The sequence below is a fragment of the Schistocerca gregaria genome, chromosome X (genome assembly GCF_023897955.1).
Source record: "Schistocerca gregaria isolate iqSchGreg1 chromosome X, iqSchGreg1.2, whole genome shotgun sequence".
NCBI lineage: Eukaryota > Metazoa > Arthropoda > Insecta > Orthoptera > Acrididae > Schistocerca > Schistocerca gregaria.
In genome coordinates this window covers 691,419,336-691,563,514 of record NC_064931.1, presented here as the reverse complement: position 1 = coordinate 691,563,514, position 144,179 = coordinate 691,419,336, and the positions used below count along the sequence as shown (strand labels likewise).

The 144,179-nt window shown below is 39.2% G+C and overlaps 1 protein-coding gene across 2 annotated transcripts; it reads right to left on the bottom strand.

Moving 5' to 3' along the window:
- Positions 1-33,035: 33,035 nt before the first annotated feature.
- LOC126297813 (disks large-associated protein 2-like) lies at positions 33,036-135,039 on the bottom strand. Of its 2 annotated transcripts, XM_049989039.1 has the most exons (8): positions 134,871-135,039; positions 106,142-106,231; positions 104,428-104,627; positions 83,277-83,564; positions 82,398-82,676; positions 75,601-75,780; positions 44,138-44,275; positions 33,036-43,425 (listed from the first exon to the last, which is right to left on the bottom strand). In XM_049989039.1, the coding sequence occupies exons 2-8, from the start codon at positions 106,197-106,199 to the stop codon at positions 43,195-43,197; spliced, it is 1,374 nt and encodes a 457-aa protein (XP_049844996.1). In that variant the 5' UTR covers positions 106,200-106,231; positions 134,871-135,039; the 3' UTR covers positions 33,036-43,194. The 2 variants fall into 2 exon arrangements, with proteins under 2 accessions (XP_049844996.1, XP_049844997.1); XM_049989040.1 differs by lacking the exon at positions 106,142-106,231 and having other exon boundaries at positions 134,871-135,029.
- Positions 135,040-144,179: the final 9,140 nt, after the last annotated feature.

Sequence of the window (144,179 nt, the reverse complement as noted above, 5' to 3'; positions counted from 1 at the left end):
ACTTCTGAGGTCACTCACAGAACACAGCAGCTGGTATCGCACCTGGTAGTATAACGGAAACTCGGCAACAACGCAGAATATGTTTGGCACTCTGTGACCGACGAGTTACTTCCTTGCTGGCACAGAACTATCCTACTAAATTCACTGTATATTATCGTGTCATTTCAATTTAATAATGTGAGGATTTTCTCTTGATATGTGATATAAGGATATCAGTTAATGCTTTTGAGTCCACGAAAGTCATTTCACAGGGGAAAATACAATTTCTCTCGTCTCTTATGTTGCGTTATGTTGCGATTTAATCTGTCGTAGCGTCTATTTGGCCAATAAGTAAGCCGACATGTTCCGTACCCCTTCGTTAGCTCTGAGGTAATGTGCCAGCCTATGGGCTACAGGCCGCTTTCGTTCGCCTTCCGATGCTCGCTGAAAGCCAGGTTTTTAATTCTTTTGTAACGCAGCTACAGGCAGGCAGATAGAAACTCAATAAGGGACTCGTAGGACAACGCTCGAGTAAAATTCGTCTTACTACTTTCAGTACCCCATAGGGTCAGAGCGAAAACCTTATGGTACTTCAAAATTCATAATGCCACTTTTGTTTTCTTCCGACACATTTTTCGTTGTTGTGAATACATAATTTTATCTATGAACTGCCACACTTTCATAATGCTTGAGTATGATACAGGAAATGATGTAAATACAGACCTTCTCGAAGTCAGAAGTCGGTAATATCCAACTAATTTGTGTTAAAATAGGCACAATCGTCTTACAAACACTTCATGCTTTATTAAGATAGACTGTCATCGTAATGTTTCTATAGTGTGTTGAATTTACTTTTTATTAGTACAGTGAATATTTTAATTGTATTTTCCATTAGTTTATTGAATACAATAGTAAACATCAGAAAGAAATAAACCAGCAACAGTATATTCTTTCACAATATCTAAAACAATCTGACAATGCTAAAGTAGTTTACAAATTCTACGCCTCTAGAAACCTACTGGTTCTAACGATGTCATTAAACCAGTGTAGTTTCAAGAGCATTTTCGTCTAGAAATGAATTGCCTTGGCGGTTGATCGATCAGCAGCGGGAAAGGCAAAATTTTACGAGTATGCGATCCGAAGAACAAATACCTGAGAGATGACTTCCCTATCAATCTCCTGGATAGTTTTATTTCTCACATTAACAGAGTGTGTTATCATGCAGTAGCACACGTGATGTAGTTTTGTCGGTCGATTTTCTTACGCTGCGACCGACAGATGTCTCAATTGTTGGCAACAAATTGCAACTGTGATGAACGTAACCTTGGGGAAGAAATTGTAGTACAAAACACACTTTTGGAGCTATCAGATGGAAAATATTATGTTTACACTACTCTTTGCTCAAGTTTAGGTCTTTTGGTAGGACTCAGCCTTTCATTTCTTCTTGGGAAATTAACGGTAAAGGCATCATAACTCGTCACCAACAACAGCATTGCATAGGAATGCTCAATGAGCGACCTGATGACATGCAAGCTAACTGCAACTATAGTCACTTTGTTGATTTTTGTTGTTTAGAATTAGAGCTTGCAGTACTTCTGAACCAGACTTCTGAACCTTGCCTGTTTAATGCAAATGTCGCACGATACTTAAATGGTAATCCATCACTAATATCAGTAGTCGAGACTTCCTTAATGTGGAAAATCATTCATGCCAGAACGACCTTTGTTAAAACAAGAACATCTTTTCATGGCGTATTTTTCCCAAAAGTACTCGCGCTGCACATAGATCAAATCTTTCGAGCTGCCTCCTCTACATTTGCCCCTCTATTATACCAAAAGTAAGTATTGTGCTGCCGATGTTTCACCCTTCTTCACTCAAGGCCCACTTTTACAACGCTTAACCGTATTTCATGATTTAACAATGTTTAACTGCAAGATGATAACTAGAACTTCAAATTCGAAAATGACAGTTGGTGTATACACTGACAGCGTCGCGCCGTGTTCACCTGGACGGCGCCCGATTTCAGGCGGGGTTGGCGTCTGGCCGGTGGCCGGTAGTCGCTGCAGCGCGAGGAAACGCTCGAGCATAAGCTGTTCTGATCGTGACGCAGCCACCAGTTGTTCTGCGGAATTGTTTCTGGAAGTATTCCTTATTACTGGTGGGTAGAATGTGAAGCGAATTATGTTAGTCCGCAGCTCGTGGTCGTGCGATAGCGTTCTCGCTTCCCGCGCCCGGGTTCCCGGGTTCGATTCCCGGCGGGGTCAGGAACTTTCTCTGCCTCGTGATAACTGGCTGTTGTGTGATGACCTTAGGTTAGTTAGGTTTAAGTAGTTCTAAGTTCTAGGGGACTGATGACCATAGATGTTAAGTCCCATAGAGCCCAGAGCCATTTTGAATTATGTTAGATGTTCATTCGGACTCGTAACTTTAGACGAGGGCCGAAATATGGTAAAAAAAAAACTCTCTGATGCTAACCCGCAACTATACGTTTAGAATGCAAGGCGACTGCCACTAGACCACGGGCTCACACAGAACGATAACATCGCAGAAGTAGTTGACACTTCCTCATTTTACAGTGTTGCCAGATTGTGCAGATTTCTGGACTTAGCGTTGTCAGGGGCGGTCAGTTTTATTGGCCACCTTAAGTGAACGACTCGGACTTAGTCTCTGTGGCCTCCGGCCGGCGGTCAGTTTTTATGTCTAAGACTGTACGTGAATGAACCTCAAGTAGAGGTGGTAAATGGTGAGTATCTCCTCAATCAGCATCACGAGGCCGAGTGCATCCAGAAAAATGGCAACAGCGCATGGCAGGTGGTAAAGGGAAGGACTCCAGTTGGAGAGAAGGGATCGCACGTGAACCGCAATCGTGAGCCCTAACCTGGGCCGCCGATGCGGGAGATGACCTGCTGCGGGAGGGAAAAGGAGGTAGTAATTTAGATGCTCAGGAGAACTACGAATGTGTGGAACATAACTGGCAAGCTGTTGCGCACATTGGATCCGCAATGGAGGGACTCCGGCCTCCACCAGGACACTGGTCACCGGACTCATTCTAAAAGCTCCCATCGCTAGGCGAAAGCCACAGTGGTGCACTGGGTCGAGTAAACGCAACGCTGAGGGCGCCGTCGAACCGTAAACCAGACTCCCATAGTCAAGGCGGGATTTAACAACGGCTCTGTAGAGCTGCAGCAGCGTAGAGCGATCTGCATCTCAGTTGGTGTTGCTCAGGCAGCGGAGAGCATTGAAGTGCTGCCAGCACTCCTGCATAAGCTGACGAAGGTGACGTAGCCAAGTCAAGCAGTCGTCGAAAACCAGTCCTGAGAATCGATACGTCTCCACTACAGTGAGTGGATCGTCATTAAGAGAAAGTTCAGGTTCCAGATGAAAGGTACGACACCGACAGAAGTGCATGACACACGACTTCATTGCTGAAAACTGGAAGCCGTGGGCTAGAGCCCATGACTGTGCCTTATGAATGGCTCCCTGTAGGCGCCGCTCAGAATCTCCAGTACTGGAGGAGCAATACGATATGCAGAAGTCATCCACACACAAAGAAGTTGAGATCGACGGCCCTACAGCTGCTGCTAGACCGCTAATAGCCACTAAAAATAGAGATAAACTCCATACAGAGCCCTGCAGAATGCCATTCTTCTGAATATGGGGGAACTATGGGAGGCACCAGCTTGGATATGGATAGTAGGGAGCGACAGGAAATTTTGGATAAAAATCTGGATCGTATAATGTGGCAACGATATGATGTCGCCAGGTCGTATCATACGCTTTTTGTAAATCAAAAAACACGGCAACCAGGCGTTGGGGTCTGGAATAGTCTGTTCGGATGGCAGACTCGAGGGACACATGATTATCAGTGGTAGAGCGACCCTGGCGGAAGCCGCCCTGAATGGAGCCAGTAGGCCACGTGACTCCACGACCCAACCCAACCGTCGACACACCATACATTTCAGTAGCTTACAGATAACGTTGGTGAGGGTGATGAGCCGATATCAACATCAAGCGGATTTTTACAAGGTTTTAGCACTCGAATGATGGTGCTCTCCCCCCATTGAGATGGAAATACGCCATCGCACCAGATCTGGTGTAAAATGACGAAGAGATATCGCTTGTATTCAGATGAGAAATGTTTAATCATCCGACTGTGGATCCTATCCGGCCCAGGGGCTGTGGCAGGGTAATGTGCAAGGGCGCTGACGAGCTGCCACTCTGTAAATGGGGCGTCATAGGGTTCAATGTAGCGTGTAGTGAACTAGAGTACTTTCCTTTCCATCTGACATTTCATTGAAATGAAGGTGCAAAGGGCTGAACGCAGGGGGGGGGGGGGGGGGTGTAGTTCTCCGATGCAGAGGCTCGAGCATAGCGCTCAGCAAAGTGCTTGACAATCACGTTTGCGTCGGTAGAGAGCACGCCATTGATGTTAACGCCAGGGACACCTGTTGGGCTCTGGTACCCAAAAAGACGTCTCACTTTCGTCCAGACTTCGGAATGCGACATATGGCACCCAGTGGTCGACACGTACCGCCCCCAACATTCCTGTTTCCGTCGTTTTATAAGCTGGGAAACGTGGACACGGAGTCGCTTAAATGTTATTACATGCTGTAGGGAAGGGTGCCGCTTATGTCGCTGTAGAGCTCGCCGACGCTTTTTAATTGCCTCAGCGATCATCAAGGGACTGTCTTCCACTGGAGGCAGCCTAGAGAACGAGGGATGGCGTTCTCCGCCGCATAAATTATCGTTGTAGTGACCTGTGGAGTCCAGTGCCGAAAAACGGTTGTTGGTGCACAACGGGAGCATGGACGCTGACCGGGCTAAGGTATCACGTGCCGACATCATCGAAGTGGATCTTCGACATGGCAAAGGAGAAGATCGTTTGCCTTTGGTGAACTTCTTCGAGGCTTTCGGTTAGATGAAGACTCGGGTGTTGTTTGGCTGGAGGGATGGAGGAAGTCTCAACGAGAGTACTCCTTCTGTCCTTTCCGGCCTACTGGTTGTGTAACTGGTGGTGTCGCCCCTTGAAGCGAGAGTTTGACGGCTTGTTGCACAGCTGGACGGGGGGATGGCGGTGCTACCTTGACACTGGGCGATTTCACAACCTCAGAGCCGAATTGGAGGTCGCACATCTGTGTGGTCATGTCCTTCATGGAGCAGGGGGTAACAAGAACAGAATTATAGGTACCAGACGGGAGAACGCAGGGTTTGCGACTTGCCAGTAACTTGTGAGGGACTGGATAAGGCATCTTTTCCCTTACCCAGATCCCTTGAACAGCCCTCTCATCAAGATACTCTGGACGCACCCGAGAGGAGGCAGCATGGCCATCATTGCAGTTGATCAGTTGATACAGCGGGGAGAAGGAGTTGGACAAATGCCCTCGTGTGCATCCTTACCACAGGTGACACATTTGGCTGGCTGTCGACAAGATGTTCTAGTGTGGTTGAAATGATGACACTGGTAGCAGCACATCGGGTTCGAAATGTATGGCCGGACGGAAATAATTTCATATCCTGCTTTGAGCTTTGACGAAGCACCACTCCGTCAAAGGTGAGAAAGAGAGTGCTGATGGGCACTAAGGAATAATCTACCTTTTTCATTACACAATGGACTACAATGACACCCTGGTCAGAGGTAAGATCGTATTTTGGCCTCGGTTAGACTGTCGAACTGCCTGGTGTAAATTACACCATGGGACGAATTCAAAGTTCCATGGGGCTAGAAATGAACAGGGTAACCGCGGAGAAGTGAGGTAGCAAGCAGTTGTGCTTCAGAATCGGAATTGGTCTCCAAATGCAAAGTACCATTTCATAAAAGAGGGCAGGATTTCACATGCCCAACAGTTGAATAATATTCCCAGTGAGGAAAAGTAAGGAGCTTCCTTGCACCTCATTCCAGGAAAATATGGCGTCATCCTGTTGTAGTTCTTGCATGGGATTTGCCTTGTACAGAAATCCTTTATGAATCGCTGGTAGTATTAGTACATTCTGAGAAAACTTTCCACATCACAAACGTACCAAGGAGTTTGAAAATCCATGATTGCTCTTATTTGCTTTGTACTGAGGTGGATTGCATTGCCGCTCAGTAGGTGCCACAAGGTTTATTTTTCTTGGGTGAAAAATAGGATTTTGCATTCAGGCAGAGACCTACAGTGTGAACACACGTAAACACAGCTGTCAGGTAGCTTCAGTATTCTTTAAATGTCTTCAAAAAAGTACCCTGTCATCCAGATAGCAAATCGTCCACTTAATATTTTGAAGTAGACTGTCCATCAAGTGTTCCAATGTGGATGGAGCATTACACTCCAAATGGCATAAGTTTAAACCCATAGAGGCCATCAGGAGTTATGATGGCTGTCTTTTCCTGGTCAGCATCATCAACCTCACCTCAATTTGCCACAAGCCTGTCTGCATATTCACTGTTCAGAAATACTTTGCTCCTTTCAAGCAGTCTAGGATGTCATCTGTGCATGGCAATGGACAGACACCTTTCTTCATGATTTTGTTCAAAAAACGGTTCAAATGGCTCTGAGCACTATGTGACTTAAGTTCTGAGGTCATCAGTCCCCTAGAACTTGGAACTACTTAAACCTAACTAACCTAAGGACATCACACACATCCATGCCTAAGGCAGAATTCGAACCTGCGACCATAGCTGTCGCGCGGTTCCTGGCTGCAGCGCCTAGAACCTCTCGGCCACTCTGGCCGGCCATGATTTTGTTCTTCCTTGGTAGTAAACACAGAAACATTATGTGATGCCCTTCTTCACAAGGACCACAGAAGAGGACCGACTGCCTAAGGGTTCAGTGTCATCATCTTACAGCACCTCCTACACTTCATCCTAGATTATCCATTGTTCAGCCAGTAACACTTCATAAGAGTACTGGCTAGTTGTAGTTTCACCACAGACTGCATGATCTGCCTTTTCTCCATTTTGGATTTGAAAGTAGCAAAAAACTGATGCAGAATGGCTATCACTAGCCAGAGTTTCTCTGTCAGACCAAACATTATTGAGAGATCAACAGTATTTTCTTCACCCACATTGTCTGCAGTGCTAGAGGAGCACCTACTCTTAACCAATGACACTAATCTGCCTTTCCTGAAACGGTACTGCTGCCCCTAGTCACACTTGTTTACGGACGAGTTGTGGCTGCTAATCACAGTTAGTGACCTAAAGTTGTTCTTGATCACATACAATGCTTATGATCATCACTATTATGTAAAAAGCTGACTCTTGTATACAACAAGGGTATAAGAAGAGACCTGCAAAACTACAGACTGATATCCTTAGCATCGGTTTGCTCCAGAATCCTTGAATATACTCTCAGTTTGAATATAATAAATTTTCTTGAGACCAAGAAGTTGATGGCCATGAATCAGCATGGTTTTAGACAGCATTGCTCACGCGAAACTCAGTTTGTCATTTTCTCACTGTGAACTATCGATGAAGGGCAACAGACAGATTCTGTATTACTAGACTTTCAGAAGTCTAGTGACACGGTGTCCCATTAGAGGATATTAATCAAGGTACAAGCAAATGGAATAGGTTTATAGATATATGAGTGGCTTGAAGACTCCGTAAGTTATAGAACCCAGTATGTTGTCCTGGACAGCGAGTGTTCCTTAGAGACAAGGGTCTCATCAGGAGCGCCCCAGGTAAGTGTGATATGACCACTGTTGTTCTCTATATTAATAAATGATTTGGCAGACAGGATGAGCAGCAATTTGTGGTTGTTTGCTAATGATGCTGTGGTGTACAGTGAGGTGTTGAAGTTGAGGGGTGTGATGAATGGCAGTTAGATCTAAATGTAATGTTTGGATACTGCATTGGTTGTGACCTCCTTTAAACAGCCACAGCATTTAAGTATCTGGGCATGTTGTTGTTGTGGTCTTCAGTCCTGAGACTGGTTTGATGCAGCTCTCCATGCTACTCTGTCCTGTTCAAGCTTCTCCATCTCCCAGTACCTACTGCAACCTACATCCTTCTGAATCTGCTTAGTGTATTCATCTCTTGGTCTCCCTCTACGATTTTTACCCTCCACACTGCCCTCCAATACTAAATTGGTGATCCCTTGATGCCTCAGAACATGTCCTACCAACCGATCCCTTCTTCTGGTCAAGTTGTGCCACAAACTTCTCTTCTCCCCAATCCTATTCAATATCTCCTCATTAGTTATGTGATCTACCCATTTAATCTTCAGCACTCTTCTGTAGCACCACATTTCGAAAGCTTCCATTCTCTTCTTGTCCACACTAGTTATCGTCCATGTTTCACTTCCATACATGGCTACACTCTATACAAATACTTTCAGAAATGACTTCCTGATACTTAAATCTATACTCGATGTTAACAAATTTCTCTTCTTCAGAAACGCTTTCCTTGCCATTGCCAGTCTACATTTTATATCCTCTCTACTTCGACCATAGTCAGTTACTTTGCTTCCAAAATAGCAAAAGTCCTTTACTACTTTAAGTGTCTCATTTCCTAATCTAATTCCTTCAGCATCACCTGACTTAATTCGACTACATTCCATTATCCTCGTTGTGCTTTTGTTGATGTTCACTTTATATCCTCCTTTCAAGACACTATCCATTCCGTTCAACTGCTCTTCCAAGTCCTTTGCTGTCTCTGACAGAATTACGATGTCATCAGCGAACCTCAAAGTTTTTCTTTCTTCTCCATGGATTTTAATACCTACTCCGAATTTTTCTTTAGTTTCCTTTACTGCTTGCTCAATATACAGATTGAATAACATCGGGGAGAGACTACAACCCTGTCTCACTCCCTTCCCAACCACTGCTTTCCTCTCATGTCCCTCGACTCTTATAACTGCCATCTGGTTTCTGTACAAATTGTAAATAGCCTTTCGCTCCCTGTATTTTACCCCTGCCACCTTCAGAATTTGAAAGAGAGTATTCCAGTCAACATTGTCAAAAGCTTTCTCTAAGTCTACAACTGCTAGAAACGTAGGTTTGCCCTTCCTTAATCTAGCTTCTAAGATAAGTCGTAGGGTCAGTATTGCCTCACGTGTTCCAACATTTCTACGGAATCCAAACTGATCTTCCCCGAGGTCGGATTCTACTAGTTTTTCCATTCGTCTGTAAAGAATTCGCGTTAGTATTTTGCAGCTTTGACTTATTAAACTGATAGTTCGGTAATTTTCACATCTGTCAACAACTGCTTTCTTTGGGATTGGAATTATTATATTCTTTTTGAAGTCTGAGGGTATTTCGCCTGTCTCATACATCTTGCTCACCAGATGGTAGAGTTTTGTCAGGACTGGCTATCCCAAGGCCGTCAGTAGTTCCAATGGAATGTTGTCTACTCCGGGGGCCTTGTTTCGACTCAAGTCTTTCAGTGCTCTGTCAAACTCTTCATTCAGTATCGTATCTCCCCTTTCATCTTCATCTGCATCCTCTTCTATTTCCATAATATTGTCCTCAAGTACATCGCCCTTGTATAGACCCTCTATATACTCCTTCCACCTTTCTGCTTTCCCTTCTTTGCTTAGAACTGGGTTTCCATCTGAGCTCTTGATGTTCATACAAGTGGTTCTCTTATCTCCAAAGGTATCTTTAATTTTCTTGTAGGCAGTATCTATCTTACCCCTAGTGAGATAAGCCTCAACATCCTTACATTTGTCCTCTAGCCATCCCTGCTTAGCCATTTTGCACTTCCTGTCGATCTCATTTTTGAGACGTCTGTATTCCTTTTAACCTGCTTCATTTACTGCATTTTTATATTTTCTCCTTTCATCAATTAAATTCAATATTTCTTCTGTTACCCAAGGATTTCTACTAGCCCTTGTCTTTTTACCTACTTGATCCTCTGCTGCCTTCACTACTTCATCCCTCAAAGCTACCCATTCTTCTTATACTGTATTTCTTTCCCCCATTCCTGTCAATTGCTCCCTTATGCTCCCCCTGAAACTCTGTACAACCTCTGGTTCTTTTAGTTTATCCAGGTCCCATCTCCTTAAATTTCCACCTTTTTGCAGTTTCTTCAGTTTTAATCTACAGTTCATAACCAATAGATTGTGGTCAGAGTCCACATCTGCCCCTGGAAATGTCTTACAATTTAAAACCTGGTTCCTAAATCTCTGTCTTAGCATTATATAATCTATCTGATACCTTTTAGTATCTCCAGGCTTCTTCCATGTATACAGCCTTCTTTTATGATTCTTGAAGCAAGTGTTAGCTATATCTGGGCATAATGTTGCAAAATGATATGGAATGGAATGAACATGTGAGAATTGTGATAGGGAAGGTGAGTGGTCAACTTCGTTTCATTTGGAGAATTTTGGGAATGTATGGTTCGTCTGCAAAGGAGACCACAAATAGGTAACTAGTGTGATCTACTCTTGAGTGCTGTTGAGAGTTTGAGATCCGTACCAGGTCAGATCAAAGGAAGACTTCGAAGCAATTCAGAAGTGGACTACTAGATTTGTTACCAGTAGTCTAAAACAACATGAAAGTGTTACAGAGATGTTTCAGGAACTCAAATGGGAATCTCTGGAGGGAAGGCGACATTCTTTTCTAGGCACATTATTGAGAAAATTTAGAGAACCGGCACTTGAAGCTAACTGCACAACGATTCTGCTGTCGCCAACATTATTGTGCGAAAGGACCAAAAAGATAAGATGCAAGAAATTAGGGCTCATACAGAGGCATATAAACAGTCGTTTTTCCCTCGTCTATTTACGAGTGGAACAGGAAGAAATGACTAGTGGTGATGCAGGGTGCCCTCTGCAAAGTGTCATATGTTGTCTCGCAAAGTATCTATGCCGATGTGGATTTTTTGTGAGCTTTACGACCTTTTTGCAATAATGAAAGCTTTGGAGCGTAAGTTAATATCTCGATTGTCAACTGGAACTGGTGTGCTGATTATGGCAGGATAACAATATCTTCAATAGCAAGCAATCTTTGTTGTGTGTGCAAGTTCAAACAGCTTTGTCAGTCTGGAATTCTGATCTCCCACAGTCTATGACTGCTTGTGATGCCTGCAAGAAGTCCCATCCGAGAATAACTTCATGTCTACATTCTTTTAAAATAACAAATTTTAATGGCTCTGGGGAAAACCATTCCTAAAATAAATGCAGGAGCGCCCATGCCGATCGGTAAGGGGGGGGGGGCATGGACGTGGTTCCCTCCTCCCCTTTGGCATAGTTCGTTGTACATGCGTCGGTTTGGGTCCTGGGTTCTTGTTTGGTGGCTGCAGCATAAATCCAGTTGGTCAAATCCATTCTTTGTGGTATTTCCGTTGTTTGTGGAGATTGACGATAAAGATTGAGACACCTCTTCTTTCACATTCCCTGTTACCTCCTGACATACATGGCTGCCACCTCTTGTGTATGCGGCCCGACAGTTCGGCTACCATACAGTGCTGTATCTCTTCCCTTACTATGCGACATATGAGTGTGGCGAGTTCACCCTGATTTCCTAGAACTGTCACAGGGTCTACATTTAGCAGTCAGTCCTACATCTTTCTTCTGTTCCATTTCCTCGATTCACTGGCACCATTTGATGAATACATCGGTTGTTGTGACATCCTTTACTAGGAGAGCTTGCTAATGTCTTCTGTGATTCCTTTCGTCAAATGTGAAATTCTGCCATCTTCCGCCATACTCAGATTCACAATGTTACACTGAGCAAGAACATTCTGTATGTATGAGCATCATGTTGCCATGACGTTGACCCCTGTTCTTTAATTGTCCTTCCACTGTGGTGGACTTGCTGTAGATTGTCACCAAATATTTTGTTCAGTTCGGCCTGGAATTTGTCCCAGCTATTATGCTTCTCTTCATTGTTCTCAGGCCATTGCTGGGCTGTACCAACCTAGTGAAAGTACACATTTGGATAAACATTGGGAAACATGCTGTGTATGGTGACTTGGTTGAATTCTTTCAGCTATTTTGTTGGGGCCTGATCAGTGTCTCTGGAAAACACTGATGGATGCCGACATACTGCTGTTTTGGAATAAATGTGTCTTCTGAATATATGGATCTTAGGAATGATGTACAGGTAGTATTCTCGTTCCTGTTCGCATAGGCAATTGCTTTTACATTGCCTAACTGGATCCGTTGTGATGCAGATGTTTTAAAGTACCCCGTGCCACCACAAAAACAATGTCATGCCAACACCACAATTAAGTTCACATCCAAAGGCAGGGTTATCAGTGAAGTACAATACTTACCACTGAAATCCCATATGCTACTGACTTCAATGTATGGCCAGAATATAACTGACTTCGTGGATGGAGAGTGCAGCTATTTACACAAACACAGAATATTCCATAATGCTGGTATTTATTCAAGCATTGAATATTGCAGAATGTACAAACATAAGATATTTCAAGACACTATCACAAATGATAAACACTAAATAACAATGGCTCGTGGTCCAGTTTGAACTGGCAATTTTTCAGCACGCTACCCAATGACGCAAACCACTATGCAAAACTGCAAGCACCAAAGCTCATGACAATATCTGTCTTCTTCAGTGACAATCTGGTAGATGAGTAGGAACAACAAACCCACAATGTTCAAAAACAGCATTAGCAGTCACGTCATTGAAATATCTAGGCATATAATTCTGCAAAGTGGTATGAAATGGAATGAGCGTGCAAGGATTGAAGTAGGGAAGGTAAATGGTCGACTTCAGTCAATTGGGAGAATTTTAGGAAAGTGCAAGAAGTTGCTGAAGCTTTATGGGCATCATCTGAACATGCATATCATGTTTTAACAATGGCACTAGATCTAAGTAAATTATCTGTTACAAGGGTGCCACGAGTCTTAACACTGTATCAAAATGCATCAGAATCGGAATGTGTGAGCAATGTTTGACCTCTTTCCAGTTTTGCACCAGTTTGTGACCACAGATGAAACATGCGTCCAATACTACACCACAGAGAGAAAACAGTCACAGAAATGGGAATGTGTTGATTCATCACCCCAGCAGGAAGCAAAGGCAGGAAAGTTGGCCAGAAAAGTTTTCTAGGATGAGGATGGGGTTCTGCTGATGAAGCATCTTCCCACTAGTCAAAAAAATTGCAAGACTATACTACATTAACCTCCTAGACCAACTACAGCAAAATATACGAAAAAATGGTTTCAATGGCTCTGAGCACTATGAGACTTAACTTCTGAGGTCATCAGTCCCTTAGAACTTAGAACTACTTAAACCTAACTAACCTAAGGATATCACACATATCCATGCCCGAGGCATGATTCGAGCCTGCGACCGTAGCGGTCGCCCGGTTCCAGACTGTAACGCCTAGAACCGCTCGGTCACCCCGGCCGGCGCAAAATATACGCACAAAAAAATACATGAACTAAAATACAAATTGTTGCCGCACTGCCTTATTCCCCTGATTTGGCTGCATCAGACTTCTCTCTTCCCCACGTCGAAATGTTCCTCGGTGGATAAAGACTCTTTTCAAACAAAGAACTGACAATTGAAGTTGATGGGTATTTTACAGGTCTCAACAAATATAATTTTCATGATGGGATCGATGCCTTGGAGCACTGATGCATTAGTGAACAAGGAGACTACATTGGAAAATAAAGTTTCACCGAGTTTGCATTCCATTATGAGAACTTTTCAAACTAACCTCGTAGTGGATTTGCATATTTGTTTCATATTGTAATTTCTCATTTATTTTTTATTTTAATTTGTTTTTCTTTCCTTTCATGGATATCAGAAACAAGGAACAAGCTACCCAGGGACAATATTTATGAACAAGTCCGCTACCTCCTCCCCACGCCATAGCATTTATACTTATACTGCAGTGATAAAGCTCATGGGATAGCGATATGCACATATATAGATGGTGGTAGTATCTCTCTCTCTCTCTCTCTCTCTCTCTCTCTCTCTCTCTCTCTCTCTCTCTCTCTCTTCTCAGATGATTATTGTGAAAAGGTTTCTGGAGCAATTATGGTTGCACGACGGAAATGAACAGACTCTGTATGAGGAATAGTAATTGGAGCTAGATGCATGGGACATTCCATTTCGAAAATTGTTTGGGAACTCAATATTCTGAGACTCACAGTGTCAAGAGCGTGCCAGAAATACCACATTTCAGGCATTACCTCTCACCACAGACAGCACAGTGACCAATTCCCTTCCCTTAATGACTGAGGGCAGTGGCATTAGCGTAGTAGTAGTAGTAGTAGTAGTAGTTTTATTCATCCGTAGATCTCTTTTTACAAGGATATAGGACATGTCAAAGTATTTACAAGCTTAGATCAATTTACAATAAGCTAATTCGTATACACATATATTTACAGACTTCTAGTTAGAGACAATCATTAGATTTTACTCCTGGTATACAATAATTTATTTACAAATAACTCATTAAATAATGTAATGCCACACTATTCACTCATATTTCACTATCAGTCACTGCACACACTATACACACATTGTTTCATAACACTTCACTCACTACATACACACACACACACACACACACACACACACACAGGTGATCCTTGGGCCATTTTCTGTACTGCAAGTTCCCATTTGCTATCCTGAAAAACTGAGTCAGCATCCCTTCATAATGAGTGAGATGTTGAGCTCAGAAAGAGGAAGAGGTGTTAGTATTGTGCTATGCATAGCTTGAGGGGAGAGTGTCTCTAGAAAGGAAAAAAGAAGAAAAATAATAAAGTGAAGGTGTTATGTGGAATATTGGATGTTTTATAATCATCATTATTATTATTATTTGTTTGTATAACATTTTTTTATCAAACCCCTACTCTGCTTTATCTAAGTAATCCTTCAATGTATAAAATGTATTGCATAACAGGTACTTTTTAGCTGCCTTCTTAAATAAGTGTATTTTTGAAATTTCTTTAATCTCTTTTGGTAATTTATTGTACAGTTTTATTCCTTGGTAGAAAATGCTGTTTTGAGTTTTATGTTTATTTTTTCTTGGTAAATGTAAGTTGAGTCTATCTCTTGTTGCATGGTCATGGACAGAGCTGTTTGTGCAGTAATTGCCAATGTTACTTTTGATGTGTACAACTGACTGGTAAATGTGTTCACATGGAGCAGTTAAAATTCCCAGTGTTTTGAACAGATCTTTACAATGAGCTCGACTACTATTTCTGGTTATTATTCTTATGGCTCTTTTCTGGAGTTTGAAAATTGTGTTCATATTTTGTGGATTTGTTCCCCAAAAAAGAATGCCATAGCTAAGAATTGAGTGTACATATGAATAATATGTAACTAAAAGACACTGCATGTTACACACAGATGATAGAATTCTAAGGGCATAACATGCTGATGACATTCTGTTTGCAAGTACCTTTGTGTGTTCGCACCACTTCAGCTGAGAGTCAATATTCATTCCTAGAAATTTTGCATTTGTTACACAGTCTATAGAGGTGCCATCTACATTTAATTTAACATTGTCATTTTTCCTCTTCAAACTGAAGTTCATGGCATGAGGGCAGTGGCATTAGCGTAGAATTGTCAGTGTTAACATACAAGCAAAACTGAGTGAAACACACACAGAAATCAATGTGGGACATACAACGAACGTATCAGTTAGGACTGTGTGGTGAAATCTGGAGTTAATGGGCTATGGCGTCAGATAACAAATGCAAGTGCCTTTTCTGACAGCACGATATTGCCTGCAGTGCCTCTGCCGGGCTCATGACCATGTTGGTTGGACCCTAGATGACTGGAAAACCAAGGCCCAGTCAAGTGACCCCCGATTTCACTCCTGGTAAGAGCTGATGGTATGGTTCGAGTGTGGCGCAGACCCCATGAAGCCATGTATCCAACTTGTAGAGAAGGCGCTGTGCAAGACGATGGTGGCTCCATAATGGTGAGGGCTGTGTTTACATGGAATTGCCTGGGTCTTCTCATCCAACTGAACAGATCATTGGCTGGAAATGGTCGTGCTCAGAGTCTTAGAGACCGTTTGCAGCCGTTCATGGAGTTCATATTCCCAGACTATATGATGGAATTTTTACAGATGACACTACACCGTATCACAGGGCCACAACTGTTCGTGATTGGTTTGAAGAAAATCCTGAACAATTAGCGCCAATTATTTGGCCACCCAGATCGTCTGTCATGAATCCCATTGAACATTTATGGGACATAACTGAGAAGTCAGTTCGTTTTCAATACCCTGCAGCAGCAGCACTTTCACAATTATGGACAGCTATAGTAGCAGTATGGCTCAGTATTTCTGTAGGGGACTTTGAATGACTTATTGAGTCCATGCCATGTCGAGTTGCCACACTGTACTGGGCACAAGGAGGTCCGACACTATATTAGGAAGCATCCCATGACTTATCACCTCAGTATAATGCAACTTGATCAGTTTATTGTTTTGAATTAGTGTTTATATTTTAATGTCCAAAATTCTGAGTGTGTCGGCTGCTGTCAATGAATGAACTGTCTTTAAAGAAATGAGCATGTAAAATCAGAATCTGTTGCAGAAAACTACTCTGATCCGACAGTGCGTAATCAGATTAATATAGTATAGTTAACAAATAGTATAGTCAACAAAAAGCAATTTATTAGTGTTTTGCTAAATTGCAGGAATCTCAATATCATACAGGGTGACAATTATTAAACTATATGAAAAGAAACATGAATTAGTAACAAACTACTGTGTGTACACACTTTATTCAGCATGTAAATGTCACTACAGATATTTGGATTTAGGTTATACATGTTCGATATGCCTGCCATCATTGGCAATGAAGTGGCACTGACGAATAGCAAAATTCTGCCATGACTCACTGAAGTGTCGAACATCGGTGCACTTGATGACCTCCTGAATGGCTGATTTCAGTTCAGCAATGGTTTTGGGGTCATTGCCGTGAACCTTGTCTTTAATATAGCCCCACAAAAAGGAGTCGCATGTGTTCAGATCTGGAGAATGTGGTGGCCAATTCAGACCTATGCCAGTGGCCCCTGGGTACACTAGAGACAGAATGCAGTCCCCGAAGTGCTCCTCACCATCAAACACTGTCCTGCTTCGATGAGGTCAAATTCTGTCTTAAATGAACTACATCTTCAGGGTGTATACGTGGACGAGGTGGAAAAAATCCCGGATTTCCTGGTTAAAAATACACTTTCTCCCGGATGAAAATACACATTTTCTGTGTTAAGTAACAGTATACTTTTCCTCGGAACTTCTCAATCCTTTAAATGGTTGTGGTTTTATACACCGGCGTAGAATTTCCTGGCACTTTGGAAAATGAAACGCAGAGAAAAAAGCACGTTTCGGAAAGGTGTCTGATGTGCAGCAAAATGAACAGCGGTGTAAGCCAGTCGTAGTTCATGTCAAGCGATCTCGCCAGCTCATGACAGCGGATATTCAGAGCATAGGGCACGTGATGTAGTTAGCCAACAGCAACGTCCCTGTTAAGCAGCGCGAACACACAAATAAAAAAGGCAATGGTTTAAATTAATATACATAGTGTTGCTACAAGAAAAGAAAACCTTTCACGTACAATATTGGTCTCTAAGATTAATAAGCTGCAGGAGAAGCTAAGCTTTCACACATAATGCTGATATTTTTTTGAACATTTTACACTTTAATATACATCACACAAATATGCCAGTACAATTTTTAACGATAGAAGTATCTGGCCTTCTGGGCTCGAAATTATTTTAAATGGTCATCCTCAAAGAGTTGATTTTTGAATGAGAGCCAAAGCTCTGCGGTTTAAGAAATTCATCGTACATTCGAGCACACAATTCATCTTGCGTAAAAAGAAATTTACTTTGAAAGTAACGCTTTTCAAACAACCATTCGGAATATTTTTCCGCGACCTGTTAGAAATAAGTTCGCTTCAGCAGTTTCCAGAGAGCGCTAGCTAACACGTGTCATCGCGTTTGCACAGCTACGATGACGCAGGAAGCCCGACGTTCGTACGTATAAAACATTAAAAGATCTTAGATTATGTCACAAAAGAAACATGACATTAGAGGATACTCCAAGAGCATGGGAGTTTTGTGAACCATACTAAAATGCATAATTCGGCTTAAAGTGCACATTCGTATATCCAGATTCGGATGTAAATTTTCTTGGAGTAACAGTACGGCATTACCTCATGTTTGGTTCTTTATTGTGGCATAATGCCATACGTGCTAGAAGATAAAAACGTGCACTTGAAATGCAGCGAACAGTTGAAACTAGCCAATAGTGTGGAATTAAACACGCTGAATCAGCAGAAAAGATTAATAAAAGTCAAATTTCTTTAGCAAGCCGACAAAAATAACTTCATTGTTCGGCAAGACGATTAATGCTTGACTGTCAGAAAGATGGAAATAAAATAAAATCTGAAACTAATAACATATTTTAGCCTTCCGTAATTATGCGAAGGTATTTTAATTCCCTTGATAGCTCCGGTCACAGGAATCAGTTTTGTTTTCATTTGACGTGAGAGCAATAAACGAAGAGGAAACAGCAAAATCATTTAACGTAAACACGGGTCATGTGGAAACTACCCACCTTCCAACAACTCAGACTGTTCAGTGCATCGGGTCCGGATCTACGATATTTCCAAACCGGGGCGATATTAGATAGTGGCACTCCACCTCCCTCGAGCGTTTGAGGTAGGACGCGAAAAATGTACAAAATCGACTTTTCAGAGATATCTTCATTTTGTAGTGCACATCTTTCTGAAGAGTCTGATACATAAAACATATATGTTCGAGGGAACGTAGGCCTAAGACATGTTATTTGGTCGTAAGTGTGCCGAAGTGCAGTGCCACGCCAGTTCACACAGCATTCTTCCATCGCACGTCTCTGTATTTCGGTCTGTGGAATTCAGCCGGCCAGAGTGGCCGAGCGGTTCTTGGCGCTACAGTCTGGAACCGCGCAACCACTACGATCGCAGATTCGAATCTTACCTCGGGCATGGATGTGTGTGATGTCCTTAGGTTAGTTAGGTTTAAGTAGTTCTAAGTTCTAGGGGACTGATGACCTCAGAAGTTAAGTCCCATAGTGCTCAGAGCCATTAGAAGCATTTGTGGAATTCAAACGTGTAATATTTTGTAATGGGTGCCATCAAACTATATTCAAGTCAGAGGAAATTAACCCTAGGACTCACTCTGGGGTCATAGGTGACCCCAATCATCTTTACTATGGATACAATAATATTTCTATTTCTTGCAAAAATCCAGAATTTTATGACTTTTTCCACACAGTATTGTAGTTCTCTCACAAAAATTTTAGAGCGCTTAACGCAACATTTAAATCAATAATTAACAAAAACTACTGTTGGGGTAAATTATGAGCCCAGATAGATTATATGTAACATTCATAGAATGTATAGATTATCAACTATCAATCTCTTTCTTAGGTATTTTGAGTTGGTAACACTGAATTCAGGTGTTATTCAGGTGTTACTTAGAACTAACCTCAAACTGGAAGTTCGTTTGTACGTTTGTTGTTGCAGTGTAATTTCAGCATGGATGGAATACGTTTTGCTCCTGGCTATAGTGTAGAACAAGCTATGGAAGTCTTATTTCGTAGCAGTAGTGACTCAGAAGGTAGTGACGCCGAAGATGATGGAACAGAGACACAGGTAGACCAAAGTGATTAAATTTGTTTACATGAATTAGAAGAAAATGATATTCTTGCTGAAAATGATGACAGTGGAGAAGATGAAAGTGCAGTACTGGTAAGTAGGGGTAGGGATAATGAATGGAGTACAAAAGAACCATCAATTCGTAGATTTCCAATCCGCAACATACAACGATTTTCAGCAGGTATTCCTAGTACAGTTAGTGTTAGCTCAGCTGTTGACTGTTTCAGGCAGTTGATTACTAATGAATTGCTGGATATAATAGTTCAGTTCACAAATCAACGAGGAAATGAATTGAAAGTGTCTGGAAAATAAGTTGACTGGCGTGATACAGACAGATGCGATCTTCTTTTATTTTTTGGCTTGCTGATTATGTATGGCGTACAAAAGAGCTGGGGGAAACCTATTGACGAATTTTGGGACTCTGCATATGGCACTCCTCTATTCCGTGCTACTATGTCGAGGAGGCGATATCAGGACATTCTGCATTTACTTCGTTTTGACGACCGCATCACAAGACTTGAAAGGAAAGAGAGGACTGGAAATAAGGCTGAAGCTGTACAGGAAATATTTGATTTGTTTACCGTGCAATGTCAAACATCATTTATACCTTTCAGCAACATTACTGTTGATGAACATCTTTGCGTATACAGAGGTCGGTGCAGTTTCAAGGTCTACATTCCTTCAAAGCCAGGAAAGTATGGCATCAAGATATGGTGCGCAGTAGACTGTGAACACAGTTATCTGACAAATCTTCAAATATACACTGGAAGGAGTGGTGATGTGAGAGAAGTGAATCAAGGCAAAAGAGTGGTCTTAGATTTAGTGTGTCATCTGGCTGGCAGTGGTAGGAATATTACCACTGGCAATATTTTCACGAGCTATGACCTTGGCCAAGAATTGTTGAAAATGAAGTTGACACTTGTAGGTACTCTATGTTCTACAAGAAAAGAAGTCCCTAAAGAGTTTTTGCCTTCGAAAACTAGGCAAGAATGCACTACCAGATTTGCATACAGTGGTAAAACCCTATTAGTTTCGTATGTTCCAAAAAGAAATAAGGCTGTGCTACTCCTGTCAACACAACATCAAACATTTGAAGTGCCCAAAGAAAAAAACTTGAAACGAAAACCAGAAGTAGTGTTGCATTACAACTCAACAAAATCAGGTGTTGATACGCTAGATCAAATGAGTTCTACTATCCCGTGAAAAAGGGTACAAAACGTTGGCCATTAGCAGTATTTTATGATCTTGTCGATCTAGCTGCACTCAATACCTACAGACTCTTCTGTTTTGCTGTTGAAAAAACAGAGAGACGTCTTTCTCTAATGAAGTTGGCCAAAGAAATGGCAAAGCCCCAAGTGGAACGTCGTTTGAGTTTACCACAAGCAAGGAACAAGGATATTGTTAGCAGCATCAAACGGTGTGGATTTGATGATCTGTTAGACAATGGACATCCGGACGTAATACCTGACAATCAGAAGGGAAAGCGAGGCAAATGCTCTATTTGCCCCCGATCAAAGGACACAAAATACAGTTCAACATGCAAAAAGTGTAACAAATTTGTTTGCAAGGAACATTCTGAAATAGTTACTACTTGCAAAATATGTGCAGATGACTATGGTACGGATTCCGGTTAGAATTATGTTTCCTGTTGAGTTGTTAATCACATTTTCTGTAAATTTGAAGCCATTGTGAAACATTTATGAGTGAAACAAATTATGACTTAGAGTAATATTGTAACTTCTGATATGTAATTACTCAGCCATGTGTAATTTAATTCTACTATGCACATACCTGTTAAAAAAGCTGTGAAATGTGTCTAAATAATAAATAAAATGTAAACAAATTGTATTAAACGACAGTATGTTGTTCTCTGAATGTACACACACTCAATTATATATTGATTGGGGTCATGTATGACCCCAGATGGAGTACTAGGGAAATTTTAGCAGAGTGAGTCCTTGGGTTAAAATGTCCTATGGTGCCTCTCCTGATCCCAGTCGGCCGGTTTGACATCCTGCCCGTCTTAAAAAAATAACTCGCAATTAATTCTGGATGACATCCTGCCCCCTCTTAAAAAAATAACTCGCAATTAATACTGGATGGGACTATTTGTAACCGGCAGAACAAGAACGCTTCAGAAAATTTGCAGTCTGTACTGCCTATTAGCTAATAACTTGCTGTTTTGTGTGATGTAAAATTAAATATAGGATACATAAAACCAGTAAAGAGAAGCAAGACAGTACACATTTCTTCAATCCTTAGTTCCTAGCATTTTTTTCTCTCTCTCTTATCTTGCCACTGCTTTATATGGCGTACGTTCCTTTCTGGTAAAGAATCTATTAACTTATCAAAGTTCGTCAACGTTTTGCTACATGAAAAAACGAAATGTCGTTGTCTAATACGAGAAAAGCTGTTAATATAAATAGTAGTCAGGACTGGTGTGGTTTCTCTATCTGATTAGGTATATTTTGTCGTTATCTGCTAGATAAAACGAAATAGGCCTACCTAATATTGCAGCAACTGTTACACACACCAAATAAAAGAGACTGTTTTGGCACAAATGGCCAGAATATAATTTACGAAGTACTAATATCAAATGACTACTGGGCCTACTACAAGCAAAACGTTTTATATTAGGAAACAGTTTCACATTTCATTCACACTCTATAGCTTCTGAAGCATGTGATCAAAAAGTAGTAGTACGAAATTTTTATATATATTTGAAATCGTCATCTTCTTCCATAATTTGTTTGAGTCCCCGTTTTTTCTCCTTCCTTGTTCTAAGAAAAATTCTTGTCGTCACTAATTCTGTAACTATTACCGCCAGTGTCAAAACTTATCCTCTTGGTTAACATCACTAACCCTGCTACAATCACCGGTTTATTTATCCGGCATTTGTTCTCCGGCTGGGCTTTATTACGTGTTCGTACAACGCGTTTTCCGCGCTACTCCCACAATAGAACTTTAGCGGCTGCTAGCCGGGGACTGTATAAATGGCCCTTACTAGTGTAGCGGTCTGGTCAAAAATTTTCTGTGAAAATTTCATCTTATTCGATACACGGAGAAGATAATACGTAATCTTTGTTACCTGTTATTCCTGTTAGTCGTTTATTTCCATTCTGGTAGTCTGAATGTATGGATTTCGCCAGTAATTATAACAACGCTGATCACTTGCAAACTCAGTCAACCACATAAGCAGCGATTGGCATTCATCCGTTCGGCTTTATTTCGCTCAGCTCGTATAGCCCCATCCCCTTTTGTCTGCAGGAGAGTTTATTTTAGTGGTAGGTAGGAAATCGCGTATCTGTTAGAAATCACAATGATTGAGAGGTCACAGATATCACAGTAACAACTTTACAAAATGTACTACGATTTCAGTCACAGTTAGCAGTCGCAAGTAGCATTTCACAATAAACGCCGTAAGCCATCTGTTGGACGAATTCCATACTGCTTTATGCGATTTCAGTGACAAATCGCAACTAAGAGTCACAAGTAGCAACTACAAAGCGCAGTTAACATTCTTTTCCTAGTGCCATCTGTTGAACGACGTACGTACTTCGTTATAAGAGCCTTGTGCCTCACGAGATCGGTGTGCGTATGAAGGACTTATTTCATTAGTGGTACAAGTCCATTTTTGTTCATTTTGAGATACGGAGTCGTAAAGTTAAATGAGCGCTGAAAAATCTACAGTTGAGATACCATGAAATATTCAAGCATATAGCTTCTTGCTAGAAATGAACCTATATTAATGTTTGTTTGGATAATTAATTTCAGAAACATTATAGACAGAAAAGTGGAGGTAATGGACTTGTACAACTATTTAAATAAGGCCTTCACATTATATGACGACATACACATTCAGCATCAGTTATGATTGGTCAAACACAGCTGTGACTCTGAATGTATTATATTAATAAGAAGCAACATTGCCTTTTTCTCCTGAAAATATCAAGTAACGTAACAAATGTGATTCTCCTTCCAATATGACATTTTTGGTTAATACGCCACATGTCTACAAGACTTCGCAATGTTAACACAGCACAACTCAGACATCTGCATAAGTGTAGTGAAATGAAAACAGCATTATTGAGTCATATGAATGCCTCACTTTTATTCTGGCACAGTTCAAGACTCGGTATAAAAGTTTTGCCCCTGGTGTTCTACATGGCAACTTCACACACGAACTTTTTGCCGACACTACAACCACCTACATAAGTAAGCTTTTCCTGTGTTACTTTCTAGTACTGCACGTAAGCTATTCCTGATTTAACTGGAAGATCTTTACTTCCCACTTTCATATCAACAGCCTCAAAATGCATATTCTATACCTCGGGCTATGTTACAGGTCAGTGTCACACTAAGATTGTGGAGAAGGGGGGAGTGGGGGGGGGGGGCGGCATGTCACTCTTCAACTAGTGTTTACCAGTAAATATGTGGCGGAAAATTACGGGTATAGGAAGGCTTAAACATGTGGAAAATGAGATTTTCATTATTCAATCACTGTATTTAACAATTATTATTCCTTTAAAATCGCATAACAACTTCAATAAAACACAGTTTAATCACTCATCTGCACACTTATTTCACAATTATGTCACTTTTAAACTGAAAATCCTCTAATAGCTGCCTTGAATCTTCACGAGTCTCTCTCAATAGCCTTGATGTGGATAGATACGTACAGCAACCAGTAATCAATAGTCAGAACTGTGTCTGCAAAATCACAAGGATTATTAAACAATTTTTGCTGTCACTAATTACAAGCAATATAATTGACAGAGTAAATTGCTAATATTTGCTGTAATGAAAGCCACTCAATGGGGTATATTTCACATATGCAAGATCGATCTCACTGAAGTAATTAAGTCCATCGAAACACTTAGAAACTAACCTCTCGTCTGACGAAAACGGTCTAAAGACGCAGTGGCAATTTCTCCAGATCTGTTGACAATGATATTTTGAGTTACCAGTTTACTGAGTGACTGAAATGTAGTTCGGGTACCTGTGAACATAACAATATGTTAGAATTCATTTTCTAAACACGAACTATTACGCTACTGTATGGCTACTTACATATTAATTACATTATTAATATTTTCACAGTTGTTTCTTTAATACATAATTAAAGCCAACGGAAGAACAAACGTAAAACTTACTTACCAATGACAGATTTGTTGAGATGCAATTTTCTGTGTGGGCAGATGTAACTTTTTCATACAGTGGTAAGTCGCAGAAATCGCAGAAGTCACAGAAATCGCAGAAGTAGCAGAAGTCACAGAAATCGCAGAAGTAGCAGAAATCGCAGAAGTCACAAAAATCGCAGAAGTAGCAGAAGTCACAGAAATCGCGGAAGTAGCAGAAATAGCAGTGGCGGAGGGTACGTTCCTTAACTGCGACTCTTAACTGCGACAAATCACAGTTAAGAATAGCAGATACTGAAAAGTAGAATTCACAGAAATCACTGATATCGGAAAATCGCAGTTTAGCCCATCACTAGTTTATTTCTAAATGCGACGGGGATTCCCCTGGCAGAGACATCACGTACACTACGCATGTACTCAGAAATCAACTTAGAATTTGTTTAAAATCCAATAGGGATGCGTCTGAAAATTATATAAATAATAGATAGACCAACGTGCGCTGGATGCTATGTGCTGTGTGAAACAATGTCTTCTTCCTCCCTAAAAGTGCAGCCCGGGGCAGATACCCCCGTTGTCCCCGCCCCTTAGTTCCGGGCTTGTTGTACATACGTGGATCTGGCAGCTTAGGCGCACCAGTAAAATTTTTGCGAATAGCATCTGGCTGTTCGCTGCAATTACGCATACGCATACGCATACGCATGAACTCGTTCGCAATCGTTCAAAGGAATCTAATGTAAACACTTGTGACGTCACGCTCGTCGGAGGTAATTTGCTTCCTAAAGCCATCGACGCATTTTGCTGTAGGCAGACGCTTGTATGAGCACTGTGTTTTGTTGTTGTATATGGTGCATTTCCTTTCCAACTTAGGTTTTATTTTCTTTTTTGTTTTTTTTTCTCATGCACGTTTTATTGCTGCATAATTATTCTGTAGTAGCGAGATACAGTAATATCCTTTGTTAGAGAACTGGTTCTTACCTGTCAAAGTCAAAAAAATTAATTGAAAACAAGACAATGAAAAATGTCCACAATTCTAAAAAAATCCCGGAATTCTAAAAAATTCTTTGGTTTTTCCCGGCTCTCCCGGTTGTCCCTGGTCGTATACACCATGATCTTGTCAAAATCTGGGTCACTTTGGACAATGGGGATGAAATCATCTTCCAAAACCTTCACGTAAGATCCGGCAGTCACTGTGCCATCAAGGAACATCACATCGCTTATCCTGTAACTCGACATTGCAGACCACACAGCCACCCATTGATTCTCAGTCCTCCAAATGTGCCAGTTTTGCTTGTTGACGAACCCATCCAAACGAAAGTCGGCTTTGTCGCTAAACAAAATCATATATGCTCGTACTAATTCCTATCATGGCAGTTTGAATGTCCTGCTACAAACCGTTCGGAAGTTATGACAATTTTATTTCATATATTTCAATAATTGTCAACCTGTACTACGTAGCACTCAAGAATCTCTCCACTGCACTTTTGCACTGCTGTTGGACGTAATGTATTCAACTGCACAGCTCAAAAAGAAATGCCGTAAGACACTAGAAGGGGCAGTTTATGGTGCTCAGTCTGAACACATTGTTCATTTTGTGATATCAGTGTTTGTAGTTCTTTTATTTATCTGCATCACCAGTAAATAAGCAACCTGAAAGATTTAAGAATAAAAATTGCCAATGAGCCTTACATATAAACACCTGTTATGAAAACAAATGTGTAATTATTCCTGCTGGAGATAAAAGATAGAAACTGAAGATGGATGTACTAGTGAAAACAAAACACACATTACTTGACAAATATTAAACAAGTCTTGGTTAGAATGTTCTAATTGACAGCATACAGTAGTGAAATTTTCACTGATCCTTCTCTCACCCCCCACCCCACATGTTTCACATTTCACAGTATCTCCCTTTGCTGACTTTTTACTGTAAGTAGCATTAGCACCATCACCACTAAGGGTGTAGATGCCCTGCTTCAAATTTCTTTTTTGTGGTACTTTTTAATTCCACATCACATACCACTTCCATCAAAAAACCCAACCTACATTGTTCCAGTTGCAGTTGTTCATTCAGCTTCATCTGCTTATTAGGTTGCCAAATACAATCATTCCAGAGTTGTCACAACATTGCAGGCATCAAGAGAGCAGTGTTACTCAGACGAACAACTTCTCTCAGTTTTATCTGTGTGCATTAGAATAAATCTGAAACCAAACTGGTTTTCATTCTCAATGAAATTGTCATGCAGTAAACAGACAAATGTTCCACCTGTTGCTGATAAAGAGCTTTTCATGTGTTCTTTGTTGTTATTAATCCATAAAAGCATTTGTTTATCTGATTAGTGTCTCCTAACAAACCAGCAGTGCATTTTCATTTTCACACACAAGTAAGGTCACGTACAATGTGACAATTTGGTGAGCTGGAATGAAAGAATTAGAAGCTGTGTCAGGACTGAAAACTGACACTTCTTTAGTGATATTCAATAAAAACCCTTAACAAATCTCTTTAGGCCCAAATACTTTTTTTTTTGTTTTTTAAACATGGAATTTCCTTAAATGGGAGTTTCATTAGGGTACATTCAAGGAGCAAAACTGAATCATAATTCAAACACGTGTTAGTGCTATTTACCCATAAAATTACCAATATCCTGTGCTACAAATTTATTATGCTTTCTGCAGAAAATTTCATTTTTTTAATTACGAAGACTTTGTCTTTCCAGTTTTCACTTTAGTTTGCTGACATGGTATTAGGTACACCCATTTCATCTTAATTTAAAGATGCAAGGAAATTCCTGATGGTAACAACTCTTTGCATAGCAACAATTGAACCTGGTGCAACAGTCTCCTCTTCACCATCAGCTCTTACCTCAGTGTTTATTGCATCAGTACCAAGATGTGAAAGTCAGGATGTCATCATCGCAACACAATCCAGGAATGAAACTTCCTGACAGATTAAAACTGTGCCCTGGATGGAGACCTGAAGTCAGGACCTTTGCCTTTTGTGGTCAACTGAGTTACCTAAGCACGACTCTTGACCAGTCTTCATGGCTTTACTTTTGCCAGTATCTTATCTCCTACCTTCCAAACTCCACAGTAATTCTCCTGTGAAACTTGAGGGACTAGCACTCCTGGAAGAATGGATATTGCAGAGGTACAGCTTAGCCACAGTCTGAGGGATGAATCCAGAATGACATTTTCATTCTGCAGCCAACTGTGTGCTGATATGAAACTTGATAGATTAAGACTATGAGCCAGACTGGGTAGCTCAGTTATAGAGCACTTTCCTGCAGAAGGCAAAGGCCTTGAGTTCGAGTCTTGGACCAGCACACAGTTTTAACATGCCAGGAAGTTTTGTATCAGCACACACTCGACTGCAAAGTAAAAATTTCACTCTGAAGTCCTGGACTGTCACTTTTTTTCACAAATATCAATGATCCTCCTCCAGAATACTTCTGGAACAGTTGTCTTCAACAGCAACAGATATACCATAGCCAATCCCTGTGAAATAATTTAACAGTGTCTGGTGTGACACAGAATTCCAGACAGCAACGAACATATGCACAGTACAACGCTGAATCATCACTACCTTCCCCTCAACAAATGAAATTGATTTCTGCACTACTGCTGCTATAGATTTGGCTGTAATAGAGTGTATGGCAGGGAGGGCTCTAATGGTCAAGTGAAGCCAGCTCCCCTATGGGAGACAACCCCAGCAGAATATCAGGCACATTGCAACACCTACAAGTAGCAGCTCCATCACACAACTTAACCTCGTGCAACACTCCTAACACAGCCGGAGGATTCTAAAATTACTGGTAAACTCATGAACAGCCTCAGAGACAGGACTGGATCAACTGGTGACAAGCGGAAAATCTTTAAGCCCAAACAATTTGGTATTACTGATTCCGTGTCTTTGGCTATGTGGAATGTTTGAGGATTGAGAAACAGAGCAAGTGAAATTGTGTACTCAAAGAGAGGAAAGTGGACATTGCAATAATAACAGAAACTAAGAAAGAACAAAGGAACAAAAGATTTGACAGACTGCTTGATGGCTGACAGTAGCATTCCATGAAGAAAACAAGATAGTGCTGGACTAGCAATTTGTCAGTGGTAAATGTGGAGGAAAGATTCATGAATACAGCTTCATAAATTAAAGAGTAATGCCATTCTGATTTCAGGAAGGAATGATTATACTGACACTTTATGATGATCTTCTGAAAGAAGTGAACAAAATTAAAAAGACAAACCTTGTTGTCACTTCTGGTGACTGTAATGCAAAAGTCAGAAACCTATCTATACCAGGAATAGGACTACCAGACAAAATACACTTAATAATAGAAGTGGATAGGAATTTTGCCAATTTGCCTCTTTTAAAAATGTTAAAATTACCAACACATTTTACAGAAAGAAAGACTTTCACAAGTTTACATGGAGTATATGAGGATTAAGGTCTGAATTATTATATATTAGTTAATGGTAAAATAAAGGATCTTATGCAAGATATACAAATTTATGTAGGAGGGACATAGGTAGTGACCACTTCCTGTAAGACACAAAGATCAGACTACTATCAAAATAGAAGGAAACAAACTCCAAAAGAATACACAACACGAGTTGTTCACACAGTACAGACTCCTAGAAAAGCTTGCTTCTCTGCCAGTCAATAGAGAGAGACTGATCGAGAATGGAGTAATATTAAGACCCGCATCATCAAAGCAGTCTCAAAAGCACTTGGCAAAAGGAAGGAAACATGAGAAAAAGCAACTCTCAACTTAGAACACAAAAATTAAAGAAGCCTTTAGAGAAAAACATGTAGCTAATTTGAAGTTTCTACACACAGAAACACCAGAGCACTGGGAAACACACAAAATAGAAAAGGATGCTGCAAAACAAATAGTGTGCAAATAACACCAAAGGTCATAGGATTTGTACGTGTATTAGAACATGACGTAACAATAGCCAGCAATGCGCATGCAAAGTCATGAAGGTCCTGAACAAGAATAATACACTGCCTCACTGAACATTATACCCAATGACCAATGGATAAATGATTATACAGATGCGCGGAGCACACATAAAGCCAATGATGAGGGTGGTGAAAGTACGTACAATGAAACATTACATCCAGTAATTGTCAAGGGGGTACAAGAGGGGTTAAAAGCTATGAAGAACAGAAAAGCTACTAGAATACATGAAATAAATGCGGATGTAATTAAATATGGAGGGTTATCAATAGATAAAAATTACTTTTGCAAATAATAAATGAATGTTGGATGAACTGCAAGGCAACACACCCTTGGTACACAGCAGAAACACACACTCTTTTCAAAAAAGGGAAACAAAATGACTAAAAACTACCATGGCATCAGTCTTGTGAACACTGGCTACAAACTCAACTCAAAGAGAATCAATAATCACATGAAGAGCATCACAGAAGCTATTATTTCTGAACAACAAAATGGATTTAGAAGATGACATTCATGCACAGTGTGTTTGTGATTAAAATAATCATAGAAAAACACACAGCATACAGAAACCCATATGGCCTTTATAGATCCTGAGAAGGTCTTTCACTGTGAGCGCTGTGATTGCATATGGATGGTTATGTCTGAATGTGGATATCCATATCAGCTAATACAGGTAGTGTAAAGTCTTTACAAAAATACATGCATTGCAATACACACAGATTGGAATCAATTAGAAGAAATAGTTAACCAAGGTGTAAGACAAGGTTGTGGACTATCACCTGCCCTTTTTAATATTTACATTGACATCATTCTTCACAAATGGAAATGTAAAGTTAACAAAGCAGATAAGATATGGAATAAGGAGTGCCTGAATGTATTTCTGTTTGCAGATGATATCATTAAAATGAATGAAGATGGCATCCAGAGATAAGTATACCAGATAAGTGAAATGTGCACTACATAGAACTTTAAAATTTCTGGTAATAAAATGAAAATAATGGCAACCCAAGGAAATTATCCAGTCAGATCAAAAATTGTTTTAGATAATCCAGTTTTAGATCAAGTCTCTCAAATCTCTTATTTAGGCTGCACAGTAAGTTTTTATTTTGACTGATACTAAATAAAAAAAATCCAAGCTGTCCATGGTACGATCAGCAGAAAATTGGCCCATCAAGTGCAAAACAAGTCCATCATGAAATTCTACAAAGGGATGTCAGTTCCTGTGTTTCCTACATCTGTGAAATCTGGGCAAAAAATAAATTCACATGGCAGAGATGATTAGAAACAAAGATATTATGCCCAAGGCCAGTGGATGCAGATGATTTGAGCAATTCAGAGGAATGAACACAACATTTACATCCCTCAAATCATGTTTCTTTGGGATGTACCAGGCAAAGGTCAATAAATACAATTTTCCTTCCTGCTGCACCATCTTGGCACTTTTAACACCTGAAAAATCTCAGATTTCTGATGTCACCCACACACAGCTGTTGTGTTCCCAAGTATTTTTACATGTTCCATTTATTAGTGGAAGAAACGTTTCACTTCCATCACTATTTACACACATTTGCATAGTGACCCTTTGTTTACTTTTCTTACCTCTGCAGAATTTTTGTTCTCTTGACAGAATGAGGTTTTGTGGGATGTGAGTTATGAAGCATGCCAATCTTCAGGGTGATTTCATGTCCTTCCTTTTAGATGTACAGGTATATTTAGCTTTGGCATTTAAGAATGCTTCCTTGCCCGAGAATGCCACACAGGTAACACTGAATCTTATTTCTTTTCCATGTTGAAGTTTTAAGTTACAATTGTCATCAACATCACAAATGATTGCTAGCTTTTGAAGAACTAAGTTTTATATGTTTGCAAGCCATAACACCACAAAATTCATAACTTCAACAGTTCAGTAAACGACTGCACTTCCCACACAACGTACACTCAGTGATGGACATCAGATCACATGGTCTACGTAGTTTCATTAGGCAAGGCAGAAATCTATTTTTGATTCGATCTGCGTATCTGTTGGTACCAGTATTTTAGGAATTTAATTGTCTATCATCATGCTCTCATATGAGGTAAATCCTACCAAGGATCCTTCTCACACCTCGTTTAATTGTGTTCCATCACCCACCCGACCTCCACAACATCCTAGTCCATCCCAATGTCACTCTCAACACCTTGTAACATGGCAAGGCACAAGACCCATTCAATCCACGTACCAAGCACCTCCTACTCCAGTCCTGTCACAGGCTTATTGTACTCCACACATTGAGCCACTTGTGAAAGCACACATTTCACCAAATTTGCTACAATACTGCACAGCTTTTTATTTCAGTATGACTGCCAACCAGCAATCCACTTGGATGAATGGCCCCCACCATACTGTTGCCAAGAATAAAGTTGTCACTGCAGCAGTACAACATGCAGCTGGCATTAAATTCTGAATTTCAATGGTTGCTTCACAACCTGGACCATCTAGATCCTTACCTCCATCTACCTCTGAACTAAACAGATGGAAGATATCCTTGCAACACATCCTTCATTCCTGTAATCATCCTGGCCTGAATCTCCAGTTGATACATGTTCCCACACCATGTTTTCCCTTCCTCTGTGAAATTGCCTCCTTTCAATTCACATTCCCACATCACTTACAGTGTGCACTGTGACACCTGCATCACATGCCTAACCCGTGCACCTGCTGACCTACTCTGTCCCATTCCTCAGTGACAAACTGCCCAACTCATTATCTCACCACCACAGCCTAGTTTGCCAGTAGCACTAGCATTGTGCATCCAGCTGGCACCATATAGGGGCATATGCACACATGTGCATTTGTACTCTACCTCAGGAAAGTACTTACTCCAAAAGCTAGCAACTTTTCCTTATTTTTATTCACAAATCAACTCAAGGCTTGCTTTGTGGTGAGTAGTCTCCTTTACTCCCTAAGTATGTTCTCCCAGAACTTTCCTACTATAATCACTACAAATGTAGTTGCATTATTGACTATGATCTAGGTATGTGTCAACTGATTGTGTCATGTGACGCACTAAATGTTAATTGTAGGACTGAAAAATCAGAAACTCACTTTGACATTTTAGGAATTGTGTAAAAACTGGATTTTAATTTGTAGCCAGTTTCACATTAACTCCTTAAAAAACAAACTTTCTTGAAGGGGGCTGGTATAATATTTTTCTGACAAGTTTTGCTAGCACTAACAAATATATTCATTAAAAGTGCATTCCTTAATTTGGGGTTTCACACAAACAATATACTAGGTACTGACAACCTAGGCTTATGTAACCCACGAGTGTATTTTCAGTACCTGAGAAAGATAAAAGAAAGGAATTAATGGAGGTAAGGAATCAGAAATAAAACACACTTTTACAAACCAAGTGTTATATGTACAAACATAACTTTGTTAACAAATTTAAACAGTGCAACCAACAAAATCATCTCCCTTTAAATGCATAGTGCTTCATATTTTTAATCTGAAAGTATGTCACATTTCAAAGCTAAAGTTGTGTTTAATTACATGTAGACTATTTTTCAATGAAAGTACGATTACTGTTCGATTTGCAAATGTTCACACTGATTAACACAATGCACTTAGAGTAAAAGTAATGAAACTAATCACAAAATAAAAACGTTAGTCTGTGCTGTACCTTAGATCGTGCTCTCAAGTTAAAAACACTGTATTATTATAAAATGAATCTCCAGGCATAAAGCTTTTATTTGACAGATTTGAATAAAGGATTATGTGACAAAACAAGTTGCTATAGTAACTGCCTGAATCAGTTTTTCACTTGACCTATGTAGAGGATTGCCAGTACTAAAAATATGTTTCTCAGCAATTGTATAATAAACACACAGAACCAGAGTTAGTAAAAACACTAAACTCCATTTTATAATTTGCAGACAACCGCACATTCATATATAAGACTGCTAAAATATATCAACAGCTGTGTAGTATTATTAACCTTTCAGTCCATGTGTATCGTTTCATGTTTTTGTTGGCCATATTTGATCACTAACAAAACTTTCTCCCTGGCTTTTTATAGTTTCAAGATCAAGGAAAGAGGTACAATACCGTTTACAAAAAACACTATGCTTAATGACACTACCATTTACAGCATAATTCTGTAATGTGCCATTTCCCTCCACAATAAAAACCAAGTTTCTCCATTAGGTACCATTTGTAAGTGAAATTTGACAAATATCAGTTTTCTGCTAATCAAAGATTTTACTAACACATGACTCACAAAGAAGTTTTTAACTCACTAATCACTTTACTTGTCATCCAAATGCTGCCTTCCTCAGGCCACACAAACAATTCAAATACATAGCACACTTTTTTGATATGAAGCTATTTTATTATTAAAAATCAGCACATTATACTTCAAATGAATATGAAAATACAAAACCAATAAATGCTAAATCTTAGTATTTGGCATGTTAATGACTTGCTGAACATAACAGAAGCAACACTTACTCAACAGGCATCATATAACTAGAATTATGACACTCACTCTCTCTCTCTCTCTCTCTCTCTCTCTCTCTCTCTCTCTCTCTCTCTCTCTCTCTCTGTCTCTCTCTCTGTCTCACACACACACACACAAAGCAAGCAAGCAATTAGAAAAAGAATTTTAAGATTGTTACATATTCCGAAAATTCAGACCACTATATTTTCCACCAACTGTAACAAAGTCACATACAAATTTGCAACCCAGTCTATTCATGTAAATCATTTTTAAAAGAACAATGATGTATATCAATGTAATATGAAAATTGTCATTTTTTTGCAACCTACATTAATATCACAAGTTAAACTCAGTCAAGAATTTCAGCATACAAAAATTAATCTTCACAAAACACACACACACACACACACACACACACACACACACACAGTGGTCCATTATAATACCTGCTTTATTGACTCAGTTTCATTAGGCACTGGCACAGCCTCAAAGCTAGAAATTGATCACATACACAGTTTCAGTTTTACTGATAAGCATCTCAATAATAAGATAATGCAGAAAAGCACAATGTTTTTAAGTTTCATACACATGCAATTTTAATTGTCCACAGGCACTTCATAAAATAATTAAGCTAATGAAGGCAATGAATAGTTTGCAAAGGGGAAAATGTTTTACTGAGATGTCACCCAGATGAGATTAAATTTTTTTGAGGATTCTACACTTCTAATTAAATCCCCCAGTTCTAAAAGCACTTATCATAATAAGTATGTAAAAGCTGCAAACAATCATTCCTGGTGTGGGAGGTACTGGAGTTCAAGTTATCATTACTGTTCAAACTACTGCTTTGTTGCTTCCCTACCGTAAAACAGTTTGGTGGGTAGCAACAAACCAAAGAAATTTGTGGCCTCTGACATTTGTGTATTCTAACTTCCAAAAAGTTAATAGACATTCAGCACACCCTGTCTGAAAGTAATAACAGATCTGACAATCCTTTCATTCATTAATAGTGTAACATACGACTAATATCTCTGCATTTGAATGCAACTATTAACCATGTAAATGTGGTCAGTCATGTAAAGAATGGAAATTCAGTTGTTACAAAAATTTTATAATGGTTCAACTGGACAGTTTTATTTTCCACTTCAATAAAATGTAGTGAAAACTTTTTTATTTAAGTTTCTAATATATTTAATGTCTAGAATAACATTACTAGCTCCCGCATTTGAATTTCATTACATGACCAGCATGTGTTTCTGTTTCACCACTTAGGTGAGACATAAGGCATAATATAACAATACTGACAATTGTCAGAATATATTTTTCATGTTTATTTTGAAAATATTTTACAGTGCCAATGACAAACACCAATAAAACAGTATAGGGATGACAAATTGGGGGAGGGGAGCAGGGGTAGCCCGGAGGGGGGGCATGTAAGAGCACTCATTTAGCCACAATTTTCTTTTTGCACTTCACATTTGGATTTTAAAGTCTTCAATTAAGTGCATCATGTTATTTCAAAAACAAAAATTGAACACAGTTCCTTTCTCCTACAACAATAAAAGCAACTTAATCTCAATCTACATACTGCCAGTAAAATATTTTTATAAATATAAACTCAAGAAAGTCTTTGCTCTTAAACATACAAAAAATTACATTTATACTGTACCCTGAGAAGTATTATGGGAATCACGAAAAAAATATTGAAATTTTACCATACTTCATGAAAAATAATAATTTGCTGTGGGTTTACAAGAATATACTGAAATTCATTTGTTCATTCTCCTCAAGTTAATGAAGAGAAGTAATAAAATGAAGTAGTCATTTATATTAATATTAAACTCAGATGCATATTGACTAAAATCACTGAGGAAGAATGTCGGGATGAAAAGCTTCAAAATAATAAGGTACGAGCAATTTCATTACAGAATAAAATGTGCCAACTGAAAATCAGTAACTTACTACACTTTTAAGGAATTTAGAGTTTTTTCCTCCAGACATTGCTTGAACATTATTACTCTTCATTATATTAGCCACTCTAGGGCACAAGCTAGATAGTAACAGACTGTATGCCATACTACTTTAAAAAGAGAGACCACCACTTTTTTGCTAGCACATTCCTCTAGATAATGGAAAGAAACTTAAATAAGCATACACCATTTTTCAAGTATAGTTTTGTTACTGAGAATCAAACTCTTGCTCATAAAATACAAAAGGTTCATCTGTGTTGACAAAATTAAAGAATAGTATCAAAATGAACATCTCAGACAGCATTAGCTTTTTCCCCTCCACAACTGGATCTATCACATTTCTGTAGATACTTCTGTGTACAACCAACTAAATATCCAGCGAAAAATCAAAATTTTAAGTAAATTTCAATCACATTAAAATTAAAAGTTTTCATCAAACTAACATATGGCTCTTCCAAAGAAATTAATGATGACCACTACACACTACATTGGACCATGTGCGTCATCACTGCACAATTTAAACCATCCAGAGGCAGAGATATGGCATTATTTGATAAACTGAAACAAAGATATGGAACATACATACACCTGGTGCCAAGAGAAGACATTTTCCAGTACCTTGGTGTTTTAACTGCGTATTTCATTAATGTATTTTAAACTCCAGGGAAACTTTCCTACATAAGTTATAACAAATATTTGTAACCGAGGAGAAGAGCTTATTACTCACCACTGATAAGTTTCACTTTAATAGCTGAAATAAATACTACTACTACTACTGCTGCTGCTGCTACAAGTGGATGCATGAAGAACTAACATCAAAACAGATTGCTTAAAAACCAAACTTGGTTAATAAATTTTGCACAAAACATCTACATTCTTCACCCAGTAATATGTTTCAAGTCAACTTTATGGTTTTATAAATGCTGCTGTAGCAGTGTGCACATAAGAAGGCAGGTGGTGGGGTGATGTGCAGTGGCAAGGAGCAGTTTACCATGTGATACTCATGCCAATAGTATCTTCAGATGACAAAGCAAACATGATAAGTATTATATTAAGAAGCAAGAACTAAAGTTTTTCAAGCATATAAATTTTGCTAAGCAGAGTCTGAAGCAGAAACAGTGGACAGTTGTAGCTATCACTCCTGCATTGCCATTTACCAGGACAGGTGACAGCTGCAGTGTGAGGTGTGGAACAGACAGAACCTACTGGCACCACCACAATGCCTCATCTCGTCCCCCCCCCCCCCCCTCCTCTCTCTCTCTCTCTCTCTCTCTCTCTCTCTCTCTCTCTCTCTCTCTCTCTCTCTCTCTCTCTCTTTCTCTCTCTCCCCCCCCCCACAGGACACACTGTGCTGCCACCTGCTTACATACAGCACACTATACCAAACTATTGAACTTAAATTTGTCTTTCTTCAGACTTATGAGTCAGTTCTTTTAACCCTGTACACAGAAAGCACGTATCACATACATAAAACCACCACACACACACACACACACACACACACACACACACACACACACACACACACACACACACACACAATTTCACTGTTTGTTTGGCAATTTCAAAATACATCAAAAATAAATTGTGTACATTAAACTACATGTGCAAAAACTTTACTAGAGATAGTACATACAGTACATAAAGAATTAACAAATCCAACTGCATGAAATGTACATCTGAAATCATCTATTTCGATAATAATTTAAAATACAAATTATCAGTCTTTATATAGCTTTTTATATTAACAGCATAAAAATTATCTGAACTGTGTTTTCATATAAAACAGTAACAATGGTAGGCTCAACCAACCAATTCTTATAAATTTAAAAATTGGAGTTTTATGCCAAAGTGTTTCAACACTGTGTACCAATAGGAAAATTTGTTTAAATCACTGCAGAAGATCTAATAACAATGGTAGTAAGTTATGAACAATACGACTTTTTCCTTTGGAACAACTACCAGAGGAATTACGTAAACTGAATGTTGAACAGTATTCTACAAATAAACAACTGCTTAATCCATTTGGCTGAAGGTACCATTAGATACTTGCTGAAGATCAACTGTTAGCACAGAACATGAAAAAGCATAACAGCAAATAAACATGTTTCATCTATTTCACATTACTGCAACCTCTTCAACATTAATGTTAGTTTGAACACTGCAGTACTAATGGAGGTGGTATGCTCTTACTAGCCTGCTCCTGCTCCAAACTTTGGACTGATTCCTTCAGCAAAGTAAAGGGGAACCTACAGTGGAACAACGATTCTGAAATAGTGCAAATCAGTACAAGAATTATTTCTAGATATGAAAGAAGTGATGACAAATATCCAAGGACCAACAGGGAACTGAAACCCATACCTCCCGATTCCTGGTCTGATACTCTCCCACCTCTGCTAAAATCTGAGAAATCCATATCTATGGCTCCAATCTAAAAACCAATCACACGAAGTAAATAATCTGCAAACTGTAAGTATTAACAAAAATGTAAAATATTAAAAACAGAAAATTATTTTCAAAACTTATTTTCAGCTATGTCCCAATTTTTCAGTTTTTCACTGAAGAAATTTGATCAAGTTTAGGTTGCCAATTAAAACACCCAATGAAGAGAGAGAAAACAGCCATGCTAAATGCCGGTATGGTTAATGAACAAAATTATTAACTAGAAGGCATGCTAGATTTAGAAAACTTAAAAGCGACTATGAGGTGATTCCAAGAGTAACTACCAGTGCCATATTGTGTTACATATAACTGTCAGGGCTGTTCCTAGCAGTCTCCTCGCCTCCCCTCCCCTTACATTACTCCCCAAGGAAATTATATACACACAGGAAAAATATCTGAGTATATCACGAATAACATTGTTCCCATAAATACTTCAGTTCAGAAAGATCTCCCAGTTAACAGTCATCATTTAGAAAAGATAGAGTACTTCACAAATTTCCTGTTATATACCTCCATATTTACAAGTATCATAAGCATCTGAACAAAACTGATTTTTAACTTTAAAACAGTGATACTATGTTACTGTCAGACTGGCTGTAAGGGACAACACAGAAGTTTCTGCAAAAAACAACAGGAAATAGACTGCAATATTGTAGCACTTAACCCTACCTGGGAAAAGTGTTTACTAAGCTGACAACTAGACTAAAAATCTCATTTTCGTTACATATGCAAAAAGAAAGAACTAATGCAGCTGTTATTAGGAATGAGACAAAGCACAAGGGAATGTGTTTTATTATCACAGATGTTTCCTCGACATTAAAATGAACTGACCAAAGGAGTGAAAATTCTATCTAGACTGCTCAGTGAAAATACCACAAATTCCAGTCAGTCATATCCTACTACATTATGTTATTAAAAGCATCGTTTCATAATTTTATACATCTTTATCTCTCGAAATGGGCACAGACAATTTTCACTTTAAAACAAGGCCACATATACGGGGCATCCCTCCTAAGATTCATCATGCACATTTTCTCTGCTGTTTTGGCAGATATTTGCAATTTCATTTTTGCAATGTGTAGTAGAGGTCAGCCAAAACAAATACTGCTCATCACATCTTTCATGCAATGCACATTGGAAATGGGCACTTTCTGTTGACAATCACAAATAAAATTATTTTTTTAAGTGGAATTTTACATCCCTATTCAATAGGGAGGCTGCAAATTAGCCTAGTGCAATATTTGTTTTATCAATGTGTGTTAATATCAACAATACAACACAAACAATAACCAGTCCTCCAACAGTGACAGGAACACCCTCACCAACTGCTACTACCACACAGCAGCACTTCTCATTCACTGCTAGAGTACTGCTATTTCTGGTTTTACTGTCACTGTTAATATGTATCAATAAAACAAATGTCACACTAGACTAACTTGGGACTGCATTATTGAATAGGCAAGTAAAATTCCGCTTTGAAAATAATTTTGTCTGCAAGAGGAAACAAACTGACATTTTCCGTTGATACTGGTCCTACATAAAAGACATGATAAGCAGTGTTTGTTTGGGCTTACTCCATATACACATTGCAGAAACAGAATTGTAAATAACTGCTTAAACACCAGAGAAATCACACCTAACTAATGAGGCACACCCATTATAACTCATGGTATCATCCTTGTGGGTTTTATTTAGAGAAAATTGACACACTCAAACAGCTCCAATATTATTGTTTTCATTACTCATATGTCCAGTTTGTTAATTACCCTAAGGCATAACATTTCAGTAGAGGTTAGTTACCATTCCCCTCAACACTTTAATAATTAGGGCAAAATCTGTCACAAACTCAGTTTCACACCACTTAACGAGTTTCACTGTGTTCATCTTCAGAAAGTGTGGTATTTTAACATACCAAACATTCTGATAATAAAGAAAGTTAAACATGTAGGGCTATATACAGTTCTGAAAACACAGTAAATTGTTGGAGGGCAGACATAATGAGAGCAGCATAAGTACACTTTTTGGGAGATTAAATAATAGCTTAACACGTAAGAGGAATTGTGAAGTGACCTACTAAATTCATGGCAACAAATACAGGGTCACACATCAGTAGCTGGCCTATGGGTCAACATCATTCAGTAGGCAGTCTTATCAGGGGCAACAGTAAAGACCGCTACCAAGAGCACATAACATACTGTGTTGTGAGCAGTACTGTGTTACTGTACTGGCTTGTCCCTCATTTGTCAATATCACCAAACAAGCATTTAAATAAAAGATGTCAGTACCCACTTCTCCAATTCTGCTATCCAATCGAAAACTAAGTTTCAATTATATGCTTGAAAGAGTGACACTAGGAGCACACAATGCAATGGATGGATAAAAATCCACCCACAAATTGGCAGCAGGAGAACATACACATATAATCAGAGAAAGTGGCTCCTCCTGGCAGAACTGTTGGAGGGGACAGAGAGAGTGATAAAGAAACAGGACTGATGAGGTTTACAAAACGGAGTGTGTTTGGAAGTCATCCAGAGCCCCAGGTCAGGGGAGACTTACCGGATGGGATGAGAAGGAAATACTGATTATAACAATATTAGATTCTTTATATATTCAGTTACATTAGATTTTCAAAATTTGATTATTTTTGTTGGTATATTTAACTAGGAGCAGGATTAAACAACACTACACAAGATGGACATTTGCAACAGTGGCAGAAACATTGGTCCATATAACATGACGACCCATTTGCTCAGTTTGAAAAGTTTCATTGAAGGCATAAAATGGTCATAAATAAATTTATTGTGCAATCAAGACCTTGGCATCATTATTTAAGTGGCAAATTTTTAGTATTTATTAGCCACTCTAACAGCACAGGTAACAGAATCACTATATTAACAATAATATTGAAGGGGGGGACACATTGGCCCAAAAGTTCAGATGTAGTAGTACCATAAAATTTTATAACCTGTACACAATTTTAAAAGTGACCTCATTTCTGCCATCTACAGTAATTTCTCACATGACAGGATGACAATATGCTTTATACTATGTCTGGACATGTACCAATTTGTGAAGTTAATTTTGGTTGTTGGATGATTAATGGTTTACATGCCTTTCAAGATATTGGCAATATATAGAGTTGTTGCATACAATACATTAATACTACTCAGCATTTACTTGAGAATGACCCAAAGTTTGAAACCAATATCATCACCAATACAAATAAATAAATTTACAGGTCAGAGTGGAAAATGTCTTTACTAAAAATTTCAAAGTATTTCAGTCACGGGTGGTCAAATTTAAACTTTGCTACACCACAATCACAAAATAAAGCAAACCCTATATTTGTACTAATTGTTTATGTAATTTTTCTCTAGATCACTACATACCTGAAGAGATGTTACATGGACAGTGAAAGAATAAAATCACTCAGCACTGCAGTTAGACTATTTGTACCTACAATGTCAACAACCCCACTGAAAGCTGTATCATTACAATAAGATTTTTAGCCACAAACATTTTTTGCAGTTGCACCCACAACTTTACGTTACATCCACATTCAGGTTATAGCCACAATTTGGTTAGCATGATTGCTATTACCCAACTGTGGCCAAATTAGTCATTAAAAAAATGCATTTTGAAGCCTTTAAAGACAATGCACCGGTTTACAACGAAAAATATTACTTTCTTCTTTATAATATGGTCTGGAACATGTTAAATCTCTGCAAAATGTGCAACCACACATCTGCCCATCTTTTCTGCCAACAAACACTGAAAAAGCATACCAAGTGATAAAGTTTCCGACTTTTCCACAAGCTTCCTTAATTCGTCCCACTTTAACAGGTTATCTGTGTTTATCCCTGTGACCCATATCAGAACTGAAACTATTGGGAGTCTTAACAAATACACAGCTGTAGAGCTATATATGACAAGAGTAACAAAACATTCGAACATGTACCGTATTTCTAATCAGATTCATGTTTTTAAGAATTTTACCCGCAGATTTTGGCCTGGAAATAGTGTGTCACTTATTCAGCAGTCTGGCAGACAGAATGCTAATAACAGTCTCACAGCACAGAGCAAACTTGAACCAACAACAACTCATGCAAGATAAATGTATTAATAACAACAGAAATAATAATTAAAAAATACAATGCCAACACTCAAAGCATTAATGATACAGTCATGTAAAAGGACAATGTTTATAATTTAACAATATGTGACTTCAGCTGGGTAATAGTTTTGCATTCCTTTTGCATGGCTTTACTTACACGCAGTCTCAAAATAAAATAAAAAATTAAAAATACTGTGTGACACCACCGCATTAATCTTTAACATTACAACAGCTGCCGAAAAGAGAAAGTGGATCATAAATCACCAGCTAACACATTCCTAAAACAGAAATTAACAGCCACACAACTCCAGTGAAAACTTCACTATGCTACTGAAATTAACAGCAAGCCATATTACAACACAAATAATACTGTCAGCCTGTGTTGCTGAGACATTTAGCCCCCCCCCCCCCTCCCCTACCAAATAAATCCACTTTTATACACAAAATAAAACAGCACTCTCCTCACACATTATATCTTTTCCATATTTAACACATTAACTCAACAGTCTGAAGACAGGTTCTGGTTAAACAGATACTGTACGAGAGCCGAGAAATTTTATTGGAAGATTTGTACTGGTGCATCATCCTGTTGCTGGCAGGCACGAGCAGCAGCAGCAGCAGCACGGCGACGATCTTCCATCATCTTGCGACGGGCATCATCTCGTGCCTTACGGATTGCTTCTACAGTTCCACTCGAATCAGCAGATCGTGCAGTTGTCGTCAAGTTGGACTTGCGTTGTGTGCCACGACGACGCTGAGTCGCACCCTTCACCACTGTTGGTTGCTCCTACAAGATAAATTTTTGTACTATGTGATATACTGAGTTTAAAATAGAACAGATAGGAGTAGAGTTGTAAGTGCCACTGAAATTATTACTATACTGTGGTGATTATGAATGCAATGTATGGGGAGGGAACGAAGGAAGGCAGGAAAGCAGAACAGAAAGAAAGGAAGAAAGAAATTTAAGTGACTTTAAGGAATATAATTAAAATGTTTTGCCACTCATCTAATTTGAAACTAAAAATCATTTAAGGTTTGTACGAATATATCACAGGCACTTAGCAGCAATTACGAACACAAAGTTAGCAATTACAAACACAAACAGATACCAATAAAATATTTGAAAAATTCATTGTGTACAAAATTTAACGTGGTCATAAAACTTGTGACTAATAAACTCTTATTGGTGCCCACCCTGGTCATACACCCATTCAATTAACTGCAGTAAAAACATAAATTAAGGACTGTATTGGATTTTATGTGCCTAAGGCCTCCCCCCCCCCCCCCTCCAGAGAGAGGAGAGAGAGAGAGAGAGAGAGAGAGAGAGAGAGAGAGAGAGAGAGAGAGAGAGAGAGAGCACTTTTTATAACCTACTCCAAACTTCCATAAATGATGATAAATTATTATTGTTTTTAATTACAAATCCCATTATTCTGGGACTATTACAGCATTAATATATACCCAATACTTAAAAAGGACAAGTTCTTGATACAACATACCTCAATCCAGTTGGCAGCACGAAGCCTCTCAATGTCTTCAAAAAGGCGGTCAACATGATCCACCTGAAGTTTTACCATATCCCAAAAACCCTCCAGGTCTTCATTTGTAGTTGGGAATTGCTCATCTGAACTTTGTGTCTGCAAGTAGTAAAGAATATATCACATTTATTGCTATGCCTACCCATATTTGTCGACAGAGCAGTACATAAAAGGTACACCTAAATACACACGAGTACACACTCTTGCGACTCAATAGGTCAACCTAACCACTGATGTTTGCAGTCACACCATTCCCTGCCAAAAATAATGGACAGTAAAAACAAGTTGTACAGTTACAATTTTTGCAAACAAAAAAGCACACTGATGTTTTGTTCAACTGATTAATTGAAAGACTGTTCACAACAGAAATAAGAGGGAAGGCATTTCTGTAGACCCAACTTTAGAGAATTACAAACTGAATGCCAATTTACTGAAAATAGCATTCACAGGAAACACTAGACTACCACTGGACAAGAAATACCTGTTTAACTAACTTTTTTTCCTCTTATTTTGCTAGGGTTCAGCAATAACATAAAACTGAAGTAGTTTTGTTAGGACTGGTAACGGAATCTGTTGACTTAACTGAATGAGCCACACACACTACCATCTGAAGTGATTTAGGGAATCCAAACCAGGAAGACAGTATCATGAATCAAAGGTGGCTAATTCCAAATAGAAGTAGTTTACCACAGAAACAGCTCATTATTCTTAATGTTTCTGAGCAGAGAGGATAACAGCTGAAAGCTTATTGGTAGCTAAATCTCAAGCATGTGCTACTGCGCAATCTGTAACAGGTTTAATCTCCCAAACACGTTTATCTGGATTTCCACATGCCAGTACTCAAAGGAATGACCCTTTTTCAAAGCAGTTATGAATTGATGACGATGTCCTAATACTATGCACCAATTGACATACCAAATGAAAGTGATGAATGGTGCACACTTCAGGAAATTTGCAAAACTGTGACACACTGTAATTGTAGCACCAATAGACTTACCTGTAGAATCCAGCAAAACTAAGATTAGTATTCAAGACAACTGACCAATATGCGAACTTTAAACAAGAGTGTACATGTTGAAAATAGTGATGAAATTTAATTACAGTCCCATTTAGTAACTAAAATACAATGCAGTGGTGACTAAAGATGTTCCTGACATAGACAAGTAAATTATTACCTGAACTGTCTAGGCTAAATAAACTTTAAACACCACTTTCTCAAAATTGTACAGTCTATAACTTGCAAAACACGAATGTGGAGAAAAATGTCTGTAATTTTAGAAACATATATTTCTGAAAAATGATTACAATTTTACAGTTGGTTACGGCTTAATTGGTGGACAATTTATCAAAACAGATTTCATTGTCAGATTATAAACAGTAGCTTACAAGTGTGTGTGTGTGTGTGTGTGTGTGTGTGTGTGTGTGTGTGTGTGTGTGTAGGTGCACGCTACAAACACAATATTTACAACAATGTTTTGACCGAACTTGGAAATTTCAGGGATTGATCAGAAATTCAGTAAACATATCTAACAAGGCTAATACTTTAACATTTATTCTCTCTCTCTCTCTCTCTCTCTCTCTCTCTCTCTCTCTCTCTCTCACACACACACACACACACACACACACACACACACACACACACTTACTTCTTGATTTTACAAATCATTGTAATTCGTAGTTGAAAATTGCTGAGAGAGAAAATACCAATCTGTGAAGGTAAAGCAGTACAAATTTGTAGTCAACAGTTATGTAGTGTCCGCTTAAGAACAAATATAAATAGAAGATCAGTAGTAGTGCACAATGTACCACAGTGCATTCATTAAAAAACAGAAGAAGCATCCTGGCAGTCATGGTTCAGAAAAGCACTAGTGGTGTTTTAAAACATTTTGTTTCTCACAGACACTGCAAAACACTGTTTTCTTAATGCACATTTTCTTCGCGTGTTAAGCTATACTTTACAAATGAATTTTTAGTGCAAACTGAACATTCTATATTTGACTACATGAGGGTAGGATTGCTTTTACACAGTATGCTTTCGTTTTTATTATGCCTTTTGTTTATGATTTGAACTATGTTACAGGATGAATCACTGATTTTATGATCTGGATAAAGTAATTAGTTGTTTTGTGCCATGTCTAAGTGCTACATTGAAATTAAATTTATTATTTAATTGTGGAGGTAAAAACATGTGATGTGATAAAAATATTGAAATCATGGAAAATAACTTATATAATTAAGTACACAGAGCAGTATTATGTATCACCTGTTTGGTAAGATCTGTCTGATTATTTAAGAAATGAATAAGATAGACTTATAGATTTCAACAGTTTCTTCAGTACCCAAGCTATCTGGATCCTCCCCTCCGCCACCAGCTTTCCTGAACTATACAGATGGGAGATACTCGCAACACGTTCTCCACTCCCGAAATTATTCGTCTCAACCTACAGTAACCTACTGTTGCCCCATCTTCCACCCAACAGTGTCTACCCCTTTCTGTCCGAACACCACCTCCCCAGTCTTGTCTCTCAACCTGTGTGTGCCACCCTCTGCCAACACATCCACCTGTTTTCCCATCCCCTCTCTTTTCCTGTTTCATTCCCCATCACCAACCCCCACCCCCCAAGTCTCAACCCCATAGTGTGCGTGAACATTGGGGAAGGGGGGGCGGGGAGGAAGGGAGTGGTGCTTCCTTTTCTGGAGAAGACTTCAGCCAAAAGCTTGTGTCTTTCTGTTGAGCCTGTCTGCAGCTCGTGTCATCTTTATGGTGAGCGTTTATTATCTTTTTCCACATACTGCTGATATTCCAAACTGGAACTAGTGCAGGCACATAACTACTACTTATTCACTGTCCTGCAATTCTTCACAAGAGCAGGATGTGGATGTATACCCATTCACCAAGCTAGGTGAATTAAGTAAAAGATACGACTTCATACAAGTTATGACATTTTGTTACTCAGAGCAACACAGATGGTCCATCACAAATGTCGGATCAACAGTCAACCATGAACTCTAACTTGCATCCTTATACACACTTACGAACAGTTACTTCATTGTTGATATTACAATTTTCAGATATGGCAATTAATATCAAGTGAATTTGACATACCTTTATAATCTCTCTTACTCATTTCATACAGACCAATCATCCAGAAAACAATGACATCACTTGAATTTCCATCAAATATGATGCCCAAGCAACAATCCTGACAATTTTATCAATTATGAAATACAGTAAAACACGAATTATTGAACCCACTTTTAAGGACACCCTTCTTAAATATTTCCATTGGTCCTAACAAACTCCCGTAAGAACATTATTATTTCTCTCTGCTTTTAACGAATCTCACTTTATTCCTTAAAAGGAAACTTCTCATAAACGTTAAACATTTTGCAAACTGAAATTCAGTTTTATGTAATTCCTAATATGTTTTAGTGAGTTTCTGATTTGTTTCCACTTTACAGGTCATAATTTGTCGTGTAGTGCAGTAAATGGTAATCAATTCAACATGCGCCTAGAACGCAGTCAGTAAGTCTACCTCACTTACAGTGAAAATGGCAGATGCGTTTAAACAATTTGAAATCAGTTCCCATGTGGCTTAGGTCACAAGATCTTACATCACAGTCACTCAGCTTAGAAGTATGAAGCACGAAAAGTATAGTTTGGTTTCTGAAGTGTCAAAGTTGTCAATTTTATTTTTGTGGAGTTTTACAGCCTGCTAATGCAGAAAACTTGAAGCTCAGCAAAAGCTGATGACAATCTTAACACGAATCTTTCCAACATGGTGAAGAAATACTATTTAGCAACATCTACATGTGCAGCATATTGCAAGATAAGGAAGCATTCTTCTATGCTCAAGCTAACAATTCCTACTGGTGCACGAAAAAACATCGTTGTGTGTATGTGATGTGGAAAATATTCTAAATTAGTTTTCAAGGACTGATAAGTGGAAGAATTTATAAAAGTAAAAACGTACTGTAAGAGAAGGCTCGTGAAATCTTTCTGCAGATCGGCACTGAAAATTTCAGTGTATTGAATGGTTGGTTGCATCGTTTTTAAAATACATCATAATTAGTCGTTTCAAAGTGTAAGTGGAGAATGTGAGGCTTTGGTCACATAAAATGTGAACTATTGGAAGAACATTACATTGCCATGATTGAGACATAGTATGAGCCCAGATACATTTTGAATGCTGATGAAATTGGTGTCTTGTAATTTATTTCCTGAAAAATCATATTCCATTATGGGAGAAAAATGGTATGGAGGTAAAAAGTACAGGAGGGATGATGCTATTGTGTGTAAATAGAGAATGATGTGTGAAGTAGCCAACACCATTATATTCCAGGTGTTTCCACAACATAGAAACACTACTTTGTACTTTAGAGTACAACAGCAGTCCCCAGAGATGTTAAAAGATCTGTCTTTTTTGGGTGTTTAGATGCAGAGATGGTACAGTAGGAAGGAAAATTGTACTTAATGACCTGCGCACTGTACATACTAAGGAAACAGTTTCAGAAGACTGCAAATTTTTTGTTCCTTCCTTCAAACTGCACAAGTAAGCTGCAGCCTCCAGACCTGGGCACAATACACGCTTAACTCCAAATACAAAGTATCAGTTGTATAAAAGTTAATTTCATTCTTTGAGAAGAAGGAAGTGATGAGACTCTGCATTGCTGCCTGGAATTCTGTAAAACGACAGACTTTGTTAAACTGTTTCAACATGGCTAGCTGTGGTACTCCAGTTGCTGTTTAAGACAAAGTTCTTCCAGAAGAAGAATGGAGTAGCAAAACTGATATTTCTGAAAATTCAACAGTCCAGAACACTCATTGCTTTGATGACAGCACCCTGACTTCCATATGTGAGACTGATGCAAGTGAAATGCTTATGAAAGAATACAGGTAGAAGCTGGAAGCAACGATTATGAAAAAGGTGAAAAGGCAGGCAGGCTTTACATCAAGTTTTGCTGCCGCTGTGCAAAAAGTTTATACTAACAGGAATTTCTTTTTTTCTTTTAATGTAGATGACTCAGTTCTAATACCAACTAACTGGAGCAACAACTTTTCAGTAAAATATGCTGGAAGGGCAAAATAAAAAAGATATTGATTTTTAAAAAAGAATTTTGCGAAGAGAGTGATAATTATATATTTGCTGCTTTAAATTTGTAGCACAGGATGTTGCTAATTTTATAATTAAGTAGCACTTACACCACCTAAACAAGCTTTATGTATGATTCTTGCTCACTGGTTCTGTGTACTCTGGCATAATCACCCATTTAAGGAAAATCCCTACTCAAGTAAAAAACGTTTGGATCCCAGAAATTAGTTAAAAAGGGGTTTTACTGTAATGAAATTAAGCATAGTGTTCCTACCATGTTTTCGATAGACATTTGATTAGAGCTTTTGACCAATTTAACAGTCATTCTGCCTTTAACATGAAGTATCTTGACAATTTGATTGTACACACTGGGTTTCATTATTTTGCAAAATGTTTATTATTTAGTAAATTACATACATTATTTACCAAGATGGATAATAGCAGTTCTTGTGTTATTCGAAACATTGCTTTAAGTATTCTGGCCCACAAAACGAAAGTGAGGCCTATGGCATAATACGATTTCATTGTATGTTAAGTAAAACATAATGACGATTTCAGATACTGACCAAGTTTCATAGGTTTAATATGTTGGTGTTTCATAGTCAGTTACATATTACATCATTCACAGGGCAGAGATTACTGGTTCTCACATTGTAAGTATCTTGTTAACCAGAATATCTGTAATTACTAGCCCTAAATGAACAGAGTGTTGCGGTACCTCTCTGTTCAATATGCTTTCGAAACTGGTCTGTTGCATTTCAGTACCCCCTGAAGGGCATCTTATATCACCGGTCGTGCAAGACTCTTCCAGGCAAACCATGTAAGAGCTGGCATTGAGAACACATTTTAAGGTAAACAACAAAATTTGTGAATAAAAATGTATACAGAAGATATTATGCACAAAGCATTACACAGTTAGTTACCAATAAACAACTTAGTATCACAGAAAAAAAAGGTGGGGTTGTGGGTTCCAGCAGAACCTCAATTAATTGTTACTCTTGGGAACAGAGGGTAGTTGAAGTAATAAATCAAAACTAAGGAAGAAATATTTCTAATAAAAAGAAAGGAAAGCAGAAAAATTTGGACACTGAAAATCTTTTTAAGAAAGTGTAAAATGTTTCTTGTTTCAGTTTCTTAAACCTAGACTTTGCAGCTGTGTTATGCCACTTCTTTGCTCAAATATATCAATAGATGTAGGGGTTGACTGTTGCTCCAGATCTTTAGAGGGCAGTCTCTAACACATCCTTTGCTGCAGAGTGGCTGATCTCTCTGTCTTCTTCCTTTTCTTCATCATCTGACTCCTCTTGCTCAACACTATATTGTTCCAAAACAAGATCAATGATCTGACCATCTTGACAGGTTCTTCACAAGTAACAGTTGCGATGTCACCTTCTGTTGGCCATTCCTCTATCTCACCAGGCCATGTATTCGGAAGAGTTTGCGAATTAGTGACAAAATCTCCAGTGTCTGACTCAGTCTGTCGAAGTTCTTGCTGTTGGTTTAAGCAAGGACAAACCGTCTTCCACGATTTTTGTAGAGTGGTTATCTTAAGTTCTTCCCAAGCTTAAGCAACTGCATAAATTGCTTCAATTACATAGAGAAAACAGAAGAGGGTTGCAACTGTTCTGAAGCAATGAAAAACCTCTAACAAAAGCTGATTTACTTCCCCCTGTAAAGTTATTTGAACCACTCACCAGCACCTTGGTCCATTCGTTGGATTATTGTCGACATGAGGGAGAGGGGCAAATACAGCTTTTCTGTCACCTTGCTGAAGCTTAGTCTCAGGGGTGTGGCTTTGGGTGTTGTTTAGCACTACAACTGCATGGAGTAGCAGGTTTTTTTATTTCACATATTTGTTAATAGCCAGAACAAATCCACCGAAAAACCATTCTTCAAACAAATTACCATTTATCCAAGCATTTTTTTGAGCTTTGTAATAATCAGAAGTACTTATACTTTATGTTTATGAAGGCTCTTTGTTTCTTGGATTTCCCAAGTTACTAACAGTAGCAATTTTTGGTCACCACTTGCGTTGTGGCATGTTGCAATGGTCATGCCTGCCCTTTCATATTTTCGTGCCTGGGACTGATTATTTGGAGCAAGGGTATTTTGTGATAGCATTTTACAGTTTAGCCCCATCTCAATTTTATGTAACTAATCAGCTACCAGTTTATGTTCAGAGACTATTTTTTTCAAAATTTTCAGCAAACTGTCTACCTGCACAGTTTTTCATCCTCAAGTAGCAAGTTGTCCAGTGACATGACAATTTTTCCACCATCATTTGCTTGAAATTTGTATTCTTCATACCAGAGTTTTTTGTGCAAATGAAAAGTATTCTTTTATGTGCCATTCCATCCTCCAAACAAAATCAAACCTACACAACACAATCCAAGAGCTCACTTTTTTTCCCTTCAACACTTCTAGTTTTTACAGCATTTTTGCCACCTGAAGTACATGAAGAAGCTTAAAGGTATTTTCAGTTCTTTCACCAGCCTTTAGTGGTTGTCCTCTAATACCCATTTCACAGGCTTATGTACTAACAGACTTAACCTTTGCTACATCTTTGCACAACACAGTTTCTGTTTGACTGCATGCACAACACATTTCCTTTTTTGATTCGTAGCCATTTTTAGCCTTTCAGAATACCTTACATTTCTTAATCACAAATTAATAAACTGTATAAAACCAAACAGCAACTTTAAAATTAAACAACTATAGAAAAACTTGTTGAGTGCACCGATAAAGCAGCAGATTAAAGAGTACAGTAAAGCAAATGGTCTGGGAGTAGGGTAGTTGGTCAAAAACACGTGTAACTAAGCTGACTCGGATGGTCACCTGCTCTGACAGGAATAAGATCTATCAACAATGCTGACATGCTGTTCAGGGCAGAGTGCAGACTGATAGTTGTACACGATTGGATAACCCAAGGAGTATGTTATTCAAAGGTTAGATAATCTAGGTTATATTGTATTTTAAACAACCAAGGCTTAAATCTTTCGTAATTGAGCTACTCATTCACATAGTTTCTTTTCTTTCATTGTAACAGGTAACTCTCCACTAATGTAATGTATGTTTTTTAGTCCTGGGAAAGATCACTTTTTCTAATAACACACTTGCAGCACAGAGCAACATATTTTATACACGATAGACAACGAAGGTATAAAATTAAGGTAAAAACACACAATAAAATTATATAAAAATAAAATACAAAAAGAAACTTCAGAACAAACTACAATTATGTACATTAAAGGTAACATACCTCTTCTCCTGTTTCAGTAATGTTGTGCATTTCCTTGCAGACTGTTACTTAGTTTCTATTGAACATGTACACGAAGCTTTCCAATAATATATAGTGATTAGGTTTAACATACAGAATTAATTTGTCCCTTTTTATTAGTTCTTACATTATGTTACTACAGCTTAGTAAAAGCTCACGAATTCATATGCCGTAGTTAGTTCTACCACAAAATAAAAATATGCATCTCTGTTACAATTATCTTTTCATCCTCATCTTTTCTCTCTAATAATTTCCAGTGTCAAATTGTGTGCAATGACATGTATTATAATCAATGCCAACAATTCTCTTATATGCCATCATGCCTTACTTACCGTAACAGTTTTTTTTTTTCCTTCATCAAGTAAGTGCGCTAATTGAACAAGAGTATCACTGCAATGAAACTATGAATTAGTAGCGACACAAATGTTAAAGCTGAAAACCTTTAAAATAAATCTGCAGATCAGGTACCTCAAATGAATGTTACAGTTGAGTTGCTATGTTAACAAGCACATATTCCAAATTTTTTGTGTAGCTGTTCAAAGTTCATATACAGGGTGTTTCAAAAATGACCGGTATATTTGAAACGGCAATAAAAACTAAACGAGCAGCGATAGAAATATACCGTATGTTGCAATATGCTTGGGACAACAGTACATTTTCAGGTGGACAAACTTTCGAAATTACAGTAGTTACAATCTTCAACAACAGATGGCGCTATAAGTGATGTGAAAGATATAGAAGTCAACGCAGTCTGTGGGTGCGCCATTCTGTACGTCGTCTTTCTGCTGTAAGCGTGTGCTGTTCACAACGTGCAAGTGTGTTGTGGACAACATGGTTTATTCCTTAGAACAGAGGATTTTTCTGGTGTTGGAATTCCACCACCTAGAACACAGTGTTGTTGCAACAAGACGAAGTTTTCAATGGAGGTTTAACGTAACCAAAGGACCGAAAAGCGATACAATAAAGGATCTTCGTCAATAAACAGAACTGGCGCATATGGGGAACCGAAAAGCCCAATGTTGCAGTCCCATAGTCCCTGCATCTTAAAAAAGTACTGGTCTGGGCTGCCATTTCTTCCAAAGGAATCATTGGCCCATTTTTCAGATCCGAAACGATTACTGCATCACGCTATCTGGACATTCTTCGTGAATTTGTGGCCGTACAAACTGCCTTAGATGACACTGCGAACACCTCGTGGTTTATGCAAGATGGTGCCCGGCCACATCGCACGGCCGACGTCTTTAATTTCCTGAATGAATATTTCGATGATCGTGTGATTGCTTTGGGCTATCCGAAACATACAGGAGGCACCGTGGATTGGCCTCCCTATTTGCCAGACATGAACCCCTGTGACTTCTTTCTGTGGGGACACTTTAGAGACCAGGTGTACCGCCAGAATCCAGAAACAACTGAACAGCTGAAGCAGTACATCTCATCTGCATGTGAAGCCATTCCGCCAGACACGTTGTCAAAGGTTTCGGGTAATTTCATTCAGAGACTACGCCATATTATTGCTACGCATGGTGGATATGTGGAAAATATCGTACTATAGAGTTTCCCAGACCGCAGCGCCATCTGTTGTTGACAATTTTAACTACTGTAATTTCGAAAGTTAGTCTGCCTGAAAATGTACTGTTGTCCCAAGCATATTGCAACAAACGGTGTATTTCTATTGCTGCTCGTTTAGTTTGTATTGCCGTTTCAAATATACCGGTCATTTTTTAAACACCCTGTACAATGACAATTACTACACAAGATTTAATTAAAAACTTAGAAATGTAATATTATATGATGATAATATATTCACATAGGGTGTGAATGCAATTCCCATTGACCGAATAAATAGTAGATATGAGTAAAAATACTGACAGTCTTGTCCACCCTATAGAGCACACACAGTGTGTGCACCTACAGGTGAAAGTTTTGAGTAACAGTCAGATTTTATGTTGTGCTATTTTAATAACAGTACAATTTGATCTATCACATATAAAATAACCAGTCACAAGAAATTATACTTTCCAAGTGCTGTCAGTGAACTGAATGGCAGATTACTCAATCTGTATACACCTTAAATTTGTCTACATGTTGTTCTTAAACGTTTGATTCAGAGATGCATATTGTAGATCAACGATTTACGTAAAATAAGTTGTATATAGTATTAAAAAAAAAAAAGGAGGAGGAGGAGGAGAAATTTTACAATAAGCAGAAACAAAAAATACCAGGATTCCAAGGTAATATGGATTGCAACCCTCAGTTACAGTTTACACTAGCAATCACACTTCTTGTGCAATCTTAACATAGGTGAATACAAAATGGTATTTTCCATTTACAGTACACAACAGCTCACTCATGCATTCAAATTTTGAAAAAGCAACATCAGTTGATAGGCAAACATAACTTTTTTTAGTGCATAAGGACAAATGTGAATTGTGTTTCACACAAAGAATTAGACCACAACAGACCTGGTGTGACTAAGTAAAAAAATAAAAAAATTACATAATTCATTTAGTGTATAAAGTTTTAACTGAATAAAGACATGATGGTAGCAAACAAAGAAAGTGCACATAAACTTCAAAACCAAAATCATCAACTATTCTTTTGCTACCCACAGAGAAGCCAGCATTTCAAAACCAGTGATGGTTAGTAAGTTTCAGTTGCCAACCTTCTCCTAATAGTTTGAAATATTTAGTTGGCACGCATCTATATAGGGAGAAATGATCATCATAATAAAATAAAGACAAATCAGAACTCACAGGGAAAGATTAAAGTGTTAATTTTTTCTGTGCACTGTTTGAGATAAATAGCTTAAAGGTGCTTCAATGAAACCTCCATGAGACAATTAATTGTGAATTGCAGAGTAATAATGTAGATGAAGATGCTACAGAATAACCAACACTTGCTACAGAACAACCGACAAGTGATACTGAAAGAAAATGTAGATGGTGGGATGTGGTAACTGCAACAAAGTCTGTGCATGAACACTCTGCATTCGACAGTTCATATAGCAGGGTGTTTGATAAAGTTTGTGCAACCGATGAGTGTGACATTCCGTGTGGTATGGCAACATGTCTGCAAGACATCATTTGAGAACTTACAATTGTGGATAAGAAGTTGGACGGCTCAAAGCCTGTCAGAGTGTCACTACTGCAGTCACAGTAATGGGTGTGTCCAGAAAGTGTCATTTCATGATTAAAAAATGTCGCTGAAGGTGGTTACAGGCTGACCACAACAGTGCAAGAGTATTGATACGTAGCAAAAAGGAACAGACATCTCACTCCTAGCCAGATAAATTCAGACCCTGCAACCACTATCAGTACACACGCCTATGGCAGAATCATTTCGCAGCAATTAAATCAGACTGGTCTGTATGCTCTGAAGCCTATTAAACGCATCCCACTTCAACCATGAACAGAGTTTGTTGGCTCAGGGAGCATGATGCTTGGAGTTACGTTCTCTCAAGGCACAGTTGTGCATGGGTCAGGGAGAGGGTTCATTGAGAAACACATCCACTAAGAGCATCCCACACAAATCTCATGTGATTCTGGTCACCAGTTAGCCTGGAGAGAGAACACATCATACACCACAGAATGTTCCTGGGATCTCCACCACTATGGTCTAGTCATTACAGTGTAGGCAGCAATTATGCACAATCGCCAAACACCACAGTATATCTTTGCACGAGGTGCCATTACAGCACAGCGGCATTGCAGGGGTATATTACTCTAGGGTGTGTTTGCAGCTGACAAGCACTCAATGCAGTGTCGTCCTAACCGCTGTCCGCTTCACGTCTGCTGTGCAGCGAGCTAATTTAATTTAAGTATTAACTGTATTTTTCTTACTTGTGTTCTTCCATGTGTCTTTGCTTTTAGGAAGCTTTAATTGTTGAGTGCTATTAACAGTGTTCCATAGATTTCGTGTTTGTTTTGAATACAGTCAGAGCGAGTCCCTTTAGTGAACCATAGTGCCAGTAGTGCTAGTGTGTTTTCAATACAGTCCAGGGACAGGTAGTGCTATTTTCATTGTTTTCTACAAGAAGTGGCTAGCAATCACAGTTTAGTCAATAACCAGCCGCCTTTAGTGAATTAGCAGTCTAGTTAAAAGTTGGTTAAGTCTCTCCAGTAAATTGATTTCTTAGGATGGATAGGATATGTGACTGCTGTGTACGGACGCAGGAGGAGCTGGCCACTCTTCGCGAACAGCTGAGCGTGTTGATGGCCGCGGTCAGCCGTCTTCAGGCTACTGCCTCTGAGTTTAACGGCAGTGGGGAGTCTGGTGTGTCGCAAGGTACAGCCCAGGTGTTACATGCTTCACCCACTGTTTCTGCTGTCGAGACATCTTCGCGGGTACCGGGCACGGTTGGGCCACCCTCTCCCCAAGGGGAGTGGCGGGTTCAGCGGCGTTCGTGGCGCACGAGGCGGAGGGTAAATGTGGAGGCTGTCTGTGTGGCATCGCCCACTCTGCCTATGAGTGGACATGTGGCTGCTCCTTCATCAAGGTCTGAGTAGGCACACGGGGGAGGGGTTTATTAGTTATTGGGAGCTCCAACGTTAGGCGGGTGATGGAGCCCCTTAGGGAAATAGCGGAAAGGTCGGGGATGAAGGCCAGTATTCACTCTGTCTGCTTGCCGGAGGGGTCTCATCAGAGATGTGGAGGAGGCCCTACCGGCAGCGACAGAGCACTGGGTGCACCCGACTGCAAATTGTTGCTCATGTCGGCACCAATGACTCCTGCCGTCTGGGTTCAGAGGTCATCCTCAGTTCGTACAGGCGGTTGGCGGAATTGGTGAAGGCGAAAAGCGTCGCTCGCGGGGTGGAATCAGAGCTAACTATTTGTAGTATTGTTTCCAGAACCGATCGCAGTCCTCTGGTTTGGAGCCGAGTCGAAGGCTTAAACCAGAGGCTCAGACGATTATGCGGAGATCTGGGGTGCAAATTTCTCGACCTCCGCTATCGGGTGGAGAAATGTAGGGTTCCCCCTGAATAGGTCTGGCGTGCACTATACGCCGGAAGCAGCTACAAGGGTAGCGGAGTACGTGTTGAGTGCACATGGGGGATTTTTAGGTTAGAGAATTCCCTCCTTAAGCCCGACAAGATGCCTCCTGAGACGCGGCAAGATAAGAGTAGGCAAAATGCAACAGGGAATAAAAATATTAATGTGCCAATAGTAAACTGCAGGAGCATCTATAGAAAGGTCTCAGAACTGCTCTCATTAATAAACGGTCACAACGCCCATATAGTACTAGGGACAGAAAGTCGGCTGAAATCGGACGTAAACAGTAATGAAATTCTAAACTCAGATTGGAATGTATACCGCAGAGACAGGCTGGACAGTGAAGGGGAGGCGTGTTTATAGCGATAAGCAGTTCAATAGTATTGAAGGAAATTGACGGCGATCCGAAATGTGAAATAACCTGGGTGAAGGTCATGGTTAAAGCAGGCTCAGACATGGTAATTGGATGTCTCTATAGGCCCCCTGGCTCAGCAGCTGTTGTGGCTGAGCACCTGAAGGATAATTTGGAAAATATTTCGAGATTTCCCCACCATGTTATATTTCTGGGTGGAGATTTTAATTTGCCGGATATAGACTGGGAGACTGAAGCGTTTATAATGGGTGGCAGGGACAAAGAATCCAGTAAATTTTTTTTAAGTGCTGTATCTGAAAACTACCTTGAGCAGTTAAACAGAGAACGGACTCGTGGCAATAACATATTAGACCTTCTGGTGACAAACAGCCCCGAACTATTTGAAACAGTTAATGCAGAACAGGGAATCAGCGATCATAAAGCTGTTACTGCATCAATTATTTCAGCTGTAAATAGAAATATTAAAAACTGTAGGAAGATTTTTCTGTTTAGCAAAAGTGACAAAAAGCAGATTACAGAGTACCTGACGGCTCAAAAAACACAAAAGTTTTGTCTCAAGTGCAGATAGTGTTCAGGATCAGTGGACAAAGTTCAAAACCATCATACAATATGCGTTAGATGAGTATGTGCCAAGCAAGATCGTAAGAGATGGAAAAGAGACACCGTGGTACAACAACCGAGTTAGAAAACTGCTGCGGAAGCAAAGGGAACTTCACAGCAAACATAAACATAGCCAAAGCCTTGCAGACAAACAAAAATTACGCGAAGCGAAATGCAGTGTGAGGAGGGCTATGCGAGAGGCGTTCAATGAATTCGAAAGTAAAGTTCTATGTACTGACTTGGCAGAAAATCCTAAGAAATTTTGGTCTTATGTCAAAGCGGTAGGTGGATCAAAACAAAATGTCTAGACACTTTGTGACCAATATGGTACTGAAACAGAAGATGACAGACTAAAGGCCAAAATATTAAATGTCTTTTTCCAAAGTTGTTTCACAGAGGAAGACTGCACTGTAGTTCCTTCTCTAGATAGTTGCACAGATGAAAAAATGGTAGATAACGAAATAGAAGACAGAGGGATAGAGAAACAACTAAAATCGCTCAAAAGAGGAAAGGCCGCTGGACGTGATGGGATACCAGTATACCAGTTCGATTTTACACAGAGTATGCGAAGGAACTTGCCCTCCTTCTTGCAGCGGTGTACCGTAGGTCTCTAGAAGAGCGAAGCGTTCCAAAGGATTGGAAAAGGGCACAGGTCATCCCCATTTTCAACAAGGGACGTCGAACAGATGTGCAGAACTATAGACCTATATCTCTAACGTCCATCAGTTGTAGAATTTTGGAACACGTATTATGTTAGAGTATAATGTCTTTTCTGGAGACTAGAAATCTACTCTGTAGGAATCAGCATGGGTTTACAAAAAGACGGTCGTGTGAAACCCAGCTCGCGCTATTCGTCCACGAGACTCCGAGGGCTATAGACATGGGTTCCCAGGTAGATGCCGTGTTTCTTGACTCCTGCAAGGTGTTCGATACAGTTCCCCACAGTGGTTTAATGAACAAAGCGAGAGCATATGGACTATCAGACCAATTGTGTGATTGGATTGAGGAGTTCCTAGATAACAGAATGCAGCATGTCGTTCTCAATGGATAGAAGTCTTCCGAAGTACGAGTGATTTCAGGTGTGCCACTGGGGAGTGTCATAGGACCTTTGCTATTCACAATATACATAAATGACCTGGTGGATGACATCGGAAGTTCACTGAGGCTTTTTGCAGATGATGCGGTGGTGTATCGAGAGGTTGTAATAATGGAAAATTGTACTGAAATGCAGGAGGATCTGCAACGAATTGACGCATGGTGCAGGGAATGGCAATTTAATCTCAATGTAGCCAAGTGTAATGTGCTGCGAGTACATAGAAAGATAGAACCCTTATCATTTAGCTACAAAATAGCAGGTCAGCAACTGGAAGCAGTTAATTCCATAAATTATCTGGGAGTATGCATAAGGAGTGATTTAAAATGGAATGTTCATATAAAGTTGATCGTCGGTAAAGCAGATACCAGATTGAGATTCATTGGAAGAATCCTAAGGAAATGCAATCCGAAAACAAAGGAAGTAGGTTACAGTACGCTTGTTCGCCCACTGCTTGAATACTGCTCAGCAGTGTGGGATCCGTACAAGACAGGGTTGATAGAAGAGATAGAGAAGATCCAACGGAGAGCAGCGCGCTTTGTTACAGGATCATTTAGTAATCGCGAAAGCGTTACGGAAATGATAGATAAACTCCTGTGGAAGACTCTGCATGAGAGACGGCCAGTAGCTCGGTACCGGCTTTTGTTGAAGTTTCGAGAACATACCTTCACCGAAGAGTCAAGCAGTATATTGCTCCCTCCTACGTATATCTCACGAAGAGACCATGATGATAAAATCAGAGAGATTAGAGCCCACACAGAAGCATACCGACAATCCTCCTTTCCACAAACAATACGAGACTGGAATAGAAGGGAGAACCGATAGAGGTACTCAGAGTACCCTCCGCCACACATTGTCAGGTGGCTTGCGGAGTATGGATGTAGATGTAGAATGCTGAGGTTATTAGCACCTTCACACATATTAAAAGAAATGAATGGGGAGAAAATTACTAAAATGTTTCTTACACAATGTGGAAGGAACCTATAAAGTGACACACATTCACTCACTCACTCACTCACTCTCACCTCACTTGCATTGACCCTGCACCTCACAGGCCTTAATGCAATAGAGAAGGTTGAAAGGTGCTACACATGAGATTAAAACAGAAGTAAAACCACAGAAGAGCTAAAAGAAAGGCACAGGGAAATGTGACTGGCTGACTATTTACAAAAAAGTGGGTGGGCCTGTCACCCTGTTAATACATTAAGAACATCTCCCTAAAATTTGCAGAACCAAGTTGGACAGATCACAAAACATTAAAACTATAACCACCTTTGTTTCAATGTCACTTAAAATAGAGGAAAGACCTTCCGGCAAATCTGCAATTACCCTCTAGTCCAAAAACAGAACACAGTCTAGTACAATGTGGCCCACAGTGATGTGTACGCCACAAGCACAATGGCCAAACACACTGGAGCAAGAAGCCATGTGTCATAGGACTGGGGCCTATGCGAAGACAAGGAGGATCTCTTCCTGTCTCCATGGTTGAAAGGAATTATGCCATGGTCATGAAGTGGGCTTTACTAGACTCAGCTGATGTCACTTGCAGTCACTCGTTTACCCATTAATACATCACTCTGTACCTCAACAGCAAGGAGATAGCATGCAGGAGGATGGCACACTGCACAAACTGAGGCAGCAGAAAGACACCTCTTTCCCCAGCCATTTTAGTTGGAGGAGGGTGTCCTGGATATCTTGAACTATTTTATCTGATGGGTACAAGTGTTGTAGAGAGTGAAGTGCACTCAGAGAATCTGAAGACGAGGAATTTAACACTTTAAGCACATCACATGTGCTCCAGTGCTCCTAAGATCACATATAATTCCACATCAAAGACAGTACAGTCTCCAGGCAGTGTGACCTCGAAGACACGATCAGAGAAAACAGAGCAACCAATGGAGTCTGCCTGTTTTGACCCATCCATGAAGACAGCTGTAGAGTTGTAATGCTCAGTTAAAAGATAGGTAATAACATTTTAAAAAGTATGCAGGTGTGCAATCTGTCCTGTACTGCACTGCACTAAATCCAATATTACTCTGGGCCTCTGAAGTAACCACGATGGCAAGCAGTGTGCGGTTGTACGTGCTCCATAGAAAATGACTCCACCACATACTGTACACAGGTCCCAAATGGGCTTGTTGCTCGTGGACGATTGGAGAAAACGTGTTCCTGACGTGGATGAGTAACAGTACGATATGCACATGAAGACAGAGTTGTGCAAAACTTACACTCCTGGCACATCACGAGGAGATGCCGTCTGACAGTGAGTGGCAGTTCACCAGCCTCAGCACAGAGACTGGGTATGGGGCTGGTTCTGTAAGACCTGTGGCCAACCTAATCCCTCATGGTGGACCGAGTCAATAATCTTCTTTTAAAATGTAGTATGGTATCCTTCCTACACAAGTCAGATAAATTAAAAATACAATGAGAATCATTAACACGCATGCATGCACGCACACACTGCACACAATCTGCAAAAAACTGAAAACCTGTCTTTAGAGCCCACTCCCCTGATATCAACACTGTGAGCTGCAACTGAGAAGTCGCTGTTGCAACACTGGAGGAGGAACAGAGAACATCAAAATTGTTTACAAGTAAGTAACACTTTATGGGAAATGATCCTGTTTATGGCTATGGCAAAGAGGGTAACACCTAAAACATTGCCTGAGGAACACCATTCTCCAGCTTAAATCGACCTGTCAGCATGTCACCAACTCAGGACCTAAAAAACCAGACAGGAAAGACCATATGAAGGTGGGGTGGTGTCCATGAAAGGCCAATTGCTGCAGTTGCACAAGAATACTGTGTTTCCAAGTAGTATCATACACCTTATAGATATCTAAGAATATGCCAATACACTGGTGTTTATGTAGGATACCATGTTGAACAGCTACCTCTAGCGGGATCACGTTGTCGACAGTGGACCAAAATCTCCCGAATACACACTGAGACTGGCTAAAGAGTTGCCTTGTATCTAAGAACCAGACAAGATGGTTATGCATTCACTCCAGGGTCTTTCCTACACAGCTCATAATTAAGGTGATCCTCCATTAACTACTGGGATGTGTGCCCTCCTATCCTGGTTTGAGGAGAGGTACTAAAATTGCCTCTCTCCACAAGCTAAGGAACTGATCTGTCTGCCATATTAAATTAAAACCATTAGAGAAGGATTCTCTTTTATGCTAGTGGAAAATGTCGAAGCTTGCAGTACTGGATTTGGATGTGACTGGATGCATTATCACAAGTATAAGACAGGACTGATTCCAGCTTCCACATGGAGAAAGGGCAGTTTTAAGAATTGTTTGATCTGCAAGTACAGTTGCCCCTTTCTACAGTTGCACGATAGTGGCGAAATGCCAGATACTGTCTGGCACTGGCAGTAGTTTTTGCAAAACACTGTCAACATCTGAGCGACGTCTCAGGGTATTGTTTGGAGAAGCCCCCATTTCAGCACTGCTCTTATTGGTAAACATGGGTGTTTACTGGAAATCCTCTGGATAGCTTTCCATACTTTGTAGAGAAAGTGGAAGAGTTGAGTCCACGAAGGGCTTACCACGACCTTTTCTCGCTCTCCTTAATTACGCGTCGAGCATTGGTTCTCACAACTCAAAGCTATGAGGCTGTCTGCTTCTGGGCAGCATTTAAACCCTCTAAGAGCAGTACACCTGTCCCAGATCACTGAATGGCACTTATCAGTTCACCAAGGTAAAGATCGCCTCCTAAAATGACCTGAAAACTTTGGGTTTGGGATCGGTAAGTCAGCAGCATGACGGATCAATCGTGCAAATGTGGTCGACCCATTCCTGGGCACTGCTGTGGTCTTCAGACATCACCAGCTGGCTGAACAGCATCCATTTAGCCCTGCTGACCATTTTGGTGGCTTCTGTTAAGGTAACACTCCATCCAGTAGGTGACACTGGGACGAAGGTTGTCAATAACTTCCCACTGAACAGTCCACGATGGCCGGAGAGCAGACAGAGAGGTCAATGGCTGAGAATGACCCAGTATCAGCACAGAAGTAAGTGAGAGTACCTGTGTCGAAGATGCACAGCACACCAGACATCTTGAGGCTTTCCAAAATCTGACCCTGAAAGCGAGTAGAGGCCGAACCCCACAAGACACTACAGTCACTGAAGTCTCCCAGTAAGAGAAATGGTCAGGAGATTTGTTCTATAAGGTCTGTGATAGCCTCTGAGCCTACCATATCTTGGGGAGATAAACACAGAGAGCGAACAGTGATCCTCCAACACACACGCATTTCAACTGCAAATGCTCACAGGTCGGTAGTAGCCAAAAGGGGAAGCAGAGGAATGGTGGGCGTTATTGATAAACACAGCAATCCCTCCCTCAACTCTTTCCGCAGTCAGATCATCCTTGTGATTTAGGATACAGCACAGTTGCATAGGGGTGTCAGTATCTTTAAAATGTGGTTCTTGTGAATACAAGTACAAGTGGTGTGCCTGTGCTATGAGCTACAGTTCATCCACATGGGTCCTAAATCTATTAATGTTCCACTACAGGATGGGCATCATCTATTATCATGGTGGTAGCACTTTCATTCTGAGTTTCTGCAACGGAGGGGATCCTGCAACGGGTGGGGAGTTTCACAGTTTGGAGGGGGGGGGGGGGGGGGGGGGGAATGCCCTAGTCTGTCATCGAGGTCAATCGCCTCTGAAGATTCGAGAGAGGAGTCAGACTGACTGTCTGTCTACTTCCTGTCTCAGCTTGTTGGTGATTCTTCAGCTTTAACTTCAGTTTTTTTTTTTCTTTTTTTTTTCTGGGTAAGCTTTGGAGAGAGAATCGTGGAAGTGGTAGCCCCAACACTGGATCGTGGACCAAATTGAATCTTCAAAGGGGTAAAGAGTTCTGCAATGTCAGAAACCATGACCTTTCCTGAAGTTCTGGGGGAGAAAGAGAGACTGAAAGAACTGCAGCAGCAAAAGGGCATTGACAAACACAGGTACTAGTGCTGACACTAGCAACCTCCGTCTGTGTAGCAGTGTCAGTTTTCTGGACTGGCTGTGTCAGAATGGAAGCAAAGGAGGCAGTGAACGTGTGTGACTGCAACAGCCTTGTCCTTTTTGGCTTCACTTATGGGAGCCATTTTGTTGCTTTGATCTCATTTATCTTCCATTCTTCAAGGACAACACAACAGTCCCCACTCCACACAGAGTGAGCCCTAGAGCAATTCACACACTTCGGAGAAGATGAACTTGACTCCTTTGCATGCAACCTTACCTTATTTACCACAAATGGCTTCTCTCTTACCTGTGAAGGTGTTGTACCCATAGCGCTGGCATTTAGAACAGTGCATTGGGTTGGGGATGTACGGTCACATGGTTAAGCGAAGGAAACAGGCTTCAATACGCTCGGGGAGTTTAGTGTCATTAAAATTGAACATGAAAAAGTCTGATTTAATTGGATCACCTTCCACCCTTTTCATGATACGTTCTTGACCCCACTCAGGCCACCTTTGGCAATATCCACCAGGTCCCTGCACATCGTAATATCATTACTGTAGTTTAAGGTGGTCTGGAGCTCAGTCGCCATGGCATATTCCCCTAGGGTTTTTGTCTTCTGCAAGTTTATCACTTGTTGGTAACTTCAGGCTTCGAACAGTGTCCCATTTCACAACTTGGTAACATATTTTAATGTACCTGCAAACTGCAATCCCCTCTAAACCCATTTAAATGTAAAAAGGTGAGACTTTTTCAAAGCTCCCATATTTCCTTTTAACTGTCAAAAATACATTTTGACTAAGAGAGTGTATTCTGTTATAAAAACTACAATTGTGAAATATTTTTGGTTTTTGACGACTGCCTGCATGAGCCCTCTAATTGGATTGGATCTAAGTATCTTTCAGCAGCCCAAACTTTCCACTGGGAGGAGGAAAAGAAAATTTCAAGGGATTCACGTCAGTCCCAAGAGCAGCTACGGAAATAAAAGTCTACCTAGATGGAGCCGCATGTGGCTAGGCAAGCCTTATACAACTGAGACTCTGAACAGAGAAAAATAATTACACTGGTGGATAGTCATGTCTGAGGAATTACAAGTAGACTGTTAAATAAAGTAAATGTGAAAGCTATAGGAATTGTCAAACCTGATGCATGTCTAGATCACTTACAAAATCTGGTTGATTCTACAGATGTGTAATGTCTTACCAGTCTTGATTTTGTGATACTTGCTGGTGGATCTAACGACATACACAAAAATGAAACTAATAATGCATCTCCATCTCATGTTTTGAAGTTATGTCTCAGCAAATTAACATATACTACTGTGACGTTCATTGACGTGCCACACTATGACGACATTCCAATCTGATCATGTGTAAGTGATGAAAGAGTGTCTGATAATTAGAGATTTGCAAAAATATGTAAGCATTTGAAAAATGCTAACTTCATGAACACTTATTCCAGCAGGATGTTTCACTAACATCATGGACTGCACCAAAACTGTCTTGGCAAATTAGATACATGCGATGTTATTACGGATTATGTTGAAGTACTACAGAATGCAGCAATATCAGGTCATACAGAACCCATTAAGTTAAGTTGGCGCCTTTAGAGCGCAGAATTTTTTTTTTTTATGAGTAGGTTTGACAAGCCTTATGAAACTAAAGAAACCTTCCATATTTTTTATCACAACTTCCAATCTATATGGAATAAATTCCTATAATTTGAAATTTATTTCATGTCCGACCTTCCCACTATGGATATTATACGCCTTCCTGAACACTGGATAAAAGCTGGCGAGCACTCATTTTTTAATTTTCCGAAGTATGTCACAAGTGCTAGCTACTGCAGCGCCACTAAAAGGGGTGGTCCTTGCCAATACTTTTAAGAGATGACATTCAGTTAAGTCTATAAAATCATCATCTAAATGTAGAAAAACACTTTCAACATTGTTTACTTTAACTGAAACAACAGTAGTCAGACATCATTTGCAGCTACAGATCATCAGATGGAAACATGGCTCACTTTTTACAAAATATGGACTTAAATTTACATTGAAATCAGAGCACAGAATATTAATTTTTCTTTTCAAAATGTAATAATTAACAGTAGCTTCAAAGGAAGCCAGCGAATTCAGAAATGTGCTAGCAACATTCTCAATGGAAACTATTGTAAAAGAACCTACTAGAATAACTCCCACTTCCTCTTCTTTCACTCACACAACCCTTGTAAACTGTTACTCTATCCCAGTAGTAACACTTGAGAACTTGTCAAATGGTCTTTCTGACCACCAAGGCCTCCTCTTTGATGTAGGCCTACCATATACAGTAAATTCCACATCCACCTAACCTAAAATAATTCACGGGAGGTGCATTAATGATCCTGATAATTATATGAAGATTTGTTGAAACAGCAGTCATGGAAAAAATGTTTACTACGAAGAAGATACTTTTAAAAAAGACTAAGAATTTTCCACACAAAGCAAAAGCAACAGAGACCGTAATTTTCATAATTATTTCAAAAAATACAATGAAGTTCTTCAGGAAGTGATATCCAAGGCAAAAAAGCTGTCAGTCAACTGGTACATTAAAAATGCAAGCAACACGAGTTAAGCTGTGTGGAAAGCTGTCAGTGGTATAACAGGAAAAAAGCCTGAACAACCAAGGCCTGATTTTCTAAATGAGAATGGGAAAAATATTACATCCTAAAGAAATAAGTAATTTTTTTTCTTGTTGCACCTTTCACAAGTAACATAAGCAACCTTTCTTCAGGAATGACCAAACCGTAGAAAACTTTTGAAGTAGTGCTAAAAAAAAAAAAAATCTGACATGTCACTCTTCTTAACATCAACATCCATTGCAGAGATTATAAAAACAATACGAGAAACAAAAAAAAACTTGTGCTTTTGTGGTACTGATTGTCTGGCCATTTAATAAAAAATATTAACACAGAAACTGCTGGACCTCTTTGCGATGTAATAAACATTTCATTATGCAATGCCTGATTTCCACAACTCTGAAAAATCTCAATGTCATCCCAGTTTTCAAAAAGTGCAACCTACTAATGTGAATAATTATCAGCCAATATCCTTCCAATCAGCAGTATCGAAGGTAATTGAAAAAGTCATGTGTAGTCAAGTGTTAGAATTTCCCCACAAGCATAGATCTGTTAATGATGCCTTTTTGCTCTGTGACCTAATCATCCAGAGTATTTGATATGCTTCAGAAATTAGACAAACATGGCATCTGAGGTGTATGTAATCAATGGTTTGAGTCATACTTAACAAATAGGATGCAAGTACACTCCTGGAAATGGAAAAAAGAACACATTGACATCGGTGTGTCAGACCCACCATACTTGCTCCAGACACTGCGAGAGGGCTGTACAAGCAATGATCACACGCACGGCACAGCGGACACACCAGGAACCGCGGTGTTGGCCGTCGAATGGCGCTAGCTGCGCAGCATTTGTGCACCGCCGCCGTCAGTGTCAGCCAGTTTGCCGTGGCATACGGAGCTCCATCGCAGTCTTTAACACTGGTAGCATGCCGCGACAGCGTGGACGTGAACCGTATGTGCAGTTGATGGACTTTGAGCGAGGGCGTATAGTGGGCATGCGGGAGGCCGGGTGGACGTACCACCGAATTGCTCGTATCGCCGAATTGCTCAACACGTGGGGCGTGAGGTCTCCACAGTACATCGATGTTGTCGCCAGTGGTCGGCGGAAGGTGCACATGCCCGTCGACCTGGGACCAGACCGCAGCGACGCACGGATGCACGCCAAGACCGTAGGATCATACGCAGTGCCGTAGGAGACCGCACCGCCACTTCCCAGCAAATTAGGGACACTGTTGCTCCTGGAGTATCGGCGAGGACCATTCACAACCGTCTCCATGAAGCTGGGCTACGGTCCCGCACACCGTTAGGCCGTCTTCCGCTCACGCCCCAACATCGTGCAGCCCGCCTTCAGTGGTGTCGCGACAGGCGTGAATGGAGGGACGAATGGAGACGTGTTGTCTTCAGCGATGAGAGTCGCTTCTGCCTTGCTGCCAATGATGGTCGTATGCGTGTTTGGCGCCGTGCAGGTGAGCGCCACAATCAGGACTGCATACGACCGAGGCACACAGGGCCAACACCCGGCATCATGGTGTGGGGAGCGATCTCGTACACTGGCCGTACACCTCTGGTGATCGTCGAGGGGACACTGAATAGTGCACGGTACATCCAAACCGTCATCGAACCAATCGTTCTACCATTCCTAGACCGGCAAGGGAACTTGCTGTTCCAACAGGACAATGCACGTCCGCATGTATCCCGTGCCACCCAACGTGCTCTAGAAGGTGTAAGTCAACTACCCTGGCCAGCAAGATCTCCAGATCTGTCCCCCATTGAGCATGTTTGGGACTGGATAAGCGTCGTCTCACGCGGTCTGCACGTCCAGCACGAACACTGGTCCAACTGAGGCGCCAGGTGGAAATGGTATGGCAAGCCGTTCCACAGGACTACATCCAGCATCTCTACGATCGTCTCCATGGGAGAATAGCAGCCTGCATTGCTGCGAAAGGTGGATATACACTGTACTAGTGCCGACATTCTGCATACTCCGTTGCCTGTGTCTATGTGCCTGTGGTTCTGTCAGTGTGATCATGTGATGTATCTGACCCCAGGAATGTGTCAATAAAGTTTCCCCTTCCTGGGACAATGAATTCACGGTGTTCTTATTTCAATTTCCAGGAGTGTAGTTGAAATATCTAGCATTAGCAAAGAAATTACTTGCTATAACAAAGTAATGATTACTTGGGGTGTGCCAGAAGGCTCTGTTCCATTACTGCTTTTTATTGATGATCTTCCCCTGAACCTTCCTAAAATTTCTCCTGTAGTATTTGCAGATCATCAAAATCGGTTGCTCAAAAGCACATCAGTGCAACAAACGAGAGAAATAAACTGTTGCTGAATGCAAATAAAACAGCACACATGCTCATCCCATTCAAATGACACAAATAGTAATAGGACATGGAATTGATTAAGTAAAAGCAATGTAATTTTTGTGAATGTGGGTAGATAATACTTTGAAGTGGTGTTTGTGTTATCATTTCATCATCATCCATGCGCGTGGCGAGATTGGACTGAGCAAAGGTTCGAAATTTGTACCGGCGCTGATGACAGCGCAGTTGAGCGCCCCACAAACCAAACCTCATCGTTGTCAGATGCATCATCATCTTCACCAGATCCACCACCACCACCTTTTCGAAGTAACACTCTGTATGCTGCCTTTACATGTATGATTGGTGACTTACTCATTGGCACCTACCACGAGTAGCTCAACACTGACCTAGAAATGTTTCATAAACACACATTTTCCTGAATTTTTTGAACACATTTTTATGCCCCACCATGTCCGAACTTTCAAGTGTGTATTTTGTAATAGTTTCAATATGTTGCTCTGGCCAGCAAACTTTCCAGCTGTCACTAACAGGACTGCTTTCAAAACGAAATTCCCTTATATGCATGATATAATTTTAAAACCTCCTTTTTCCATCTGCAATGCCACTCATCTTCACTCCTTTTCACAGGTAATCTAGATGAAGCATCTGAAATGACATTCTCTTTCCATTTTATATATTTTATTGTACCGTCAAACTGTTGCCGATAAATTGCCAATCTTGTGATTCAACTGTTGTAGAATTCACAGTCCTTTATGTAACATACAGCTTTGTGATCAGATAAAACAATGATTTTGTGTCAAACTAAACAATTCTGAATTTCATAAATCCCCATTCAGTGGCCAAAAGTTCTTTCTCAGTAACTCCACAATTCTGTTCATGTTTATTAAGTGTTTCAATTGCAAAGGCAGTTGGTTGATCTTTTTTCCATTACCTACCTTCTCTTGGAATAGGCAAACTGCTAATCCAAAATTAATACACGTCATGGAACAAAATGGTAATGAAACACCAGGTCTGTGTAGTATTTCACTTCTACAAACTTGTTCCTTTATCTCATACAAATCTACATGGCATTTCTCACTCTCCTCCCATATTCCTTTTTTCCTTAAAAGGCTGTTCAAAAAATGGTGCATATAAGGTGGGTGTTTCTAGATATTTTCTATAAAAACTGGCTAACCCACGAAACTATCTTAACTCTTTCTTCACTCTTCATTTCAAAAATTTTGCTATGGCTAAGATTTTATCACTGTCATACAAAACTCCCTCAGTTATCCTGTGGCCCAGAAAATTTAGTTATCTTACAGCAAATTTACACTTAATGTCTCCCCCCCCCCCCCCTTTCCTTAACTTCTCTCTTACTTCTCTTAAGGTTTCAAGATGTTCCATGGTTTCCCAGTTACCAAAACATCATCCATACAAATAGTCAATTTTGCCAAAAGTTCACTTCCTAAAACAAAGTCTATTGCACAAATAGATTCTGCACAGAATCTTTAAACCAAATGGTTCAATATTGAGAACATCTTCCACACTGTGTACATTGACTGAATGCAACCTGCTGTTATCCAGAAGTCTAATACTAATTAATCTTTTTATTCTATATCTTTAAATTTAATTTAATAATTCATCTATACTTTCAGGGAGATAGGTTTCTCTCTCCAGACATTTAAATAATGTCTGGAATCTAAAACTAGTCTCACTCCCCCATCCTTTTTTGAGACTTCCATCAATGGGTTATTGTACTGACTACTACTATACTGTTTTCCACTTTTGCACCTTCTGTAGTTTACAATCACTTTCCTTTCGCATATAGGTACACCATAAGGCTTGATAGAGAATTAATCATGTGTTTTCTACTTTAGCTCACACATAATTTCTTACTCTCCCGATTTTTCATCAAAGATTTCACAATATTCCCAAGAAATTTCTTTAGCTCCTCTTTTTCCTTAGAGTTCAACTTCTCACCTTCCCACACCTTTTCTGTAATCAATTCATTATACAACTCATTTACCATATTATGATTACAAAAATCCTCATCTTCATAACAACGCCTCTCATCTGTTCATTATCCTCAGTACAAACATAAATAACCTCAATATTCTCCTCACGACTACTATCTGCTCTGTTTTATTCCCTTTTAGTGCATGATCTGCAGCCTCACGACCATCGACCTCAACAACTACAGGTTCAAACACCCCACCCCTCCCTACATTTTCAGTTCCCACTAATCTTACAACTCTGCATTCATCATAATTATTAACCAATTTCTCTTCTACTGACACAGATTGGCTACTTGATTCATCACAATGTTTGTCAGAAGATCTTCACCCAATTCCATTTCACTGCTCTTATTACCATCTTCCTTACCTTTCATTTTACTTAGTACAGTTTCCCAAAGTTTCCTATTAAAATTACCTCTATTTACCTGCTATGTTCTATTATTCCCATGGTCAAATATAAGTTGTGGATCATTTCTTCCCCTCCTTCTGTAGCCATTAGCCTAATTTCCATCCATTTTTCTCACCCCAAACTGGTATGCTCCCAATGGGGCATCCCTCTATTTTCTATTCTCCTATTATCTAATTGACACTTGTTTCCTTCCATGGTCTACATCCTGTTCATGTTCCCTATTTTCATTTTTATTCCTGTCATTCCATTAGTTCTCCCTCTTATTATTATTACACTGATAATTATTCCTGTAATTTCCTGGGTCTCTACTCCTACATCTTTCCTCATGTTAATTTTGAGACCACTCCCCATTCTAGTGATGACAATATTCTCTTTGTATATCTCCTAGTCTTTCATTTCCCTAATGTTCTGTCTAACTTGTCCACATATCTTGTACACTGTTTAATAGAATTGTGATGCCTATATACCATTCCCACTGGACTGTTTGGTAATCTCTGCTTTAACGCACCAATCAATCAAGTGGTTTATTCAAATGTACTAATGTTTTTCACTCTTGTTTACAAACATCTTTTTTTCACCCACTACCTTCCCTGAAATTAAGCCCATTTAGGAATTCACTTTTTATTCCAACTTACTTAATCTCTGAACAATATCTGTTTAAAAAACATTTTTTTCAGATTCATTAAAAGTCATATCTGTGCTAATATTTTGACTGTTCCAAGGCAATGCTTCCCCATGCAATTTTTGTTATGAATTTACTTTTAAAGGCTTCAGACATTCCAGAAACAAAATTATCTTTACACTGCTAAATGAAATCAACAGGGTGTAACCTTTTATCCCGGAAAATTCTTTAATGTTTACATTTCCCCATCCACTGCCACAACCACTACCGAAACACTTAGCAATTTAACTTTTTTGTAATTTAAACAGTGTATTATTACTAATACCTGATTATGCTACTTTGACATGCATCAACATTACTGCTTACATCTAGACTGATTAATTTTCTTAATTTCTCCTTCTGTTTTACTGACTAAATCTCCCAACTTCCTATCAACGAACTCTTTACTTTAAATTCTTGCACAAACATTTCCCTTTCATTTCAAGTGCACACTCACTGCAGAGTAAAAATCTCATCCTGACTTATGTGTGATCTTAAAACTTCTTGTTCCTTTCCATTTTATATAACAAAATCAATCTCTACCTAACTGACTTTATTCTTTACTGCACTAATGTGTGTGTGTGTGGGGGGGGGGGGGGGGGGAGGGGGGGGGGAGTTCACATCACACCTGATAATTTGCATCGACAAAATTTTGAACTGGTTAGCTCCTCCACATTGTCAATCTGTGTGATTCTACTGGCTGACTGGTGTTTCACTCCTTTTACTTCTCTGCTTGCACAATTTTATCCCCTAAGAATTTTGTGAGCTGTTCAGCAATTAGGTTGCTGTTGCTGCCCAACACTTCCACTGATCAAATCTATGAAATGGAAAGCATACAGTACTTATATCTCTGCCTACAGCTCCCCCTTTACAACTTCAGTAATATAAATTTTCATTATTCACAGAAGATTGCTCATCACCACTATGTTATGTTGTTCTGAGGTTACATTCTTACCTACCTACAGTTAGCAGACAACTTCACCTAGATCACTCATTTAAAAAAGTTAATAATGAATAAATCTGAATAAAAAGTTCCTCCCGTGACCTAATCACACTAAGCTGACCAAAGCAGACAGTATTAACTTTTTAAATCCTTGTATTGTTTGTTGAAGTAGACAATGTTTGTCATCCCACATCTCATTTTGGTTATGCAATTCAATTTCTGTCCTCTTAGTCTGGCTCCAAAATTTAGCTCCACAGTCCTTGTTTATATCTGTAGGTTCAAGTTCATTCTCTTTTCTTTTATTTCTATGATCAGCATACCTGAAACTCAACACAGAATTACCACTTTATCCTGTATTGACTGATCCCAGTTCATTCCACACCATTGTGGCTTAACTCCAACTAAATGTATTTTACTTCTTGACAGTGAAAACGGTAAGTTTGTTGCAATTTAAGATCAACAAAATAAAATCAGTTCAGATGGGCAGTGTAATGCAGGTACTTAACTAATACTAATGTGATGTCCTGGAATTCTTCACAAAAACAGGACTTTGGCGTATATCCATTCAGCATGCTACCCGAATTAAGTAAAAGATACACCTCCATATGATTTATGACATTTTATTACTGAGAGACGAGGTAGTCCATTGTGAATATCAGATCAACAGTGAACCATAAACTCGCCATTTCACACCCTAATGTACACTTACAAACAATTACTCCATTGTTGATAATACAATTTTTAGATATTGCAATTAAAATATCTCAAGTTAATTTGACATACAAGATGCTACCCAAAATATCTGAGAATTTCATTTTACTGGTCAAACCTATAGCAGTACGTATTTGGCCACTAGATGTTTCTAGATACATCTTAGCTACAGTGGCACAGAGGTGAATCATTTTTGATTCACATAGCTGTGAGTTGTAGCAGTGCATGTCGAGACATGTTTCAGTGCTGCTATCCATTATGAAATGGATAATGTGAAGGAACAACAGATTTGCATCAAGTTGAAGAAAACTGCAGCAGAAGTCCACCACATGCTGACAGGAATTTGGCAAGAGTTTACAGAGTCAAGCAAGGGCATTTGAATGATTCAATCACTTCTTGGAAAGCCAAGAATCTCAACATGCACAACACCGGAGATGATCTTTAAAGTGTGTGACGCGGTTCACGAAAGCCAAAGGCTGGTAATTTATGATGTTTGTAACAGACTTGCGCTGTCATGCGGTACATGTCAACAAATTCTAGGCAATGACCTGAACATAAGAAAAATTGCAGTGAAGTTTGTCCCTCGCCTTCTCAGCACCAACCGTCAAAACCTCAGGATTCAGACGTGCACTCAGCTGCAACAAAGAGTTCGAGAGTCTCCAAAATTCTTATTCAATCTTAACTGGTGATTAATCTTGGTGCCAAAGTTGTGACCCTGAAATGAAGCGACAATCATTACAACGGAAAATGCCATCTTCTCCTAGACTGAAACAAGTACGACAGGTTCACAGTAACAAGAAGTCAATGCTGATCATTTTTTTGACATTCGGCAAATAGTTCATAATGGGTTTGTTCTACCTGGTCAAACTGTCAAAGGCAGTTTTAGTGTGAGGTTTTCAGGCAACTGAGGGAAAATGTTCTGCACAAACGGCCAGCATTGTGGAAAAAGAAAGACTGGTTGGTGCACCATGACCATACACTCATGACACCTTGTGTGTTGTGAAGGAATTCCTGGCCAGAAACAACACGGAAATTCTTTTCAAATTGGAGTAAGTTAAAGATGTCAGAAATTGTCTACATCTAACATGTTTTTTATGGTTTTCTGAAGGAGACACCCTACGTTACTCTAGTAAAACTTCTAGCCACTGCCTGTTTCATACAAACTGATGTGAAAATCTGTAACAGCAGTGTATCTTCAGTCTTTGTCTAAACTCTTCCTAGATGGTAGCCACACCAAGTGTCTAAAATCTCTCCATAACTGCAATTCATACTATGCGTCTGTTGCCCACTGTAAGTAGTGAAGTCAGTGCAGGAAATCATTATTTTTGCAGTACATCAACAGCAATGAATATCTGACATAACTGCATACTAATATACTTACAATGTTCTTTTGACACAGGCCTTCAAATTGCTGCAATTTCTGACGCACGAGAAGGCCAGCCTGACCAGCTGCCGCCCGGAGCTTGCCTTTTGCTTCCTCATTCAATTTTTCATTGTTTTCCAGCTCACTTTCAGTCTTTCTCACCAGCGACAGCAGCCTTTCCACTTCCTGATGCACTTGCTGTGACAAAAGCAGAAGAGTAAAGTACTTTCTCATCTCTAAAGAGCAACAATATAAAATTTAATGTTGGATTGATAAATAAGAATTTCTGGGAATAGTTTACAAATTATGTTCAATTGTAGAAAAATCCCATTTGTGGTAAACCAACAACACACTTTTCATAAATTTCAACTAGTTTGTTCCAACAGTTGGAAACTACCCGTGGGGTTTACACTTTTTATTTACTGCTTTGCTTCCTAGTTCACTGTTCACACATTAAGACCTCAGACAATTTGTTTCTTCCTCTATTTTTTGTCAACATTTGTGATTAAATTATATTAAAGTACAGTGATAGCCTTTGGTGAATGGTGTCTAGTTTCATTTTCTTGTGCTGTACTCTTCGCTTGTGTTACAATCAGAACATTTCTATATTAGTTACTGCTGCCATTTTTACCTTTGTGAACACCTAATAAGAAGCACAAGCAGAATTCCATTTATCTCAAATGGGCACTGTATAAGGGAGCCAGAGCTTACTCCCTTCTCCTAAGCATGGGACAGAACATGCTTCCTCCACAATCTGCATGCCTCCATTTAAATGGGTCAAGATAAAGCCTATGAGGTATATGTAGCAGTATTATATGCTTAAAGATCAGAATGTAATTTAACACTAATGAAATACATTTGAGAGGGAAGTGAAGGAAGAACACAAACATACTGACAGTAAGGAGTGACTGGCAGTCACAATGCTCGACAAGAAGAGGGAGAATATGATTAACATGCACATAATGTGCAGGCAGTGACTGGCAGTCACAATGCTCAACAAGAAGAGGGAGAATATGATTAACATGCACATAATGTGCAGGCAGTGTGTTCTGGAAAGGAGAAATATTATCTACAGAAGCAGATAAGCAACTACTGGAGGCAACAATTTTAAAATCCTGGTAGGGCAATCGTGTGTGCTGGAGCAGGACTCCAACACACAGTCCTACAATGGCAATTTACCCAGAAGTTTACAGTTGGTTGCAGAGTAAACAATTCATTCTGGAACAGGTAATTACCCGACTGACTGGTAAAAATTAAGATTGACAAGAGAAAATGAAATGCACAAAACTACTATCACTGCAGTGGAAGTTTACAATAGCAGTTTTTCAGAAAGTTCAATTCTTTGGGGTGAAAAAGAAAACTAGAGATTAAGTAAGACTTTTATAAACACTGTCGGTATGTGTTCTGGTACTGTTAAACAAGAGTTCACTAACAAGGCTAAAGTAACAATTGAGGGAGAAAAGCCTGGTTCCAGAAAAGAATGTTGTAGATATAGTGTCTTTACTATGAGTCCAGAATTGTTACATGATCAGAAGTACAACAGTAGCATCTATATCTTATTGAATTACTAGAGTTTTGATCTCTCACGAATTTCAGGTTTGCACAGGTTCTTCTAAATGCAAAATAAGCCTTACCAAATGTTGATTTGATTAAACATTTCACCGTCCATAGTGTATCACAACAATGAAGAGGGAGAAAAAAAAAAAATATATGGTTATGAGCCATCACTTACTTTAGTATGAAATCTTTTCTTAGTGCAAATGTATTTGAAATGCTAAGTTATTAAGTCTCCATCTAACTGGGCTCAAATTTCACCCATGGCCTACATTAACAAGAAATACAACACCACCTCAGCATGACAACATTGGTGTTCACAGAGACATTTTGAAGAACACAAGTTAAATTCAACTCCTCTTCATCCATCTTGCTTCTTTCACTATGGTGATGACACCTTTATGATCTGGCCACATGGAATCTAAGCTATTCACTGCTGAGAAGGGGTGAGGGAGGAAGAGAATGAAAATTACCATTTTTTTCTAGAAATTCTTCTTCAATGAGAATCAGATGAGCAGATAGGACCCTGTTTACTGGTAGCCAACACATAATGACCTATATCTCAATGTGCAAAACTTATCAACCAACCCAAAAATGGTTCAAATGGCTCTGAGCACTATGGGACTCAACTTCTGAGGTCATCAGTCCCCGAGAACTTAGAACTACTTAACCCTAACTAACCTAAGGACATCACACACATCCATGCCCGAGGCAGGATTCGAACCTGCGACCGTAGCGGCCGCATGGTTCCAGACTGTAGCGCCTAGAACTGCTCAGCCACCCTGGCCGGCACCAACCCAAAAGAAAGCAATTTTAAACACAGTGATACACAAACCTAAAACTGTTGTGACAAGAATACATGGATTCAGAGATTAGATTCTGAAACCTATTCCACAAAATTTTGGTAGCCATTCCTAAGAAACAAACACAGAATCATTTGAAGATTATCAGCCTATAGCATCTCTTCTTGTCTGCAGAGCAACACATAAAATAGGCAGAGTCCTAGGCAGAAACTGAACTCAATCCATTTTCTGATTACCCAAGTACATCTAAGAGTAGCTGGAGACAGTTAATGACAGCCTTGGCCTCTGTGTTCCTGAAATTTATAAAATCAATTATGAATGTTGTAGCCGTTACACTTGTCATTCAACACGAATGGTTTCAGGACAATACAGAGCACTGGCATCACATTACATACACACTTTCTCCAAATCTGTTGCCAAACACAGTCTCATGAATAAACATATGATTAGGTTTGCTGAAATGAAAATATTATACCATGCATTTACCTAATGGGATTCTGTCAACAACCAAGAATCAGAACAACTATAGCTGGGACAGCAGCTATTCCCCAACTGGTGCATGGAAAAAGCACTTTATGATGAAGGGCAACAGAAATAAAACAGCCAAGCACCAAACAACAGTCACTAACACCAATGTAGTTCTATCACAGACATCTCTGGAAACATATGGAAGTTTATGACTTCGTGACATTTTCAAGACAATTTGGCCAACTAAATTAATTAGGAAACAGCCTGCACCAAATGCTTGATGATGACACGTGAAATAGTTGGAAGCTCAGAGCCTGAATATAAGTTTGATGCAGCATGAATTCCACGTAGCTTTTATTTGACTACTTCATTATGTTACAAAGGTTGGTACTTTACTGGTGGCAATTATTTGTTCACAACTTTTAAGAATAGATATGTGTTTCAAAGTTTTACTGTTCTTCAAAGTAGTCACCAACATTCTGCGTAACCTGTTGCCAGTGATATGGATGTCTTAGGATAGCCTTAGCAGTACCTGTTGTGTTGATAATTTGTGTGGTGTAGTCCACTGCGCAATGAATCTCTAACAATTCTGAAGCAATTGCCATGAAGTGCTTCCTTCAATTTAGGAAGCAAGTTGGAGTCACAGGAGCTTAAGTCTGGGTAGTAGGGTGGAAGGTGCAGCATTTCCCAGCTGTGCATATCAGTCACAACTGACAACATATGCATCCGAGCACTGTCCTGCTAAATGATGGGCAGGTCCTGCAGACAGTGTCACCCATTCTTTAAGCTGTTCCCATTTTTGAAATGCAGTCTGTGACCAGCTTAGAGAAAGAAACTATGACACTTTCCGTGTGACCCTCCCTTCATTTTGCACGGCAATGCTCAAGTGTATATGACAAGTTTTGTCACTGATTTGTTCGATCGATCGATGGGGCTGGGAAGTGCTGTACAACCCATCACACTCTCCAGACTCAAGCCATTATGACAACTTTATTCCTAAATTGAAGGAAAATATTCATGGCATTTGCTACAAAACTGTTACAAAGATTCATTGGGCAATAGACTACTCTACTAACTATAAACACAACTAGTACAGCTAATGGTATCCTATGACATCCATACCACTGGCAACAGGTTAAGTACAATGTTGGTGACTATTTTTCAAGGACAGTAAAACTTTGAAACATGCTCTGTGTAAGTCCTAAATAAATAGTTGCTAATTTTTAAGTTTCAACCCTCGTAGATTTAACAATTCACTGTACATTTGCACAATACTATAGTTGTCTCTGCCACAAGTTACAAACTCTTTCAAACACCCTGGTATATCACAAAGTTTGAAAAGACTCTGCAATCAGTTGTTCCAGTTCCTCATTTGTATCTATGTCAGTGCTATTCATACACACTTCACTTTTGAGATGACCCTGGACAGGAAATTTTAGGTCCAGTACAGGCCTTTCTTGACCCATCCATCTCTGACCATATTGGCATGTTAGACGTCTTCCTACATCGGCAGAAGAATGTGACTCCTTCAACAGACACTTACCACAGTCTCCAGTCATGTGCCATGGGTGAAATTTGAGCCCTGACTTTAATGAAGACCATTACATTTCCAACACATTAGTACTAACTAGGACAATATTCCATACTGAAGCCAATGACAACTCTTTAATCACACATTTACAAATATTTTACAAATGGTTCAGTTGTGGACCCATGTTTTTGCTTCTATCATATAATTTCAATTATGTCAGTTATTACTATTAATTACAATACACTGTATATCATTCTCAAAAGTATGAAATGTAATATTTTTACTATACATAATGGTGTAATATGCTGATGATGATAACTAAGATCATCTCACAGAACAGTTCATGTTGCAAGGAAAGCACTGTATAGGGTGGTCCATTGTAGTGACTGGGCCAAATGTCTCACAAAATTAGCATGAACCAAAAAAAAAAATAAGAACAACAAATCTGTTCAAGCATGACAAGAGAAAACAGATGGCACTATGGATGGCCCACTAGATGGCACTGCAATAGGTCAATTTCATAGAAACTGCATTTTTTTTAAAAATAGGTACCCAAATTTTTTATTACATATTCATAAAGTACATAAATAAATAGGAATGGTTGATTCAAAACATGTTTCACTTTGTTATGGATGGTGCTGTAAAATTCTCACAACTGTAGCAAAGCTCCCAATAGCACTGTGTGCAATTCATTACTTAAATTAGGTATAATAATATGCTTCTCCAGAAATAATAATACAATCTTGTTAAAATGGAATGTTTAACAGTCACAGAAAAGGTAGATATGGTATTAACTTATGACTATTGTGATCAAAATGCCCAATAAGCTTGTGCTTTGTATATTGATCGTTATCCTGGCACACAGCATCCAATTGTTCAGACCTTTTGTCGCATAGTTATTGCATTTAAAGAAACCCGAAGCGTTCAGTCAAAGAAGAAGTAGCAACCAACAGCTGCAACAAATGAAGATGCCCAAATAAGTGTGTAAGCTCCAGCTGAGGCTAATCCAGACGTCAGTAGCAGAGAAACTGAGCAAGAACCAAGACTTTCAAAAACATCTGTTTTGAAAATTCTACATCATCATACATTCCACCCTTACCCTATTTATATGCACCAGAAATTTCACAGTGGTGATTTTGAACATCGTGTAAATTTTTGACACTGCGCACAAAATAAATTACAAGACAATAATAGTTTCAAGAGTTCTATTTAGTGACTAAGTGTCATTCACAGACAGAGGTAACATAAATCGGCATAATATACACTATTGGGCAACGGAAAATCCACTATGGCTGCGACAAGTGGAACATCAGTGACCCTGGCGGGTTAATGTATGGTGTGGAATTATGGGAGAACATCTAATTGGCCCTTATTTTATCGATGGCAATCTAAATGATGCAATGCATGCCAATTTCTTAATTAATGTTTTACTGATTCTACTATAAGATGTTGCACTTCAGGACAGAATGGCGATGTACTTTCAAAATGGACGTCTGGCACATAGCATGCATGCAGTTGAAGCGGTATTAAATAGAATATTTAATGACAGATGGATTGGTCATAGAAGCACCATCCCATGGCCTGCACAATCACTGGACCTTACATCTCCGGACTTCTTTCTTTGGGGAAAATTTAAAGATATTTGTCATCGTGATCCATCAACAATGTCCGAAAACGTGCATCAGTACATTGCCAATGCATGTGCGACAATCACTGAATGCAATCTACTCACTGCTGAGAGGAATTTTGTCATTCATATTGCCAAATGCATTGAAGTTGAAGGACATAATCTTGAGCATTTATTAATTAATGAGGTTGTTATTCTTGCTCATGCAGTAACAGCATTCATTCCCATAATTTACGATAAGGTCACAAAAGTAGATGTATCACACTAGAACAACAGAAATGAAGTCCAAACATAACTACTTTTTGGGTTGTAATTTAAAAAGAACTACATTGTTACCAGCTGTTTATCTAAATGGGTGAGGCATATTATAAGTGTTAGAATATTACAGCATCATCCATCATAAAGCGAAAAAAAATGTTCCAAATCGAACACTCATATTTATTGATGTACTATACGAATATGTAATAAAAGTGGGAGTACCTATTTAAAAAAGGTAGCACAGCAGCCTCATCAAGAGGGCCATTCATAGCTCCATCTGTTTCCCCCCGTAACCCTCTAACAGTTTTTTTTTTTTTATGCTAATTTCGTGAGACATTTCACCCAGTCACTATCAATGAACCACCCTCAATAATGCTTGCACACTTAAATAGGTGAAATGAAGCACAAGGTACTTTTGTGGGTAACATTTCAAACACAAATCACCTTGTAGGATGTGATACAACAACACACATACTAAATGATGGTCAGGCTTAGTATCGTCCAAGTTAAAACATCTTAAACAGCAACATTTAACTCTACTCAAACTTACGTGCAATGAAAGTACATATCTAACCTTCAGGAAGAAATGGCCATCCCTGATAGTTGATTCATGAGGAGTCAGAGTGGGACGTGGAAGTACAACATCAGGAGCAGCTGGTCGTAAGTCAGGAGGAGGTTGTTGTTCTGAGGTAGATCCTGCCAACTCCGACTCTTGGGGAGTCGGTGGTGGGACACGCCGGGTTCTGCCTATAGGAAGCTGAGCACGAAACTCTGGTCTTAGATGCCTCAGCACAGGCAGAGCTGGGGGTGAAGAACTACATACCACCTTAATATCATTTTCCGAAGGTGACACCTGGAAAGAGTACAACTATTACAACACTTGCTACTCTGTGCTTTCTTTATACATTTACTCACTGATACTATTTATTTGTGAGAATTAAGTTTCTCTCAGTGTGTACCATCAAGCATCACAACCTAATTTTAGCTAACTAAAAGTTTTTCTGACAAATTAAGGACTAAAATAGAAAAAAAGGGAAGGAATCACACAAATCACTAAGGATGGGGAAAGATCGGTAAGGAGGAAGGAAGTGTCATAGATGGCTCACAAAACTCAACTTGACATGAACAAATAAGATGATTTGAAAAAACAATCCCAGAATGCATATAAGTTATGAAGGAAAACTCCACAAAGTTGAAATAAAAAACAGAAGAAGCAATTTAAGTCAATTTCGTTTTCAAATTCATGCAGTGTTATCTTTCTTCCTCTTCCCTCTTTAATTGGCAAGGAAGACATGAGATTTCAGTATCTCTTGTTTACTTAACCATTATTATTGTACATTGGCAACTGTGGATTTTTTATTACTATGGTTACAAAATTTATTTTTACCTGTTGTCAGTCATTTTAAGATCTATTTTGGACTTAACCTCAAACATATGCATCCAAAATACTAACCTGTGAATCATCATCAATGGTAGGTGATTTTGGCACCGAACCACTCATTCTTTTTAAGAAAGCTTGGGCCAGGGCACCAGGCCCATACAGCCGTTCAACTCTCTGCTGAACAACAGATTTTGCAGGAGAATCTGGCTCTTGCTGATGCTGCACAAAACCCTTTTGCTGAGTAGCCAGTTCCAATTCAATAACACGAACCGCTCCAGGCACAGCCATAATGGGATGACTGCAGTCTGGATCATCAGAATTCTGGACATGACCATTGACTCTGGTTGATGATCTCCCATCCTGTTTTATTTAATAATAATAATAATAATAATAATAATAATAATAATAATAATAATGTAATAATAATAGAACTTAAAATAAATGATACACTAATCAGGGCCACACCTACATAAAAATTTCAGATCAACAACTGCACTCCACTAATGAAAGACTGTCACCTTATGAGAGACATCGAGAGTTTGGGATCTTAAAACAGAAAGTTCTCAAAAACCGATGCTGTTCTTCATTTTACGAAAAACTACTACTAATCCAAATTTATTTGCTTCCTTAAAAGCTCTGGGGACTAATTGGAAACGGTATGAAACTACATGAATATTGCAGTCTGATCAATTCATGTTTTATTTTCATGGAAATATACAAATTTAGTTTCAACAAAACTGAAAGGTAGTTTTCTGTAATTTTATCTTAAGTTCTCATCATCAAGATGTTAGTGTTCTCTTAGCAGTGAATATAAATTTTATGTCTACTCTGTTAACATACGTTTCTTTCTGGCAGCAGAGTATTATCGCCAGAGAGAGAGAGAGAGAGAGAGAGAGAGAGAGAGAGAGAGAGAGAGAGAGAGAGAGAGAGAGGGGGGGGGGGGGCGGCATGTACAGGGAAGCAATGGCTCAGTTATCAAAAATTTGATCCCTGTGTTGTCAGCGGCCTCAGCAAGATGGGTACATAACAGCTCCCACTATAAGGACTGGCTACACCAGTCTGTGACCCAGTGGGGTGAGTGGGGATGTGGGAGAATGAATTACACTATCGATGTCAGGAAAGGAGTTCTTCCAAAATGGCTCACACTCAGAAAGAAAATTTAGAAGTGGAGGTCACACCCCAAAGGGGGACCAAAAAAGCCAAAAAGGAAAGGTGAAAAATAAAAGGCAAGGGGAACAAAAACTGGAAGTAATACAAAAAACCAAGGTGGATAGCAGATCAAGTAAGGTAAGAACACAGAGAGGGGAAGGAAGGGGCAGAGGGAAGGAGAGAGGACAGGGGGGAAGGGGACGAGGAGCAGTAAATGCAGCCCAGGATGAAGAACAGGCAGTAACAGCTCGGCGTCCGAACTCGCGGAAGAGTCTTGAGCCCCTGAGGGGAGACACCACACACATATACAGGGTGTTACAAAAAGATACGACCAAACTTTCAGGAAACATTCCTCACACACAAATAAAGAAAAGATGTTATGTGGACATGTGTCCGGAAACACTTAATTTCCATGTTAAAGCTCATTTTAGTTTCGTCAGTATGTACTGTACTGCCTCGATTCACTGCCAGTTGGCCCAATTGAAGGTAGGTAATGTTGACTTTGGTGCTTGTGTTGACATGCGACTCATTGCTCTACAGTACTAGCTAGCATCAAGCACATCAGTACGTAGCATCAACAGGTTAGTGTTCATCACGAATGTGGTTTTGCAGTCAGTGCAATGTTTACAAATGCGGAGTTGGCAGATGCCCATTTGATGTATGGATTAGCACGGGGCAATAGCCGTGGCGCGGTACGTTTGTATCAAGACGTATTTCCAGAACGAAGGTGTCCCGACAGGAAGACGTACGAAGCAATTGATCTGCGTCTTAGGGAGCACGGAACATTCCAGCCTATGACTCGCGACTGGGGAAGACCTAGAACGACGAGGACACCTGCAATGGACGAGGCAATTCTTCGTGCAGTTGACGATAACCCTAATGTCAGCTTCAGAGAAGTTGCTACTGTACAAGGTAACGTTGACCACATCACTATATGGAGAGTGCTACGGGAGAACCAATTGTTTCCGTACCATGTACAGTGTATGCAGGCACTATCAGCAGCTGATTGGCCTCCACGGGTACACTTCTGCGAATAGTTCATCCAACAGTGTGTCAATCTTCATTTCAGTGCAAATGTTCTCTTTACGGATGAGGCTCCATTCCAACATGATCAAATTGTAAATTTTCACAATTAACATGTGTGGGCTGACGAGAATCCGCACGCAATTGTGCAATCACGTCATCAACACAGATTTTCTGTGAACGTTTGGGCAGGCATTGATGGCGATGTCTTGATTCGGCACCATTTTCCACCTACGCTCAATGGAGCGCGTTATCATGATTTCATACCTGTGCTGCTAGAACATGTGCCTTTACAAGTACAACACAACATGTCGTTCATGCACGATGGAGCGCCTGCATATTTCAGTCGAAGTGTTCATACGCTTCTCAACAACAGATTCGGTGACCGATGGATTGATAGAGGCGGACCAATTCCGTGGCCTCCACACTCTCCTGACCTCAACCCTCTTGTCTTTCATATATGGGTGCATTTGAAAGCTCTTGTCTACACAAGCCCGGCACCAAATGTAGAGACTCTTCATGCTTGTATTGTGGATGGCTGTGATACAATACGCCATTCTCCAGGGCTACATCAGCGCATCATGGATTCCATGCGACGGAGGGTGGATGCATGTATCCTCGCTAACGGAGGACATTTTGAACATTTCCTGTAACAAAGTGTTTGAAGTCACGACGGTACGTTCTGTTGCTGTGTGTTTCCATTACATGATTAATGTGATTTGAAGAGAAGTAATAAAATTAGCTCTAACGTGGAAAGTAAGCGTTTCCGGACACATGTCCGCATAACATATTTTCTTTCTTTGTGTGTGAGGAATGTTTTCTGAAAGTTTGGCCGTACCTTTTTGTAACACCCTGTATATATGTATGTATGTATGTATGTATGTACATGTGCACCTGAAAGCAAATAATACCTTCAGTGCAGATGTATACTAAGTGTGAACTCTAGCAGGAATCTGGTGAAGCTGCCAGCAAAAAGGATCACAGATAGTGGACGCTACGTATGTTGTGTGCGACATGTTGATAATTTCAGTTGGACGGAAAGCATGCTTGGATAGTCTAAACTGTTAACACAACCACTCATATAATGTGGGAAATTTGGCTTCGAATTCTGATCCAGCACAGATTTTCGTTTGTCACCATTGGATTTGTTTTAATGCCAGATTGTGGCTGAGGTCCCGAGTTTCTCTTATGTCATATAATTTCAGAGTTTACAGAAAAACACTACCCAACAAACACTTCCATGTGAGATTATTAAAATGATTTGCACAAAATCTTTGAAATTTGGACACGGCTTTAATGATAATGTGAGTATATCAATCGACAATTTATAGACAATTTTCGCTTTTCTATTAAGAATTTTATCTTTTCTTCAATTCTCTGCTAATCTCCAAATTCAAGTTTGACGCAGTCTGCCTCTGAATGTGACATTGTTTTATACCAAAATTTCAAGGGATATTGTTCATCATCTTTCACTTATTTTGTGGTTTAACATGATTTCTGGATTCAAGCATGAAATCACATGTGTTAAGTCATATTTGAAGTATGATCTTTCTCCTAACTTCTCTAGTATGCCAATGTTGTGTGATTGCACGCTTTCTTTTAGCAACAATATATTTTGTTCATGTACATTAATTTTTAGTGCACTTTTAGTAGCAAAATCCAAATTGAAATGTCTTCCCGTAATCAGATTTGTTACATGCTTCAAGTCTATTTTCTTTAAAGAAAAATTTTTGCTATTTAAGACTTCTTTCAAAACTCACTGCATTAACCCTTTCACTGCTACAGACATGCTTCTTGTATTCTGTGCTGAGAGACAGCGTTCCATCCACTATGAAACACACATCCAATTTTAAGGAAACTACTAGGTGGAAAAAAAATTTTTGCACATCTTACTGCCCGATTCATTTGCTCAATGAAGGACTATTCATAGTAGTTACTGTGCTGCATCAAATTAACTAAACCATTGCCTTAAATTTTAAGGAGTTTGCAGAGGTAAAAATGCGTTGAATAAACTTTCTGTACGATTTATTTTAGCTAATCCATTGGTGCATATGAAATGCAGATAAGGTACAACTTTATGAATGTGGAATACTTTTCTATTTCTTTACCTCAGTAATGTAGGTGTGAATATGTTCGAGAATTTCCACAACCTTCTCAGCTGCATTGGCATCTTCAATGATCTTGTTTCACAAAAGGGTGTAGGAAAGGATGCAGATCAAATTATCACAGTGCATTGTGGCCTCTGTACTTGTTAACGTCATTCAAAAGCTTTAAATTCATGTTTGGCCCATCCATTGATAACTGCTTACATTTCATAAAAATAGAATCAAAGTAACTTGCTATTAATGATTTGTCATGGTCCTAAAATCATACATATAAATATCTGCACTGTAGACTGTTTCATTGGTTCATTCTGACACTTCAAATATGTCATCTTGTTTGATTCTGGAACTCTTACTACAAAAACGCTAATCTATATTCCATAGTCCCAGCCAATGCCCATGTCTCAATCACAATGACAAAACAAGCAGAAAGCCGACAATGAGGAAAGCAGAACATACCGAGATGATATTGCCTTACCTCATGCTAGCGAGAGGGTGGACTCTAACTCGGCAAGAAGACATCACCTCACTAACAACACAGTCCGATTTCACAAGAGAAAAGTTTCACAAGAACACCAATAAGCTTGCCAATATGGCAGAAACTCAACAACCTGAAGACTTGAAAGGCATCCTTGCAAATTAATCTGCTAATCTGCACAAATGGAGGTATCCACAATCAGGAAAGAGAGATAAATGCTGATGGGCAACAAGGTAACTTCACTCCTTACAGCAATAATTTCTACATTTTCTATAAAGAATTATTCAAATCTTTCACTACCTCACATGTAAAGGAAGAAAGAGGGAAAAATTGTACTTACCAATTTCACTATGCTACATGCAACACTAAGTTTGGGTAACTGCCACCCATGACATTATGCAGTGAAAGTTACACAATATTTTATAGCATACATTTTCAGAAAGCATAACAAATAAAAGCTTTCATTTTGTGGCTGAAATGAGTGTTTCACTCAGCAACAAAATATAGATTTTACTATAATGCATTCTAGTTTACAGCCAGGATACACAGATAATGCAAAATTGTCAGTATATGTGCACGTAACTTAGTTGACACTTAAATTTTTATATTACAAGGAGGGATAGAAAGATTCTCTCACTGTTAGAGATTTTTTCAACGAATTTCACAGGACTACTGTGATAATTTTGGGAGAGATCTAGTTTTGTACAAACCAGTCTTTGCTTAACTCTACCTCAAACATCGAGATATATCATCAAAGGTGCAGAATTTATGTGGGCGATGACAGAATGCTAATGCATACTGTGCCATATAAGGCACATAATACCAGTATTTGGCTAAGAATATTAAATAAAAATGATAATTTTTTAACAACAATTTGCAATTCAGAGTTGAATTTTCTACAGCCACTATTTTATAATAGCACATCCTGGCCAGGATGCCTTAAAAGCATGGCATGGGCAACATAGTTATCTGACACTGTTCTACGCAAAAAATATACAGGGTGTTTATAACTAATCTTTGACTACTTGAGATGCTCCCTTGAAAAATGAGAGATTATAGGACAATGAAACTTTGTGACAGCATCTGTACGGACATGGAGAAGAGAGATAACAAATAAAGTATTAAAAAATTAATTTACGCATGACAGGGTAACAACTGTTAAAAGTATAAAACGTTTACATTCTAGGTTACAAACATTGCCCAATGTGACGGCCATCTGCATCCACCTGCAACCATACTAGAGATACAATTTCAGAATTATTCGTAGCATTTCTGAATGGTGGACGATTGAGTGTTCAGCTGACTGACACAGCTCATGTCATACTCCAAGATTGCACTTTACATACAGCATTCTCAGCCATGGCTACAGTAACTTCAATCATTTGTGGTGCAATTGGCCACTGCCCTCTCCCAAGAGCAATTCCCAAATTGCATGTTAATTCTAACTTCCAAATCATGTTCAACCGCACTGTGGAAAGAGGACCTCTCCCTATTCCTTTAATGCATTTACTTACAAATTGCTGAAACCACTTTTAGGAGTAAAGCCCTGCTCACCTTGTCCAGACATGACATTGATTGGCTGAAACTAATGCACACTGACACTTGTTTTTCAACCATAACTTGCTGTACCAGTAGCTGCACCTTACCATCAAGCCATGACGCACTACTAACAGTGCGAATCCTGCAGTATACAGTCTGAACATCATTCCTATGAAGTTCATTATCCTTAAAGTAAACAGTTTTCCTTATACACTGGTTCAAGAAGCAGAAGTTTAATTATAACCGTCCTGTATATTTTTATTTTTTGCTGCACAAGATTTAATTAAAATTACTTTAATTCAAGCTCATTTTTAATTGAGTCTGTTACCTTCCATTTTCTGCTTTTATTAAGGAATGTATCTGGGATTTATATTCTGTTGTCTATAAATTCCACTACACTTATTTCAGCTTAGTACAAAGTCAGAAAATTTTAGCAAAAAAGTAATCTCATTTTTTTAACGTGTGTTTCAAAATCACCCACCATCATCCCTTATGTTCAACTGTTTATTAGACCAAGAAGGTTTCACCTTTTGGGTCAGGGTGTGAGAATACTTGAATGCAAAAACTTAAATGGCTCAAAAGTTCGTGTTTATTCTTAAAATAACTTCTTTATTTGGATTCCTTTAATATCAATAATTTATTTATTAATTTTCTGGTTATTAATAAAACTTACAACTTAATATTATTGATCTGACAAAGGAAATTCCCATATTGCAGAACTGTTTAATTACCTTCCATATTGGTACCTCCTATGCAATGAGCAGCTCATTTTATTTTTTGTTCAGTTTCCAGACCAAGTAGCCAATCGTTGGTTCTTGAAATCTGCATTACACATGATGGACATACTGACATCTATAAAACTATGTTTTCTTTCAAGTAGATTTGGTACTAAAATGATAATGCAAGTAGCTGGGTATGCAATATTTTAAAAGAACTGCAGAAGTTCTTCAGTCTTCTATCTATAAACTTTTTATTGAGTGCTGTAAACTGTCCAGTACAACAATTTTTGTGGGGAAAGAAGTGAAGCTACTTCACCTATGTTTTGTTAAAAATCAAGTCCTCACAGCACGTCGCAACCTTCTTTTCTGTGAAGTCAAGTGTAAAGTCACAAATGTATCAGGAACAGTATCACTCACTAGCATAAAAGAGACAGCACAGTTTAGCATTTACTAGTAGCTATAACACACAATACTACCCGTTGGGCAAGTGTGGTACTGCCTGCAGACAAAGCTCTACAGCTCTTCCAATTTGTTGTAACCAAGTCAAAGTAGCTACATGAATGGAGTAGTTATTAACATTATGTGAGCAACTAAGTGAAGCTAACAACATTTAATTTAAGCATTGAGATTTTCACGAGAGAGATCAAAAACAATCTGATGAAGGCAAAGTACTACAGTGTACCAATGAACAAAGCCACTTACAAAGAGCCTCACAACTGAACGAAGCCCAAGTATAGATTGGTTCTAGTCTTTTCTGGTCCTGTCATGACTGACTGCACCAACGCTGATTAAAAGTTAACTGCAGTTAAGTCAGGATGTAACCCCAGTCAATGCAAAATTCCAGTTCATCAACATTGGTTAAACGAGGGAGTTGAAAATGGTTCAAATGGCTCTAAGCACTATGGGACTTTACTTAGTACTACTTAAACCTAACTAACCTAAGGACATAACACGCATCCATGCCCGAGGCAGGATTCGAACCTGCGACCGTAGCAGCAGCGTGGCTTCGGACTGAAGTGCCTCGAACTGCTCGGCCACAGTGGCCGGTGAGGGAGTTAATTGCAATTAAAATAATGTAAGTTGATGGTGCATTTTGATGTTATAGATGATGATTATGAAATATTATACCTTCACCATGAAGCATCACCACAACCGTACTGGAGTAGTTGTCGAAAGAGGAAATTCTTTCAAAGATTATGGTGACAAGAAATTTGAAGCAAGATTTCGTCTTTCAAAACACAGTTTTATGTTTACTAGGCCAAATCAACGAAAGCTTGGAATTGCCTACTAATCTAAATAACCGTTCATCTCCCATGAACATAGTACTAAAGGCATTAAGGGCATATCCAACGGATGCATTTAATATAGTTATTGGAAACTGTTGTCCACACCAAGTCCGCCCTATAGATTTGCACTATGCAATATGGCTGGTATCACACTGTGCAGCACGAAACCTATAAAATGGCATGCCATATGCACAAAGAGGTTAGTCAGATGTTGTAGAGGAAGCCGTGAGAAGGTGCAGGACACCCTTGTGCTGGCAGTTGCTCTGGGCAGCAGCATCCAGAAGTGGCAAGATACAGCCGCAAAGTGGACACTGTGTTCAGTCTCAGTACATTTTTATTTCCACCACGATGAGAGTGTGTGCGTCCTTGTCATACAGCAGGACTTTGTTGCAGATACGTACAAACAATAACTTGGTGAGCTGCACTTGGTAACTGTGTGGACTTGTGATGACATGCTAACTTTGTTAAACATATACTCAAGGTGTTTATTGCAGCAGTTCAAAATTTCACCAACAACTTCAAATAGTAACTGTGTGGTGTGGTGATGGATCAGGAACCTTTCGCTTAACCGTCAAGCATTTGAGCTCAACAAAGGAGAAGCTGTTATTACCATATTGTGACCAAAGTAATTTTCTCAAAGACTGTTTTCCTTATCATCCAACTGCATGAGGGGAAGGTAGGTGTGTGTGTGTGTGTGTGTGTGTGTGTGTGTGTGTGAAGCTTGTTAAACTAATGGCACTTCTCTGTGTGTTCTAGAAGCCAGCTTATTTTGCCTTCCGTGTGATCGTGGGTTTGACTGTGGTGACAGGTGACTGGATAGGCTTGACCATTCCGTGTCCGGCCCAAGGGAAAAAGGCAAACTATAAAACAGCCTATACTGGTTGTAAGAAAGGAAAGCCATTACTGTCTGTAAACTGGATATGTTGTTCCTGTAACCTTATCTATAGTTATTGATGAGTTTTATTTTGTAATGACTTGGGAATTATTGTTGGCCATTTTGAGAATCTCCTAACAAGTTCTAGTTAACTAGCTTCTTTAGGCAACCAGTGTTGGTTAGGCTACCTTTGTTTGTTGAATATCCTTTTAAGATTACAGTTGTTCCTTTAAAATTCAGCCCACTGCCAGATTTTATTGAAATTGTTAAATTGAATGTCTATTCTTTTATATATTTGCTTAAAGTGAATTCTGTTTTTTTTTCTCTAATCATACCAAAGTGAAACTTCCTTAATCATTGGAATGACTAATACCTTTAGAATGATTGAAGCCATTGTAAAATTCCAATAGAAATTAGGCATCTTTGTGTTTGTAGCAAGTAAGAAGAAATTTTTAAAAAATCTGTCATGAACGGATTTTGTAATACATTTTTGTTTTGAAAATTTTGTTCCAGCACCTTTCCTCAATGGAACGATGTTTCCTAATCTTTACAAACAGAGTAGCCATTTAAAAATGGTAATAATATACATAGGACAACACCGCAAAGAATTATCACTGATTTATCGGTTATCATAGCACCAATGTCTCCACAATACATAAAGCTTCTTCCTGAGCAAAATTACAGTCTGATGTATGGTTTCAGTGCACCGGATGATTTCCTGGAGTCACTGGTACAGTGGATTATACTCTCAGAAGTATTCGGTCTTCTGCGAGATATAACACAGAACAGGAAATCTTATTTTTCATTTTCCTACCACATCTTCAGGGACCACAATTTAATAATATGGGATATTGTTGCTTGACAGTCTGGCTCTGTGGAATCATTAAAATCTTGTCACTACTAAATTTAATAACCTGTTACATTATTATGCCACCACACACACTAACATTCAGAGCAATAAGCAAAATAAAATTATGTAGAAGTTGTGGGAATGGTTGATTCCACTTCATGTACACGTTTTATAAATGATTAATACTATTTGTATTAAATACACTTAATACACCATAGAACATTTACACAGTGAAATATGAAACTGTGCATTTTTTGCATTCTAAAATTCTTATCAAAGCCTACCAGTTCTAAAAATATATCATTTTGAAATTTCGAGAAATTTGGTGTACTTTTCTTGATCTCCGTACTGCAGTAACAATAGCCACACTACAATAACAAACTGGGAAGTGCATGTAAATACCACCGACAGCAATTATTATCTTTTAATGTACAATAAGCACTTTCCTTTGTAACACAATGAGTTACTGCAGTCACATTCCCAGTTAACTGAACGCATTTTGCTAACCAGTGTTAAACACTGGTGCAACACAGAGAGAATTTATTGGCAATTAAGCTTTAGCAGTGATCACGGAACTCTCAGTTATCTTGCTTTTTAATCAATGTTCATGCAGTTGGCCCAGAGTGATGTTCAATGCAAAACAAGAAATAAGTTGAGACTATTTTTCATTGTTTAATATTTGGAAAAAATTCACAAAATTAACGACAAAGACAATATACATAAGATATGAACCAAGAATGTTTTACGCACAGCTAAGTACTTTGAAAGCAAGTACATACTGTAGCAATGTGAGGAACTTTGAAGTAACTGAAATTGTGTGGCACTCCACTGCATAGTGAACAACACTGTAAACTTACAGGTCCATATCTGAAATGTTCTCTCTCTATTTGGTCTTTGTAAACCTAAAGTCAACGGTTTACTACAACGGATGCATCACACCATTCCTGATCAGTTACCACTATGACAAATTGCCGTATCACATCTAGTGCATTACAGACACACGGGGTCATTCCACGTCAAAACACGCAATAATGCGAGGATTTGTAACCCTCTATCTACGATTTTCACAGAACTTCGCACATTTGCTTTTACTTATTACATGGGAACTTATGCAAAATCTTTTTGTCTCAGACAACAACTTTATTTTGTATCAGATTTTAAATGTAGTGATATTCTGATAACTGGGCTCTGTGATAGTGCCAAAGCAAAATGGTACTTATCTGCATAAATGCCCATAACTCAGGTGTTTATGAAGCTTTTGATAACGATTTTTTTTTTTTCAGAAGTAAGGCACACAGTTAACATATCTATTTATTGAAGCAGTGAAGTTACAAAGAAAATTTTAAAAAAATATTAATGTGTGTTATTTTCAATTTCACAATAACTGTGACTGTGTGAAAAAATGTTTATATCACATTTCTCCAACTTGCTGGGAACCTGATTTTGGTCTTAAATAATCCCCTAAATTCTAAGTTTTCCAATAAAATAAAAATTTTATGGCACACATCTGAAATCAAAATACTTTTTGTTATGATGGAAACTGCTCATTTTAGGTAAGTTCATCCACTCACTGCCTCAGATGCGAGGGTTTCAAATTAGCATATTTAAGTATAACTCATTCTAGGCAGGCATGTTGACTAAGTGTGAAAATTTATTTCCTTTCATTCGACTAATTCACAAATTTTTTAAACACTATAATAGATATGATTTGTGTGCTCAGCCAGTCACCTGCTCACAGTGATAAAATAGTGCTCTTAGACAGTAGTAGCTTGTTTGAAAGCTTTCTAGGCATGGAAACAATGCAACAATTGCTGAAATTTACTGTTGAGAATAACTGGCATGAAACAATTAGTCTATTTGGCCTCAGTTGCTCTTTGACTTTCTATGAGACAGATCATATCTGCTTGTGGTGTGGACCTATCATTTCACTTGTATAAAGTATGTTTTACATGCATTAATACTCAGTTAATTGCAATGGAAAATTAATACATTCACTGTTCAAAAATTACTAAGAACACCATGTCATTTGTCCCAGTGATGGCAAACTGTCAGAACTATTAAAACAGAAATTCTCTTACAAATATGCTGATGAGGAAATCGAGTTCAACCAGTGGATAAACACAGATAATCGGGCAGAATTGGTACAGCAGTCTGCAACTGTTTGTGAATACATAGACTTGTTGGTAACAAAATTACTGGCACTTAAACCACACTCATTTACATCCAAGTATCAGTCAAAATCATTGAAAAAATTGAAAGAAAATCTAGCTTTGGATAAAGCAATTCTGTTAATGGACTTTGCTGAAAACTACAGTTTTGCAATTCAGAGTTACAACTGGAAGAGAAGCAGCTGTACAATCCATCCTGTGTGTGTTTATGCAGTAAATGAAGAATGTAAATTGGGAATAGTGAATCCACTGCTTTATAAGTGATGATATGGAAGATGATGCCGGATTTGTAAATGCTGTCCAGAAAAAAAAATGGTTAAGTAGCTGGCAGAGCATTCCCTACAAGTGAAGAAAGTGCACCATTCCACTGATGAATAAGTTGCTCACTATAAGAATAGAAAAGATTTAAAAATTTGTGTGAGCACGGAAACAATTTTTCTATTGATGCTGAGTGTTCCTTTTTCGCTACGAACCACAGTAAATCTGTGTTCAATGGTTTGGGAGGAACTATAAAACATATATTGAAAAGAGCTAGTCTTCAACTAGTCGATTATGCACAAATAACAACTGCATCTGGTGTTTGATTTCTGCAATCCTAATATTCACATTTTTTCCACTTCTTAGATAACTCAATATAGATTTCCTATGCAAGAACCTCGAGAATAGATTTTTGACAACCTGCACAATACCTGGTACCAGGAATTTTCACAATTACAAACCACTATCTTGTGATTCTTTAGAGACTAGAAGAGTAAGTCTTCTGAAAAGCTTTCCATGATTTTCTCATTCAATGAAAATGCTCCCACAATGGACATGCACTAGTCAACAAAATTCTTTTGTAGCAGCTGTATATGATGACAGGTGGTACTTTGCCTTCGTCAGAAATGTCTATGATGAAGGAGACATTTAACTACTTTTTCCCTACCCACCTGGACCAGCAATATCATCCTTTTGGCCTGAGAGAAGACTCTTGTTTTGTGCCTTTGCACAACATTTTATGTGCTGTTGGTGTACATAAATCAACATCATTAGGCAGAATGTATTACCGTAATGAAATAAATATGAAATTAACAGAATATAATTCGTCGCAGTGGATTAAAAACAGCGATAATCTTAAGAAGTTTCATTGATTGTTTCAGAGATCTTCATTGCTGAACATGTACATTTTAAATTAACGTTAGTGTGGCTAGAATAATTTTTTAAGGGTGCTAATTTGACACCATAAGTAAAGTTAATCTACGAACTGAAAATGTTTCAATTACATTTATAACTTTTGGTTTCATACTTTCATGAGGCAGCCTTAGTATATGTTGTCGGTTTACATAATTGACGTGAATGATCTTCTGAGCAATGACGTGATTATGCTAAATGAACATCCAATATCTACCAAAACTCAGGGCTCTTTTCTTTTTAATACTACAAAAGTTGTGATAAAACTAAATCTTTTATCAGCTGCCAGTATTTTACACATTTAAAAATCACTGTTTGAACCACAACAGCTCAAGTTAATTTTCTATACTCCCATAAATCAAGAATAGTAATCTCTTTTTAAAAAATAAGATACATCCCTTCTGTGACCTCTAGGAACTATGACAGTAATGTCTTGAAAATTATTACTACTACTACTACTACTACTACTACTACTACTACTACTACTACTTTCCTTTCCCTGACATTATACCTGGTTTAAAATGGTAAGTGATGCGGACCTTGATCAAGCATGACTTCCTTTTAATTGTACAGTATATGTTACATTGCGTTTAGGAACTTTCAGGCAATAGAACATGTATCAATAATTACACATTTCTGTAGTTGTATATATACACGTTTGGATGTAGCTGTATTGCATTGATGTACTGGTGGATATTGTGTGGTATGACTCCTGCAGTTGATAGTATAATTGGTATAACGTAACCTTTATCCTGATACCACATGTCATTGACTTCCTCAGCCAGTTGGATGTATTATTCAATTTTTTTTCTCCTTTTTCTTCTGTATATTGTTGTATTGGGTATGAATATTTCAATTCGTTGTGTTAATTTCTTCTTTTTATTGGTGATTATGATGTCAGGTTTGTTATGTGGTGTGGTGTGGTGTGGTGTGGTGTGGTTTTATCTGTTATAATGGTTCTGTTCCAGTATAATTTGTATTCATCATTCTCCAGTACATTTTGTGGTGCATACTTGTATGTGGGAACGTGTTTTTTTATTAGTTTATGTTGTATGGCAAGTTGTTGATGTATTATTTTTGCTACATTGTCATGTCTCCTGGTGTATTCTGTATTTGCTAGTATCGTACATCTGCTTGTGATGTGATCCACTGTTTCTATTTTTTGTTTGCAAAGTCTGTATCTATCTGTTGTGGTATTGGGATCTTTAATAATATGCTTGCTGTAATATCTCGTGTTTATTGTTTGATCCTGTATTGCAATCATGAATCCTTCCGTCTCACTGTATATATTGCCTTTTCTTATCCATGTGTTGGATGCGTCTTGATCAGTGGGTGGCTGTGTTATATGATATAGGTGCTTGCCATGTAGTGTTTTCTTTTTCCAATTTACTTTCTTCTTAACTGTTGATGGTATGTGATCTAAAGGGTTGTAGAAGTGGTTATGAAATTGCAATGATGCAGCCGATGTATTTATATGAGTGATTGCTTTGTGTATTTTGCTAGTTTCTGCTCATTAAATAAAAATTTTTCTTAAATTGTCTACCTGTCCATAATGTAGGTTTTTTATGTCGATAAATCCCCTTCCTCCTTCCTTTCTGCTAAATGTGAATCTTTCTGTTGCTGAATATATGTGATGTATTCTATATTTGTGGCATTGTAATCGTGTAAGTGTATTGAGTGCTTCTAGGTCTGTGTTACTCCATTTCACTACTCCAAATGAGTAGGTCAATATTGGTATAACATAAGTATTTATAGCTTTTGTCTTGTTTCTTGCTGTCAATTCTGTTTTCAGTATTTCTGTTAGTCATTGTCTATATTTTTCTTTTAGTTATTTAATATTTGTATTATCTATTCCTATTTTTTGTCTTTATCTTAGATATTTATAAGCATCCGTTTTTTCCATCACTTCTATGCAGTCGCTGTGGTTATCCAATATGTAATCTTCTTGTTTAGTGTGTTTTCCCTTGACTATGCTATTTTTCTTACATTTGTCTGTTCCAAAAGCCATATTTATATCACTGCTGAATACTTCAGTTATCTTTAGTAATTGGTTGAATTGCTGATTTGTTGCTGCCAGTAGTTTTAGATGATCTACGTATAGCAAATGTGTGATTTTGTGTTGGTATGTTCCAATACTATTATATCCATAATTTGTATTATTTAGCATGTTGGATAGTGGATTCGGAGCAAGGCAGAACCAGAAAGGACTTAATGAGTCTCCTTGGTATATTTCACACTTAATCTGTATTGGCTGTGATGTGATATTATTTGAATTTGTTTGGATATTAAGTGTGGTTTTCCAATTTTTCTTTACTATGTTTAGGAACTCTATCAATTTAGGATCTACTTTGTATATTTCCAATATTTGTAGTAACCATGAGTGAGGTACACTATCAAAAGCTTTTTGGTAATCAATGTATGCGTAGTGTAGCGACCTTTGATTAGTTTTAGCTTGATATGTCACCTCTGCATCTATTATCAGTTGCTCTTTACATCCTGAGAACTGTTAAATAATTTAGTTAGATGTGAATGTGTTGAGGTGAACTTCTTTAGCCAGAAATTTGCTATTTAATCTTTTCCAGGGGCTTTCCAATTGTTAGTAGAATTAATTGCTTGGATGACTTCATGTTGCAAAATTATCACTTCCGGCATTTGTGGTATCATCTTGTATTTGTGTGTTTCTGTTTGTATCCACCGTGCATGCCCGTTATGTTGTACCGGGTTTGACCATATGTTGCTCCAGAAGTGTTCCATGTCTTACGTTTGGTGGATTGTCTATTTTAATGTGTGTGTTATCTATTGTCTGGTAAAATTTCTTTTGGTTTGTGTTGAATGTTTGGTTTTGTTTCCTTCTATTTTCACTTTTTTTGTATCTTCTAAGTCGTTTGGCCAGTGCTTGTAATTTCTGCTTCTTTTCATCTAATTGCTCTATCGCTTCTTGTTGTGAAGATTTTACCTAACCTTTTTCGTTTTTTTTTTTTTTTCTGACATTTCATTTCTTATAAATTGTGTTAGCTGTCCGATGTCTTTTCTCAGTTTTTCTATTCTGATCTGTAGCCTGTGTTGCATGCTGGTTTTGTGGCTTTCTTCTGTGTGTTGGTTGGTTCTGATCTCTGCCTAGTGTGTATATTTAGTGTAGTGAGTGCTCCTATATAAACCAGTAGTTTTAACACTTCCATAGTTGTATTTTCATTTATTTTGTTGTGTATGATTGTGTTGATAGTTTTTATTGTTGTTTCGACTTGTGGGTTATTTGGCAGTCTATGCAAGAATGGTCTAATGTCTGTATTTGTGTCTTTGTATTCTATATATGTGAGCTGATATTTTTCTTCTACATCTAACATGTGTGTCACTTCGTGTTCTATTTGTGCTAGTTCTGGTGGCTGTCTTAAGATTTCATTTTCCTCTGATTGTTTGATTGATGCGTGTTCTTTGTTTGTTTGCTCTGGGATGATTGAGTCCATTACTGTATTCTCTTCTTCTTCTTCTTCTTCTTCTTCTTCTTCTTCTTCTTCTTCTGATTGCACATTATTTTGTTCCCGTATTTGTTGTACTTGTTGTCTGAGGTTTTCTAATTCTGACTGGTATATCCTGTTATTTTTTATTATTACACGGATCTGATCAGATAGTCGTCGTCCTGTTAAAAATTTTAATTCTGTGTATCTGGTAATAAATGTTGTGTATACTTGTGATCTGTATCCAGTTGTGTTGGTTCCTAGGTTTGTTGCTTGGTAATAACAGAACATGAGGTGTCGATTAACTTCATCTGACCATCTCATCCTCTGTCTGTTTTCCTTCTAGGGTGGTTGCAGGAAGCACCTCTATTTGGATTTAAATCATTTTCCAGTTGGCTAGCAGTGTCATTACCATTGTGGGCGGGCATAGGGTTCAACCGGCATCCCCCCCCATGACAGCCCTTGTCCGAGGCTTCTTTAGTTCTGTCCTGAACCAACTACTACATCATCGATCATCATCATCTGAAGTAATGCAATCCAAATGACAAACTTCAGTTGCAGCATTTATGTTTGTAAAAATTTCCATTTTTTCCCCTAAAATTACATGCAATATGGAGCAATTTTGCACTGACTATTGACATGCAGTAGAAAAGTTCCATGAAAATCTCAAGCAATAGTTGTCAGGTATGGATGAACTTTCTTAGAATTATTTTTTAAATCACAAAGTATTGAGATTTCAGATTTGTGCATCCATTTGTAGAAAAAAACATTAATTTTATTTTACTACAAATTATACTGTCTTTGGAATTATTTAAGACCAATTGTAAGTTCCCACCAGGCTGGAGAAATGTGATTCAAGCATTGTTCAATGTGTACTTTTTACAGAAATTGGAAAGTGATACATATTAAATTTTTGTATTGTTCTTTGTAACTTCACCACTTAAATAATTACATGTCTGTTAAGTATGTGCTTCTCAACTTATGGAAAAAAAATCCATGATCAAAAGCTTCATAAACACCTGACTTATGGGCATTTATGCTGGTAAGTACCATTTTGCATTGACATTCCTGCAGAGCCCAGTTATCAGAATATCACTGCATTTAGAATTTGATATAAAAATACAGTAATTCTTACATTATAAATATAGGCAAATGTGCAAAGTTTCATGAAAATCAGAGATGATGGGTGGCATGACCTGCGTGATTTGATGTGGAATGGCCCCAGAATTTCCCAATCTTTATGAGGGAACTTTTTTAAAAAAAGACTGAAATGAAGATGTCCTTTGAAAATATGTCTGCAGTTTACTTTCCAAGTTCAAAAACACGTAAACTGAATTTTCAAGAAGCAGTGAAAGTTAAGAAATCACCAGTTCATTAAATATGGAATATTTTGGATTACTTGTCCTAAGGAACCTAATAAATGGCTTGAAGGGCTGCCTTACAACCAGTATTCTGACCAGACAAGTGTTTTCATCAATGTGTCAAAATTAGTAACCTAAAATATAACTGAAAATGGAAGATTCATTTAATTCACTGATGTTTACACGTCAATGTTGACAAATTTGGTAACAATGTACACTTGTGTCCAATTTGCAAGCTACTGCATTCTTTTAAAATGAACCATAAAAATCCATGAAGAGAATATGACGTGGTACACCACTATTTCAGTTTCTTTCATGTTTATTGAACTGCCTGAACTTGAAAATTCAAATACAAAATGACAGCAGTTTATGGCTTCCTAATAATGTCTTCCACACACTAATACATCAGTACTGAAACTGCAACTAATATCAAGATGAACTTCCATTAATAGCAAAATATTTTAGAGTGCTGCTACTATTGCATGAACCAGACATTATGTTCAATTTTTTCCCAATGTTTTAATGAAAACTACATTTCCTTCAGTAATTTTTGGATAGAACGGATTTAATGGGATGTCCGATAACAGTAATAACATAAAATACATTATATAACAAATATTAGAATAGAAATTATATCCCTTATAGCACGTGGTGGTGGTGGTGGTGGTGGTGGTGGTGGTGAAGGGAGCTGGTGTTTTAACTGAGTGTTAACTGCTAAGGAGAACAATGCAGTTATTTAAATATGTGATGCTTCACGCACTGCATACCGAAATTACATCAGTAATAGCCAATCAGGCATACATGACATAATACAGTTATTACAATAAGGTATATACAAATTGGTTACATAAAAGCCAATAAATGAACAAATAGATTTATTACATGATATAAAGTAACTACTATAAACAGCATTTCGTCAGTATGTGATAAATACATGCACAAGAGAGATAACAAAACTATCAGTTGTGAGAATAGATAGCCATCTGTGGGGATTTACTGCAAATGTATAGATTTTGTGCCACCAAAGACAGCGATTAAACAATGCTAATAGTTCCCAAAGAGACGGCATCATATCGACATGACCAAAGAGTAGAAGACTATTTCAGAGGTGTGGTAGCAACTGGGTGTTAAATACGTACTGGCATGCAGGCCAACATGTAGAATGCACGCCATGCTAGGTATTACAGACTGCACCTAGGTCGCAGTGCATGTGGAAATACTGTTTAAGTGCTGTAGTCTTTTACCATGAAAGCAGCATGGAAGTGGTGTTTGTGTTTCAACAGAAAACAAATTCAAAGCTGCGACTGATTAGCCATAGAAACAACAACAACAATAATAAAAGACATCACAATCATTTGGAAGGATATATAACAAAATTTATACTCACTAGAAAAATAAACCCCTGTCAATACTGAATTAGCAATAAGACTTCAGAGACAAGTATTTCCATAATTTTTTTGAAGACCTACTACAAAATATTCCTGCTTTTCTGTTCCTCTTTTATTCTCTTATTTTTTAATAAATGTTTTCATAATTGTATAAAACTTGGTTCAATATATTTTAAACTCTTGGCTGCTTATGTTTTTACTTTTTATTCATTACTACCTCCATAGGCCTAGTTTTGTGATAATTACTGTGCAGTACCTCCCTTTATGTAATATGAGGATTTTGCTCCAAGTTAACTAAAAATGCAGTTCTGCTTCGACTTTTATTCCTCTTTTCTTCCTCCAAACAATAATTTTAACTTCATGCTTACTGCTATTTAATGGACTTTATAGTTGTTTAGTCGCATTCACAGTATTTTTAAACTGTTGACTGCTTATGCATTTGTTTTACATTTATGACTACTTAGATGGGTCTGATGTATTGTATGGTAGTGGTGTTACCTGTATTTCTATACATCCGACATTATGTATGCCTATTTTATGGAATTTCATGGAATATTCATCTGTAAACAACTATATTCACAGGTCTTTAAAACTTCAATTTCTTAAGGTCATTGTTTTACATTTACAAGTTTGCCAGTACATATTTAACATCCAGTCACTGTCACTGCTCTGATATCATTTGCTGGATGTCACATATTGATACACCGCAGCCCCATGGGAACCATTGGCGTCACTTAATCGCTGTCTTTGGTGGCATAAAATCTGAGAGTTTGCAATAAATCCTCCACAGATGGCTATCTCATCACATATTGAGGAAATGCTGTTTATAGCAATTACTTTATATCAAATAATGTACATCTTTCTTCATTTGTTATTCACTTTCGGGTAACAAAGCTCCCTTGTACACCTCATTAGCTATAGCTGATGTAATTCGGTATGCAGTGGGCAGAGCATCACATATTTAAGCAGCAACTGTGTTGCTCTCCTTAGCAGTTGACACTGAGTTACAACACCAGCTTCATTCACCATCACTGCCTGCCACAATTGTTATAATTTGTTCTTTTAATATTTGTTATATATGATGTACTTATGTTACTGCTATTATCAGACATTGCCAGCCGCAGTGGTCTCGCGGTCCTAGGCGCGCAGTCCGCAACCGTGCGACTGCTACGGTCGCAGGTTCGAATCCTACCTCGGGCATGGATGTGTGTGATGTCCTTAGGTTAGTTAGGTTTAAGTAGTTCTAAGTTCTAGGGGACTGATGACCACAGCAGTTGAGTCCCATAGTGCTCAGAGCATTTTGAACCATTTTTTTTTTTATCAGACATCCAGCTAAATCCATTCTATATTTAAATTTCAGTATGATGGTCTGAGGATGTTCAAAAACTGACCAAGACTGTTTACCATCAAAATATATGTTTTTATAGTCAGAACTGTGTTCACATTTAAAATATTTCCTTCACTTACCACATAATAGAAACCAATAATCATCTGACAAATAAAAGTAGCATGTAACTTACAAACTTACAAGGAAAAAGCGACAGCTCAATTTCTTTAATTATAATCACTAAATACTGAATGTTAAGTGTCTACCACAGTTTCACCAGTGAGGCAAAACATGACTATAGTAACAAAAAGCAAGTGCCAGAAATTTAACGTACACACACTGCACCATCCATGGCTTGCACTGGTGTGCTAAGTCTAGGCTGAACAGATGTTGGTGCTGGGCTGTGATCTCTCGAGCGCAGTCCGTATGCAGATGCCCTCCCGTATCCACTCACAGAGCATGACAAGCCAAGATACGAAGGTTTGCGTACGCTACCAGATTCTGCTGCACTTTTTGGAACATTTTTACCTGAACCTGAAATAAAGTTTTCAGATACTAATCAGAACACTGTTACTAATGTAATATCTCAAAGAATTCTTCCAGCAATATTACATGTGGATGATTCACGTCCAAATTTTATATGTCTTTTTCAATTTCTCCTATTTCTGTTTCAGGACTGTAAAACTGTATGAATGTATTTAGTCATAATATTCATTACATGTAGCATGAAAACAAAGCACATTTTTCATAAATTACTACTCTACAAGTAATCTGCAGCACATGATCGAAGTATCCAGACACCAACCTAAAATAATTCACTTATCAAAGAGACGAACTACTGATTCTGTAGAATGTGACTTCCATGATTAAGTACTTGGCCATGGCCTTTAGATTACCCAGTAGTAGGTACTTCATAGCACTTAACATTGCCACATATCTGTGCCATCATGAATCTTATTAGAGCATATAGTAAATGGAATTTTCAGTTTTATGTAGTGCCTACAGTAAAACTTGCCCCTTCTCACCCTGCCATCCCACAGAAAGGGCACTCATAATGAGGTGGAATGACAATTCAATAGTTTACATGGATATCCTGAGTGCTTACTGACTGTCAAAGTATTGTTCATTTGTGCACATGGAGTGCATGGACATGAAGAAACAGTTTCTTACTGGATGATTTGCAGAGGAGTAATCTGCTGAGAAGGCAGTAGTGTGTGTACCACATGATTTGAACTCATCTGAGCTTTAACAAGATGTCTGGGATCTTTAGCTTTGTACCAGACAACCAAGGCAACCAACGAAATCTAAAAACCTTGCAGTTCTCCAAGAAGAATCAATTCAACTGGAACTACAGATGTGAGTGTTGGCTGTCAGATTATAGAATTGGTCAACCCATCTGACACACCAGAGTAATGACAGCAGCTTTACACAGCTGTCTGGATACTTCTTATTGCGTAATGCAGCTAACTTAAAGGTGTTTATTTAGTATGCACAAAATCAATAATCATGTAAACATAAAAGGTTAAGTCAAACAATAACAGCTAACAAATGAATCACTTTTTTTTCCTTCACAAAGTGTTAGCAACTTGATCAGTCAACTAGAATGATATCAAATCCAAACTTGACAATATCAGTACAGCTAGTGTGTAAATAACAAGCATGCACACATGACTTCAATGTTCAATGTAACATGCAAAGGGCAGTGCATCAACAGGTGGGAACAAGGCAGTGAAAATGGATTGAAATGCCAAGCAAGAGAACTTATCTCAGCATCTATCTCACCTCTCCTACCAGAAACTATTGCAATCCACTGAGGACTCTGCATTAGCATAAATTACTTCTGGCTATTTTAGGCCTCTGATAAACCCCATCCACATAAAATTATTCTATAAAGCAAAACCTAGGTGAGTAAAAAAAATCCTTGTCCCTTGTACTGACAACGTGCAATAATTTGTTCTGCAATTGTGGAATGTATATGCACACAAGGTGATGTGGGAACAATTACAAGCAAAGAATCATGCGTTTATCGAGTTTTTGACGTCTAATACCTGGATCGGCTCCACCATTACTGTAAATACCCACAGAAGGGTTGTTTATAGAAGCCATGACGCATGACTTCCTCACCTCGACAGGCTTACCTGTATAAAAAAAGTATTTAGCACATTGCAAGGCGAACACCAAAGAAATCACCAAAATCTGCACTGGAGGAGAAATACTCATCAATAATTCTACTTTGATGGAAACAATCTTACGGGTATACTAATAAGAATGGCAATACGTGGGCAGCAATTTTTTCATTAAACATGAAGGCAAAAACATTATACAGTATCGAGGAGAATCTAAGAACATAAATTATTGCATAGAGTTCAGTCATGTTACTGTATTGATATGAAACTCACCTATTACACTTCTTTCAGCTGTCAATTTGCTTATTTAAAGTGGAAATAAGCTATTTAAAAGCCAGATAATATTCCTTACTCCATACCAGTTATTTCTTATGGCGGAGGAGGAGGATATTAGTGTTTAACGTCCCATCGACAACGAGGTCTTTAGAGACGGAACGCAAGCTCGGGTGAGGGAAGGAAATCAGCCGTGCCCTTTCACAGGAACCATCCCGGCATTTGCCTGAAGCGATTTAGGGAAATCACAGAAAACCTAAATCAGGATGGCCGGAGACGGGATTGAACCGTCGTCCTCCCAAATGCATGTCCAGTGTGCTAACCACTGCTCCACCTCGCTCGGTATTTCTGATGGCAAAGAATCCTCCGTAAAAGCACGCACACACACGTCATACCATGCCCCATTTAGTAGGGGTGGTTCTCTCTCTCCTCACTATTTCATGTTCAAGCTACCAACCAGAAGAATATTTTTTATTATAAATGTCATTTTATACAGTTAATCATTCTACTGGGGTTGTAAACCTTCTTAAAGACAAGGATTATTATACATAATTATACACTGAGGTGAAAAGTCATAGGATAGTGATATGCACAGATACAGATGGCAGTAGTATCCTATACAAAAGGTACGAAAGGGCAGTACCTTGGCAAAGCTGTAATTTGTACTCAGGTGATTAATGTTTAACAGTTCCCCATGTGCTACAGGATTTAAGAGACTAACATGAAATGGTAATTGGAGCTAGATGAGTCTGACATTCCATTTCAGAATTCAATATTCTGAGATCTTCAGTGTCAAGAGTGTGCCAAGAATACCAAATTCCAGGCATTATCTCTCGCCATGGACAATACAGTGGCTGCCGGCCTTCACTTAATGACCTAGAGCAGCAGCGTTTGCTTAGAGTTTACAATGCTACCAAACAAGCAACACTGCACAAAATAACCACACAAATCAATGTGGGACATATTATGAATGTATCAATTAGCACAGTGCAGCAAAATTTGGTGTTAATGGGCTATAGCAGCAGATGATCAATGCGAGTGCCTTTCCTAACAGCACAAGATCGTCTGCAGTACCTCTGCTGGGCTCGTGACCATATCGTTTGATGTTAGATGGCTGAGAAACTGTGGCCTGGTCAGATGAGTCCAAATTTCAGTTGGCAAGAGTTGATGGTAGGGTTTGAATGTGGTTTGGTTTGGGTTCTGTTTTGCTTTAGTGCACAAAAATCAACTGAGGTCATACGCACCAAAGTCAGAACTATAGAACACAAAGACAGAGAGCAGTTAAAAAATGACAATACGTCAGTCCCTACTGACATAATAGAAGACAGCTAAAAACAGCATGTGGAAAAGGGCTAAAAAAGACACCATACTGAAACAGAGGTCCAAAACTAAAACTTAAATGGGCTTCGCAATATTGCTTTGGCAGATAAAAAGTAAGATGCAGTCGACAGCCCATGCGTCATTTGCTAAAACGGTCGATAACTCAAGAAGGCAAACCCAAACGGGAACGTAAATGGTTAAAAGATAGGCATTCCATCAGGAAGTGGTGGACAGTTAAAACTTGGGAGCAATGTGTACAAAGTGGTGGGGTAGCGCCACTTATTAAATGACAATGGCTAAAAACACAGTGCCCAATATGCAGCCTAGTTAAAATGACCACCTCCCAGTGGAAGGGCCGAGAGAAGGTTGTCCAAGCCACTGGGAGAGGTTTAATAATCCCGAGATTATTTCCGTGAAGGCAGGACCATTGGCAGTGCCAAATGGACACCACCTCTTGACATACGGCAACACAGAGATCATTGGAGGGCACACAGGAACTTGCAGGCTGAGGCAGGACTGCAGCCTTGGCAGCAGTGTCAGCAGCCTTGTTTCCTGTCAGACCAACATGACCAGGAACCCACAGAAGCAACACACTGGCTCCACCAAGAATGAGCAAGTGAGTTTTGTGGACCCACTGATCTAAGGGATGGGCAGTGTACAGCACACATACTTTGAAGGGCACTGAGTGGGTCTGAGCAGAGAACACAATCAAAAAGGCTGTGTCACCAGATGAACTCCATGGTCTGATACAGGGCGAAGAGCTCGGCTATAAATCCTGAGAAGTTTGCCGGAAGCCGATATCTAAAGACAGGTGCCAATGATGAAGGCACACCCGACCCCATGGTTAGTCCGAGAGCCATCAGTGTATACAAAGGTACTATCACAAAGTTCCATGTGAAGGTTGTGAAACTGAAGGTGATAGACCAAGGCTGGAGTAGTGACCTTAGGAAGCAAATGAAGGCCAAAGTAACATGGGCCGCTTCATGAAGCCAAGGTTGTGAAGGGTTCACACCCACTGGGAAAGTTGCAGGTAGTGTGAAGTTAAGCCACTGTATCAAGTGACGAAAGCAGACTCCAGGAGGTAACAGAGAAGAGAAAAGGGACACACCACATACTGGCGATCAAAGGAATCATCGAAGGAGGTAGCATAGTATAGGTGGCCACGCAAGGCAGACAAACGGCATGCATACCTGCTGATGAGAAAGTGACGGCGGTAGGACAGTGGTAGTTCAGCAGTTTCAACATACAGAGTCTCAAACTGGCTGGTGTAATGGTAAATGGAAGGGCAACAGACTCAAGATGTAAAGATGGTGTGAGAAACCGTTTGCAACGCCAGAAATTCATACAGACGGTTTTGTCAGTGGAAAAGTGAAAGCAATTGTTGATGCTTCAGGAGTAAAGATGATCAAGACATCGCTGAAGACACTGCTCAGTGAGACAGGTCTGTGTATAACTGCATAGATGGCAAAATCATCAACAAAAAGGCAGCCGGAGATGCCCGGCAGGAGACAGGCCATTATAGGGTTAATGGCGATGGCAAAGAGGACAACACTTCTCTGGCTGAAAAGTGGGGACTGACCTCCCCGAGGGTTGGGGAGGGGGGTTGTTGCTCCTGCACAACCTACTTCAGGAGCAACAGGGAGTGCAGTACTCCCACTATCAAGGGGGCAGGTGAAAAGTCTGACAGCTCAGAGCCAACTGTACACGGCAGAATGGAAGATGGTAGAACCGTTACCATAGCGGCGGCATAGGCTGACATCATATGCACAGGATGTAGCCTCTCTTTCTCTTAGCTTCAGCGTGGGTCGGTCGGTCCAGGGTCTTGTATTCCATTACTTTTCTTTCTTTCAGGAGACTCCTGCAGTCTGGCGAGCAAGGCGACTGGTGCTCTCCGCAGATGACACAGATGGGACGCGGGGCAGAGAGAGAATTGGGATGTGAAGGACGTTCACAATCCCGACAGGTGATGCTGGATGTAAAGTGGGAAGACATACGGCTGAACTTCCAGCACTTTAAGCACCCATCTGAGAAGGTATCTATGGCTTTACATCACAGTGGTAGACTATCACCTTCACCTTATCGGGTCATGTGACACCCTGTAAGGCCAAGATGACGGCACCAGTGGCAACTCAAACCCTGGTGGACGTTGAGACAAAATGGACACCTTGTTGCTCTAAATTGGTGCGCAGCTCATTGTCAGACTGGGAAATAAGGTCCCTGTGAAATATGATACCCTGGACCATATTTAAGCTCTTATGGGGCATCAAGGAAACAAACATCCCCCAGCTTGCTACAGGCGAGTAGTGCCCATGTCTGGGCAGAGGATGTTGTTTTGATCAAGACCGACCTTTACAGCATTTTGGAGAAGCCCTCCACCTCCCCAAAGTTGTCCTCCAAATACTCCACAAAAACTGTGTGTTTCATTAACAAGAAAGATTCCCCATCAATTCTTTTACATAAATGGTACCAGGCTGATTAAGCTTCGCTGCCATCCTTAGCCTGGTTGTCCTCACATGGTGTGGCCGGGGGACGACGATTTGGGGTCGTATTTCTTAGCACTGAAGTTAGCCCTTGACCGCTTAGAGACTACTGGTTTTTGACAACGAGCAAGAGATGAAATACTACGCTTCATGGCGTGTCCTCTACCCTGATGCCACCCACTCCGACCAGGGGATCTCCCCACTGGCACCACCCAGCCACAGCGCAGGCCACCTGGCAGGATGGCCATTGTCAGGAGTCCCAATGCTCCAGGGTGACTGGCATCTACTCCTTGGCATACGTGGGGAGTTAACGGCGCAGCCATCAGCAGACAGATCCCTGAGTGGTCAGGGGGCTACAACCAACAGGAAGAATGAGCAGAAGAGCAGATCCACGTCGACGTAGGATGTGAGAGGTCTCAGTGCATGATGGACACTATGCACCAAGTAAGGCACCCTTCCCCAATTGGCTCTCTCTTTGAGAAAATCTTAAAAATCGAGGTCAAACCCTACAGGGGACCATCACATAAAGGCCAAAATGTGCGAGGCTCCTTTTAGTCACCTCTTATGACAGGCAGGAATACCTTGGGCCTATTCTACCCCCAGGTCCACAGGGTGGGGTAGATGATGATGGATGATGCTGATCTTCACGAAGAGCTTGCAGTAGCTGACTTTTGTATGGTTTCATGTGTAAATGTCGACATAACAAATGCTAGACAGACATTGGAGGCATACTGAGCTGCACAGTGAACGTATTTCTGGGGACCCCTTGTTGAACTATGCAAGATGCATTTGACGTCTGTGACAGACACTCGGGGACAATCTGGCGATTTTCCTTTACACAAACAATTTGTTCCTCAGAATTGTTCATGCCATCATCTACTGCTCTTTGCTGTAGGAGGATCCACACCATGCCTAGTATGAAAGTCACGCTGAACAGTTATTACTGACTGACACTGCGCAAAACTTAGAACACAAAATGCTTTCCGTTCTCCAGTCACCATTTTTACTAGAATGGAAGTGGGCTCACACTGCTGCTACCTAGTGAGAACCCTGTGAAATTCTAGATTCTGCTCTTTCCAGCAGTACGTTGTTCACACACATCCCTCAAAGAACATGATAGTTAAGATTTTTTTAAATCCGATGTTTTTTTATACACCATTTTTTTCTGCCACATTTAGTATGGATATGGACTGTGGTTGTTCTGTTCACACGTGAGTCAAGCTGGTGACCCTCTGCTCACAGTTCCACGTGGTAGTCTGTTTGATTAGACAGCTTGAGGCTGTTACCAATGCACATGACCGTAGGGGACCCGATATGAAGATCCAAGAGACATCTGGCACATCCCACGTGTCCTCCAATAGGTTCACTACTGTGGCCACCCTGGGTACTGCCCACACTGAGGTTGGCCTTGCACCCATGGTTAAGTGGGAGGTCATTGCAAGGTTTAGCAGACAGACTTTCTGGAGGGCTGATTGAATGGCCTCCCAGGTCACAGTAGGCTAGGTCACTAATAATTGGATGCATTAGACAGGTAATGGGACCCCTTAGGAATGTGGCTGCCAAAAATGGGAAGGAATCCATTGTACACTGTGTGCATACCAGAAGGAGTCATTCCAGACACTGAAAGGGTGCTTTTGAATGCCACGAAGAGCATAGTGTGCAACAAGCTGTAGGTGGTGGTTCATGTCTGAACTAATGATGTTTGTCACTTTGGACTGGAAGCAATTCTCTCGTTTCAGATGGCTAGCTGAGGTGGTATTGCCTGCTACACGAAAGCAAAGTTCAGCACCTGTAGAATAATCTACAGGATTGACTGTGAACCTTTCGTACTGAGCCTAGTAGTAGACATGAGTCAGTCTACAAGGTGCAGAGCAAACAGCACAAGGGTAGACCTAGCAACAATTGGTACTTCAATTGGAAACTGGTGTAACTCTGTTGGGAAAGAAACAAACCTCCAGGCACTAATAGAAGCACTAATCATTATACAGACTATAAAGCTGGCTAAAGCTGAACATAAATTTAGCTGAAACTTTTACAAACAACCTAACCATGTTCAGAAACGATAGGTTAAACACAGTTCATGGTGGATTGTCTATTCCTGTCAGAAGTAATTTACCTTGTGAAACTGAAGTAGATAGTTCCTGTGATTTTGTATGGGTAGAGGTTGCACTTGACAGTTGGAATAATTTAGTGATTTGTTTGTTTTACCAACCTCCAACTCAGAGGATCAGTTCCTGCACAGTCATTTCAAACAGACAGCAACATGTACAATTATATTTTGTGGCAATTGGCTCATTCAGCACAAAATGAGCGAAATGGTGATTTTTACAAAATCAGGAAAGTGAAGATTTGAGCACATGAATGCACTAACAAAACATAAGATTTAATGATTTCAAACTCATTTTCATTTTATTCAAGATATTTAGTTATGAATTGTAACCACAAAGATTGTAGTTTAACATACTCCATGAATGCCAAGAAACTTATATTGGCTGAACTAATTTGCTGTCTGTGAAACAGAGGGTGAAACAATGAGCATATTATGTGCCAATAGGTTTCCTACACTGAGTACTTTTTTTCATATAAGCTTTCTTTTGAATTTCTTTCTCTTTCTGGAGGTGTCCAATGAATGTCACACCTGTGACAAAAGTAGTTTGCTTCTTGTTTCAACGAGTAGTTAATAATTTTTAATATTCTGTGAAAATGTTAAGAATATATTAATTACATATATATTATAATAAATATTTAAACTTTGAAACTAACTATTCTATTTTGAAATGTTGTCACAGGTGCAACAGTAATTTGTGTCACAGGTGTGACAATACGCACACTTTTTAAGATATTCCAGCATAATGAAATACCAGTATATAAATTTGAAACAAACTGTTTCTGTTGGAGATGCAAAATAAATGGCATACTCTGCATCACTTTAGGCAGAGCGGTTACCTTCATAGTCTCTGATGTTACTGAATGTAGCATATGTTAAAATTCAGAAGTAACTAAGAAAGAAAAAAATTCCTGCCCCGAGATATAGGCATCCAAACGTAACACTGAACCCCATTCTGAACAGGCAAATTTTGGAAAAATTTTAAAACACTGTATCCCTGGAACAGTTCTAAATGTTTATCTTTTTTTTATTTTAAAGGTAATTGTTTTATGAATACAAAGAAATCCTCCATTTGTACTTACAGGGTGTTTCAAAAATGACCGGTGTATTTGAAACGGCAATACAAACTAAACGAGCAGCGATAGAAATACACCGTTTGTTGCAATATGCTTGGGACAACAGTACATTTTCAGGCAGACAAACTTTCGAAATTACAGTAGTTAAAATTGTCAACAACAGATGGCGCTGCGGTCTGGGAAACACTGTAGTACGATATTTTCCACATATCCACCATGCGTAGCAATAATATGGCGTAGTCTCTGAATGAAATTACCCAAAACCTTTGACAACATGTCTGGCGGAATGGCTTCACATGCAGATGAGATGTACTGCTTCAGCTGTTCAGTTGTTTCTGGATTCTGGCGGTACACCTGGTCTTTCAAGTGTCCCCACAGAAAGAAGTCACAGGAGTTCATGTCTGGCAAATAGGGAGGCCAATCCACGCCGCCTCCTGTATGTTTCGGATAGCCCAAAGCAATCACACGATCATCGAAATATTCATTCAGGAAATTAAAGATGTCGGCCGTGCGATGTGGCCGGGCACCATCTTGCATAAGCCACGAGGTGTTCGCAGTGTTGTCTAAGGCAGTTTGTACCGCCACAAATTCATGAATATCCAGATAGCGTGATGCAGTAATCATTTCGGATCTGAAAAATGGACCAATGATTCCTTTGGAAGAAATGGCGGCCCAGACCAGTACTTTTTGAAGATGCAGGGACGATGGGACTGCAACATTGGGCTTTTCGGTTCCCCATATGTGCCAGTTCTGTTTATTGACGAAGATCCTTTATTGTATCGCTTTTCGGTCCTTTGGTTACATTAAACCTCTGTTGAAAACTTCGTCTTGTCGCAACAACACTGTGTTCTAGGCGGTGTAATTCCAACACCAGAAAAATCCTCTGTTCTAAGGAATAAACCATGTTGTCCACAGCACACTTGCACGTTGTGAACAGCACACGCTTACAGCAGAAAGACAACGTACAGAATGGCGCACTCACAGACTGCGTTGTCTTCTATATCTTTCACATCACTTGCAGCGCCATCTGTTGTTGAAAATTGTAACTACTGTAATTTCGAAAGTTTGCCCGCCTGAAAATGTACTGTTGTCCCAAGCATATTGCAACAAACGGTGTATTTCTATCGCTGCTCGTTTAGTTTTTATTGCCGTTTCAAATATACCGGTCATTTTTGAAATACCCTGTATCTGACAGCGTTCTTTTACTAGAGTGTTCTGAACTTCATAATTTATGGAATTTTTTTTTTCAAAAATGCCAATCCATAAAATTTATTTTTTTCTGTTTGTTAGTACCATATAGTTCTACATTCCCTGAAAAGGAGAGCTTCCACTTTTAAGTTGGACAGGTTTTATCTTAAAAAATCATATTGTTTACTTTCAAGGGTAATGTAGGTCTTCACTGTAGTTGTTTCTTACCAATTTATTTGCTACAATATTTATTTCTATTGTCTTTGTTGCACCTACTTCTTTTCACTTCCATTGTTACACGTACTTCTTTGCACTTTATTGTAGTTTCTTCTCAGTTTCTTTGTCGTGGTTGTTCATTGCAGGTTTCTGTATTGTAGTTGTTCAGTGCTAATTTGTTTTCTGAAGAGGGTTCTAAGAAATCTGAGACCATCCAGTGAGTTCTGTGTTTTTGTGAGGAATTTGCCAGTTGACACAGATGCAGTGTTTTGTGAAAAGGACTGTCTGAAATTTCTTCTGACTGGGGCCACAGCAGGGCGAATGTCCTATTTGCATATCCATAAAGGAATGGTATGTAATACAAACAAAAACACAGACTTTGTTCACGTTGGGAATAAGTGTTCTCATTTGAAGACTCTGTTTCAAAGTGAAGATGTTCCCAGTGATGACTTTTTGTGTTCTAAATGTTTAGACAGAATAACAATGATAGTTATCCGAACAAGGTGGATAAACTAAGAAAACTGTGGCCTTTGACTGTTTCATCGATGAACTTGGTAAATGGTCAGTGAAAGCAGTAACACGCCAACATCCTAAGAAACTGCAACAATACAGTGCAGAAGTGAAAGGGTGTGTACAGGCTGAAGAACTATGTTTAGTGCTTCACAGTGATTTTGCTGAGAACTGGTCTGTATTTCTCCACAAGAAATACAAGGGTATCATTGGAGTAATGACCAGGTTTCAATTTTTTTCTCCTACCCTGCCTGAATTGATATGGACTATGCCAAATATAGGTCTACTGACATAAAAATAAATGTAAATAATACGTCTTACATTCCCAGATAATGAACTTCAACAGAAATAATGAGAAAGCTGTGGGTTAAAATGAAGGACGATTCACTGAAACATGAACACTTAAAAAGGTACAGAAAGAAAGGACAAAATGAGAAGAATGAAGAAAAAAAAAAGAATGATAGAAGGATGAAACTAGAAAAAGGTGATTCACAGAAAGAAAACAAAAATATTGCAGAAACAAACACCACCAGTGAGTTACGGTCCTACAAATTTAGCAGATATTAGGTAAGACTGCAAATAAGGTGAAGAAGTCATTCCCAAACAGTCCTGGGAAACAGACTGCTGCTGTTAGGAAACTGATTAAGGGACTGGATCTTTCTGACAAAAAAAAAAAAAATAAAAATAAAAAAATAAAAAATTAAGCTACCCCAAAAGGTTCAAGAAGTTTGTCAACTGAAACAAAAAAAGTAACTGAGTATTTCTGTCACAATGATGGCTCAAGTTACTCCCAGTATTCATAACGTAAAATCTGTTAAAGACTCATTAAGTGGAAAATGAGAACAGGTTCAGAAGCAGCATATGATTACAACTGTTGGTGAGGCCAATGAGGAATTCAAGTGAACATTTTATGAACCAAGACCAACTCTCTTACTGCCAGGATCAGGGACACCTCAGAGGACCAAATGTTAATTCTTAAAAGGTATTTCTGGATAAAGGAGAAACAAGCCAAATATTTTTAATTCTGTATGAAGAGCTTACAAAGAATGATAATGCCATGCAAGCTGACTTCACCAAGAACTTTTCTTAAATGTCACAAGATGAAATTTAGGTTGCACATTGGAGCCATAATATTTAACATTATTTACATGCTGTGAATGGGACAGTGCATATGTTTCTTCTTATGCAATTGCAAATGATTACCTTTCTGACATCAAATTTGAAGTTTCGTGCTTTCTTGAAAAAATAATAGTACATCTAAAACAGTAAAATCCAAATTTACAAAAAGTTCGCATGTTTTCTGACAAATACACTTCACAGCACAGTTTAAAAATAAATTTACTCTGCCCTACTTCTGCCATACTATATCATGTTTGGGAGTTGCAACTGAGTGGAAATTCTTTGCTGCTTCACACAGCAAAGAGACAATTGATGGGATGGGATAGGTGGGGCGGGGGGGGGGGGGGGGGGGGGGGGGACATTGAAGAGAATCATATGGAGAGGAATCAGAAGTCAGAAAGAGACAGTGACAAACACAAAGGAATTTTCTGATTGTGCTAGTGATGAACTGAATGATGTTCAAGTTCTCTTCAGTTGAAGTAGTGATGTACACGTGACAAAGGAAAGTCTTTCCAATTCCTGATATGCATTCTAATCATTATTTTAGGAACTACGACAGTCCTAATATTTTAGACAGAAACATCTGGCAGTGAAATGGCAACATAAGAAATCTTTCAGGAGATCCCTAAATCTAAGAAACAGCTGAAATTTTCTGATGTTTATTCAGATTCAGAAGAGTGATGTTGAAGATAATGAAGCAACATCAGAAAAAGTACATGCAACCATAGAGCCAACACAGTAAATTAAAGCAGGAATCTTCCTGAAGATCACAGAGCTTCAAAGTGAGGGAAAGTGGACAGAGTTTTGTTGCTGTTTGCCAATCAGAGTGTGTGGAGAATAATATTAAGTCATGTTTTTAAAATGCTGTGAGAAAGAAAAGAAGCTCTTGTGCTAATGAAAATAACATTTCAGTTTTTTCCTTTACAAAAGAACATTGTTACAATTTTGTATCCTCCTGCAAGCGAATGGAAAAAAATCTAGTTTTTATTATTTTCATGAGATCCATATTGTGTAATATGTTGAAGAACTAAGAGGGTGTTTTAGTGAAAAATGAGTTGTTTCTTTTAAAGAACTGAGTTTATTAATTTAACTCCAACACCACTTAATTAAGCAATGTGTTTTTTTTAACTGCCAAAAATGGGATTTTAATACATTTTAAATTTTTGTTTCTCTGAACTATTTAGAGAAGTTTGTACACATAACACTCATGACAACAGAAAATACACTATTATTTTGAAAATAGCGTTATGTTCTTTCTGATATTTTCATCGCTAATAAGTTTTCAGAATTATGCACTATTAATTTGTTTACATATACTCATTCAACTCTCAGAATTTTCCCTGACAGGTCAAAGTATTAAGTTGCACTTTTGAATTTTGTGACACTCATTACACATGGTTTTTTGGTTAATAACAGAGTTTCATTAACTACAAAAAAATCTTTATTTGGACTTAATATAATCAATTTCCTTTTAAATTATATATGTTGAAAGAGGAATCATTAATTTGGGTCATTTTAAAATTGTTTTACAGTGAATTTATACAGTGCACACGTCACACCCAAGACTACGGAATCAGTCAACTTCTCTCTCTCTCTCTCTCTCTCTCTCTCTCTCTCTCTCTCTCTCTCTCTCTCTCTCTCAGGGCACAAAACTGCGATGGTCATAAACACCAATTCTGTGGCTTAGGGAAGGGCAAAAAACCAAATGTTAAATCAGCAATGTGACCGAAACTCAAAAATGATGGAAACTAAAAACAGAAGGAAATCTCAAAACTACTACTGAAGGGCTGTTGTTTTCCCAAAAAAGGGCTTCAAATGAGCAGTGTCAGCTCACTGACAAATTCAGGGACGCGATCAGCTGAGCACGTGTCATCTGCTAAAAGGGAAGATACATCGGGAGACATCTGTAAATGGGCAAGTAGCAGATTAAAATAGGGGCACTGAAGTAAAAGATGTCTCACTGGCTATAGTTGAAGTAGTGGGGACAAAGAGAGGGAGGATCGCCACTTAGAAGATGTCGGTAGCTAAAAAGACAGTGCCTTATCTGGGTTCTAGTTAAAATTACCTCCTACAACAACGAGGTCAGGAGGAGGTGGTCCAAGCACAGGGAAGAGGTTTCACATCCCGTAATTTATTATCGGGATGTGTAGACCAATGTATGTGCAATAAAAGAGCAACATGATGCAATAAAACACTCAGGCCAAGGAAGAGAGACTGCAGCCTTGGCTGCTATATCGTCTGCCTCATTTCCGTGGATACGAATGTGCTCGGAGGTCCAGTGGAATGTAACAGACACAGCCCCCAAGTGGAGGCAGTCCTGAATCCGGCAGACCAGAAAGTGGACAGGATAAAGAGCTTGGAGGCTGAGGAGAGAGCTGAGCAAATCCAAGCATTTAATATACTGTAGCCGCTTATGGTGACAGATGTATCGGACAGCCTGGAAAAAAAGCGTGAAGCTCCGCAGTGAAAACCAAACACCGATCGGGGAGCCAAAATCTATTAGGAGTATTGCCAACAACATAGGCAGTCCCAGCACCAAATGTGGTTTTTAAGTCGTCAATTTAAATAAATGTGGAATCCTCCATTCGTGTGCATAAAGAAGCAATTGTTTGACGATAAACTATGGGGGAGGGGGGGGGGGGGGGCGTACTATCCTTGGGAATCTGGCAAAGGCCACGAAGCAGGCACGTCTGGTGACAAAGCCAAGGTGGCACCGTACCCTCATCTGTCAAGAAAGTTTTAGGATAGTGGAAGGAAAGAGAATGTAGCAGTTGATGGAAGCAGACGCCCGGTGGTAATAGATAGGAAGGGTGGCCTGCATGCTCTAAATCCCAGGAGGCGTCGAAAATTCGAGCACGGACTGCATGAGCAGGCATGAACGACGACTAGTGTAATAACTCAGGACAGCTCACCAATTGGACAGCAGAGGTTCAGAAGTCACAGCATAAAAGCTCTCCATGGGGTTGGTGTAAAAAGCTTCATATGCTAAATGCAGTCCATGGCGGTGTACCGAGTCGGACACCAAAGAATAGACAGCCATGCAGAGGACTAAACAATGCTTCCATAGTCCAATTTCAAGCACACTAACACGTAATATAGGGGGAGAAGCACCACTCGGTCCGCTCCCCAGGAGGTACCACTCTGAACACAGAGGGTGTTGAAAGATCACAGACAGCAAACCAAAAGATATGAAACGTGGGAAGATTAGCACAGTTTTCTCTCAAACTTAAGTCCAGAGAATTTGGCGATGTCTGCGAACAGAAGGCCGACATGGCCTAGATCCAGGGAAGGCAGAGGAAACACTGTATGGCGCAAAAAATTTACACAGACGGTCTTACTGGGAGAAAAGCGGAAGCTGGTTTCAATGCTCCACGAGTGAAAGCGATCAAGACATCCTTGAAGACGTCGTTCAAGAAGGCTGGTTCGTTGAAAGCTGTAGAAGATCACAAATGTGTCGACAAAGAGGGAACCCGAGACATCGGGAGGGAGACAGTTCGTAATTGGATTTATGGTGATGGTAAACAGTCCAACACATAGCACGGAGCACCTCGTTTTCTTGGGAGAAAGTACGGGAGACAGCAGTGTTCATCAGCACCTTAAATGTGTGTTCTGTCATAAATTCACAAAGAAAAAGGGGTAGCCGACTTCAAAAATCCCAATAGAACAGTGTGCAGAGGATGCCTGTCCTTCAACAGGTATCATGCTCTCTCAAATTCAGAAAATATTTCTACCGTATGGCATTTCCTGAGAAAATGGTTCATGATATATGTGGAGAGAGCAACAACTGCACAACGATGCTTTCAGAAACCGCATTGAGTATGGATTAAATGGTTATGAGAATTCAGCCAACAGCCTAAGTGGCAATTCACCATATGCTCCAAAATCTTACATACACTACTTGTGAGATATATGGGGCAATAGAAGGGAGATGTTTGTCCTTTCCAGGTTTTGGAACAGGAATGATGATAACTTCCTGTCATTTTCTCTGAAAGGTACTGTTGGTCCTAATTAAATTATAAAGGGGAAGGAGGGAAGGCAGACTATGGTATGATAAATGCAGCAACATTTGGACATGGAAGCCATCTGGTCCTGGGGAGGAAGAGCGAGAGGAAGAGAGTACATTTTGGAGTTCCCACATAGAGAAAACAGCCTTATAGCTTTCATGATTTTGAGAGGAGAAAGCAAGAGGCCACAGTTCTGCTCCTCATTTCTTCGGGAGAGGGGCTGGAGGATAATTTGAAGAGCTTGAAACCTCAGCAAAGTGTTGACCCTATGGGTAAGAAATTGCGACTGGATCCACAAAGGTATCATGCATGACAGTGAGCCCAGAGACTGGAAGGGAGAAACTAGACATGCTGGATAACCATCAAATTTGACTCCAAACTACAGATGAGGCAGTGAAGATGTTAAGGGAGCTCGTAAGGAAGTCCCAGCTTGCCTGCTTGCTATTGCGGATGATGCTACAGCATTGCGCACGTAACTGCTTACAGCGGGTACAGTTGTCCAACGTAGGATGGTGGTGGAAAATGCAAAGAGCACGTCTTCGCTCACATATTGCATCACGGCATGCCTTGTTCCACCAAGGAACTGGTGGGTGCCAGGCCATATGAGAGGTATGAGGTATTGAACGTTCTGCAGCTGTAAGAGTAACTTCTGTAACATAAGTGACCTGATGTTGATGCTAAGAAACTGACAGTCACTGAATGTTGCTAGAGAGGAGAAAAATGTCCAATAGGCTTGGGAAAACTTCCAGTAACTTGGGCACATAGATGGCAATTGTAGCTGTAATCGAAGGACACATGGAAAATGGTCACTCGAGTGTCTATCAGCAAGAGCGAACCATTCGAAGTGCTGAGCTAGTTGAACAGTACCGATCGAAAGGTCCAAATGAGAGAAGGTTGACATTGAGACAGACAGAAAGGTAGGTTCCCCAGTGTTGAGACAAACAAGATCTGCTTGGTCGAAGAGCTTCATGGACAAGGACACAGAGATCCCCAAAGCAGGTGGGGAGCACTGAAGTCCCCAACCAGCAAACAGGAGGGCGGGATCTGACCAAGGAGATGAAGGAAATCGCCTCTTGTCATTGGTGTAAACAATGGAACGTATACAGTACAAAGAGAGAAGCCGTATCCAGAAAGGGGAAGACGTACAGCAACAGCTTGGAAGCAACTGTTTAAGGTGACTGGGTGATAATGGATAGTATCATGGAGAAGAATCTCAAGTCCCCCATGTGCCGGAGTGCCATCAACAGAGGGGAGAGATCATACCGGACTGATTGGAAATGAAGGAAGACAAAGCGATCATGTGGATGTAGCTTTGTTTCGTGAAGACAGAAGACAACCGGGGAGTAGGATCATAAATGGATCAACAATTCATCCAAATTGGAGTGAACTCTGCGGATATTCCAATGGAAAATTGGCACAGGGAGGACAGAAAAGGTAAACAGCTCATCACAGCTGTCGTCAACTCAATGACCGCTGAGAGCTGGCAGCCAATGGCGTGGAACGGCATTCGGCCAAAGGCAGAAGATCCTGATCCATAGGATGTTCAGGGGCAGCTCCTGCTGCCAGTGATCAGCTGCCAGCTGTGCATCTTGGCAACATGGAAGACAGCTGAGGGCGGCTACTGCTGGGTGGTGGTATAGAGGAAACACGCTGAGGCAGAAAAGGGGAGGAACTTTGTTTCATATGAGCATTCTTGGAAGCAGAACATTCGGATTAGGGAGGAATCAATGGTTGTAAGGTCAGGGTACGTAAAAGAATCTTCACGAGTAGGCTCTTTTTTGGAAGTCCAGGCATCCGATTTTTGGGCCCGTGATTTAGCAGGAGCCGATGAGGGGTGAGCCTTAGAGTGAGCAGGTGATAGTGGAGACATTGGATGGGCAATCTTTAGGCTGGCTGATCTGACAACCGTGGCACTAAAGGTGAGATCCCAAGTCTACGTGGCTACCTCCTTAGTAGGCAGAGGAGATGCACAAGGACAGAGCTTTATTTACCCACCGGGGTTTTCTACTGGTGAAAAACTTGGGAGCAGCAAAGGTACACACCTTTTCCTTCACTCAGATTTCCTGAATAATTCATTATCATTAAAAAATAGGGCAATCTAGACGAAGCAGTGTGTTCGCCCATACGGTTGATACAATGAGGAGATGGAGGTGGACGATCACCCTCATGGGCACCCCTATTACATGTAATGTAATGTTTGGCCAAAGGAACAAAGAAAAGGACAAAGGGAGGACAGAGACATGATTGGTCGGCATAATTAACTGCTGACACCGATAGCAACGTGTAGGGTTGGGGATGTAAGGGCAAACTGAAGTTCTCTCATACCCCACTTTAATGTTTGATGGAAGATGAACTCTGTCAAACGTCGGTATCAAGTCCTTGTCAACCCTTTGCAGGACTATGTACAGCCATTATGCCCTGGTCAGAAATGTAGTTTTGAATGTCCTCATTGGACAATCCATTGAATGAACATGATGAATTTAAAGTGCGGTGCACTTCCAACCGGACAGGGAAGGTGTGTAGCAGTGTAGTTCGCAGCAGTTTTTGTGCCTGGAGGGCACTGACTGTTTCTAACAACAAGGTGCCATTTCATAATTGGGAAAAAGACTTTACACGACCCGCAAATGCGTTGACACCTTTCTAAATAATGAAAGGGTTGACTGTGGGGAAGTCTTTACCTTCGTCAGCCTGAGAAACAACTAGCAAATTTGGCACTGATGGAAAGATTGACTGTGGCTGATTCTCATCGAGCTTTTACTTGGGGGGCAGAAGTTGTAGACATAGAGGAAACCATTCCAAAAGTATCCCCTATGAATACCGACATCTCCGATGGCATGCTCCTTCCTCGTGGGGAGCCTCTCTGGGGGTACTCCTCCCATGGGTGTTTGTCCACATGTCAGGTCACATATCCGGAAAAACGGACAGTGGGACCATTCCGCACGTTTGGAAGGTACCATCTTGGGTAAGTGCCCCTCCCTGGGCCTGGCCTTTACCAGTGGGTATATACATGTCCTGCCTGTCTATCCAAACTGCAGAATTACAAATTACCCCGTCACCGGTTACGTGTAAGTCGGCCTTCAGACACGCACAGGGAGGAAAGACAAAGAAAGGGAGGAACAAAGAAAAGGAAAGAAGAGGTCTCAAATGCTGCAGCGGAGAACAGGGTAAAGAGAAGAGGCAAGGAAAAGAGAAGGACAAAGGGAGGACAGAGACTTTCTTGCAGAGAGGGCAAAGAAGAAAAACTAGTCTTATAGTCATAAGTGTCCATCTCAGGATGTAGGCACAAAACATACTCCCAAAGACAGGGAGAAGGGGAAGTGGAAGGGAAGAGGTGGGGAGAGTGGGGGGTGGGAGGATAGGATCGGGGGGGGGAGGTGGAGGGATGTAGCAAAGGAGGGTATGCAGCCCGGAAAGGAAAAAAAGCTGCACTAGCTCAGGGCCCATGCTCGCCATGCACATATAAACAAAAGAGTTGTGGACCCCCTGAGGGGCCTTGATATGTTGACCAGAACAAATGTCTAAGGTCAGTAGTAGGCATTAAATGTAATGTAAAATCATACTAAATGTTTTCTTCAAACATTTTGAACAATTACATCAGGAGCCAACTCAAAGCGTAAATGGTTGTGAAAACATTTCATCTCAAACCAACAAATAAACCTGAGCAAATACAGAGCTTTGTAACAGATACAGGGATTAGTAAGTACAAGGTCACTGTAGCAAGACCTAATACCATAAACATCCAAACCCACAAAAAAATAAACACAAAATATGTATCTCGAAATAAGACAGTCTTGGTTGCAAAATCTTTTATTTACAGGAAATGCTTTTCACCCTTCTGGGGCATCATTATCAGACTGACCTAGGGGTGAAAAATGACAACAGTGAGGCATAAACAAATTAAAATTAGGAAGTTGGTATAAAAACATAAAAGAGGCAAAGTTACAGGCTGTGCATCCAAATCTACAATTCGCCCTAACTATGTACTTACCTAAAAATAAATGTGGTAAACCAACATTTGTCCATTAATGCCCACATATGGCACTAAGATAAAATTTTATGAGGAACTATCATCCTATTGTCATGGGATGAACAACAGCACTACAGTACATGGAACCAGGAGTACAATGCCAAGTATAACTACACTGTCTACTGGACAGGAAAACTATGACAAACCAAGAAAAATTTAAGAAATCTTACTTAACACAGAGCCAACAGCGTTCCGGTGTACACAGCATGGAGTGTTGCGTACAGCTGACAAATAGTAGATAATGCAGTTGAGTACAGGATACATCAACCCTCCAAGCTGGCCACACCCACAGGGCCATAGAAACGAGATTATACACGCCCGTAGTAGCAGACATTACAAATTATTAAAACTGAATTTAGTGCAAGAGTATTAATAAAACAGGCACAAAACCACAAATTTAGTACAGCTAAAAAGGCATCAATGAAATGTCAAATTTTTAAAACCTGTCAAGCAGTAAAACCTAAAATGACACTAAAACCTTGATCAGACAAACGAAACCAGTTAAAAGATAAGGAATAAAAAAGTAGCATCACATTTACAATGAAAGCTATTGGTGGGTTGGAATAGTGGGTACCATAACATCATAATAAGACTGGTTTCTGCTAACCAATAGAACACTGAAAAAAATGCATTTCCCAGTACCAGAGTGTTTCAGAATTTCTATTCCCTCTGCAAGATTTCTGAAGTCCTTTCCCTCCGCTGGCAGTATGGTGTACATGTGATTTGCTCAATGTTGGAGAACAGTGTCCACTAGATTTTAGGTGCCCTGCAGAGACTAAATTCTGCTTCATTCGTCCATACTTGTTAATCAAATGTTCACCAAATCTGGTTTAAAATTTCCTACCAGTCTGGCCCACATATGAAGCTTCACAGTCCACATGCTATTGTGTAAACCCCAGATTCAGCATATTAGTCTTTAGTAGGTATCTTATTATGGATTTACTGATGTTGGATTTCGTTTGTTGTTGAAAAGGCAATGTCAACACCATAGTTTTTAAATAGATTTGCAAGGTCATATGATAAGGTGCCTACAAGTTAAAATTAATGAAGACTTCTATGAATATACAATTTAGCAAACAGTGCCTCCATGGGCATTTACTTCCTGTATATATTCGTGAACATATGCAAAGATCAGTGCTCCAGTAAAGACATGGTGAAATGTAGTAAAATCCTTATTTCTAAAGAAATCAAGAGACTAATAAGGAAGAGGTGAGCTTGATCTCTTATCTTACAAAGCCTATTTTATTGCTGTAAGGATTTTAACTTGTGATCTTTTATATAATTCATTTAAAATCCTTAATTGTGTCTTATGGAAAGTTAGCCAATCTATCACTCACACACACACTAAGAAGTTGCATAAGCTGAAAGAAGCTGGCTATAGCTTCACTAAAATGTGATATGCTAGCACAGCAGTACATTTTCCCCTTTACATAACTAAGAAAAGAATTTAGTACACAAGAAATGCAGCTACTGAAGAAAGGTGTAAAGTATTGCAGTCAACCAAAACTGAATGAAAAGACTGCTACAGGTCTAGATGTGATTTGAAAATGGCACTTGATGACAACCCATGTAGTAAGGCCAACAAAATAAAAGTATCATATAGAGCAAGTGAATTCATCCAAAGGGCTACACAAAATAGTCATAGAAATAAAGCATATCTTGCACTCACTATTCTCAATGGCAAGCTAAGATCTGATTATACAATGGTCATTCATGCTGATAAGGGTAATACTTCAGTCATTCTTCACAAAGAAGACTATATAGCTTTAACACACTTTCTTTGAACATAATAACATTAAAGAAATAGACACTGAGGCATAGCTAAAGAACTAAAAACTTGTCTTGAGGCCTGCCCTAATATCACAGGTTCTGAGGTCGCTGCAAAGTTGAAAGTCATGAACCCTGAAGCTTTAGTGAGGATGCAAACAAGGCTACAAGATTCGTCCAATTTGTAACGGGATAGGGAACCCAGGAGAACCAATTTCTAAATATTTACTGCAGCAGCTGCTGCAAAATGTTTCTGAAGAATGTTTTGCTATTCGTAACAGGAAAGCTCTTGTTAGTCTTGTGTGGACACCCCCCCCCCCCCTCCCTCAAGACTGCTTTCTGTTGTCTTTAGATATTAAAGAATCTACATATGAATATTCTCATCAATGAGACTATTACTCTTACTGAAAAATCTTTGTAGACAGCATCAGCTCACTTTAGATGAGACCACTGAAGCCATCTCCCTTCTTAAATTACTCACTTCATATAACTATTTTTCATTCAATCATCAGTTTTATAAGCAACACAAGGGTTTAGCCATGGGTAGCTGTCTGGCGGGCTTTATTGCCAATGTGTTTGTTCATTATTTAAAAGGTAGCTATCTTAAGAACAATACATCTAAACACACACTTTTCAATAGGCATTATGTTGATGACATTTTTATCATATTTGATGGTACTGTGGACAAGGTTCCGTGTCTACACTCCTGGAAATTGAAATAAGAACACCGTGAATTCATTGTCCCAGGAAGGGGAAACTTTATTGACATATTCCTGGGGTCAGATACATCACATGATCACACTGACTGAACCACAGGCACATAGACACAGGCAACAGAGCATGCATAATGTCGGCACTAGTACAGTGTATATCCACCTTTCGCAGCAATGCAGGCTGCTATTCTCCCATGGAGACGATCGTAGAGATGCTGGATGTAGTCCTGTGGAACGGCTTGCCATGCCATTTCCACCTGGCGCCTCAGTTGGACCAGCGTTCGTGCTGGACGTGCAGACCGCGTGAGACGACGCTTCATCCAGTCCCAAACATGCTCAATGGGGGACAGATCCGGAGATCTTGCTGGCCCGGGTAGTTGACTTACATCTTCTAGAGCACGTTGGGTGGCACGGGATACATGCGGACGTACATTGTCCTGTTGGAACAGCAAGTTCCCTTGCCGGTCTAGGTATGGTAGTGTCCCCTCGACGATCACCAGAGGTGTACGACCAGTGTAGGAGATCGCTCCCCACACCATGATGCCGGGTGTTGGCCCTGTGTGCCTCGGTCGTATGCAGTCCTGATTGTGGCGCTCACCTGCACGGCGCCAAACACGCATACGACCATCATTGGCACCAAGGCAGAAGCGACTCTCATCGCTGAAGACGACACGTCTCCATTCGTCCCTCCATTCACACCTGTAGCGACACCACTGGAGGCGGGCTGCACGATGTTGGGGCGTGAGCGGAAGACGACCTAACGGTGTGTGGGGCCGTAGCCCAGCTTCATGGAGACAGTTGCGAATGGCCCTCGCCGATACCCCAGGAGCAACAGTGTCCCTAATTTCCTGGGAAGTGGCGGTGCGGTCCCCTACGGCACTGCGTAGGATCCTATGGTCTTGGCGTGCATCCGTGCGTCGCTGCGGTCCGGTCCCAGGTCGACAGGCACCTGCACCTTCCACCGACCACTGGCGACAACATCGATGTACTGTGGAGACCTCACGCCCCACGTGTTGAGCAATTCGGCGGTACGTCCACCCGGCCTCCCGCATGCCCACTATACACCCTCGCTCAATGTCTGTCAACTGCACATACAGTTCACGTCCACGCTGTCGCGGCATGCTACCAGTGTTAAAGACTGCGATGGAGCTCCGTACGCCACGGCAAACTGGCTGACACTGACGGCGGCGGTGCACAAATGCTGCACAGCTAGCGCCATTCGACGGCCAACACCGCGGTTCCTGGTGTGTCCGCTGTGCCGTGCGTGTGATCATTGCTTGTACAGCCCTCTCGCAGTGTCTGGAGCAAGTATGGTGGGTCTGACACACCGGTGTCAATGTGTTCTTTTTTCCATTTCCAGGAGTGTAGTTGAAGATTGTAACTACCTACACCCTAACCCTCGCCCTCAGAGGGCCTTCGCCCATGAGGTAATGGTTGACAAGATTATCAATTACTTAGATTTACAATTACTACTAGAAGTTGGTTATTAATTCCTCTTCTTGTGATTCATATCATACAGTGAGTTTCTCCAAATCAGTAATTCACTGTATCAATATTAAACTGAGAAAGATTTGGTAACCTTAAGAGTATTGCTGTCAGCAACAAATACAACCCTAATATTATTGATCAGTATGGGGAAGAACCAATCCTGATGAATCCAAACTACCATTAGATCTGTTACAGAAGATTACTAGATTTTTTTAAATCCTTTTGTGGGCACCTTATCTTACAACCTTGCAAATCTATTTGGAAAATACTGTTTGGATGTCACCTTTTCATCAACAAACAGTGTCCAGCATCAGTACATCCACAATAAAATATCTACTGAAGACAAACACACTGAATCCATGGTTTGCACAATAGTGCGCCGGCTGTGAGACTTCCTATGTGGGCCAGACTAGTAAGAAATTTTTAATCAGATTAAGTGAACATTTGCTTAACAAGTATGCACAAATTAAACAGAATTCAGCCTTCACACAGCACCTAAAATCTAGTGGGCATCACTATCCAATGTTGAGCAATTCACACGTACTCCCTACTGCCAGAAAAGGCAAGGGGCTTATAAATATTTTGGATGGAACTTCCTGGCAGATTAAAACTGTGTGCCCGACCGAGACTCGAACTCGGGACCTTTGCCTTTCGCGGGCAAGTGCTCTACCAACTGAGCTACCGAAGCACGACTCACGACCGGTACTCACAGCTTTACTTCTGCCAGTATCCGTCTCCGACGTTCCAGACTTTACAGAAGCTCTTCTGCGAAACATGCATCTTCACGAATATAGTGGCAAGTCATTAATATATATTAAGAACAAAAAGGGACTGAAGAATCTTTGATCACTCTCCAGTTAGTGGACTCTATTGATTATTTCTGTAGTGATGGTAAAAAAATGAAAAATAAAAAAAAATATTACAATGAAGTACTTGTTCTGGTTTCAGTATGCTTAGAAATGTTAATGGCAACACAACACACTTAATCATTTTTATCACATTACAGTCTGACTGGAATGGAAACTGTAAACAAATTTTACAAGCAGTTCTGCATGTTTCGCCGAAGAGCTTCTGTAAAGTCTGGAACGTCGGAGACGGATACTGGCAGAAGTAAAGCTGTAAGTACCGGTCGTGAGTCGTGCTTCGGTAGCTCAGTTGGTAGAGCACTTGCCCGCGAAAGGCAAAGGTCCCGAGTTCGAGTCTCGGTCGGGCACACAGTTTTAATCTGCCAGGAAGTTTCATATAAGCGCACACTCCGCTGCAGAGTGAAAATCTCATTCTGGATTTTGGAAGGAATTTACATTCTGAAACACTCTGGTACAGGGAAATGTATTTTGTTGAATGGTCAACTGGTTAGCAGAAACCAGTCTTATGATATTATGTTACCCACTATTCCAACCCACCAATAGCTTTTATTGTGAATATGATGCTACTTTCTTTAATTCCTTACCTTTCAACTGATTTTATTTGTCTGATTAATGTTTTAGTGTCATTTTAAGTTTTACTGACTGACAGGTTTTAAAAATTTGGAAGTCAGATACCTTTTATCTGTACCAAATTTTCACCTATTCTATTAATATTCTTGCAGTAAATTCAGGTTCAATAATTCATTGTACTACATAATCTGCTTTCCACACATGTAATTTAGTTAAGTAATTACTTTTTGTAAACACAAAGGTTAGCAAATGCCATCTGCCTTGTAATGTCTGCTACTACAGGTGTATAATCTTGCCTCTACAGCTCTGTGTGGCTTGCTTGGAGGACTGACATATCCTGTTCTCAATCATATAATCTACTGAAGTAAGATTTCTTAAATTTCTCTTGGTTTGTCACATTATTCCTGGCCAGCAGACTTATTATACTTGGCATTGTACTCGCAGGTCCAGGTTCCGTAGTGCTGTCATTTATCTCGTGACAATAGGATGATGGTTCCTTATAAAATTTTATCCTAGCGACATATGAGCATTAATAGACAAATGTTGGTTTCCCAAATAATTTTCACCCAAGTTCCTAGTTATGGTTAATTGTAGAGAAGGATGCACAGCCTGGAACTTTGCCTCTTGTGTTTTTATATTAACTCCATTTTCCCATTTTTATCTGTTTATGCCTCACTATTCTTTTTTTACCCCTACATCACTCTGATGATGCCCCAAAAGGGTGAAAAGCATTACTTTCTGTAAATAATGATTTTGCAACTGACACTTTCATATTTCACAAGATTGATAACCGTTTACTGTACCATGCGCCCAGTACAAAATAGAACCAATTTTCACAATATATGTATTTTAAAAAAGCAGATAAAAATTCACTTGGCATCTTCTTAAGTCTCCACACCTTCCCATCGGACTGAACATAGACCATATGCGGCTTAAATTCAAAGGAATAGTATGGAGAGCAATGGAGATATCTATACCAAAGAAATTAGTAAGAGATGGAACTGTTTTTCCATTGAATGGGCAGATTTACTTGAGAAAACAACCCAGCCAGGAAGATTACCTGGGTTACAGAGTCATAAAAGATCCAACTACAAGATGGTTCAACAATGATGCAATACTGTAGCTGACAATTTTTTCAGTAGCGTACTATTAGTGATAGGACTGCTAGCAGTAAAATCCACTATGTTAGATCTCAGCTGTGTTTGTATTTTCCAATTCCTTATCACTAGTATTATCATATGGACCAAAGAAATCATAAGCAGTTTTACTTGTCTCCTTCCTTCACTCAGCAACTGTAGTTGGTGATACAAAAAGGCATTCTGTAATGGAGCATTAGAATAAACACAAGGGGACATTGACATCACGGATCAACTTGTGGGTACATACAGAGTGAAATGCATCACCAGGGGTTGGCCTGTCTTACTGTTGCACATACAGTGCTGGTATCACTGAAATGATTAAAGGGTTGTTACATCACCCACAAAGACTTCAAATCAGTACAGATGGCTATCCCTGTTGCTGTTATGACGACTGCTTGTGCGCCTTACATCAATGAGGACTACTTAATAGAAGGGAGTAAAAAGTGATCTTGCCCTCATGAGCCTGAAGGAGAGAGTGCACCTATGAATCACCAACTCACCAGAAGAGACAAAGGTATTCATCTGTGCATGAAATGTAGACAAAATGAAAGCAATCTGTAACAACTGTGTAAAATTTGTTTACAGTTTCCATTCCAGTCAGACTGTAATGTGATAAAAATGATTAAGTGTGTTGTGTTGCCATTAACATTTCTAAGCATACTGAAACCAGAACAAGTACTTCATTGTAATATATTTTTTTATTTTCATTTTTTTACCATCACTACAGAAATAATCAATAGAGTCCACTAACTGGAGAGATTCTTTAGTCCCTTTTTGTTCTTAATATATATTAATGACTTGCCACTATATTCGTGAAGATGCAAAGCTAGTTTTTTTTTTTTTTTTTTGCTGATTATACCCAACAAACATGTTCCACACCCACGAGAATCATCTCATTTGTTTGGGTCCATGGAATGAAAAGTGAATAATCTAATCAAGAATTAGCCGAGGAAATTGCAAATAATGTCTTTCTGAAAACTGCAGCTCTGCAAGTGGCCCCTCACTAAATTTTGAGACAGCACAGTATACATAGTTCTGTACCGTAAATGACATAATACCATGGATAAATATAGACTTTTAACAAGTCTGCTGCTAAGACAGAATATTCCAAATTTTTGACTCTGCACATTGATGAACTACTGAAACATTTGAGTACAGCTACATATGTTTTCTGGGTTATTACAAATTTTGGTGATAAACATATCAGTAAATAGGCCTACTTTCATTCACAGATTTCAAATGGCATCATATTTTGGGGTAATTCATCATTAAGAGAAAAAGTATACTTCGCACAAAAGCATGTAATCAGAATGATAGCTGGAGCCTACCCAAGGTCACCTAGTACACATTTATTTAAGGAACTCTTGTGATTCACAGTTTCTTTGCAATACATACACTTTCATGAAATTTGTTGTTAATAAATCATCCCAGCACAAAAATAATAGCAAAGTGCATAGCTAGAATACTAGGAAAAAAAAAGGCAGATCTGAATGACAACCCCTCCTACTCAATAAATGAAATTTTAGATATGAAGGAGCAAAAAAATTATTGGCTAAAGAAAACTTATCTTAAGCTGACACATTCTACATCATTACGAAATATCTTATTCGTGATCAACAGCCCAAGCATTAATGTAATGTAACATAATGACAAGGTGTTTAGTGAAAGTGACACTCAACTGCAAGTACGAAGGAAATCTACTTTCCTTTTTAGTGGAACTATTCAATATTTTACCTTAATAATTTTAGAAAATCAAAGAAAATTTAAACTTGGTTGACTCAATGCAGATTTAGACTACCATCGTCCTTAAAGAGTCTATGTCACCCTATGTGTACAATCATAAATCCAGCTCACAGACCTGTTACAATTATTGCTACGCTATAATAAATGTGTAACATCACATACAAAATAAGGGCCCTGCCATGAAATCCAGCACAGCATGAAGAAATACACAGTTTCATGTTCCACAGATTTTATTTCATTTTAAATCTTTCAAGGACTTGTCACGGAAAAACTTTTTCAATTTGTTTTCAGACTTTACTTTGATATTACTGGGTAAGTGATCAAAAATTTTTGTTGCAGCATTGTGCACCCCTTTTTGTGTCAAAGACAATCTTAATGTGGAGTAATGAATGTCATTTTCCCTTCTGGTATTATAGTTATGCACATCATTGCTCCTTTTGAACTATAGTGGATTATTTACAACAAACTTCATGTGGGAATAAATATGCTATGAAGCAGTAGTTAGAATGCCCAACTCAAACAGGTGTCTACAATATGATCATGAGCAAGAACAACATTCTTACAGCATGTTTTTGTACAATAAACACTTTATTTCTTAAAGATGAGATACCCAAAAATATTATTCCATATGACATTATTGGCTGAAAATATGTGAATTTACTGATTTGTCTCTCCCCAAGATTTGGAATGATTCTACAAGAAAATGTGGCTGAATGAAGTAGTTTTAGGAGTTCCAAAATGTGCTTTTTCCAGTTTAAATTGTCATCAAATGGACACCTAAGAATTCTGTAGCTTCCACCATGTTCATTATTTCCACAGCACATGTTACGCTTATCACTGGTGTAGTAATTGTAGACGTGAAGAACTGAATGTGTTGCATATTTTTAAAGCTGAGGGTGAGACCATTCACAGAAAACCACTCAATGATACTTTTGAGAACATTGTTTACTATTTTTTGTGTTTCTGTATGTATGCTTGGATTGATTACTATAATAATGACATCTGCAAAAAGAACTAATTGTGCTTGTTTATTAGAAGATTGTTTACATATTTGAGAAATAATAGTCGATTATGAGTAAGCCTCGGTAGCCCCATACTTTATTTCTCCCCATTCAGAATGCCACCTAATTACATTGCTTGAACTACTACAAACAGCTTTCTGCATTGTATCTCTAAGATATGAGATTATCCACTGGTTGGCTATACCATTAATTCCATAAAACTTCAGTTCCTGCAGAATACTGTGACTCATTCAAATGCCTTAGACAGGTCGCAAAAAATACCAAATGGCGCTATTATTTAACGTTTCTAAAATTTGGCGAATGGACACTTCATCAGTATAGAGTTTTGCTCACTTCCATACACAATTGATAAACGCCGCTTACATACCCGATTGACGTCAATGAAACAGCAGTACTGTGAGTAGCGACAACACGATAAACGGTATAGTTCATCGTTTGTTGTTTCCTTCAGGTTACTGCTTCTCAGTACCTAAACTACCTGCCTCACAGGAGCCCGCACCAAGTGTATCTCTCGCTTTCAAACGCACGCTACTAAATGAAAATAACTAAAACACCGACGGAGATTACATTTCTATGTTAATTAAATTACAATCTTCTCATGTGTCATTCAACACAAACAATTCTGTGTAAACACCAGAACCTCACAACATTATGAATTCTCCCCTTTACGGTTTGCGTGAAATATAACAAAATGACAGGGTATAATTAATACACATTAACCTCAACAGATTAATAATCTAAAGCCATACAACGAACCTTCAGTTTCCAATTTCATTCACCTGTGTCAGACGTAAATGTCACTAGGGTCAAAGGAGACAATCCTACGATTAGAAAAGACGTGATGTCATCTACACACAGTTCAAACCGGAACCAGCCTTACGTCCGTCATACATTCAATACAAATGAGACAACTATACATGACAGGAAGATACCTGTATCAATACACTACTATATTTGAACCCCGAAAAAATCTATCGTCAAAGTAAATTTTCCATGGTGTTGGGAAACAAAGAAATTACTTACAATGAATAATTCCTTGTCACTTGCAACACAAACTCCGAGTAACCGCAACAATGTTTGCACAGCTTCTCCCAGATAGATTAACGTCAAAGCAGGGTGTGACCCATTTCCTGAACTGTTCAACCCACACATTCAATAACAACACGCCCTAACATTGTACTTCACAATCTTTGACCAATTTCGTTCCATCCAAAGGTGTTGAGTCCTAACACCAAAGATCACCACTTCAAGATTTGCCATATCACTATGCTTCAATGTCGTCCGGTTGTACGAGGATTCGTGGAAGAGGTTAACTACAGTATCACTATGAGTACACGTTTTATGACTCCCTTTTATTTTCCGATGAGTTATAACAGGATACGATTCCATGTTATTTCCCGATCAACTACAGCAGAAGTAACGCTTCCCTTCAACTTTAAGTTTGCAATGAATGTTGAATACGCTGATTATAATTGAGGTAGGAAGTTAAAGGTCAATTCACACCTAACGAACGTGACGTGAAAACATTGCACAATGCCTTTCAAATGGTGACTGTGATTTTTATTGCTCCCCTACATTACTGTTTGTACAGATATGTAATTGTACCACAGCACATGTCATTACGGTTAAACAAATCTCTCTCTCTCTCTTTAGTGAAGTGGTTAGAACACTACACTGGACTCGCATTTGGGAGGACTACAGTTCAAACCCATGTCTGGCCATCCTGATTTAAGTTTTCTGTGACTTCCCTAAATCGCTTCAAGCAAATGCCAAGATGGTTCTTTTGAAAGGGCACAGTCGACTTCTCTTCCCATATTTCCCTAATCCGATGGGACCGATGACCTGGCTGTTTGATCCCTTCTCCCAAATCGACCAACCGACCAATATACAGTAAATAGATGTAACAGCTTGCACAGTACATACATAACGTTAAACGATTTAAGTACATACACCAGATTTAAAAAAGCATTTTTGTGAATCTTATATGGTACGTAAGTAGTCTAAATTCTAGTTTACTTTTCAACACTAATTTCTAGTTCTAGTTTTTCATAATGTGGTGTGCACAATTTATCACTCACAGACTGAACTTTTGCTCATTCACTGCTCATGAACTGAGCTGCACTATAGAGTCCTTTTTCCATTAAAATTTTTTTAGGGTTGTAGGGAACATCTTCCCAGTTAGAGGTTTTGTAAGTCACTTGCTAATGCTTGTAGTAACTTTCTACCAGAGTATTTAGGACTTTTTTCGAAAATTTGAGGTCTATGTGAAATGCATGGTAATTATTTTCTGTTCATTGTGTTATGTGGATGAACAGTTTCACTGGTCTCTAGTTTTGTGGGATCTTGAAATGTAGTCACAATGGTCTAGAATACATGAGTATACACTAATGGAAATGTCAAAATACTAAGATCTTGGGGGACTGATGACCTCAACTGTTTAGTCCCCCTTAAACATCCGAACAACCACCACCACCACTACGATCTTTGAAACAGTTTCTACAAGATTCTTTTTGCTTCTTTTTCAATATAATTTGAATGACTTTCTGATGTAGTATGAATATTATTTTCATTTCTGTGATGGCTGTGTTTCCTCATACTGTGATTTCATTTGTATGTGTGGTTCGAAAAGTCAATGGTAGACCGTGGGCCAGGGGCCTTGATGTTCATACTGACCCACTTGTTTCATTGTAGGTATCACTGAGCTTAGCTTGTTGGAAACACTGTTTATCTGTATGTATGTATGTCTGCTTCCAATTAAGTTCGTTGTCTATTGTTATGCCTAAAAACTTAACTGAACTTACTTCTTCCAGTTCCTTTTCTCCTAGAAAAACATCTATGTGCTCTTCCTTTTGGTTAGTGTTGACAGCCATGAACACAGTTTCTTTTCATATTAATAATTAATTTGTTGTCCATGTGCCATTGTGCTGTGTGAAAGTGTTTTCCTCAAGTGCTTCAGAATTGTTCGAAAGATTTAGCACAGTCATGTCATACGCATACAGTTTTTTTTTCATTGTCATATATTTTTAAATTATTTACAAATAAAATGAAGAGGGTAGGCCCATAACAGATCTTTGAGGTACACCATACGTAAGGTTTCTAGCTTCTGACATTGGTGGCATTCACACAGGCCATCAATGGAACGAATCAGAAAAACAATGTCAGTGTTTCTCAAGAAGAAAGTTTGATGTTGATGTTTGGGAAAGGATTGTTGCGTCATTTTCTAACGTCAGAAGTTAACCTATTCCCCCACACTTACTCATGTTACAGAAGAAGATTCGTGCTTTTGTTTCTCATGCATTCGATTGTGTAAACCACAACATCCTTTTAAATAAATTAGAATTCTATGGTGTCACGGGCAGTGCTGGAAAATGGTTCAAGTCATACCTCACTAAAAGGAAACAAAGGGTGTCAGTGCAAGGGACTAGTGAATTAAGTCATCAGTCATCATCAGAATAGGAAATTACATGTGGTGTCTCACAAGGATCCATCTTAGGGCCATTGCTTTTTCTTATGTACATTAATGATCTCTCATCAGTTACACTGCCAGAAGCAGAGTTCGTTTTGTTTGCAGATGACACAAGTGTTCCAATAAATAGTATGTCGAGTGTAGTTCTAGAAACATCTGCTAATGATATTTTCATGGATATTAATAAATGGTTTAAAGCCAACTCATTGACATTAAACTTTGAAAAGACTCACTACATGCAATTCAGAACATGTGAGAGGTTTCCACCCAGCATATGCATAAAGTATGAAGAAGAGCAGATAGAAGAGGTTGACAGTCTTAAATTCCTGGGATTACAACTTGATAATAAATTCAAACGACTCAAAAATGAGACCGACAGGAAGTGCAAAATGGCTAAGCAGGGATGGCTAGAGGACAAATGTAAGGATGTAGAGGGTAACCTCACTAGGGATAAGATAGATACTGCCTACAGGAAAATTAAAGAGACCTTTGGAGATAAGAGAGCCACTTGTATAAACATCAAGAGCTCAGATGGAAACCCAGTTCTAAGCAAAGAAGGGAAAGCAGAAGGGTGGAAGGAGTATATAGAGGGTCTATACAAGAGCGATGTACTTGAGGACAATATTATGGAAATGGAAGAGGATGTAGATGAAAATGAAAGGGGAGATACGATACTGCGTGAATAGTTTGACAGAGCACTGAAAGACCTGAGTCGAAACAAGGCCCCCGGAGTAGACAACATTCCATTGGAACTGCTAACAGCCTCGGGAGACCCAGTCCTGACAAAACTCTACCGTCTGGTGAGCAAGATGTATGAGACAGGCAAAATACCCTCAGACTTCAAGAAGAATATAATAATTCCAATCCCAAAGAGAAGCAGGTGTTGACAGATGTGAAAATTACCGAACTATCAGTTTAATAAGCCATAGCTGCAAAATACTAACACGAATTCTTTACAGACGAATGGAAAGTAGAATCCGACCTCGGGGTAGATCAGTTTGGATTCCATAGAAATACTGGAACACGTGAGGCAATACTGACCTTACAACTTATCTTAGAAGAAAGATTAAGGAAAGGCAAACCTACATTTCTAGCATTTAAAGACTTAGAGAAAGCTTTTGACAATGTTGACTGGAATACTCTCTTTCAAATTCTAAAGGTGGCTGGGGTAAAATACAGGGAGCGAAAGGGTATTTACAATTTGTACAGAAACCAGATGGCAGTTATAAGAGTCGAGGGACATGAAAGGGAAGCAGTGATTGGGAAGGGAGTAAGACAGGGTTGTAGCCTCTCTGCGATGTTATTCAATCTGTATATTGAGCAAGCAGTAAAGGAAACAAAAGAAAAATTCGGAGTAGGTATTAAAATCCAAGGAGAAGAAATAAAAACTTTGAGGTTTGCCGATGACATTATCATTCTGTCAGAGACAGCAAGGGACTTGGAAGAGCAGTTGAATGGAATGGACAGCGTCTTGAAAGGAGGATATAAGATGAACATCAACAAAAGCAAAACGAGGATAATGGAATGTAGTCGAATTAAGTCGGGTGATGCTGAGAGAATTAGATTAGGAAATGAGACACTTAAAGTAGTAAAGGAGTTTTGCTATTTAGGAAGTAATATAACTGATGATGGTCGAAGTAGAGAGGATATAAAATGTAGACTGGCAATGGCAAGGAAAGCGGTTCTGAAGAAGAGAAATTTGTTAACATCGAGGATAGATTTAAGAGTCAGGGAGTCGTTTCTAAAAGTATTTGTATGGAGTGTAGCTATGTATGGAAGTGAAACATGGACAATAAATAGTTTGGACAAGAAGAGAATAGAAGCTTTCGAAATGTGGTGCTACAGAAGAATGCTGAAGATTAGAAGGATAGATCACATAACTAATGAGGAAGTATTGAATAGGATTGGGGAGAAGAGAAGTTTGTGTCACAACTTGACAAGAAGAAGGGATCGGTTGGTAGGACATATTCTGAGGCATCAAGGGATCACCAATTTAGTATTGGAGGGCAGCATGGAGGGTAAAAATCGTAGAGGGAGACCAAGAGATGAATACACCAAGCACATTCAGAATGATGTATGTTGCGGTAGGTACTGGGAGATGAAGAAGCTTGCACAGGATAAATTAGCATGGAGAGCTGCATCAAACCAGTTTCAGGACTGAAGACCACAACAACAACAACAATAAATTCAGTTGGGAGGAGCACACCACAGAACTGCAGCAACGCTTTAACAAATCTGTATTTGCAATTTGTGTCTTAGCAGACATAGGCGACATAAAAGTGAAAAAGCTTGCATACTTTGCCTACTTTCATTCCATAATGTCATATGGTATAATATTTTGGGGTAACTCTTCAAGTCAAACAAAAGTTTTCAGAGTCCAAAAGCATGTAATACATATTATTTGTGGAGTAAACTCACAGACGTCTTGTAGAAACCTCTTCAAAGAACTGGGTATACTAACTACTGCCTCTCAGTATATTTACTCCTTAATGAAATTTGTTCTAAATAATTTATCTCTTTTTCCAACAAACAGCTCAGTTCATATATACAATACCAGGAACAAAAATGATCTGCACAAGGACTTAAAAGCACTTACTTTAGTACAAAAAGGGGTCCACTACTCAGTAACACTCATCTTCAATAATTTGCCAGTAAACATAAAAAATTTAGTTACAAATAAAGATCAGTTTAAAAGGAGCCTGAAAGACTTACTAGCGGCCAACTCCTTCTACTCCATTGACGAATTTTTTAATAGGAACAAATGATGTGCTGTATATATTTATACTATTAGTATTGTTATTTCAGTTTTTTAAAAAAATGGTGACATGTTCCACATCCACGAGGATTTCCTCAACACTGATCTATGGAACAAAAAACTAATCTAATCTAATCGAATCTAATGAGCTAGATAGCGTCAAATTCGAATAGTCAGTCATAATACTCTACAAATGAAAGTAAGATTCGCGTGAATAAGTGTTGTAAATGTAACTAATATATTGACAAGTGTAATATATATTGTGAAAATATGTGTTTAACTTATAGCAATATGGTGGCCAGTGTAAAAGTATGTCGTACATCTTCTCAGAAAAATGTAAATATTGCCAGTAAGAAGAAATCGTGTGCAAATTGTAAGGGCGAAATACCGAAACTACACGAACCAGTATCCAGTCTACAGTTTATTATCAGTACACTAAAAATGGAAATTAGTAAAGTTTAAACACCAAAATGTGAACCGCTGATAAAGAAAAGTGAGCCGAAAATTTCGCTAGAAACAACGTACTTTTATGGCGAATGGTCTCAAGTGATCAAGAACGAAGTTAAAAAAAGTGTTGCAAGAAGAAAACAGTGCTTTGAAGATTCAAATCAAGGATTCAGAAGCACAAATACCTCACAATGAGCAAAATGCAGTGAAAAACAGTAACGATGTTTCGTGTGAAAACTCGCGATCTGTTAGGCCTGAAACAACTGCTACAAAAGGAAATAAAGTTCCTGCTTTACGCGACAGCCATGGCAGAACCTGGCGAGTATACTACAAGACAAATTAGGCAAAAATTCAGTGTGCAGGGTATTATAAAACCTGGGGCGCCAGTTAAGGAAGTTGTGAAAAACGCAGACAAATTAACTGATAACTTCTCTGTCAATGATACTTTAATCATTAATGGTGGTACAAATGACACTGATAAATCTCTAGAAGAACTGCAGAGGAACATGAAAGATTCTTTGGAATACATACTTAAATTCACGCAAAAAACAAATGTAATAATTCATCGAATACTGCTTAGACATGACGCACCACGTCTAAATGGAAAAATCTAAGCTGCAAACCGCATTATGTTAGAAAAAAATCAATACTACCACAGGCGTGTGTAGGAAAAGATTATCTGTGAATTTCCAAATCGAATGCCTGAAATGAAATGAATATACAACTCATGGTTTACATCTGAAGAAACAAGGAAAGATTTTCATTTGTAATAGGCTTGCTTCTTTCTACACACTGAGAAAACTGAAAAACCAAGTACCGGTACAGGAAAAAAGCATACACAAACGAACTATCAGATATAAAGTATCAGTCTCAAAGTGAAAGTGCCACCCACGAAAAAACAGACAGTTATGGATCATTCTATAACAAAAAATAAGCCCAATGAAAGTCATAACAACTTACTGACTAGGTCGAATTTCAGGCCATCAAATGCAGCTACAAGGCAGTCGTTAATGGACAGATGGGTGAAAAAGGACGGAAAAAAGTAAAATTTGGGAATATTTCGACAGAAGAATGCCAGGAACCCAAAAACGGTGAACCACCAAGCCACATGGCAAACACCATGAAGACCATCCCCAGAAAACAAGGGGATTTTTTGCCACTAAGTACACTAGCTCAAATAGTGAGGTAAGTGGCCAAGCAAAAAATGATTCCCTCCCTGTCCCTAATTTTGAATTACTCCAACAAAATCTTCAGTTCATCCTGAATAAACTAAATGAAAGAGAAATAATATTAAATGATCTAAATGATATTTCTGTACTATGCTTTACAGAACACTGGCTCAAACAAGATATGTTAGAGCAGCCATACCTTCCTCAGTTCAAACTTGCAGGTATGGTTTGTAGGAAAATGTCGAGTCATGGGGGTACTTGAATATGCGTTAAAGAAAATATTGAATTCAGTTGTGTAACTAAATACCATAAACTGTCCTGTGAAAAAGATATAGAACTCTCTATAGCTGATCTACCAAGGCAAAAATACAGTTTTTACTTGTGTATACAGGTAACCAGATGGATACAAAAAAGAAATTCACTCTCCCAAGAAAAATATTATTATATGTGGTGACTTTAAAATTGATTTCTTGAAATCCAATAAATTCAGAGATGACGTTATAAATTTACTACAATCATTCAACATCAGTCCAACGGTCACTGAACCAACTCCCTGTACATCTATTATTGATCAGATCTTGAGAAATATGTGCAAATTTTCCAAGTTGTAAACTTGGTTTTTAGCGATCACTATGCTCAAATTCTTGCAATGAATGTTTCAGGCCGGCAAATTCCCAGTCGAATAAAACACACTGTAAGGAATTTCAGTATAAAAAATGTGGAATATTTTTGTTCTGTCCTAGAGGGCGAAAGTTGGAAAGCTGTATTTGACTGTAATGAGATCAATGAGAAATATGATAAGTTTATGGCTACATTCAAACATTTTTTTAAAAAAATGGCTTTTCCCAAAGAAACAACTATGTTGAACTCTACTCAAAAAACAAACATGTGGATTACAAAAGGAATAAGATATCATCTCAAAGTAAAAGGATATTGTATGAGTACTTCAAACATAATACCAGTCCTGACTTTATTGCACATTTCAAAAGATACAAAAGAATACTAACACGAGTTATTTCAAAAGAAAAAAACTAGAAAATGACAAAAATATTGTGTCATTCCAAGAATGAAATTAAAGCAACCTGGCAAATTATAAGGAAATAAATGGGTACCAGGCCAGTTAACCACAGTAATATAGAGCTGATTATGAATAAGAATAAACTAACTGACCCTAAACATATTGCTAGTGCAGCAATTATTTCTCAAACACAGTACAACAGTTAATCAATACACAATATGGCAAACAGTCAACCAGTCACTCAGATCAAAAAATTCATTCAAACACATTATGCCTGTATCCAGCAACACCTGAGGAACTGTCAAGAATCCCAATAGAATTAGATAATAAATATTCAGTGGATGTTGATGAGATACCAGATGCTATTATCAAAGCTAGTGCAACATTTATCGTGAAACCACATTTATTGTGGAACAGACACAGTAAATTCATCTTTTGAGAGTGGTGTATTTCCAAATAATCTAAAAACGGCAAAAGTAACACCTTTGCATAACAAATGTACAAAAAGTGATATTGCTAGTTATAGACCAGCCTCAGTCTTGTCAGGCTTCAGCAAAATGATGGAAAAAATGTACCTTATAAGATTAACAGTTTTCTTAAATAAAGAGAGGCTGATAATTGACTCCCAACATGGGTTCAGAGCTGGAAAGTCAACTCAGTCAGCAATTTATGCCCGCTTAAATGAAGTATTAAAAGCAGTGGATGATAAACAATATGTATCTGGGATATTTCTGGATCTATGTAAAGCATTTGATGTAACTGATCATGGCATACTCAAATGTAAATTAAGTAATTATGGAATTAGCCTGAAAAGTGGAGCCAGTCGTACTTCAGTAATTGTCAGCAGATTACAGAAATAAAACACAAAGATAGTGAAACACAAAAAATTCTAATTTTTACAGTGGTGATGAGCAGAAAAATGAAGTCTGGAGTCCCACAAGGGTCAGTTCCAGACTCTGTCCTATTTCTGCTGTATGTCAATGACTTGGCTAGCAAAATACATTATGAAACAAATGTACTGTTTGCAAATGACACTAATATTACAGTTAAATGACAGAATTAGGAAAATCTGCTGGAGGCTGCAGTATCAGTTATGCATACCTTAACACACTGGTTCAAGACCAATAGGCTCATCATAAATGCTGAAAAAATAGTGGCAGTTAACTTTCCTACCACACAAAACCTCCATCCTGCAACCCCTGTTATCGCTATCGAAGGAAGAAATGTGTTGAAAGCTAGTCTTACAAAATTTCTAGCAAATCTGAAGTGGGAGGTACACCTAAACAATTTCAATAAGAGACTGAATTCACTAGCATATGCTGTTAGGATTCTCACTCAAAATACAAGCTACACATCAGTGCTGACAATGTATCATTGCAGTATACAGTCGCTACTTACGCGTGGAATAATTTTTTGGGGGAATTCCACAAATGCTACAAAAACATTTAAAATACAGAAAAAGATTATGAGGGTAATC

What these genes read in the sequence shown, in the direction of transcription:
- LOC126297813 (XM_049989039.1), bottom strand. Translation starts at nt 106,199, where the DNA reads ATGGCTTCTATAAACAACCCTTCTGTGGGTATTTACAGTAATGGTGGA. An exon ending in GCCTGTGTCAAAAGAACATT is followed by an intron (nt 44,276 to 75,600) that starts GTAAGTATATTA and finishes TACTACTTGCAG; the next exon opens with ACACAAAGTTCAGATGAGCA. An exon ending in GTGCTGCCAACTGGATTGAG is followed by an intron (nt 43,426 to 44,137) that starts GTATGTTGTATC and finishes TTTATCTTGTAG; the next exon opens with GAGCAACCAACAGTGGTGAA.